The 144,179-nt window shown below is 40.7% G+C and overlaps 1 protein-coding gene across 15 annotated transcripts; it reads right to left on the bottom strand.

The window, feature by feature from the left end:
- Positions 1-26,147: 26,147 nt before the first annotated feature.
- BLTP1 (bridge-like lipid transfer protein family member 1) lies at positions 26,148-131,863 on the bottom strand. Of its 15 annotated transcripts, none has more exons than XM_028744747.2 (88): positions 131,737-131,863; positions 122,623-122,749; positions 121,209-121,325; positions 119,758-119,836; positions 119,176-119,240; positions 116,476-116,662; positions 115,026-115,107; positions 113,909-114,102; positions 111,926-112,005; positions 111,255-111,405; positions 109,058-109,214; positions 108,400-108,478; positions 107,596-107,687; positions 106,566-106,683; positions 104,989-105,144; positions 103,016-103,113; positions 102,144-102,322; positions 101,890-101,996; positions 100,356-100,561; positions 99,615-99,842; positions 98,402-98,539; positions 97,389-97,565; positions 95,046-95,174; positions 94,388-94,507; positions 93,867-94,147; positions 92,927-93,177; positions 92,225-92,480; positions 90,715-91,558; positions 89,383-89,453; positions 87,431-87,604; positions 85,739-85,859; positions 85,309-85,452; positions 84,849-84,976; positions 84,176-84,378; positions 83,723-83,920; positions 83,425-83,636; positions 82,951-83,102; positions 82,088-82,238; positions 80,885-81,037; positions 80,274-80,514; positions 77,803-77,951; positions 77,311-77,530; positions 75,380-75,538; positions 74,123-74,298; positions 72,623-72,798; positions 71,102-71,808; positions 70,604-70,849; positions 69,861-69,954; positions 68,256-68,306; positions 64,437-64,643; positions 64,062-64,300; positions 62,853-63,097; positions 62,287-62,392; positions 61,402-61,499; positions 60,919-61,104; positions 60,349-60,517; positions 59,849-60,060; positions 58,651-58,710; positions 57,873-58,071; positions 56,300-56,359; positions 55,301-55,527; positions 54,108-54,308; positions 53,781-53,911; positions 53,303-53,426; positions 51,700-51,809; positions 51,032-51,122; positions 50,509-50,568; positions 48,976-49,220; positions 47,701-47,916; positions 46,144-46,324; positions 44,773-44,950; positions 42,929-43,090; positions 42,680-42,819; positions 41,842-42,022; positions 37,320-37,523; positions 36,707-36,886; positions 35,756-35,893; positions 34,632-34,892; positions 34,015-34,165; positions 33,034-33,191; positions 32,276-32,468; positions 31,856-32,073; positions 30,001-30,252; positions 29,307-29,510; positions 28,869-29,063; positions 27,506-27,640; positions 27,024-27,189; positions 26,148-26,773 (listed from the first exon to the last, which is right to left on the bottom strand). In XM_028744747.2, the coding sequence occupies exons 2-88, from the start codon at positions 122,717-122,719 to the stop codon at positions 26,557-26,559; spliced, it is 15,294 nt and encodes a 5,097-aa protein (XP_028600580.2). In that variant the 5' UTR covers positions 122,720-122,749; positions 131,737-131,863; the 3' UTR covers positions 26,148-26,556. The 15 variants fall into 15 exon arrangements, with proteins under 15 accessions (XP_028600580.2, XP_028600569.2, XP_028600572.2 ...); XM_028744736.2 differs by having other exon boundaries at positions 34,632-34,889; XM_028744739.2 differs by having other exon boundaries at positions 44,854-44,950.
- Positions 131,864-144,179: the final 12,316 nt, after the last annotated feature.

Below are 144,179 nucleotides of genomic sequence, written 5' to 3'. Positions count from 1 at the left end.
GACCCTGAACTTGGCTCAGTATCTAATTGGCAGCAAGCACAGCTCTCTTAGCAGAGACTCAACACCTGGAAGGTCTTGGTGCACCTGTTTTTTTCCAAGACTGCTATTTCATATTTTAGGAAGCAGGCGGACAAAATTCAACAGGCCAGCTATCCAACAGGCCAACTAGAGATTCAACTGCAAAAAGCACTAAGATAATAGTTGTGTGTGTGTGTGTATCAATCAGGGGTGACCCATCCCACCTAAGGTGAAAGAGGAAGGTGTGTTCCCTCTGCTGCTTCTATGCTACCAGTAAAGTCTTGCTTACTGGGGTCATGTGGTGCCAGCGGCTTCTGGCATGATCTTGTGAGAGCCCCACAAGATCTTGCTGGCAACGGGGAAGCCACGACTGCAGCTGCTTCTCCTTGCCTCTTTGGTGCTGGGGGCAGGGGGTGCCCATGGTGCCAACTGGAGAAGCAATAAGTGGCAGCAGCAGCAGCTCCCATCATGAGATCTCATTAGAATCACTGTCACTTCTTTGGCAGGGGCAAGCTATGGGGGTGCCATAATCATCATGTTCATGAGCTGCCCTCCATAATCCTTGCAAAATATGGGTCCTTGCTCCCCTGCCATCTTAAGGATTGGCATTTACACACTTGATAACCATTCTCTCTCTCTCTCTCTCTCTCTCTCTCTCTCTCTCTCTCTCTCTCTCTCTCTGTGTGTGTGTGTGTGTGTGTCCAAAGATACAGGAATTCAAGAATTAATCCCATTAAGTTTAACATGGAAGGGACAGGCAACCCCCTTCCCTTCTCCCTAAAAGACATCAGTTATCATGCTTCAAGGTCAGCAAGAAAGCACTAAACAAGGAGCTCACATATTGTCACACAAGCAGTCTTGGAATAAGAGGAGGGCAGCCAAGATGATCAGGGGTCTGGAAACTACGCCTTACGAGGAACGCTTGAAGGAGCTGGGTATGTTTAGTCTGGAAAAGAGGAGACTGAGAGGAGATATGATAGCCATCTTCCAATATCTGAAGGGCTGTCACATGGAACAGGGAACATGCTTGTTTTCTCCTGCTCTGGAGGGTAGGACTCGAACCAATGGCTTCAAGTTGCAAGAAAGGAGATTCCGACTAAACATTCAGAAAAACTTTCTGACAGTAAGACCTGTTCAGCAGTGGAATAGACTCCCACGAGAGGTGGTGGACTCTCCTTCCTTGGAGGTTTTCAAGCAGACGTTGGGTGCCCACCTGACATGGATGCTTCAGCTGAGATTCCTGCATCACAGGGGGTTGGACTAGATGACCCCTGGGTCCCTTCCAACTCTATGATTCTAAGATAAGAATATTCACAACAAGCATGCTAATTCTATAATGAAAATACAATAATACTTTCTATTTGCTATTGAAATACTATGATACTTTAATAACTTTTACAAATCATCTTTTTGAAACCACAGGTTGTTCCTTACTAAGCCATGCTCAGAATGGGCTCATTGAAATCAATGTGCTTAATTTAGTAAGTCCATCAATTTCAATTAGTCTACTCTGAGTAGGACTCTGGGTGCATTCCGACACAGGGCTTATGGTGTTAGTTTTCCTGGTTATACTGCTAGTACTTCTATCCTGTTTCTAACATTCTTTTTTACACTGTGTATTACCTGTTCTGTTATGGAACTGTGGCTTTTTGATCAATATTTGTCATGCTAAATTTCATTCACACCAGTGCATACTATGTGACACAACAGAAGATGTCACTGAATACATCATTACCAACCCACCATTTTTGTACATGTGTATTTCTATTCCGGGACGCGGGTGGCGCTGTGGGTAAAAGCCTCAGCGCCTAGGGCTTGCCGATCGAAAGGTCGGCGGTTTGAATCCCCGCGGCGGGGTGCGCTCCCATTGCTCGGTCCCAGCGCCTGCCAACCTAGCAGTTCGAAAGCACCCCCGGGTGCAAGTAGATAAATAGGGACCGCTTACTGGCGGGAAGGTAAACGGCGTTTCCGTGTGTGGCTCTGGCTCGCCAGATGCAGCTTGTCACGCTGGCCACGTGACCCGGAAGTGTCTGCGGACAGCGCTGGCCCCCGGCCTCTTGAGTGAGATGGGCGCACAACCCCAGAGTCTGTCAAGACTGGCCCGTACGGGCAGGGGTACCTTTACCTTTTACTATTTCTATTCCCCCATGATTCACCCATTAAAATGGTGGGAAATACCGTAACTGTGTGCCAGGATACCACCCTGGATTTCATTACGTTGCTCCCACCATTTTCTGAGTTAACAGAGCTGCAAACAGATATTTTTTTCCTGGAAGCAATTAACCTACAAATGAACACTAAACTTCCACTAGATTCTGTGAGATTTCCGCAAGTGGCTTTTGCATCATATGTAAGATCATATAAAACACAAAAATTGTCAGGTAAGGAAATGTTGGGGAAGTTGGATAAAGTGCTGCCTGAATGCGGCCTCTGTCAGATACAGCCCATCTTTTTTCTGAATATGAACTGTTCCAATACTGAGGTTACCCATTAATCCACTACATCTCTCTCCTTATTCTAAACCAGTGACACAGACAGTGCTAAAGTCACTATCTTAAAAATGCCCACCAACAGTTTCTTTATTTCACATCACTGCTAAAGAAGTGAAATAATGGGGGGAAAATGCACCGTGTATCTATATTCCCTCTTCAAATCACTTTGTGAGTTTAGCATGAGTAACTGAGAAAGGACACCAGGCATCAACCGTGATTAATCTGACTATACTTCTTTTCCATAGTAAAAGTGGTATTGGTTTCCTGAAACAAAACCAGATGGGGTTATTCTGTTACACATTAACATAGGCATAGGATGAAATAGGCTTATATGACTCAGATGATTTCCCCTCCCTGCTATTAATAATCTCTGGAGAAAACCTTGAGGGCACAGGTTAGAACCCATAGAGGGTTCTAACCGAGGGTCAAACTACAGAGAAAATATTCCATGATTGGACCTCCCTACCAACACATTTATTTTAATTTAAAATTAGTTGCACATAGGGATATAAAAAAGCAGTGATTTCAAAAACAACCCAGCAACTAATATAATTATTTACATTTGGGGACTTTCAAACAAGAATAGCGAATACCACTCGTATTCTCTTGTGTGACTTCTGTTCTGTGGCCATTTCTGATCCCATTTCTGACAGAATGTTCCTAACTACAGATCTAAACTGGAATGGTGCTGAGGCACTGGTGAAGAAGGTGCTGAATCGCTCTTCCTGCCATTATTATGTTCTAAATTGAAACCCCAGGGGCGGGGGATATAGGAACAAATGTCATTGAACATCATCTCCCACAGCACTCGTACTCTAATTCATTCAGGACACACATTCCAAAGGCTGCACTTAATTGGAAATAAGAATTTGAAGTATTAGAGAAGAACACCTCTTCGAGTTTTAACAAAGAAAAGCTGGTGTATATGCAGGGCTTGGTCTTAGTGGCCAGCACTACATCAAGTTGAAAGTTGACACACCAATTTTAAAAGCTCCCCCATTCCGCAAAATAATCTGTGGGTGGAAAACAGGCATAGTAGGGAGAAAGGTCTTAGCCCAACCTAGTCCCTACTCTCTTAATTTTCTACATGCAGGGAGGGATTTGTTAAACAAAAAGTTGGGGGGGGGGTCAACAATGTGTTTGTGTACCTGTATAGTCAATTCTAATCAACAGGTCACTACCACTACTGTTAGTTGTTGCAGGAATTTATATATTGGGGGGGGGGGTTGCCCCTCCAGTAGATATCATGCACATGCATCCCACTACCAAAATCAGCACAATCATTTGTGTAACTTTTGTGATTTGCCCCCACAAAACACTTCATCACAGTTTCTTCTTATCTATTCAAAGGGCCATTGCTGCACGATACCAAATGTAATAATTCAGTGATAAATGTATCTATGTACTGGCTCACTTGGAAAACTTCAGAAATTCATATAGACATGTGAGCTCAGCTGCTCAGCAGCCCCTCTGCCTGAGTGATAATCCCTGGCATCCTGATACCTGAGTGCCAGACAGGTAGCCATTCCAGAAATAACAAACCCAGATGAAGACAAAAGGGTGTGATTAATTTGGCTGGGAAACAGGGAAATGTAAATATCTCTTTTGTTACACTTGATGGGTGTTTGGTGGAGGGCAAGGAGAAGCATGGGGCAGGGTCCAGGATGCTCAGATTACTGCCACCAGACCTCCCCTTTCATGATATAACCATGATGTATTAGTGATGTAGTTTGGGGGGTGTAACATGGGGATTAGCAGCTAATAAAAGTTTGGGGGCTCTTTTGTTCGGGGCTTCCATCTTGCTTCGTCTTGCAGTGAGTTGGAGTCCTGTCCTGACAGTTTCAATAAAGACCAAGCCTACTGGCTGCCGTTTTGCTCCAATTTTCCTGGTCGGTGTCCTTGCTTTTTTGTCCAAGGGAGCCCTCGGATTTCTCCGTTAACATAGTCAACAAATAAACAAGGAAAACTGAGAAAATGAAATGGTCTATTTTTGAATTGTTTTTATTTTTAATTGAATTGTTACAACTTTTGGGGCATTAGCCAATGCACTTGTTCCCCCTCTGCACCCCCAAACCCTACCCAATTCTGCTCTGGAGGGTTGGGATAAGCCCCCAAACAGATTAAAGGGGTTCACAGGAGGAGGAGAGGGGGCAAATCCCATTGCACAATTTAGGGGTGTTGTTGTTTGTTATTATGGTATGCCTTTTTGTGTTTTTATATTCTAAACTGCCTTATGATCCTCAAATGAAGGGCAGTATAGAAATTTTATAAATAATACTAATTATTATTATTAATTATTATTATTATTATTATTATTGTTGTTGTTGTTGTTGTTGTTGTTGTTATTATTTGTTGCTGCTATACGTTCCATTGCTCAGAAGTGGAAAATATTGTAAGGTCTAAGCATTTCTTGTGGTACACCAATGTTTGTACTTTAGCAGTATCTGATAAGATAAATCACTGACTTAGCAACCAGAAAAAACCAAAGACCCAGAAACTTCCTATGCTAATTGGTAGGCACTGATTACATATTCCAATTCTAATAATTGCAGTGTTCCTTAACTGCATCAATGCATGAAATCTGGAGCTCACAACCATATCATATGTGGGCTGTTTGATGTCTCATCTATTCTATATAATTTCCCTTTTGTCAATGTGTTTATACTTAGTTTTCCTTTGTTATCTCAATAAAAGACATTCTTTTTAAAACCTCCACAGACAAGGAAGTCTTAATCTGTTACTAAAAAGACTGTAATTTTCATACCAGTTGAGCTACTTTGGGGAGGGTGTTCTAAAGTCAGGGAGCCACCACAGAGAAGACCTTTCTTTTGTGCAAGCATAATATACCAAGATAGGTGTATTATGCTTGAAGATAGGTGTATTATGTTGAAGATCTTAATGCGTGGGCAGGCTGGTATGAGAGGAGGCACTCGGGCAGGTATTTAAGTTCCAGGTTATTTGGGGCTTTAATGGTAAGCACCAGCACCTTCCTGAAAGCAAACAGGCAGCCAGTGTCCTTAAATATAGGTGAAACCAATGGAAACTTCAAGAGCTCCACATACAGTGCATTGTAGGCCCCATGTATAATGCATGAGAGTAGCACAATTGGGAAGTTACCAGAACACGGATTACTGAAGCTAAGTTATCCCTACTCAAGAATGCCTGGCAAACAAGCCTAAACTGGCAAAAGGTACTTGCAGGTCCAGGGAATCCGTGGTCAGTGGGGCCCAAAGCATGAGATGATACCATGACCACACAGGACAAACATCCTGGGTTCAAATGTTGTTGTTGTTGTTTAGTCGTTTAGTCGTGTCCGACTCTTCGTGACCCCAGGGACCAGAGCACGCCAGGCACCTCTGTCCTCCACTACCTCCCGCAGTTTGGTCAAACTCATGCTGGTAACCTCGAAAACACTATCCAACCATCTTGTCCTCTGTCGCCCCCTTCTCCTTGTGCCCTCCATCTTTCCCAGCATCAGTGTCTTCTCCAGGGAGTCTTCTCTTCTCATGAGGTGGCCAAAGTACTGGAGCCTCAGCTTCACGATCTGTCCTTCTAGTGAGCACTCAGGGCTGATTTCCTTAAGAATGGATGTGTTTGATCTTCTTGCAGTCCATGGGACTCTCAAGAGTCTCCTCCAGCACCATAATTCAAAAGCATCAATTCTTCGGCGATCAGCCTTCTTTATGGTCCAGCTCTCACTTCCATACATCACTACTGGGAAAACCATGGCTTTAACTATACGGACCTTTGTTGGCAAGGTGATGTCTCTACTTCTCAAGATGCTGTCTAGGCCTGTCATTGCCCTTCTCCCAAGAAGCAGGCGTCTTTGAATTTCGTGACTGCTGTCACCATCTGCAGTGATCATGGAGCCCAAGAAAGTAAAATCTCTCACTGCCTCCATTTCTTCCCCTATTTGCCAGGAGGTGATGGGACCAGTGGCCATGATCTTCGTTTTTTTGATGTTGAGCTTCAGACCACGTTTTGCGCTCTCCTCTTTCACCCTCATTAAAAGGTTCTTTAATTCCTCCTCACTTTCTGCCATCAAGGTTGTGTCATCTGCATATCTGAGGTTGTTGATATTTCTTCTGGCAATCTTAATTCCAGCTTGGGATTCATCCAGCCCAGCCTTTCGCATGATGCATTCTGCATATAAATTAAATAAGCAGGGAGACAAAATACAGCCTTGCCGTACTCCTTTTCCAATTTTGAACCAATCAGTTGTTCCATATCCAGTTCTAACTGTAGCTTCTTGTCCCACATAGAGATTTCTCAGGAGACAGATGAGGTGATCAGGCACTCCCATTTCTTTAAGAACTTGCCATAGTTTGCTGTGGTCGACACAGTCAAAGGCTTTTGCATAGTCAATGAAGCAGAAGTACCGTATATGTCTTTCTGGAACTCTCTAGCTTTCTCCATAATCCAGCGCATATTTGCAATTTGGTCTCTGGTTCCTCTGCCTCTTCTAAATCCAGCTTGCACTTCTGGGAGTTCTCGATCCACATACTGCTTGAGCCTTCCTTGTAGAATTTTAAGCATAACCTTGCTAGCGTGTGAAATGAGTGCAATTGTGCGGTAGTTGGAGCATTCTTTGGCACTACCCTTCTTTGGGATTGGGATGTAGACTGATCTTCTCCAATCTTCTGGCCACTGCTGAGTTTTCCAAATTTGCTGGCATATTGAGTGTAGCACCTTAACAGCATCATCTTTTAAAATTTTAAATAGTTCAGCTGGAATACCATCACTTCCACTGGCCTTGTTATTTGCAGTGCTTTCTAAGGCCATAGTGGAGAGTTTTGACCAAACGTGATCCACCTGGAGGAGGAACCGGCAAGCCACTCCAGTATCCTTGCCAAGAAAACTCCATGGACAAAGACAACAGGGGTTCAAATAGGCCACAACTTTATTGATTACAGATGTAAGTAGCCTTTGGCATAGGCACTGGGTATGTATACCGAATCATTCAACCCGACTGCTGGTTGATTACTTTGCAGGGTTGATCCTGGGTTAAGGATCGCCCTACAACGTACCTCAAATAGGGGTGATCCCTCCAGGACTGCCATTTGGGGTGTGGGTGTGTGCTGTGTCCCATTGGCCCCCAACCGACCATCTAGACAGAATCATCTTCCCCTGGACCCCTTTAACGGGGTGCCCCCGATTTATCATAGTGGGATGGGTGGGGTCCCAAATCCCTCCCCCCCACACACCTAGACTAAAGATCCAACCCAATGCCTTATCCGCCAACAAGTTGTGACAATTGCTATAAGGTAGGCAAAACATCCAAACAAGCCCATTTTGTTTGCAGGCAAATTCCTCCCTGGCCCCAGATACAGTGACTGAATATTTCTATAACAAGGTCTACATAGGGTGGAAGGGTGGGGAATCCAGTTCCAACTGAGCTGATGAGGATGGGCGAGGCTTCTTTATATGCAGTGAGTGGATGCAAGTGAAGACAAGGGAGTGGTCTTCACTCAGGTCTACCCCACATGTCATGCCCCCTTGCTTGCTCGTGATAGGTCTGTTTAAATGCAGCCCTCTCATGATAGGTCCATTCATATACAAGCCCCCCCCCCCCCATGCAACCCACACAGTCAGAGGAAGAGGGAATATCATCCCTCAATGGCCACGCAGGGCCAGAAGTTCATCCCCAATTTTGACTGCAGTGACAATGGGCTGACTGAGGTCAGTTGAGCTTCTACTGACGGAGCTGGATCAAAGAGCATCCCCTCCTTGCAGGCTGGCATCTGTTGTATTTACGGTACTTTTAGTTTACTTCGAAGAAGAAACACTTATTGAAAATTCTAGAAATTGTTCTGGGGCAAAAAAATCCCCTGCACTCAGGAGCATGGTGTGTTGTATGCATTGGAACTACAGTCCTGTAATGTGTATTACACACCTGCCACTGTGTGTATAAAAACTTTCTCTCTGCCCTCATGTGGAAAACTACTTTTCATGCTCCTGCTATTAATTTATATGTCAGATAAAGGTAAAGAAATGGGACCTGGGTGGTTCGAATCCATGTGACGGTGGTGAGCTCCCATTGCTCTGTCCCAGAGTCTGCCAAACTAGCAGTTCAAAAGCACAAGTAGTTCGAAAATGCAAGTAGATAAATAGGTACCACTGCAGCGGGAAGGTAAACAGCATTTCTGTGCCCTTTGGCTTCCGTCACAGTGTCCCATTGTGCCAAAAGTAGTTTAGTCATGCTGGCCACATGACCCGGAAAGCTGTTTGTGGACAAACGCTGGCTCCCTCGGCCTGAAAGCGAGATGAGTGCCTTTGACTAGACTTAACCGTCCAGGGGTCCTTTACCTATGTGCAGTGCTTTTTTCCAAAAAAAATGTTTAGGGGTACTCTCATTTTCCTAGGTAAAGGTAAAGGGACCCCTGACCATTAGTTCCAGTTGTGGCCGACTCTGGGGTTGCGACGCTCATCTCGCTTTACTGGACGAGGGAGCCAGCATACAGCTTCCAGCTCATGTGGCCAGCATGACTAAGCATGACTCTGGCGAACCAGCGCAGTGCCCGTTTACCTTGCAATTTGATGTGCTTTCGAACTGCTAGGTTGGCAGGAGCAGGGACCGAGCAGCAGGAGCTACACTACACACAGCGCATGCGTGGGACACTGTGCATGCGTTGTACGTAGTGGTTTGCCGCTGGCATCACTTGAACATTATACAAACAGTGGTGGAATCCTCTGCTCCGCAGCTGCGAGCGGAGGATCCTCCACATGTGGCAGCGGCAGTGTTGTGGCCGCTCGCGCCGCCGCGCCAGGGCCAGGGCCGCAGAGCAAGCACCCCGCGGGGTGCCTTCTTGTCACCCTCCCAGACATGGAACCTGGGGTGCACCGCTCCCCCCCCCCCGCCCCCACCTTGCGACACCAGTGGTTTAGGGGTATGCGTCCTCCCAGAAAAAAAGCACTGCCTGTGTGTCAGAGATGAAAGAAAACACAAAGACATGCAAAACTCTTATCTCTGCATCATTCTTTTCAAACTAGTTCTATGTGGGTATGGCAGGCAAAAACATGTATAGGAGGATAGGTTTTATGTATGTTATTATGTTTCGAGCTCTTTAAAAGAAAAAGAAAAATCCCAATTGTGTCTCAATCTTTAAACTTAAACCTGTTAAGCAGTCTCATTAAACCTTTCACTGCAGTATTAGGCTAGCATTGCTTGCTCTGATTGGCACTAGCTCTTCAAGCCTCAGACAGTGGTCTATCACCGTCTGTCACATAAGATTTCCTTCCTGTGTGTCCACCCCACCCCACCCCGATGCCCAGGGTGGAGCTTGGCATCTTCTGCAATCAAAGTACAGTATGCAATGTGCTCTGCCACTCTGTTGTGGCCACTCCCCCACCTACACATACCCACAGTGGTTAACTTGTGGACGCATCAGCGTTGGAGTGCTTGGCCCAGTCTTTCCAAATGGAGAAGGTGGAGGGGAAAGTTTCAGGGGAAAAAGCACACTCAAGTGATGCCCAAAGTTGGTTTAGGTTTCTGTTACTAACATGCACTTTATCCACATCCCTTCATAAAAGAAATTCCAAAATGTCATCAGTGGAAGGGGGGAAAAGGTGACACTTGCCACTCAGAAGATGAGAAGGGCGTAATAACTTTTCACATTTTTTTTTCCTTTCCAAAATCAGTATATATACCCACACCAACTAGTTGAAGAACTAATTAGTCAGACTCAAACTATTGCCGTCATGTACACAGAATTAAGCCTCTGCTTTATCACACTAAGCTTAGCTACAATGGTTGGGAATTGTGCACCTGTGACCGATGCCCCTGGGATTAGCCTGTCATATCTAGATGCAATAAAGAAGGACATCAGTGAACTTCAGCAGATTTTACCAGTAAGTGGTTAATTTATTCTTTGTTGCACTGATTTTGCTATCTGTTAAGCCAGACTCCATACCTATTTTATTTCTTTTTTCAGAATAATGGAGCTACATTATATATGCCAAGCAGCACCGGGGTAAGTAGAATTTCTGTGCTATGATTGATTCAAAATATTAGGGCCATTTAAAAAAGCTTCCCCAGAGAAACAAATGGGACAAAGGAGCACTTAACCTTTGACTGTATTGCGCTCCATATACATGTGGGATTTCCACATACAGTGGTACCTTGGGTGAAGTACTTAATTCGTTCTGGAGGTCTGTACTTAACCTGAAACTGTTCTTAACCTGAAGCACCACTTTAGCTAATGGGGCCTCCTGCTGCCACTGCACAATTTCTGTTCTCATCCTGAAGCAAAGTTCTTAACCCGAGGTAATATTTCTGGGTTAGCGGAGTCTGTAACCTGAAGCGTCTGTAACCTGAAGCGTATGTAACCCGAGGTACCACTGTATATGACTTTAAAACACAAAAATAAGTGCTGACTTTACTCACTTGTGGCAAGGGATCTATAGGTCTTGTCAAGGCAACGCTTTCCGGACAGCAATTTCACATTTTTTCACCTCTCCTTTTTAACATTGTTTGCTCACTCTCCCCACCATTCTAATAAGGTATTGCCTATCTCTCAATTGACAAACCTTCACAGAAAGGTATTTTCTTTCCCACCAACCTGCCCTACGGATATAGTATATGTCATACCACAAAAGGAAAAGAATGTGCCCTGTGGTTTGAAGAACTATGCCTGTCTTAAGCAAAAAAGCAACGACAGATAATATCAAAGCCTATTGTTTGAGTTTAGTGTACAAACCTTTGCTTGAAAATCTGACTTTTGCCGTAGATGAAGGCTGCCCGTTATCTTTTCACAGCATGCTGCTGTTGAGTAGCCCCAGGAATTTGCATGACAGCACGATAAATACTTAAAGGAGCTCATCTGTGGAAGGTGCCCCCCCCATCCATTTGCAGGCATGGTTTAAATCCAAACTGAGCCTGCAAACAGACTTTGAAGGTGTGCTGTCAGGGCAAGGGCTTTGCAAGCACAGCCAACTGTGTGATCATTAGCATTTGCAAAGGCACGAAGCTTTGCAAGCAGCACTAAGGAGCAGCGTCTGCAACCCTTGCTTTGCTGTTTCTTTACCTGGCTCACATCTGATGTTGAATAGGACATCAGGTGTAGGGTAGGTGGGTGTGGTTTATTAAAAAATAAATAAAAAATACAGTCTCCCAGACCAGACAGGGAGCCTGCCAGACCTAATCAGGCCCACAGGCTGGAGATTCACCACTGCTAATTTAAAAAATCTATTCTGTCATTATGTTTTGGTGGCAATGAGTTCATTAGCCCTTTACTGCAGCCAGTTAGTTAGTTAGTTAGTTAGTTAGTTAGCTAGCTAGTTAGTTAGTCTCCCACAGCTTCTAGATGTGCCAGTAGGACCAAATGAAAAACAAGAAAATGCACTGACTGGTTCTGAATAAGAGGTTGTTATTGTTTACAAAGATAGTTCCCATGCTAGGAAAGGAGGTTCCCCCACTCCTTACAACTAGGAATTAAGCTGGCAAACAGAAGAGCTGGATATAGTTCTCCCCCAGCTTGTACTTTCCATTACTACAAATAACAATGGTGCCTAGTACCAATTGGGAATGGTAGGGCAGAAGGCAGAGAGGCCAACAGTTCAGTGCCCACTCCAGGTATGCCTGGGAGAGTCTGCTGTCTGAAACCCCAGGGAGCCGCAACCAATCAGTGTTGACTCTATTGGCCCAACTGGAACAAGGACCCGGCTTGGTATAAAGCAGCTACTTATGAGGGAATATCACTTCTATCACTGCATGAACACTAGTACAACTAAATGTTTTCCAAGCTAGTCATCCAGTGGTTAAAACACTGCATAAAAATAGCTGTATATAATAGTTATGGCTGTATATTTGGAATGTCCCATTATGCTCAAAAGGGTTTAATCCCAAAGAAATGTTTGTAGGATTGTAGCCAAAGTCCTTTATTGTACTGAAAATTGTCTTTACACTGGTACTCAAAGAGAGGGAGTGTGGTGGGAAGTATTTTATAATGAATTATTTCTGATTACAGTTACAACGACGAGACTTTAAAACAGGCACCCCCAAACTCAGCCCTCCAGATGTTTTGGGACTACAACTCCCATCATCCCTAGCTAACAGGACCAGTGGTCAGGGATGATGGGAATTGTAGTCGCAAAACATCTGGAGGGCTGAGTTTGGGGATGCCTGCTTTAAAATAAAGTAATAATACTGGCTATTCAAATAACAATTGATTTTAGTAAAAGACAGCCCTGCATAATATTGTTTTTTTCTGTTTATTTCAGAGGCCATGTGCACGTTCAACCATAGAGCATTTCAAGAAGGAACTTGATGTTCTAGTACAAGAAAATGTTGGCAAAGATCACATTGTGACTACTATACAAAATATCCAGGACAATATTGATGCTGCTTGGGTAAGTTTACCTAAGATTTAATTTTGGTTTGATTTTTGGTTTTGCATTTAAGATCAACACACATATTGCATGCTGACAAGTGGTCCTGCATAGAAACCATATTCTAATTTTGCCTTGGTATCCTACCAGATTCACCCCACAGACTATAAAAACAATGCATTTTAACACAGTCTACAAAACTAAAGTGTTTTCATATCTGCCCTCCAAAGGTGGGACTTTACTAGGATGTCACATGATAAGGTAAAGGTAAAGGTACCCCTGCCCGTACGGGCCAGTCTTGACAGACTCTGGGGTTGTGCGCCCATCTCACTTAAGAGGCCAGGAGCCAGCGCTGTCCGGAGACACTTCCGGGTCACGTGGCCAGCGTGACAAAGCTGCATCTGGCGAGCCAGCGCAGCACACGGAAACGCCGTTTACCTTCCCGCCAGTAAGCGGTCCCTATTTATCTACTTGCACCCGGGGGTGCTTTCGAACTGCTAGGTTGGCAGGCGCTGGGACCGAGCAACGGGAGCGCACCCCGCCGCGGGGATTCGAACCGCCGACCTTTTGATCGGCAAGCCCTAGGCGCTGAGGCTTTTACCCACAGCGCCACCCGCGTCCCACATGATACCGTATAGCAAGTGAAATTTGACATTCCATCTAAACCGCTTTCAATAAATCTTTATTCTAAAGCCACTCCTGGAATATTAGCAGAGATGACACAATAATTTTATTGTTTTACAACTGAGTGGTCCTTGTTTGCAAATGGCAAATATGAAGACTGACACAGTGCTGGTGCAAAATGGAAACAACTTTCCAGAAAATTGATTAGAATGGTATCAGTAAAATTAGTAGTGAGGCGGTCAATATATTATCATTATCATATTCCTTGAGGGTGGAATGGTGTGGCTTCCCATGCTGTGATTGCCCCCCCCCCCAGGTATTCTTGGTCACCTGTGACTATGGGAAGCCCAGAGCATGGTCATATGGTTCAGCTGAAGGGCAGCCCCACCTCCCAGTAGCCTAAAATCTGGGCAGGTGGGGCCAATGCCTTGATCTGGGCCACCTCCCTATCTTGTAAGGCCCTCAAAATCCTGGGTCTTGTGAGTTTTGAGCTTCTGAGATCTCCTGAGATCTTGGTTGGTGGCCAGGGACCAGGAACAATAGCAACACCAAGGGGAGACATCTCTCTTCACCTTGCAAATCTCCCCCCTTCTGCAGGCAATTGGGGTCAGTGGCTTCTCTGCTCACCAACTGAAAAAAAGAGCAAGTCCTAGAAAGGTACAGATGAGGTACTTTGAGCCCAGAAAAGGGGGAAAGACTGAATGCACAGCCTGTTGTACATTTGCAAACTGATGTTTCTGTGCCAGTTTAAATGTTTTTGCTTCCTTATGATTCCTTATTTGGGATATAATGCCCACCTCTTTCATTTTGCCTTTAGAACTGGTTAACGGCAAATGTCATAAATATTTTCATTGCAGAAAGGAATTGAAGAAGAAGGAAATGAAGTAAGCCAAGTAAGCCGAGATCTCTTACTGGAAGATGCTTTTAAGGAAATAGATACATTTCTCAAGGAATGTTACTCAAACTAACAGCACACCATGTGGCAATTAATTTATTTTATTTAAAGTCTAATTTATTGTGTTTGCTTTTCTTAGTTACTTTTATGTGACCTGATTAACTGATGAAAATATTGTTCTATAATTTAATAATTAAAAAAATTATTTCATATTAGATCTAGTCCTTCATTTGTGAACTCCAGACTTATTTGTTAAAAACCAATAGCTATATTTTAATAGTTATATTTGTACAAACATATACATAAGAGAGGAAAAGAGATAAAGTTGTATCTATTAATTCAACTCACAATTACCTTAGCTTATACCTAGTTAAATTCCTTGCCCTGCTAAACGTTTTTGTAAGGTGGCACGCAATAAAATAAAATCACAACAAGGTTAGTAAACAGTCCCAACTGCCAGCGACTCAGTGAGGAAATGGAAATGAAAGGCACTCTGTACAGGCTCTGAGACACCTTTCCCCTTTGATTATGATGTCAGATGCACTGGCTGAAAAACCACTGGTTTAGGACTTCCGGTCAGCGCCAGCGATTAATGGCGGACTTACCTCCGAGCTCTGGGGGAAGTCTGCTCCGCGGGTTCGGGTCCTGCCGCTACGGCGAAGCGGTGACCCTTAGAAATCACAGGAGCGGAATCCTGTGAACAAGGAGACCCGGTGGGCACCTTTTGGGCCCCCTCTAAACTGCAAAGAAGCCTTTTTAAAGGCTTCGGAGTGGTAGCGGGTGAGCGGCGCGGTGCTGAGGGTCGTCTACAGCCGTGGAGTGAAGCCGCACCGCCATGATCGGAGAGCGCTGATTTCTTCTAAAGAATTTGGACTTTAAAGCAACTACTCATGAGTAGGATTTAACGAATTGAATTTGGGCTAAAAATTTAAGAATTAGAGAACTACCACGGGAAAGGTATAAAAGGAAGTCTGCCTTTTCCGCGCTGCAGATGTTTAAAGCAAAGAGTCTGTAAAGCAGCAACCAAAGACAAGAACTTTTAAAGTTAAGAATCTATCGTTTGGAGAATATCTCCCCCCGTTGTGCAGGAGCGGAGGGGGGTGGAAATTGAACTTTTGCATGCCTGCAAGAAATGCATGACTTTAAAGGGAAAAAGATATCCGCTACTCTGATCTCTGGATTCGGTCTGCCTTGACAAGGGAACTTAATGGTGGATTCTCAGCACATTGGAAACAATTGTTGCATTAACTCTGTATAAGTTACATTGTCTTCAGATGAACTTTTAAAGCATTACAAAGAATTTGAAACTGGCTAACTGAAAGGGGGGATTTTACAGAGACATTGACTATAAAATTATAAAGGGAAGCTGGAGTGTTACCCCCTAGTGGAGATTTAGTGGCAACGTTAAAAACTAAGCCACTGTAACAAGACCTAGTGGAAATTTCCTTTAAGAAACAAAAGTGCAAGTGTGGGACGTGACCTTGGCTCTGAATGAGAGTGTTATGGATAAAGAGAAGGGGAAATTTGAAGAAAAAACAAGTTTAAGATCCGGTAGACAATACAAAACTGACAGTTCCCACCAGTTCCCATCACACTTCCAATTAAAGATACATGGGGCCAAGCTACTCCAAGGTTTTCCATAAAATATATATCAACCAAACATTTTAACAATAAAAACTTAGCAATAATTGAATTATGGCCCACCCACACTGGATTCCTTATTGTCAACAATACAGCTTGGTTCTTTACGTATCTAAGCTGGAGCAACCCCTAAGAAGAGGGACACTGATAGGCATTCACACTACTCCCAGTTAAGCCCAAGGCAAGCAATGTTAAGGCCACACACACAAGAGTAACAGACCCATCACCTGCAGGACACGCCCAGGTCCAGGCCCTTCCTTTGTCCACCCAGTGCATCCCTAGGACTCGCCTGCAGATGCTCACTGAGGAGTGGCTGGGAAGAGCGAAGCCCCTTCACCTACTATCTGTCATTGACTGCATCATAAAGTGGCATGTCCAAAGGCTTGGCTGTGATCAGAGGGATGTTTTCCCTCCTGAAACATTCTCACAAGCTTAAAGAGCAGTTTGTCATAGAGTACAAGAGACTGCTGTTGAAGACAGAGAAGACCAGAAACTTGTTTTGCCATGCAGAATGAGACTCCAGTACGACACACAACTATTTAAGTCCCACCGAGTCAGGTGAGGTTTACCTCCAAGTAGATACTTATGGGACTGCACTGATAGCTGGAAAGACCTTTGAGAATCATGCCTAGTGGCCCAAACAAAGTCAACTCATACTTTTTTACCAGACCTTTAAAACGATGTTCCTATAGCTGTAAAGTCAAAATGTAAGGAAAAGCAGGAGGTAACAAAACGAGATCAGAAAAGGCAAAACGTACGGCAAAGTTCTATTTCCCCAATATGCTTTCCTGTGAGGATTCCAATCAGCAACTTTGCATAGTGGCCCTCAAATTATTATAGTGCCACAACTGGTGACCATTGGAAGAGACTGGGCTGAACAGGCTGTCTGCTGCCCCAAAACAGCTCCCCAAGGCACAATGTAAGGCAGAGATTCTAAAATATACATCCCAAAATGAAAACGTTTTAAGCGTCCCACTATCCATGACAAAGCTATTTTTAGCTCATTAAAAACAACAACCAGGCAGAGGGGGGGGGGCAACATTAGTTCAAGACTAGTTTTTTTCCTTTTGATTAAGATGCCCTGTGTGCATCATTTCTGCATGTATTCCCCCCCCCCTTCATAAATTGACGCGTCAGCGAATGGGAGGCACATGTAATGCTGATGGGCCCTAGAGAGAATTTAGTGACATACCTGTACCTTCACAGAAAAAAACCCCATCTTTTCCTTGCTCCTTTCTGCCTCGCTATTCGCGTTCTGAATTATTTCACTCTTTACATTCCATTTAATAATTTGCTCCCCTAATAAGCATTTTTCCATTATATGTAAGTATCAACAGACTTACTGCAAAAGCAAACAATAGCAATGAAGTCTTTTGCAAGTTCAATCCAGTCTCTCAACAACCCCAGTTCAAAGGCAAAACTCTCGTATTTTCTCACAGCCAACCCCAATATCTCTCCCACAATCTCTCCGCTCTTGTCACGTCACTTCCAGCTCACTCCTGCTTCTCTCTGGTGAGAAGTGCTGCTCTGCAATGATGGTGGGAAAGAGCATTCATGTAACTCAAATGGTTTGCACTGTACATACAGCTCTCATGATCCAACATTTAAGTCGGCCTTGATAAGGGAGCTGAACCACAATTTGGAAGAGCCTAGTAAACATTCGTTTATGCTCGAGTTCATCATTACAGTTAAGTGTAGCTCACAGACAAATCTGAACACACATTCTGCTTCTCCGTCACAACATTTTGATTAGTTCCTGAAATTGTGTGGCAGAGCCCAAATTAGTCAAATAACACAAGCATAAAGCAGACTGGAAGACGGTGAAACAAAACATATATATCATGAGAAACATCATTTCAGCATTCTCTACAACAGACATAAGATTAAAGAAAGCTCCACTGGTATAGTATCTGTCTATCGATTTTTCTTTGATGTGTTCTACTCTGTAGGTGGAGAATGAAGATATTTGTACACCTCAAGCAGGCAATAAACAGGCAGCTAAACGAATGAAAAAAAAAACCCCAGCTATTATCTGGAACAAACAACAGTAGACGATCAATCAACTGACTTGAAAGAGATTTGTTTTCTCAAGCTTTCTTGTGAAAGGCTTCTGACATACCATTGATCTCCAACAATCAGAAGCAAAAGAGGTCCCGGCACAGTACTACAGGGAATGCTTTAGAACCCTAATATTCTAGATTCAACCATCTGCACTGCTATTTAAATGATCTGGGCTTTTTTCAATGGGTGCCATGTTTGATTCATGACTGCTGACATGGAGCTGAGCAAATTTGAACCCTGAGTGCAGGACTCAGTATTAACGGGCAAACCGGTTAAAGAACATAAATCAGAAGGTTGTACTAAATGGGCAGTGTGACCACTTTATGCAGAGGAAGGTTTTGACTGTCTGAAAGAAACTTATCTTTCTCATGTAATGAGTTTCCTCTGGACAGTCACAGTTGCCCTTCTTGTCCCCTGCAGAGTCAATATTCAGGGAACCTAAAGCATTATAGTGGGACGCGGGTGGCACTGTGGGTAAAAGCCTCAGCACCTAGGACTTGCCGATCGAAAGGTCGGCGGTTCGAATCCCCGCGGCGGGGTGCGCTCCCGTCATTCGGTCCCAGCGCCTGCCAACCTAGCAGTTCGAAAGCACCCCCGGGTGCAAGTAGATAAATAGGGATCGCTTACCAGTGGGAAGGTAAACGGCGTTCTGTGCGCTGCGCTGGCTCGCCAGATGCAGCTTGTCACACTGGCCACGTGACCCAGAAGTGTCTGCGGACAGCGCTGGCTCCCGGCCTCTTAAGTGAGATGAGCGCACAACCCTAGAGTCTGTCAAGACTGGCCCATACGGGCAGGGGTACCTTTACCTTTTAAAGCATTATAGACAGAGCAGTCAAGTCATAAATTGTTGTGCTTGTTGCAGATACAATACTATTGCATCTTATGCACATTTAACTTACACAATTTCAACCATACATGGCTGAAGACAGGCTGGTTGAAATTGTGCATGTTCAGTCCAAGCAAGGTCCAAGCTGAAAAGCTCTTTTTGTGCTGAGTCCACTTGGGATTACTTGGCTCAAAAAGAGCTTCTAAGCTCTCTGCCTTACTCGTGGGGTGGGGGCAAGGCCTGCTCAGCATGTAGACTCTGGGGTGATGCCCTCATGAGATCTTGTGGGGGCCACCCTAAGTTTGCACAATATCCTAGGTAAGCATCTCTAGCCTTCCAGAGCTGGCATGCTGAGCAGGCTTAGTCCACATCATAGCTGTCAACCTTCCCTTTTTTTGCGGAAAATTCGCTTATTGCAGCGCTGCTTCCCGCTGCTATCCTGGATTGTTAGATATCCCGTAGACTGTCCCCGGGACAGGTGAGGCTGCTGATCCCTTATTTTCAAATCTGAAAGTTGACAGCTATGGTCCACATCCACCAAGACAGAGAGCCTTAAAGCTCTTATCACAACAGGTGATAAGCTCTCTGCTTTTAAGCTCTCTGCACATGAGCTCTGAGAGCACTGGGAAGTCTCTCTTTCTCTCTCTTACTGCTAGACATGGGATGGCCACAAAGGGTTGGGTATATACCACGGGTCAGCAACCTTTTTCAGCCGTGGGCCAGTCCACTGTCCCTCAAACCTTGTGGTGGGCCAGACTAATTTTTTTTGGGGGGGGGGGGAAATGAACGAATTCCTATGCCCCACAAATAACCCAGAGATGCATTTTAAATAAAAGCACACATTCTACTAAAACACCAGGCAGGCTCCACCAATAACCCAGAGATGCTTTTTAACTATAAGGACACATTCTACTCATGTAAAAACACGCTGATTCCCAGACCCTCCGGGAGCCGGATTGAGAAGGCGATTGGGCCGCATCTGGCCCACGGGCCTTAGATTGCCCACTCCTGGTATATACAGTGATTTTTTTCCTAGACTAAAAGGAGCTAGAACGCACCTTCCTCAGATCTATTGTCACTTGTGTCCTGTGATGAACCCAGCGCACTGTTTGATATTTAAAAAGTGTTAACACAGCAGCATGAGTGCATGACGTTTGGCATTAAGGTGAGTTGTGGGAACAGATGCTTATGGAGAAAATGGCATACTGAAAATGTTTAGTTATGAATAACTAAAGAGAGCAGGGGTGGGGGAAATCAAACTTTCCAGTGAAAATGAACAAATTAGTATATTTCAGCCACACAAGTCAAACAACAATTCACAGCATTTAACAAAAGCATCCAATGCTTTATTGGTCTATTTGTTCCAACACACACTGATTTAGGAGCAGTCAATGTGATGCCCTCCAGATCTTGGTGGACGAAAACTCCCATCAGGCCCAGTCAGCATGGCCAGTGGTCAGGGATGGGGGAAATTGTAAACCAGGAGGAGAGCATCGTGCAGGCTACTCCAGTTAATTAGTAAGGAAAATTCCTAAATGTGAATCAGAACACAGCAAGTCAAATAAATAAGCATTTATTTATTTTTTACATGTTACAGTGTAAGTCAGGCTCAGGCCTGTTTCATTCACAAAAATATCAAAATGAAGGTGATGCAAAAAGGTAAAAAGGTAATGGACCATTGGACAGTTAAGTCCAGTCAAAGGCGACTGGGGTTGCAGCACTCATCTTGCTTTTCAGGCCGAAGGAGCCGGCGTTTGTCCACAGATAGCTTTCCGGGTCATGTGGCCAGCATGACTAAATCACTTCTGGTGCAATGGAGCACCGTGACGGAAACCAAAGGACACGGAAACCCCATTTACCTTCCCACCACAGCGGTACCTATTTATCTACTTGCCCTGGCGTGCTTTCAAACTGCTATGTTGGCAGGAGCTTGGACACAGCAACAGGAGCTCACCCCGTCACGGAGATTCGAACTGCCAACCTTCTGATCGGAAAGCCCAAGAGGCTCAGTGATTTAGACCACAGTGGCTTCACATGGTATAAAAGCTGTTTGCCCCATTGCTTCTGCAACTGTACAGCTCCACTTCAATTTTGGGGCCAGCAGACACCATAAAGACTCTCCATGCAGAAGAAGAGGAAGAAGAAGAAGAGTTTGGATTTGATATCCCGCTTTATCACTACCCTAGGGAGTCTCAAAGCGGTTAACATTCTCCTTTCCCTTCCTCCCCCACAACAAACACTCTGTGAGGTGAGTGGGGCTGAGAGACTTCAGAGAAGTGTGACTAGCCCAAGGTCACCCAGCAGCTGCATGTGGAGGAGCAGAGATGCGAACCCGGTTCTCCAGATTACGAGTCTACTGCTCTTAACCACTACACCACACTGGCAGTAAGTCATATACATATTACACAGCTGCATGTGGAGCCACCCATATCCAAGCATGTTCTTGGTGGTTACCACATATGACCATTACTATTCATGAAACTTCCTTCACTTTGATTCTAAAACTTAGCTTATGAAGACTCTTGAAAACAGCTTAAACACAATAAAAGCCTTTTCCAATACAGTGGTACCTCTGGTTAAGTACTTAATTTGTTCCGGAGGTCTGTACTTAACCTGAAACTGTTCTTAACCTGAAGCACCACTTTAGCTCATGGGGCCTCCTGCTGCTACCATGCCGCCAGAGCACAATTTCTGTTCTCAACCTGAAGCAAAGTTCTTAACCTGAAGCACAATTTCTGGGTTAGCGGAGTATGTAACCTGAGGTACCACTGTATATCTTTCACATATATAAATCAACTCCTTAAGGGGGACACAAACTTCAAAGAAATGGCATTAAATATACGTTTAGTCACTGGTTTGCACATTTTAACCACTTGGACAACAAAAGCAGTAGAACATTTGTGTGCTTGCTAGTTCTTGGACGTTAATGTATCACACACAACATTTTATGAAGTTGGCTGAATTAATTTAAATGGCAAACTATTGTGCGTGATTAAGACCATGCAGTCTTCAAGCCCTTCCTTCTAAATTCTTAAGTAATCAACATCATTTCTGAAATAACATTAAATATTTAAGACACCTGATACAATTTCCAACTTGCTTCCATACGCAAACACAATTATGCGCAAAATACCAGACCTGTTTTCCATAATGTAGCATCGGTAGATCAGATATTTGGTTGCCACTTTATTTGTGGGGTTTTCTGCTGCTGTAGTTTCCTACAGGCTTAAAAAGTTGAGTGCCCACAACTGAAAAAAAAAAGCCCACAAAGTTTCACAATGATTAATAAGGAAAATTGTGGTTTTTAAAGCCAGAATAGAAGCAACCAACCTTTAAAGCAAGGTGATGGCATGGTAATTTGCATTGCCCTTACAAACAGGTACCAAACCCAGCAAAATAATAATTGCCAGTCACACAATTCTTCACTTTTAAACTGTTCAGCCTCACTTATTTTAAAGCGTCATAGCCAAAGTATGAGAAATCATGTAAATACTGATTAATTTATGCAATAATTTTGTATGGAGCATATATTAACCAAATCCAAATTATAGTTAGGAAAAAGGCTTTCAAACAGCGCAGAGTCACTTCACATTCAAATTCAACAGACCGAAACAATACTTTTTAAAGAAAACAGTTGTTTTTGAACCAGTGCAGGCAGAGCCAGCAATGTGGACTCTCAGTGTAAGGAAAAATAAGAACAGATACCTGAGCTCTGTACACCTAAGAATGCATGTGATTGTGTATCTAAACACCCATCTCTGGCAGATTAGGTTGTCACTCACTGTAAGAGAGTGAGGAGAATGTAGATCTAAATAAACTGCATAAGCCAATACTTAGGCACTTATGCAAAATGACTGACAAGTTTCAAGGCCGAAGGATTCTGATTCATATTTTGTCAATCTAACAATATCTTTATACATTTATCATCCATATCGCCACAATTTTAGTCAATTCCTCCCTGCCCCATTCTTGCAACATATCAACCAGAGAATTAACATGGACACAAATCTGAGTCACATCGCAATCTGATTTTAGCAAATACGGTAATCTGATACCACTATTAGTTCAAGAAGGACGTCTCTAAAAAGGTTCAGACAAAACACAAAACCAAAATCTGTTTGGCTTAGAATGCCACAAGCCTCTGCACTTCTTTCCAAATTTGCTTATCATTACTGATTATATTCAGAAGCAATTAAAATTACAGGAAGTGCTGACTGCACAGCTAAAACAGACGCAATCTGACACACCCAGCAGGAATCTGACAGTCATTTTAATAATTCTGTTCTCTGATTGTCTTTGCCTTATCCAATGAAATGAATAAGAACAAGATACATATATGTATAGCCATTAGAGAAGACTACAGAAGTTTCCAGCATCTATATTCTTACACACCAAGTTCAGCCTGTGGTTGAAACAATGAACATAAATGCCTTACCAGCTGCTGATCCTCTAGTTCAGTGATGGCCAAACCTGGCCCTCCAGCTGTTTTGGGACTACAATTCCCACCATCCCTGACCACTGGTCCTGTTAGCTAGGGGTGATGGGAGCTGTAGTCCCCAAACAGCTGGAGGGCCAAGTTTGGCCATCACTGCTGTAACTGATGGATGCTGCTAAGTTGGTCTTCCCTTTTCTGTGATGTTCTTCTTTGTATGCAAAGTATACAAACTCCCAGTGGCTCTTGTTTCCCTGGCTATAACATTTTAGCTTGCCTGAAGGAGTTCAGAAGCTTTGGGCAAGTTTTTTTCATTGGGCAGAATACTTTTTGGACCCATGCTGACATTCACATTGGGTTTGAAGGCACTTTTTAGGGATATGTGTGAAAATGTTATTCCAATGTTAATATGCTTTATTTTCTACAGTCCCTGGCAAATCAAGTTGAAATCCTCCTCAACCTGTCCTCCCTCATCCCCAAATTTTATAACTAAATTTAAAAAATGAGGTGATGAAAATATCAGAAGCCATCAAGACCAGCAAGGATCTTGGATGGTTTGAAAAAGATAAATTGTTTTAAGAAATCCCTAATATTAAAATGTTTTATTTCTTCAGGATGTTCTGGACCCTGGGCCTACCTGGCAGCGAGTCGTTATGCCAAATCCAAAGTTCAGTCCACACAAGCAAAGTCCAAAGATCAGGAAGCACAGTCCAGCGTCACTCCAAGTCCAGGATAGTGTCCAGAGTCAAACCCAAAGCACAGTCCCGTAAAAGTCCAGGAGTATCCCAGTCAAAGTCCAGCAACACAGGCAGTTAAGCAGACCCAGCATCTCAGTTCTGCTTGCCTTTTGTTCTTTGCCTGCTAATTGCAGCATCTGGGCTTGATGAGGCAGGTGACCCTCACCTGTTTCAAGCCAACTTCAGCTGAGGAGTCAAACACCTCCTCTCAGAGCTAATATGTCCCAGCTGGCCAGCTTGGGAGCTGAGCTGTGGATCTTTTTTTTTCTTACTATAATTTTTATTAAATTTTCTGTTTTACATTTTAGAATATTCATTTAAACCACCTTAATATATCAATGACTTCCCTGCTTCTCTTTTCATAGTTCATTTTGCAAAACATAAATCCCTGCCTATTTTACATAAACTAAACCATTCAATATTCCATTATTACATCCATCAAAACTTATTTACACTGTTGATTTTATCTTAATGCTGCCAATGTTTTCAAGTATACACCCCCCCCCTATATATTCAATAAACATCTTCTTTAAACGTATGTTCTTCTTGTTCTCTTATTCTATATGTTAGGTCTGCAAGCTGCGCATATTCCATCAGTTTAAGTTCTACTTTAGTTAAATTCTACTTTAGTTGGGACCTTGCTCGTTTTCCATTTTGGGGCTAACAAAACATAGTGGCATACAAAAATAACTTTTTGACACATGGGAATTTCCAACTGAATTATCCCCAACAAAAAGGACACACACACACAGACACACACAATATATATATATATATATATATATGTGTGTGTGTGTGTGTGTGTGTGTGTACTTTTAAAGATTTTTTTCAATTCATTATGAATTATTTCCCAATACTCTTTTACCCTTTTATATGGGAGCTAGGCTATGGTTCTTGGCTGCCTCAGCCTCCTGGAGCGTCCCTCCTGCTGCTCCCTACGCCTCAGCCTGCCGTGTTTCGTGCAGAAAGGGGGCCCTTTGGTGATGGGTCCAGCAGCTGTGGTTCCTATGCACTGACCCCAATCTCCTCTTCATCCTTCATCACCCTGAGAGCACTTCCTTTCCCAGTCCCACCTACGCCGCTTGTAAAGACCCCCTTCCCATCGACCTGCCACTTCATGACACGGGATTCCCAGAGGGTATTCTGATTTGTTATCCATCTCTTGGATTAGTTGTCTGGGTCAATCTTCTATATCTCTAATGGGAGGCAGGTCCTCACCCTTCCGGATTGGTTCAACCCCTGGCTTCCTCATGCTCGGCCCTCCAGATGTTTTGAGACTACAGTTCCTATCATCCCTGACCACTGGTCCTGCTAGCTAGGGATCATGGGAGTTGTAGGCCAAAAACATCTGGAGGGCCGAGGTTGAGGAAGCCTGTTCTACACAGTGACAGGGAAGCAAGGTCCTTATGGGAGCTCTAGGGCTCACTACGTTTTGCCACTTAATTCACTCCTGGCCAGAGGAGGTGGGATTAAGTGGCAAATTCTCCCTCCCCCTCATTCCTCTGGACTTCAAGGGAGATGTACTCTCAGTTCCTTCAGCAAGTCCAGACTTAGTACTAGAGCTGCAGGAGGCCATGGGTGTAGCGTCTGAGTTCTCATTGCAAGTCTCTGTCTGAGACATTCAACTTCTTCTGATTTGTTTGCTTCATTGTAAATGATTATTTAGGAAGGTGTCACAGCACAGCCAACTTCTCAAAGCTACTACAGTGGTACCTTGGGTTACATATGCTTCAGGTTACATATGCTTCAGGTTACAGATTCTGCCAACCCAGAAATAGTACCTCGGGTTAAGAACTTTGCTTCAGGATGAGAACAGAAATCGTGCGGCAGTGGCACGGCAGCAGCGGGAGGCCCCATTAGCTAAAGTGGTGCCTCAGGTTAAGAACAGTTTCAGGTTAAGAACGGACCTCCGGAACGAAGTTCTTCTCCTGAGGTACCACTGTATCTATAGGCAAATCCCATGAATGCTTTGGGCAAAATGCTGATCACACTGAATTTAGTGTTAACATTTTTGTCATTATTCGCCTGCCTGCCTCACTCTCAGCACTCCTATGAAAACATTTTTTAAAAAAATAATAATAAAAAGACCAGCATGTTGACATTAATTTTTATTCCAAGTATAACAAACTTAAAATGATTTAGCACTATAGCAATCACGGTTCCATAAATTAAATACATATAGAATTTATACAATCTACATTGACAAGAAAAAGCCATTCAGGGAATCACATTATCCAAAAGGGTTTTTTCAGTGTTATGGCAAATAAAAGTTATGAAAATTCACAGTTAATCTGTAGCTTAGAGATGCAAAATATTGCACATAATACAATTGTGAATGCTAAACAGCAGCTTTACAGTTTTTCTTCACAAACATTGGTCATGTAGTACTAGACTGAATACAAAATGGCATCATGTACACCACGGTAAACAGTTATTCACAACGTAAATCAAGTTTTAAATAAAGTAGCAAAAAACTGCTGGGTTCTTTCAGTTGCCCTGTTAACTCAGTGATCTTCTTTATCTTTTCCTTTCCTTTCTTTCTCATCCTGTAGTGCAGTGCCAAGCTTCTTGATGAGAACTGACAGAACTTTGTCCAGTGGGTCCATGACCCCACGCTGAAGCCATTTAGGAATAGTAGTTCTTGCATGATGGAAGCCTAGCTTCTGAAGAATGTAGTCAACACCTACTGGGTCAATTTTTCTTCCAGTCCAGGAGATTAATCTAAAAGTTAAAATATGTTAGCATTGTCAATATCTGAACATGCAAAGGAAATAAACATGACCACTGAGAAGGGGAGAGAAAAAAAATTAGGGCATGGGGAACAGAATGAAGTGGCTGCAATGCTAAACAGAAGCACTCCGCACTGCAATGTAAGGTTCCCTTGCTTCTCTCTCACTATGTAGAACCAATCTGGAAGGGTGGGAACATTCCAATTTTCCCAATCTTACTGCAAACAGAATGACACATTTACCTGAGTGTGGGCTCCAGATGCCATGTATTGCAGATAAATTCTCTCCAATCCACAGTAGTGTAAGTAATACTTTCTTCTGCTCCCTTCTCAGCAGAGCTCTCATCAAGTACACTGATGGGGCTTTTCTGTCCCGGCCGACTAGAAAAAATACGAGGTGGAAAGATGGCTAGAAAAGGGTAAAAACAGTAAGGAATAGATATTAGACTTCTTTAAACTGCAGACTGAATTGTTAATGTAATGACCAAAGATGTTCCTAATTATAATTACTATTCATTAAATTTCTATATTGCCCTTCACTCAAAGATCACAGGGCGGTTTACAATATAAAAATAAAAGCAATATAATTACAAGGCATGTTTACATATAGTATCTTAACTGTAATACACTGTAGTTACAAAAAATGCTTATTTTAATATGCTAGGCTTCATTAACTATTTGTGAAGTGTATCATTTCCAAATCATCCCGAAATTGATCTACATACCTTTCTCCTTTTCTTTAAGATAAGCCGATACCAGGTCATGCAGAAACATTATCAACTCAGCATCCATAGTTACGCATATATGATCAGTGAATTCTGTAACGACACTGCACTCCACTTTTGGCTTAGCATTGGGATCTGTAACAAAATGTTATAATTTTGGCAGAGGTGATTTGCATGCAAACTTTTTAATGGCAAATGTTAAAATGCGGTAGTATTTAAAAAGTGCTAATCATTTGCAGGGTGATCTTAAAATAAAAATCCTACTGATGTATTTCGCATCTCTCCTTGGCGAGGCAGGTGCACACTGGCTTCAAGATGATATTACAACTACTGCTCTGCACCACATCTCCAAAAAGAAGTTTTAAACCAGGAGTGGGAACTGGATCTGGCCGGTGGACCAGACTGTTATCTCTCTTGCCCTTCGGAGGTCGAGTCTGACAAGTGGGGTGGAGACACCCATCTGCCAGTCACCTGATATCACAATTATATCACGTGACTATTTTGCCCACAGGGATCTTCAGAATCCACTTTCAAAGTGGTATTTTAAGCAGTGCTTTGAAAGGGACTTTTGAAAATTAAGCTAAAGTTCTGATATTTGGGTTTTCAGAAGCCTCTTTCAAAGCGCTGTCTTGGCCCAGGGTTTTGTATAGGGCTTTGCAGGCCCCATTGATCAGCTTATTGGTGATGCCAGCAAACCTCCTTTACCTAACCCCACTCCAGGTGCAATGCTTGATGTCAGGTGTAGTGCAGGTAGCTGTAGTTTGGGTGAAATGGCCTTACAGGTCAAATGAGAAGCTCTAATGAGCCTAATTAGGCCCACACACCAGAAGTTCTAAATAGGACGCTAGTACAGTGCAACTGGTGTCAAGGAAGCCCATTAAATGGTATATATGCCATTGCTTGTGGGATCAGAGAGACTGCAGACTTACTACAGTGGACCCTTGGGTTATGTTCCCTTCAGGAAACGTAACTTTCAGGTTGCGAACGTGGCAACCCCAGAAGTGTATACTTCCAGGTTTCGCTGTGCGTGCATGTGCAAAAGTGCTCTATCGTGCCGCGTGTGTGCGCAGAAGCGGTACCTCTAGATGTGGACTTTTCGGGGTACGTACGGACCCCCGGAACAAATTAAGTTCGTATCCGGAGGGTCCACTGTACTTTCTTTCCTTTGGATTAAACAGTTAGAACTGATCTAATTTTTCAGCTATTGAACCGGATTGCTAAATGGTCTACATCACAAAAAAACAGTTTATATGTTTAATGCTTTTATGCCAGATTATCTCAGATTTTGAATAATACTCAATTAACTTTTCATAAGGTATGAATTAGGTTTGTAGTTCAGAAGGTATAACACATCACCCTTTACCTTGTAATAAAGGTTCCTGTGGCTGTTGAACGTGAATAGATTTGAAGTCCAGCTGCATCCTTGGTAATGCAAAGATAGTTTCGGTCTCATGATTGTAACTGGAGCCTCCTCTGAATCCGCTTAACAAGCTAGAGCTTTTCACTGTTGTGCTGTTCTCTGGGTTATTTGCATCAACATTTCGGAGAAGGTTCAACTCTGCAAATACAAAGGAAGTAGAGCTATGTTTTGATTTCACTGGGCTTCGGATTGTTATCACTGCTACTCACAGATCATTTCAGATACTATAACTGAAATTAATTCAGCATAGTTCTGCTGAACTCTGTAGTCTATGTGGTTAGTATGCTGCTGCCCCACCTTCTTTCACTTTGAATTGTAAATTCATGCAATTCCACCAGCAATAACCAGATCAGGAAGCAGAAATGTGGTAGAAGAGCTCACCTTCATTCCTTGTGGCTGTAACATAGTTGAACCACTCTTTCACACTTGCCACTCCATGTGGTGGGTTTTCATGGCGCCTCCTTGTGATCTTGGTGATGGTTGCCATTGGGCTTTCCAGGGCTCCACATGGCTTTGTGACCATAGTATTGTGACCCAAATGGAAGTCTAGTGTTTGCACAACATAGGTAGAATGTTCACTAGAACCTGGAGGGGTGGGGGTGGTTTAAAAACACGGTTATTTGCTTACTGAAGAGCCTAATCATGTTGAATGTAATTTTTAACAAAAAAAGTGTGCTTTGCATAATTACAGAGCATGTATGCAATAATCGGAAGTAGAGAAAAACTCCCACCATGTATTGTATCAGATATTTATTTTGGTATTTTCCTTTGTCTGGAAACTCTTGTCAGTATATAGACATGCAATCACTAGCCTCATAGAATACTAGACTGTCACAACCACAATTCATCTAGCTTCAAGAAGTCATGGAAAAAACCTCTCCTGTTCCTGAGTAGTCATTGGGTTATAAACTCATTGGTCTCATGATTCCACATGCAGCCAAGCTTTGGCCCAAGAGGTCAGCCCAGAGTATGAAGTTGTCCAGCCCAGATCTATGCACTTAATGCACTTGTAGAATTTACAACTTAAAAGGATAAAAAATATCTATAAAAAGAAAGGAGAACTAAGTTTTGATACCTTCTTGCCAAATTTTTTGTGCTTCTGTCCAAAAGGCAATGTTAGGTTCTTCAAGATGAAACAGAGCCCATGATTTTGAACGAAAATTAGGTCCATGGAAACATGCCAATGTCATGTGATTTCCATGCAGGCTCATAGAGCCTCCAAACTGCATTCCATCTTCCGGTAAAGGAATCTGAAATAAGGATATGTGGCACCCTGACACCACCTTTAAAACTCCTGGCCAATGACGATGATGTGCTGCATCTAGTACTGTGGAGGAAAGCATACAGAAGAAACAGTGGAATTAATATCTACTTAACAGAATCTGTGCCTTTGTGTGTGTGTGTGTGTGTGTGTGTGTGTGTGTGTGTGTGTGTGTCTAGGGAATCTAAAACTTCTGAGCCTATCCAGAAATATACACATTAATTATATATACATAGGTCAGGCTCTTCCAAAGCTGAGGGTACATTTATTGCAGAGAGATCAGCAGCAATGGTATGAACGGATTCTTGAAACTATCTACGTAGATTTATAAAACTTAGACTACCCCCATATAGAAACATAAAAAGAGCTATACTACTAAATAAAAATATGCATCTCAATAGCATTTTTAAATGAGTGTGTTTAAAAAATGCATGATGTGAAAAACCACAAGAACATGGACTAAAGTCTTTTGAGGTAAGTTCTATTTTCTTTTACCCAAACGGAAGTAGCTTGAAGTACAAAGTACTTCTAAACATCTAATCTAAACTTGCATCAAAAACGAAGGCATAAAGAATGAGCACGCACTTTACAACGCTGCATACCACTTCACTTTCCCATACACTGGTACTCTGCATACCAATTCACTCTCTTAAGACATGGGTAGTCTGCCCAAAATAAAGTATTATTTTGATTGAGTAGTATGGCTCTTTTGATGCAAAGTGCTTGCTCATCTTTTGTGCCTTGCAATGCTGATGTAAGTAGATTAGATGTTTAGAAGTACTTTGTGCTTCAAAACACCTTCCGTTTGTAGAAAGGAAAAATGAGTTTTCACCTCAAAGGACTTATGCCAAAGTTCTTGCGGGTTCTCACAGCAGGATACATATTTTTTTTAACACACACATTTAAAAATAGAGATGTTTTTGAGATACACATTTCCGGGCTTGGAGACAAGGTTTGTAGGCTCATAATACTCACATCTAATGCAAGGTGAGCATTACAACCCGTAAATTCTCCTCTGCTTTGTATTTTAATGAAAGTCAAATAATTCTACTTCCCTCCACTGTCCCAACAAGCCCTGAATTAATAGCCTTTGGTTAAACTATATTATCCCAGGGCTACTTGCACCCGGCATGCTGCTATGCAAGAAACCTCTGGGCCATATAGTTTTTATCAAGGGCTTCTAAAATCAGGGGGAAAGAGACTGCCCAGCCACTTGCTACCACATTATCAGGAGCAGCCAGGTTAAGTGGGGTGGGAGATGCTTGAGAAATGTGTCAGCCTATGAATTGGGGACTTACTTAGTGGGTGGGCTGCCAAGCAGAGCTATTTCCTGATTCTTAGGAAACAGCTCGTATTATTCCAAGCCAATCTGGCACAGGGCCTTCTCGGTAGCGGCGCCCACCTTGTGGAACGCCCTCTCATCAGATGTCAAGGAAATAAACAACTATATGACTTTTTGAAGACATCTGAAGGCAGCCCTGTTTAAGGAAGTTTTTAATGTTTGATTCTATTTTTAATATTCTGTTGGGAGCTGTCCAGAGTGGCTGGGAAAACCCAGCCAGATGGGCGGGGTATAAATAATAAATTATTATTGAAATAATAAATTATCATGAAATCGGAATATAAAACTTTTAATTACGAAATGGGCTAAAGCAGTTTCAATACGTACATTGCTGGTGTGAGCTTTTCTCTGCAACATGGACCACACTCTTTGGGGGAAGATAAGGAACAGGTCCCCATGTAGACAAAGCTCTCTTGCTGGTATCAAACTGCTGAGTAAAGAATTCTTGGAGCTTCATTCCTATTTTGATGAGGTCAGGTGTGGTTGATCGGGAAATCATTACTTGAAAAATATCCCACTTCAAATCTCCATGGACAAATATCTCACTGAAACATTGAAATGAGATAATATCTCTTGTGAATTCATATTGTATTACTTGGTTATAATGGGATGATAGTCAATGTATATAAATGTAGCAACTACAGTAGAAATGGGATAACAGCTTAAGAAGGAAATTTTTAAAAATAGCTTTGATTAGAAACCATACGAGCAGAAATGTACACCATTAGATATGGCAAGAAACCTTACCTTTTATCAGTAATACTGGATTCAAAAGTATTGTAGAGATTAACTTTCCATTCATCTTGCAGTTTAAGGTCTGCATTACTGAAAATGCCCATTAGGATACTGGACCCCATGTAATCAACCCGTGCTTCAGTAGAACCCATGGTAATCTGAATTTTGTGATTTGGCTGCTGATTGGGATGTTCTGAAATATGAGCTAAAAAAAACAACATTTGCATTATATGGGAACAAGATAGTATCTAGCCCGCCTCTCTCCCATGGTTTGCCAATACACAGCCCAATCCATGTCATAAGATTTGAGGTCTCTCCCAGCTCCGGATGACAATAGGAGAGTGGATCACTTGCAATATGAGAATTGGGTTGCCTGAGACAGCTGCTTTTCTGTAGCACACCTGCTCTCTACTTTCAGCACACCTTCTAGTGAGCATGGGCAACTGACAGTTTCCTGCTATTACGAACTGAAATGTGCCACAGAATTCAAGATTTGAATTCAAGATTTGAACAGCACCGTGGAAGCTGCCGGGCAAAAACTGGACACAATCTAGCCAAAGTTGTGCATTTCTTAGGCTCAGTAACTTCAACGAGAGAGGCTTTAATAACAGGCTAACGTTCACATTAAAAGCCATACAACTTCTATGGTTTTGAAGACTGGATTATAGCCTTTCTCTGCCAAGGAAAAGTGTATGTAAAAATCAAAACAAATGATTGACTTATTGTGTGCATGCACACATACAGACACACACACTGACATTCCAACTTACCCACCATCTCCAAGGCATTAACATCTATGGTACCTCCAACCACTCCACCTCTAGAATCCAAATGTGACCTCCCAAGACCGACTGACATGCTAATTTCCCGATCTCTATTACTGCCCACAGATAAACGGCCCTGGCTTTTCAAACCACTAGTAGTCCACCTAAAACAGGGACAAAAATGAGAAAAATACATTGTATGCCATCTCTGACTCTCATATGTCAAAAATAAAAGTTGGGGAAAGCATTTAAAACTTTAAAAGTAATTTAAGTATTATGGAAAATGTTCATTTTTAAAAATCATACATGGGCATAAAAAAACAAGGAAAGTCGAGTGCCAAAATTTAAATTTTAGAAAGGAACTATATTTATGGATCTAGATGAGAGAAATGTTTCTCTTTTTTTCTTTTTTTTACTGACAAGGTTAACATATTTAATTAGAGAAAAATCTTTTTTTCCCCTTCAAAATGCAACAACATTTAATACAGACACAAAATGAGAAAATAAAAAAGAAAGAATATAAGAAGAGAGAAAAAGAGAAAAAATAATACTATACATTTCGTATATGTAAATGCCATATATTTACAAACTCACAAAAAAGAACAAAAACATTACTGTAAATTAGCTAAAAAAGACTTCCAAATATTTTCATTTACTGTATCTATTCTTTCCTTTATAATGCACAGTCTCAAATTAACGTAATTATTTTCGTACGTCCAAACATAATATCATTTCCACCTTTTATTTACAAGAATCGCTCTAGTTCTAGTTCAGGAGAATCTTATTCTTACAATAATTTTGTTAGATATTCCTTAAATATTCTCCATTCTTTGTATACATTCTGTTTCGATTGATCTCTTACTCTCCCTGTCAATGAGAGAAATGTTTCAAGCAACTCACTTAAGACTACTAGAAGAAAAGGTAGCTCACACATACACATATATTTGAAAGATTTCTTTTGATTACAAGAATCAGAAATTTACTTACGTAGTATTTCCCATTACATTGCTCATGTTCATCTGGACATTTAATTGCTTCAAATTCATAACAAAGACAACCAGCGTTTCCCATGGTGTCACTTGCTGACTTCCAACTTTGTTTGATTTATTAAATGGAGTTGATGTTTTTGAGACAGTATCTAGAATAAAACATCACCAGACTTTTTAAATTTAATATTAAAAAGTAATAATGACATGCCAGTTTTAGATACAATTTGTTTCCACTACTGTGTGAATTTTGTTAGAAAACGTTTCAGTAGCGGTGATGACTTCATGGCGGGAAACTTCTTACCATTATATATTTGTATGATCTTGTGGAGCATCTCTACACCAGCTCCAGCAGTGGCTAAAAGCAAAGAGTTGTCATGCAGAAATCGTCCACACGACTTGAATCAATTTCCAAATTTGGCTTCAAAGGAACGGCTAACATGACATCATCTCCCAGTGGCTGATAATAGTGACAAGATGGTTGTCACAGCTGATTAAATTCCCCCATGCTAAGATTACAATCGCTACAAATCTGAATGATATACGGCATGACCCAAAGATATTATTACACAGTAGCATGCGAATTAAAGCAGTAAAAGGAAAGAATGATGTTTGTACCTCTCTGGGGAACTGAAGAGTCTGACACGCTCCTGGATCTTGAAACAGCTGGAGATTTTAAGTTATGTGCTGCTGTTCCAGGTGACATATTGCTGTTTGTGCTGTGCTCATTGAAAACATTAGGGGACTGAGCCATGTGCGTAAATGAGGCGGACTGGCTTGGCTGCTCCCAGGTTCTACAGTATGCTTTTCGCGATGATTCAGGAGACATGTGCTGGTTTACTCCTTCAATAGAATCTGGTGTCCCGGGGCCAGATGCTACTGAGAAATAAAATACAGTGGTACCTCGGGTTACAGACGCTTCAGGTTGCAGACTCCGCTAACCCAGAAATAGTACCTCGGGTTAAGAACTTTGCTTCAGGATGAGAACAGAAATCGTGCTCCGGCGGCGTGGCAGCAGCAGGAGGGCCCATTAGCTAAAGTGGTGCTTCAGGTTAAGAACAGTTTCAGGTTAAGAACGGACCTCCGGAACGAATTAAGTACTTAACCTGATGTACCACTATAAAGCTTACATTACCATTCCGTGCACTGAACGGCAGGTTATTATTAGCCAAAAGCAAATGTTATCAGTTTGTCAAAGCGTGCGTTTCTCCAGTGTGACCTTGTTTTTTATCAGCCCATCCTATATCAAATTCGTCACGGTTGCAAGATACAGAAATTAATGAATTACCAAGGGTGGGATCCAATAGTGCACCAGAGTGTGTGCACAGAAGTCACTCCCCACCACGCAAACCTGCTCTAGAGGGTCCCCAAACCTCCCAGGGCAGATCTTGGGTATGTGTGATGGGGTAGAGAAGGGAAGAGAGAAAGCCCCATTAGTACAAATGAAAGTATGTTGTGCAAGCAGGACACCACACTTGGATATAAGCTTAAGAGTGAACCCTGTTTTCAAAAAAAGTTCAGATTCAAGGCCAAGACAAATCATACATATATTAAACACAGCTTCGCTGCTTACTTCCATCACAGACTCCACCACAAAAAATGTTCACAATATTAACTAATCATATTGTTGAAATACGGCAAAAGAAAGAAAGAAAGAATAATTAAATAATAAAATGAGCAAAGTACAACAGCTAAAAATTCTCTACATTGTAATCTGGATTATTATTTTTTTAATCACTTACCTGGGAGATTTATTGTTTGGTCCCCGAGAAAGAGGCGTCTTGCAATACTCCTCCTGTACCAGGCTCTTGGAAATGCTAAAATCTCACTTAGTCTCCTCATGTCATATTTAAAGGAAGCAGATCCTATATCACACACAGCTAATAAAAGAATTAAAAAAGTAAGTATAAAACTGGATGTGCAACAATACGCTCCAAAGTGCTTTCCTCCTTTTTAAGTAAGTTTTGCTAATTATATTTACATAGTGTATTTACATATTGCTTCACACAACCAGAGGCATCCCCAAATGATTTACAATAATAAAACACATAAGAAATGCAATGAAATAATAAAATACTAAATAACTTGTTCAATAAAATACTAAAAGTGTTGGTATGAAGAAAAAGCCATCTTAAACAGAACAAAATAGCTTCACCTTCCACACAGCATGAACACCAGCAGCCACCAAAAGCCTAACCATCAGTACTGCCCAACCACCTTTTACACGGTTTTGTGTGTGTTGTATTTCATGCATTTTGACTTGCTGTTACTTTTACTGATTACAGTTTAGTAATTTTTTATTGTAATTGTTAAAACTGCATTTCTATTTAATTATTATATGCCGATTTTTAATTTTATTGTGTACTATTATACTGAATAATAGTAGAGGATTACTGAATATTACTTTGCTACAAGTTGTTTATTTTCAAGTTATGTTTTTATTATGACTCTTTTTGTACTGGATCAGATTGTCATACAGTCATATTTGTTGTATATTTTGTTGCTTCTTCAGCTTGTAAACTGTGTATGGTAATATAGAAAGACGGTACATAAAAGTGAGATGAAAATAGAGGTAGAATATAATATCGCAAGAAAACAATGTTAATTATTGTTACACCCATAAATGCAATGGAGCATATACAACCATGCTGCATGGTGGACTAGGTCCAACATTAAACAAGACTGATAAATACCAGATATGTTTATTAATGTAGTATCCATTTTGCTTGCAGATTTGCTTGCAGACATGCTCTCAAAAAAGGTAGCACCTCCTGAACGCCTTATTCTTGAAAGGCTAACTTTTACAAACTCCAGATTGATGCTCAACGAATCTTTACGACCAGTAACTGATGAGGGTTCTTCGTCTACATTTCCTGAAACCATAAGGAACAACATAACAGTTTTCACTTGTTTTGAAGGACCCTAAGTTGTTCTTTCTAGTGCCTGCAGATTTCAGCTTAGCACAAAAAGACATAGGCACTTTGGACTGTGTAACACAAACTGTTGATAATCGCAGCTATATATCTCATTTGTTCTTTAAAAAAATTGTAAAAATCAGCTAGGAAAGATTTTGCATATACTAGTGGAAAGGACACTAACACACCCATGAACTCTATGAAATGCATACACAGAAAACTGCATCTTTAATGTACGCTCACATGTGTTGAAATGATTGGCTTTTCATAGAAATAGAAAAATACTTTTTGCAGAAACTCTTTTGTATTTCTCTTAGAACAGCCCTCCCCACCCCACCAAAGCTTAAGAACAACCAATACACTTTTGTGAAATTTTATATTCTGCAATTACCTAGGGATCCTGATCCAGAAGACAATCCTGCTACACTGGACTTTTGCTTCCCTGCTCCATACGGATGAAACACATAGAGAGAGAAATCGGACATGCAGGCAGTGAAGCTCAGACCTGAAGAACTGCTGCTAGCGCCTGTCAAATCTGACTGGCTACTACTATGCCGTGTTCTGCCAAAAGGACTGCCCAGTCCAGGCGATGAACCTATAGTGCAAAATGAAAGAACAATTTTAAAAATAGCACATATTAAATAAATTACATGTACCTTAGTTCAATCCTAAAGATCAGCCATGAGTTCTCTCTTGATTATTCCATTTGAACCATCAAATATGATGACACAGACATGTAAAGATATGACTCCCCAGTGTCATACACCAAACTGTTGCTTTCAACACTTCCTTCAAATTAAAAAAGTAGCTTTACATGAGACAAAACAATCTACAACTCAAATTCCCATTCTGATACATGCAACAAATTATTATTTATGTATACATGGTGCTTTACAGACCACAGAAACAAAATTTTGATAAATGTTGCCCTTAGGATACTAAAGCTAAATTTTGACAGTGAGGAGATAACTGGAGGAACAGAAGGAAGGTAGAAGAGATGTTTCCCCCTTCTTAAAAAAGTAAATCACTTAAACATTTATATGTTTCCAAAGAGTAAATAACAATGCACTAAATACTTTGGTTCAGTGTTACCTGCACAAGTCTCAAAGCTCATGCACATCCCTCGCCTCCTCTCACACAGGAGACGAAAAGCTTCCATTTTCAATTAGCCAAACCCAGACAAACCTTAGTGTTGTTGTTGTTGTTGTTGTTTAGTCGTTTAGTCGTGTCCGACTCTTCGTGACCCCATGGACCAGAGCACGCCAGGCACTCCTGTCTTCCACCGCCTCCCGCAGTTTGGTCAGGCTCATGTTTGTAGCTTCGAGAACACTATCCAACCATCTCATCCTCTGTCGTCCCCTTCTCCTTGTGCCCTCCATCTTTCCCAACATCAGCGTCTTTTCCAGGGAGTCTTCTCTTCTCATGAGGTGGCCAAAGTATTGGAGCCTCAACTTCACGATCTGTCCTTCCAGTGAGCACTCAGGTCTGATTTCCTTAAGAATGGATGTGTTTGATCTTCTTGCAGTCCATGGGACTCTCAAGAGTCTCCTCCAGCACCATAATTCAAAAGCATCCATTCTTCGGCGATCAGCCTTCTTTATGGTCCAGCTCTCACTTCCATACATCACTACTGGGAAAACCATGGCTTTAACTATACGGACCTTTGTTGGTAAGGTGATGTCTCTACTTTTTAAGATGTTGTCTAGATTTGCCATCGCCTTTCTCCCAAGGAGCAGGCGTGTTTTAATTTCGTGGCTGCTGTCACCATCTGCAGTGATCATGGAGCCCAAGAAAATAAAATCTCTCACTGCCTCCATTTCTTCCCCTGCTATTTGCCAGGAGGTGATGGGACCAGTGGCCATGATCTTCGTTTTTTTGATGTTGAGCTTCAGACCATATTTTGCGCTCTCCTCTTTCACCCTCATTAAAAGGTTCTTTAATTCCTCCTCACTTTCTGCCATCAAGGTTGTGTCATCTGCATATCTGAGGTTGTTGATATTTCTTCCGGCGATCTTAATTCCGGCTTGGGATTCATCCAGCCCAGCCTTTCGCATGATGAATTCTGCATATAAGTTAAATAAGCAGGGGGACAATATACAGCCTTGTCGTACTCCTTTCCCAATTTTGAACCAATCAGTTGTTCCATATCCAGTTCTAACTGTAGCTTCTTGTCCCACATAGAGATTTCTCAGGAGACAGATGAGGTGATCAGGCACTCCCATTTCTTTAAGAACTTGCCATAGTTTGCTGTGGTCGACACAGTCAAAGGCTTTTGCATAGTCAATGAAGCAGAAGTAGATGTCTTTCTGGAACTCTCTAGCTTTCTCCATAATCCAGCGCATGTTTGCAATTTGGTCTCTGGTTCCTCTGCCTCTTCTAAATCCAGCTTGCACTTCTGGGAGTTCTCGGTCCACATACTGCTTAAGCCTGCCTTGTAGAATTTTAAGCATAACCTTGCTAGCGTGTGAAATAAGTGCAATTGTGCGGTAGTTGGAGCATTCTTTGGCACTTCCCTTCTTTGGGATTGGGATGTAGACTGATCTTCTCCATTCTTCTGGCCACTGCTGAGTTTTCCAAATTTGCTGGCATATTGAGTGTAGCACCTTAACAGCATCATCTTTTAAAATTTTAAATAATTCAGCTGGAATATCATCACTTCCACTGGCCTTGTTATTAGCGATGCTTTCTAAGGCCCATTTGACTTCACTTTCCAGGATGTCTGGCTCAAGGTCAGCAACCACACTACCTGGGGTATACAAGACATCAATTTCTTTCTGGTATAGTTCCTCTGTGTATTCTTGCCACCTCTTCTTGATGTCTTCTGCTTCTGTTAGGTCCTTTCCACTTTTGTCTTTTATTATGGAAATCTTTGTACAAAATGTTCCTTTCATATCTCCAATTTTCTTGAACAGATCTCTGGTTCTTCCCATTCTATTGTTTTCCTCTATTTCTTTGCATTGCTCGTTTAAGAAGGCCTTCTTGTCTCTCCTTGCTATTTTTTGGAAATCTGCATTCAATTTCCTGTATCTTTCACTATCTCCCTCGCATTTTGCTTGCCTTCTCTCCCCCGCTATTTGTAAGGTCTCGTTGGACAGCCACTTTGCTTTCTTGCATTTCCTTTTCATTGGGATGGTTTTAGTTGCTGCCTCTTGTATAATGTTACGAGCCTCCATCCATAGTTCTTCAGGCACTCTGTCCACCAAATCTAAATCCTTAAACCTGTTCCTCACTTCCACTGTGTATTCATAAGGGATTTGACTTAGATTGTATCTTACCGGCCCAGTGGTTTTTCCTACTTTCTTCAGTTTAAGCTTGAATTTTGCTATAAGAAGCTGATGATCTGAGCCACAGTCAGCTCCAGGTCTTGTTTTTGCTGACTGTATAGAGCTTCTCCATCTTTGGCTGCAGAGAATATAATCAATCTGATTTCGATGCTGCCCATCTGGTGATGTCCATGTGTAGAGTCGTCTCTTGTGTTGCTGGAAAAGCGTGTTTGTGATGACCAGCTTGTTCTCTTGACAGAACTCTATTAGCCTTTGCCCTGCTTCGTTTTGAACTCCAAGGCCAAACTTGACAGTTGTTCCTTTTATCTCTTGATTCCCTACTTTAGCATTCCAATCCCCTATTATGAGCAGAACATCCTTCTTTGGTGTCATTTCTATAAGGTCTTGTAAGTCTTCATAGAATTGGTCAATTTCAGTTTCTTCAGCACCAGTAGTTGGTGCATAAACTTGGATTACTGTGATGTTAAAAGGTCTGCCTTGGATTCGTATCGAGATCATTCTATCATTTTTGAGATTGCATCCCAGTACAGCTTTCACCACTCTTTTGTTGACTATGAGGGCCACTCCATTTCTTTTACGGGTTTCTTGTCCACAGTAGTAGATATGATAGTCATCCGAACTGAATTCGCCCATTCCCGTCCATTTTAGTTCACTGATGCCCAAGATGTCAATATTTATTCTTGCCATCTCATTTTTGACCACATCCAACTTACCCAGGTTCATGGTTCTTACATTCCAGGTTCCTATGCAATATTTTTCTTTACAGCATTGGACTTTCCTTTCGCTTCCATGCATATCCGCAACTGAGCGTCCTTTCGGCTTTGGCCCAGCTGCTTCATCAGCTCTGGATCTACTTGTACTTGTCCTCCGCTCTTCCCCAGTAGCATGTTGGACACCTTCCGACCTGAGGGGCTCATCTTCCAGCGTCATAACTTTTATATGCCTGTTGTCTTTGTCCATGGAGTTTTCTTGGCAGGGATACTGGAGTGGCTTGCCAGTTCCTGCTCCAGCATGGTTTAAGGCAGGCATGTCCAAAGTCCATTTCAGGGCCTAATGAGGCCCACCGGTCGGTTTAATCTGGCCCCTGTGGCTGTCCACTCCTGGGGGGCAACCCCCCCCAACAACTTCAATCCTTAAAAAAGGTCAACAACTTTGGTTGGCCCTCACGAATGTTCACTTCATCAAATCTGGCCCTCTTTGAAAAAAATACTCCAGGCAACAAGGAAACAAGCCAACTTAAACTGTGGCTGATTCTTCTTTCCCTGAATCATAGCTAACATTAACTACAGTTCTCTATTTGCACAAAATTAGAATCATAGAATAATAAAATTGTGGAGTTGGAAGGGACCACGAGGGTCATCTAGTCTAACCCCCTGCAAAGAAGGAATCTTTTGGGCAACATGGGGTTTGAACCCATGAGTCTCATGCTCTACTAGTTTCTGCAGTTTGTTGAAAATGGAAAATGCAGCTGTGCCAAATAATGCAATATCAGGCGGGGGGGGGGGGGGGGGAGCTCATCCAGGTTAATTCCTGAAGTGAATCTAAATGGAGCCATTCCATAACTGAATTGTTTTGCACACCTCTGAATAACTAGAAATGTAACAGGATTTTTAAATTTCATTTTTTTACCTGGCGAGACAGTTTTAGAAGGCATCTTAGATCCACTTTGCATAGCATTTTCCGTAGGACAGCTTGTACCTAAAGTTTCTAGTTCCCCTCGATTCGAAGAAAATACAAGATCAAGGGAGGGAAGTTTCAACATGCATTCTACCCGTGACACAGGTAAGCAGCTGAACTTGATCTGCGAAGGCTGAACAAGAGAGAAACCCATTTTTAGGACACATATCAAACCATATAATCAGAACAGAACAACTACCAGCATCTTCTGTTAACTTTTCTTTTATGCCTTTATGTGAGTGGACTATAATGATAGGCACTTGGCGGTGACATAGCACCCACTAGAGAAGACATCATTCAGCTCCAAGGAGCTTACCATATGAAGTCTGACAGCAGGGAGAAAACAGTAAGGAATAAGGAGGTTAGTATCCTCTACTAACCAAAGTGATATTGTTTGTGGGAGAAATGCTTGGAGGACAACTTCCATATGAGCAAATTAAGAAATTTAGGTTGCTTTATCACACTTCTCATGTAACAAAAATGACACATGAATGAGCCTGTCTTAGGCTTTTATCTGTGCTAGCGATGCCTGGATTATTATAATTCGGACAACTAAGCACACAGATTGACTGCCCCCTCTCTAGCTGTTTCCGCAGTCTTCAGATTTAGCTATATTGTAAATTCCTTGGACTAAGGGTGGGATACAATGCAACAAATCAAGATATTAAGGTGTCAGTTCTCCCCCTTTAAACATTTCGAAAAACTGTGGAACACATACAAATAACTATCAGTTTTGCCATTGACTCTAATGGGACATGAACTTCCCTAAGTATGTAACTCATGTCCTCACCTGGACTCTTACATAAACTACAACATCAACAGGGAAGGATGAATATGCCGATGTTGATGAAGATACTAAGGAGGCTGTAGATTCTTCCAAAGGGTCTTGCATGTCAAACTGCCCCATATCCTCATCCTGTGAAGTGACAGCTAAAAAAGAAAAGAAAAAAAGAACCAAGGATTTCATTAAAACAGAAAAGAACATTTTAATGGAAGTGGATCATAAAATAAAAGATGTGGTAGAAACAGTCTGTGATACCTGCATAATTCCTTTCTATTGGAGTTATAGGGATTGTTTCAAGGGCCTTCTCCAGGAAGTCTAACAGGCAGGGGCTAATCACCATTTCCTCTGGCAAGGACTGGAGTGCAACCCAAGCGTATAGTTTTGCTGTTTTTACACCACCACTTCCTTTTCCTTTGGCTGAAAAGTTTGAGGAAAAAATGGTTTAGTGGAATACTAATTCAACCATTTCAATTAGAGTACAAATTAAAATACAAGATATGTTTATTTAAGTCAGGATCACTCAAACCATTCTGGATGATTAAGACAACAATTTACTCCTGTCCAATGGACTAAATCCTGTGAGGTTTTTCCATGTACAATGTTGCTTCATGTTGATTCAACTAAAACATATTTCAGTGCTTTGTCTTCAGCTCTGCTAACTCCTGCTTTCAGCACTCTCCCCTCCAACAAGCTGCCACTGCTCTTTCCCCTCCAATGCTTGCAGCTTGGTCCCACAGGAAGAAGTCAAGTTCCTTCTGGCCTGCCTTATAGGTTTCTGATAGTGCCAGCCGCACCCATCCCCGCAGGAAAGAAAGTAGCCTCACTGCAGCCACTGATGAGAGAGATTGTGAGGCAGGTGCCAACTGCACACATGCTTTGGACATGAGCACAGTGGTCTAGACATTAGTATTTTGCTCACTGCTGCTGCAGCTAGCGGCCTGAAGCAGATGGGACTGACAAGGGAGCTGAGGAGACACAATGAACAATAGAAAAAAGAACAAATGGGGAGGAGTAGAAAAAAATCCTGTAAGACTTTCACAGGCAGCAACAACTAAGTAGAGACGAAGAGTGAGGCGAAAGTCTCTGGTAAGGAGGAGGGAAAAGGCTGAGATAAAACCACACTGAGGAGAAAACAAAGAAAACCACTCAAGTAACAAAAGATCAGGAACAAACCAGAGACATGGGTTGTTACCTCACAACACACTCACACAAAAACGCAAATAATAATGCACAGGCCTGAGAAGTAGAAGACAAGACAAAGAACACACTGTAAACATCTGCTTCAAGTAAAGGCAGGAATAAACTGAGACTTCAGAGGGAAAGAAACCCATAAACTTTATTTGCAGCAACAGCAGTCTTGCTTTCAAACGCTAGGGGGAACTCAAGTCCCAGCTGAGGACATACTACACTCAGAAGAACGGATAAAAAGTAAGAGCACATATTTACTGTTTTTTCAAGATAAGAAACAACATGCAAGAACAAAGTGTGATTTGTTCTTCGCTTGTTCTTAGTTTGTGACTGGTGGGGAGAGAGTTTAACCCTGAGTTCTGGTTCTGAAGAAACAATAAATTAAACCTTAGGTTAGCATAAGACCAGGGCAGGAGCAAATCAGCTGCAAGCTCCTCTCCAGAAATCTGCACATTCGCATGATCCTGATAAGCCACAGTTTGGGTTACACTGTGTCAGGCAAACCAGGCAAATATGTATGTAGACTGGGTCATATTATAATGCTTGACTTCAGTCACACAACTTTCAGTGCCGAGGCCTCTGAAGTAAAGGCAAATTAAGTAGAGAAAATTAGTTTTATTTGGTGAAATAAAGTTTCTACAAAGAGAAAATCTAATAGACAAAGAACAAGAAATCGACGAGAGTCTTTAAGGTACAGGGAAGTTTCTATCCAGTAAATTTTAGCAAAAATTAGAATTACTGAATAGTATATTAATTTCTGGTATAAGTATGTTTTAGGAGTTAATGACCATGATCATATCAATCAAGTAGGATGCTTTATTAAGCTATGAAGCAGAATTAGATCTAAGCATGGAACTCCACAGTATGGAGAGAATTAAAGCAAAGGTACAGCATGTAAAAGAAATCTCTACCTGATGGGATAGGTGGGGGTTGGGGAGGAAGTAAAGATTTAGCTTTGCTGTAGGCAGGAGGCATGGCAGTATCTTTCATACCATACAACTTGGATTCTTTGGAAAGGGTTCTTGGCAGAGATGACCCTCGGGATGCATTTGGCGATTCAGTCTTTAACATCTTTGAGTTATAATGTAGCTGAAATGAAAGAAAAGTGTAGATCCATCACCAGTGTGTGCTACAAATGAAAAACCCCTGCCTATTTATTTATGCATTCACAGCCATAGTTCCCACATCTGGGCAGAGTAATAGTTTCTTCAAAACTTCTTTTTGAAAAGAAGGAAACCTATTATTTGAAGCAAAGCTTTATATTGAAACATAAACATCTTCAATTCAAAACTGCTCTAATGCACTAGAAGAAAAGTCTTGCCAAACTGGCAATATTCTAGCTGTCATTTTCTCAAAGCTAATTATTGTCTTTGCGTTGGGTTTCTGGGCTGCTGTCCTTATATCATTTATACAAGTTTGATAATTTTATTATTGTGATCTATCATCTATTATATTTTTAACTGTACTGGCTGTTGCCTGGAGTATTTCCTTTAAAAGAGAGAGAGAGAAAAGACGGTGTATTTTAGAATAAAATAAACAGGCTTTGTTCAGGCTCTAGTTTGCATTCCATTGTGTTAGAAACTCTGCATATTTGTTTTGCCTAGAAATATCACAGGTGGTATCATCTGCATTTTATGGCCTTTAAGGCTCATGGTACAAATGCCCAAACAGTACATTGCCAATGCCATGTCTACAGAAGAGCAAGGACAGCAAAAGCACCATCCTTGTAAGCACTTTATGTAACCTAACTTTCACTACATGAAGTTTCCATCCACTCAAAACACTGACAATGCCATGCTTTAGAATGGAATGCTCATCTCAGCAGATATATCTCAGGGTTTGTACTGATACCTTATTTCATGGTAAAATCCAGGTTTTGCCAAGTACTGATTTTATACCATAGGCTGGGTTAAAAATGTAAGTTCCATCTAGCCCAACATATTGTTTCTAAAAGCTGTTTGTCTGGTTAGGTTAGCATTTCCAGGATTTACCTTATCTTGAAGGTGTCCACACTTCAACTTGGTAACAAGGTTGCTCTGTAAACTATGGAGACTATAATAACAGACAATCCACATTTACATCATACCTTGTAAACCCAAAATAACTGTCACTTGTCTAAAATAGGATTTGTACTTCACTGCATATGTGTAATTGCCAGCATCACAGAAGCTGCACCACTGAGATTAGGAGTTAAGGGATAAAAAAAACCTGTGGTTGTACTTGATCACCTTTGTTTCAAGGAAAAGACCAACATCTCCCAGTTTCCCTCCATGCTTTTTTACCTTCACATCTACACCAGGAATGTAAAATACTGTTGTTTCCAGGTCACCAGACTTCGTCTGCAGAGATGATGGAACTTTCTTTCCAGCCAGTAAGTGAGTAGTTGATGCATAGTTAGTTTGAAATTTCTTCTTTCTTGAAGGAGACTCTTGATCTAAACTTCTGGAACTGCGATCATAGCTTCTAAACAGTAAACAGCAAGGCACAGCATGACTTAACTGGATCGTAAGTGTAAGATTATGTTATTTCCAAAGCTGAAAGTGAACACTGCTAGGAATAACTGAAGATAAAGACTCTCCTCCCTGAAAGAGAGGGGAGTGGTTGTGGACGGGAGCCCGAACACCGCTCCTAGCAGGGGGCGTTGCCCCCTGCCTCCAGCTCACCTGGCTGGCACTCACGCCCCCCCCCCCGGTGGCCGTCCAACCAGGTGCCATGGGGGGGGGGCGTGTCCAGCAGCCTTTATGCTGCAGTGCCAGCCTCTCCCCGGCCTCATTTCTCATTTCTCTTTGTCGTCCTATGCGAAACCCACTTGTTTCGCGATCCAATGCCTAAGCCAATACCTTTTCATTGCTGTAATCAATAAAGTTGTGGCCTTTTCTAGCCCATTAACCTTATATCACGTGTCCCTGTGTCTTCATTTTACTTCGCGGGGGTCGGGTCCTCGAACCACAAACCATGGGTTGGATTCAGAATTCCGTAAGCAGAATTCTATACATGGAATGAGGTGCTTTGTTTCCTAGCTTCTCCTTCTCTTGAAGGCTCCTGTTGCCTCAAAAAATATTCTCCAGAGAGTTGAGGGCTCCTCTAGAAGAGTGCAGGAGATGGTGTGGAAGGTTGTATGCAGAATTAGTGCAAAATGCTTCCCCCTTCTGTTCATGGAAGCCTCTACTGGATCCAAGCCTCTTCTGTGAATGCAAAGACTCCTTCCATCTGTAAAGGAATACCTCTGGGTCTAACTGTATATAGTATAATATTTATGTCTGTTTCATTTATTATACTGCCTCCTTGAGCATTTTATTGAGGACTCCATTTACACAGACACAAACCGGAAGTAATAAAATATGTTGACTGCTGCTGCAACCCTGCAGACGTTTTGGTTGCTTAAATTCAACTGAAGTAGATACAAGTCCCATCTATGCAAAACTGCAGCCTTAGAATCTTTCCTATCAAAATGGAAAAGAGCCACCTGAATGTGGTTATGTTCCATCTATATATTCATGATTTAGAGAAGATAGACAGATCTGATCCATCAAGTTCTGTATCAGAGTTCTCGATACTAACCAAGGCTTCACATCTATAAAAAGAATGGATATTATTTAATGTTGCTGAATGGAAAAAACAATGGCTACCTATTTAGATCGTTGCCTTAAAATAAAATTGTTCATTTTTAATTTTTTTGTATACGGGACATAAAAATTACCATGAACCCTGTGGCATATGGCATATAATGTAAATTGCTGGTTAATCTTATGGAGACTTGGAGAAGTTTTGTGTCAGAAGCATTCTGCTCTTCTCAGTACGACTTAGTGAACATGCTCTGCTTCCAGCAGGGCTCTTACCTCCTTAAGCTTATGTCATCATGTTCTTGCTGAAGCGTTGTGGGATGAAGCACACACTTTCCACAATCAATTTCAACTCTCACATCAAGTTCAAAGTCAATATTCCTCTCTGTAGTTGTGCCAGTCACACTTCTGCTGGCCGGAGATGTTGGCCACCGTTCAGTAAACAACTGGTGGACAGCAGCAAAACCTGTTGCTTTCTTGCGAGAAAGAGTCCTGTAGAAAGCAAACAACTGTTTTGGAGCTCTTGGCAAAAAGAAACGTATCCAACTTATTTCATGCAAGGACTTGAAATATTTCTTTAGTGTTTTACTATGCTACATGTAAGGGCCAAACTATATGCGAAGTGGATGTGTTTTACTTTCATGGGAAGCAGCTGTTCTAGAGTAAGATTACCAGATTGTTTTCAATGAATCCGGGGACACTTTTCAACTTCAGTAGGAATGATAGGATTTTGTATGGGGACTGAGTTGTAGAAACGGGGACTGTCCCTGGGAAACAGGGACATCTGGTAACCTTATTCTAGAGGCCGCCCCCCCAACTTGGTTGGATTGCGCTGTGATGCTGGGGGAAGGAGGCTTACCTCTTTCCTCCAGGTCTCACCTAAAGTCTGTTCTGACTTAAATCTGACTCCCCCAAAGCCACAAGGGGGCATCCAAATCACCCTCCCTCTGGTTGCTTCCATAAAAGACACTGGGAGATCCGTAATCAGGTATACTCTTCAGGTAAAGGGGAGCCCTAAACTTACCAAAGCTTCAGTTTCTTGTGACTTGTTTTTGTTGTTTTGTTATGCATTTTGTGTTCTCATTTTGTAGTTTGATTTTGTGGCCCACCCTGTGATCTCCAGATGAAGGGCGGAATGCCAATTTAATAAATACATTTAATAAGTTTGATAAATAAATAATAAAATAAAATTTATTACCAAAGGAGTCTTAGCAGCTTAAAATGATTTATCCATTTTCTAAAGTCTTAGCCCTTTCAAAGCAACTGGTTAACAATGTATAATTTAAGAATAGGAATGAGGAAGTTAAAAAAAAAAATCCGAATACATGCAGCACACTTATCTTAAGTTGATACTGCAGCGCACATGTGATTCAGATCACTCAAGCATTTAAAAGGGATTTAGAAAAACAGCAAATGCTTTAAATGGAAGCTGACTATTAGCCAACCTGTAGCCCTCCAGATGTTAAGAGTGATGGATTTCTTTATCTAAATTATTGTTAACTAAAAGCTTAACTTTCACAATTAAGATATTGTTTTTAATAATATGCTCACTGTGTTTTCCTGTAAAAATAAGGCCTCTCTCTTTCATGATCATCTTCCTTTTCAGAATCCTCACTAGTTGAAGACAAGCTGTCATCTCGTCTTCCTTCTTCAGGCTGGAAGGGAATGCTTGGTGAGAAGACAGCTGGAGTTTTGGGTGAATTGAATACTGAGCATGATCCTTCACTAGTGGATGAGTAATGGGATGGACCATCAATGGTTACTGACAAAAGATCCAATTCTGTCTCCTCTGGAAACTAATTGCAAAGGAAAAAAAAAAAAGACATTCAAGTTATAGCTACTATCTCTATCAGAGGGAGTGGGGAGAAATCAGGTGTCTGAAAGGCAAAGCACATCAAAAAATTATCCGAAGTAATATTTATTACTTTGGACAGTCCAAGGAAATTAAGCCATGAAACATGTTTACAAACAGATGAGTGAATGATCTAGGACAAGCACCTTAGAAAGAGAAATCAAAAAACAAAGCAATAAGCTTATGTTGGGAATACATACTAGTAGGTATGATGATTTTATTAAAAAAATTAAAAGCAAAGCTACAGAACAGCAAGAAACCCCAAGACCACCTGCAAATAAGAGGAATGAACAGAAATTGTTAGTGAATGGAAGTGCATGCAAAATTCTGGTACAAAATGTATAACACTATCTTTACAGATATGCTTTTAAAGCTCAAAATAAAATAATTAATACGACCCTAGGCATTTTTAAGGCTAAAAGGTTTCAAGAGGCCTTCATGAATACTGGTTTGGTTTTAGACGAGCATTTAAGTTTCAAGGTGCAATATGTATAGGGATCAGGATGTGCCAACTTTATGCTTCTATCTTGGCTTGCTTTCCTGGTTTGTTAACCGACAATAAACCAAAGCTCATTGGTTTGGATATAATAGGGAACATGCATATACAATTTGGATGTCATTAGAAAATGACATGTTTAAAGTGTTTTGATTCCCATACTTTGAGTAATGATTTATGCCTCAAGATCTTGGGTTTAAACATCCTGATATAATGTTTTGGGCACTCATTTAGATTGTCATTCATCGCCCATTATTTTAAGGAGTGGAATCTTGTCTTGGCCTTTTTAGAACTATCAATGTCAACATTCTTGGTTTGTTTAACGAGACAGGATACATTTCTGATGAGGAATAACTGATCTTTCATCAGCAATCTCTCACTGACCACACCAGCTGAAACAGTCAGCCTATGACAATAATCTAAAATTTAGCGTCATATTTCTGACTTACAAGGTCCTCTACCGCCTGCCTTTGTTTTAGAGATATCTATTTGTAGTTTTAAAGTTTTCGCAATCCAAATATGGTATGTTAAAGACAATCTACCAGACTTCCATGGCGAACAAGCTCCAGAAAAAGAGAAATGATTAACACCACCGAAGAAAAAGAAGTACTGCACTTTGCCATATTGCCAGGTTTGCGAGTGTGTTGCCTGTATGCGTTATGATTAGCTAAGAGAGATGATCAATGAAGCGCTTTTCCATGCGATTAATTAGTATACTTATTGATTTTGCAAATACCTGAAAATACCCTTCCCCTGGATGGCTGGATTGTGCAATCCCCAAAACTGTTTTATTCAACTTAATTAAAAGTGAAAAAAGAAACAAAAATTAAAATAAGCATATCGAAGACACTGGCATGTTTAATGTGGTAACGTTGTATAAAAACCAAATTTCATTAGTGAACATAGCAATGGCTATATATGACAAATTACTAAAAAAAAAAACACACCAAGCATGACAGAATGCATTATATGGATAACATGTACATGTATGTAACATAATAAATATACTAATAAATTCACATACTTAAAATATGTATATCTTTCACACACTAGTTACTGAACTGAAGGTAGTTTAAAGAATGCAGAATTAAATCTGAATACATTTTAATTTTTCTTTACTTGGAATCTTTGAAATATGCATCTAGGGTACTGAAATGCCAGACAAACTTTCCCACCTCTATGTAACCATCACCTATTCTTAGTATATATTTCATCATGGGACTTAATGAATGCAGCACAACAGCTGATGGCTGTCTTACCGTGTCCTGTATGTTGAAAGTGACTCTGGGTCCAGGAGATGCTCCATCTACACGTATTTCTGGGAGGTCCTCACTTTCTCCAAGACGTGTACTGTTACATATATAAAAAGTCATTTAATATTATTAATGCAGAACTTCTCAGTTATTCTATTCACATAGTAAATCTAGAGAATAAAGGGTAAACACAGAGGCATTTCTGACAGTTGCTCCATTATTGTGGGGCTCCTTCTCAGTTTAGAGCCACAACCTGAACATCTTCTAGATGTTCTAGTCCTGAGTCTTTGGATTAGGCAGATTAAATGGCAATTCACTGACTGCAAGAAACCAACTATTTCGCATGGTTAGGAGCGACACAGCTGCACTGGATACAGAAGGCGTATATAAGACTTGATTTAAAGTGGTAAAATGTATTGTAAAGACACCTAGAAATGGAATGGAAAAAGCTGAAGGGGTGGGGCTTTTCAGATGGGGTTGGCTCAATTTTCAGTCATTTCCACCCAGTTCTATGGGACAAAGTATGTGGAAGGCAAAGAGGGTAGGCAAAACCTGAATCCATGGGGAAACCTAAATTACTAGACAATAATGAGCAGAAAAAAAAAACATGCAGATTAACATCTTTGACCTCTGAACAAGTACATGCATTTGTGTGTATTTTTTAATCACCTTACCTTGCTCTGTCCATTCTTTTCAAAGGTGGCCTTCCAGATGCTGTAATACTTTTGGATCGATTATAGCTAGGTTTGTAGCCTAAGCCCCATTTGTCTTTCAGAGATGCTGCCTAAAACAATAAAAAAACAACAACATTATTTCAATATTCCATCAACAGGACACTTACATAGCTTGACACTAAGGCAAATTAACTATTTAGGAGTGCTACTTAGCTACACACTCACACAGGCTACAAATATTGTAAATCAAAGGTATGATACTGAAAAAGTTAATTATGCTGGAATTCCATTGAGGTCTGAATCTGTTTGGCCACCTGGGTCACATTCTACATTAGGTCTGCTTAACGTAAGGTATGTGAATAGATTTAGACTCGCTATAGGTTCCAAGGAACTTTCAAATGATTGTTGGGCTGGATCAAAAGGTTGAGCAGGGATTAAAGAACTTCTCAAAAGTGTAGTTTAAAGCATCTCATGCACTTCACCTGCAAGCAGATGGTTGGCGCTGTTTGCTTACCGGAGACATGCAAACAGCGCTTCTGAAAAGCAATGTAAGGCAATGTTTCAGCTGAAATGGGAGTGTTGGGGTTTTCTAATGTGTTTCTCCTTCATTTAACACAGAAGGGGACAGCTGCGTCAAACAACACTTTAGCAAAAGGCCCCTGTGCTCCTGTTTCAAGCTGAAATGGAAGGGCAGCACAGGGCTGTCTTAAAGCCTGGGCAAGTCTCCCCACGCTCCTTTTAAACTTCCCAGATCAGATGTAAAAATAGAGGGGGGGCTGGGGGGGTCACAGTGCTGTACATTAGATCTGGCCCAGGAAGCCAATCTTGATAAGGATCTGGCCTTTGGAGCAGAAAAGGTTCCCCCACTCCTTTGATGTAAAGAAGAAAAAAATAGTAATTGTGAACACAGCTCCAGAGAGAACAGTAAGCGAGCACAGATCTGTGGTGGAGAGTATGGGATGAGAGAACACATTTAAAGGGATAAGACAGCAGGTACTGTGAAATGGAGAGAGGAAAAGGAGGATGGGTTCATATAATCCATATTATATGGAAATAGGTGCAAAAAACCCAGAGCTGACAGAAATTGCTAAAAACGAAACTGCTGACTTGAACCAAAAAGGCTTTTCAATAGTTAACACAGAAATGCATCCCTCTTCTGTTGAAAACAAAAAATGGCTCTCAGAGTGACTTATGTACCTGTGTCTTGATATTTATTTATTTAAAATTTACACCCTGCTTGATTGTAAAACAAAAACACCCCTCAAAGTGGTTTACAAAAGGTAAAACTGTAAAATTATCAATAAGAAGAATTAACAATAAGAACAACGCAACATTTTGAAAAAGAACATTTCAAAACAAACTATAGCCAATCATTTCAAAGTAGCAGTCGCCAAATGCCTGGGTGAACAGGAATGTTTTCAAATTCCACCTAAACACTAATAACAAAGGGGACAGCTACACAGAGGGCATTCCGTAATGGGGGTGGGGGGCGGATCACTACAGAGAAGGTCCTGCCATATCAGATTCAGTGTTCTACTATCTTTTTAAAATGTGAAAACAATGTTCATGTAGCAATGTTACTATGCTACAAAGAATTGCTCACCCGCATACTTGACCTGCGCAGTTTTTTACGAACATCTCGGCGAATATCATTGACAGCAACAGACTCCAATTGCTGATAACGTTGAATTTCTTGGTTTATGGTTCCTTCACTTGCACCCAGTTTCCTGAGGACAGAATGGTGAAAACTCTGAATAGAAAACTAAAGACAATTTGGTGTGATGATTAGAGTGGTGGACCTGGAAAGGGGAGGCACGGGTTCAGGGCGTTGGACTAGATGACACTTGTGAGTCCTTTCCACTCTACAATTTTATGAAATCCTGACACCAGCCACTTTCTTCTTGCCGGACAGAGTTGTTGTGAGGATAAAAGAGGACAACTAGATGCCAAGGAGATGTTTGGAAGCATAGTGGCATAAAAATGTAAGATACAGTTTTAATCAAAAAGTCAGGTCTCTCACAGTTGATTTAATTATTCTGATTAAAAGATTTTTTTTTTTAGAAGGAAGCACGCACACTTACTTTAGATCATCAATTACTTTGGCTTGTTCATTCAGCTCCCTTATGTCCACTAAACGTTTCACATACTTTCTTCCTCTCTGCTCTCCAGTCTGGTTATTAGATATCCCCTGCCTCCTATAGTCAGCATTCTCCTGTTTAAGAATGAGAAAAGCATTTCATGTCATTGTCCGTTAAAAAGTGGTAGCATTTAAGCAGAAGACCAGGTTTTCTACCACCAATCAAAATAGCATGCAAAATCATTTTGAAAAGAAGCCAGCTGATTCTTGATTTGCCAGTGACCCACTGATTCCACCATTCATTTAAAGAGATGCTATATATGCTACATACATGTCCCCATGAGCAAGACCTGCCCGCTTTTAAGTGTGAATTGTTAGGATAAGCAGTATCACTTGATGCTGATCCCGACAGATATTCTACAGGAACAGAGTGACGATGGCTTTTGGGGCTCAAGCCCAGCAGGTGATTTACAATCCGCTGCCCAAAAGTGAGCTTGTGTACATCTCCACATAGTGGACCACCTTCTGATTTCTAAATGATAACAAATAGCAAGATTAATAACTCAGGAAACGTAGATGCCACCATTCTCCTTATTGTCTGGCCCTTCTCTTAGGGTTCCTTGCAGATTCTCTTTCTATTCTTTCCCACAAACCTTGGCTCCCACATGGTCTACTATGTATTACTGTTAATTCTAGAAAGATGTAGCAAATTCCATCTACTCTCCACTGATCCCGGTCCTGTTATTCCTGTACATAACCAAGCTGTCCCTCACTTGACATCAACTAACTGGAATTTCTACTTGTCAGGGTCTGCAGATTGACACTGGTTTGCAGATAATCTTTAAACTAGGTTAAGGTTTGTTGTTTAAAGCAGTGTTAGCCAATGTGGCACCCTCCAGAGCTTGTTCAACTACAACTCCCATCATTCCTAGCACAGGCCATACTAGCTGGGGCTGATGGGAATTGCTAGACTACAACATCCAGGGTCACTATTTTGGCTACCCCTGACTTAAGAGTCTTCAACAAATCATTTCTTTTTTTAAAAAACTACTACTACACTGTAAATAAATTTCAGTAATGGGATAACTAGCTCTTTAATTTTAACTGAGGAGACCAATACTATGCATGCTTCTTTGGAAGTGAGCTCAACTGGACTTGCCTAGTAAACATATGCAGAACTGCAGCCTTAATCCAATACCAACATTCAAAGAACTGTAAAACTAGTTCTGGGGGTCCAAATAAACTTTTCCTCTAAACAACAGTTCAGCAATCGAAACTAAGGGGAATTCTAAAAGCAGTCTGTGCTGTGTTCATTAGCTGTTCAGACAACACAAACACATACCACTGAGCTTAATGAAAGCTCCTTGCAAGAGTCTGAGCCCACAAATATAACTTGAATCATGCTGCACTCTGTTAATACATATTACGAAATTCTTATGTCTAAGCAAATATGCAGTATGCCAAGCTGCTATTTTGCTTCATGTATTAGAATTATATTTAAGATTTATTAATCAGTTTACTAACCACACTAACAGCAGGAGACATGTTATCAACTTCATCCTCATCTGATAGGTCAACCATGTTAACAGAGTTAAGATCAGCAATGTCATCTAAATCTTCTTCTCCTGTCAATGTTGTAAGGGTATTTCCTAGAGCATTTAATCTTTTCCCAATGTTAGGATCCATGTGCACATCAATGCCACACATCTTCCATAGCACATTAAGAGTCCATGTCCCAGCACTATTACTTTCTGTTTTGATATAAAAAAGGGGTGGGAGAGAGTACATCACATTTTTGATTTAGGTATGCAAAAACTAAGATCTAGTATTTCACCAGCAGCTTAAGACAATTTTTTTTAGTTGTATTGTACATGGTTAGAAACATCATAGCAGTTTACCACATTCTGCAGTGCACATGCTGCATACTCTTGTCTTCTTGGGAGATGGGAAAAAAGGATAAAATAATGAAGGATTGTCACAGGAACAAGAAAAAAGGTGCAGTGCTTTCTTCAAATGGGCAACTAAACTTTATTTACTATTGCTAATACTTTAACATTTACCTCAACATCTCTTATATTTTAACACTCTTATTCAAAGGCTGAACAGAATAATCACACACTGAACTAGAACCATAGAATCATAGCTGTCAACTTTCCCCCTTTTTTAAGGGAAATTCCCTTACAGTATTCCGAATAGGATTTCTCACAAGAAAAGGGAAAAGTTGGCAGCTATGCATAGAATTGGAAGAGACCACAAGGGTCATCTAGTCCAACCCCCTGCAATGCAGGAATAGTTTGCTCAAACCCATGACACCGAGATTAAAAGCTATACCAGCTTTAGTAACATTCCATAATGTTTTAATCCAACTGTTAAGACCCGCCCCCCCAAGGCTACAATTTGTTCCTGGATATAAATCTCCTGTATTAAAGACTGAGATGGGATGACAGATGCACAATAAAAAGGAAGACTCACACAGAGACTAAAGCTGCTTTGAAATAAGTGCTGATTTGAAATAGCTCTTACCTGCAGCTGCCTGCCCTGTTGTTCTTGAGCACACTTCGTAGGTGCCATCTGGCACTACGCCTAAAGATGTAAGAAAACTACAGTGAACCTACCATCACATCACAAGGCTTTTTAGGTGAAACTTGCACTAATATATAATCAACCATTTCCTAATGATATTCCGTTCTCCTGTGGTAGTTAGATAAACAGGAGTGGATCAAGACACTCCTTTCAGCAAATAGAAGGATTCCTTCTGTCCACAGAATGGACTCTTTGTAAATCAAAGATCAGTCTTCCCTTCCTCCTGCAGTGCCCTGTGCCACCTCCCCACATAGTTCTGGTTGGCTCCTCACCTCTGGAGAGCTTTTGGGGGTGGGCATACAGGGTTGCAGGAAGAAGCAGGAATCACTGAAAATCACTTCCCTCTGTTAAATTGGCAGGAGTGGCCCATGCATGGAACTCTGTTCACGTGAAGACTGTATCCACCCCATTCATTTTCTTGAACTGGCATTTGGACATTTCTTATAGTAATACTAAATTCTTATTTCTGTATTCTTTTAAATAGGGTAGGCATTCCCCCCCCCCCCAAAAGAACTTTTGGATGCCATTTGTTCTGAAAGTGTCTGTCCGGGGATGGAAGGGTCCTATCAACTGAAAGAGACAGGAGTCAGTTTCAGCACACAGACACCAACCCATGTCCCCTATAAATGTGCTCTGGGAAGAACATCTGAAGTCACGTAGGACAGCAAAGGTGAGAGGGAATTGACAAAAATGACTTCTCTCCCTGTTCCATTAGATAAGCCTTCCGTCAGTGCTGACATACCAATGGATGATCCAGGAAATAAGAATTGTCTTACTTATTTTTGTAATAATAATAATAATAATAATAATAATAATAATAATAATAATAATAATAATTTATTTATACCCCACCCTCCCCACCCAAGACCGGGCTCAGGGCGGCTAACAACCAATAACAAAAACAAGTTGATTAAAATACAATTTAAAGATTAAGATACATTAAAACATTAGGAAGCAGTCTCTTCATAGGAGGAGAAAGGAAAAAGAGGGGGAGGGAATCAAACTGATTTTAAGCCAAAGGCCAGGTGGAACAACTCTGTCTTCTTGCAGAAAGAAATCAGATCCTGCAAGGCCCTGGTCTCATGAGACAGAGCATTCCACCAGGCTGGAGCCAGTGTTGAGAAGGCCCTGGCTCTGGTTGAGGCTAATCTAATTTCCTTAGGGCCCGGGACCTCTAGGGTGTTACATGAAGGTGAAACACAAGTTAGGGTGGTATTCCATGAATGCATCCCATCAGTACAAGTATTCCCACTTGAGCAGAGACCCCCCTTTTTTTCCTCCCCTTGTGCATGCCCCAAACGCTCCCCAAATATATTCCAGAGGGTTGGGGAAACCCTGAGAGCAGATTTAGTAGGGGAAGGAAAAGAAGAGAGAGTTCTATTGTGCAAGCAGATATCCTTGTGCTGAGAGAACATTCATGGAACACTATGTAAGAGACACCTTATACTTTTTTGTGGAGCTTCTCAAAATGTTCAGAATTAGCAATAGCCGAGACAATAAGATAAATGCTTACAGGCATTCATGACTAGATCTCCTCGCACTTCTGGCTTCCAGTCATCCCAGCTTGTTTCAAAGCCATCAGCAAAGCGAATGCAGAAGTTTTTAAAATGACCTTTGCTGACAAGAGATTCTGAAGAGCAGGCAGTAATTAAAGTGCTTTCAATGGTCAGGACTAATGCAGAACCAGTGTCCAGATCAGCTGTATGATTAGACTGAAAAAACCAAGGAACTATTGTATAAAAGTCTATTTCAGAAATAAGAAAGAAATCAGGCTAAATTCCTCACTCATAGTCATTTCTAGTTTCCGTTTATGAAGTAGGTACACACACACACACACACACACACACACACACATCAAAATTAACCTATATAAATTAGTATTTAATCAATAACTGGATCCCTGGCAGCTCTCTTAAGATCAACCCCCTACAGCAAATTCCTGCTTTTTGTTGTTACAAGTATGCACAAACTTGTAATTAAGCCCATCTTTATGAGTTTTAACTTTAAGGGTTATTTCCTAATGTTAGCTATTTACTTTACAGTACCTAGCATTATCTAGTTTTACAAAACATCATTTTCATGGATAAATCCATGATAAGCAGCATTTTTAACAAGCTAGCATATATCTAGAGGCTGCAGCACAACATATAACTGGAAAAGGCAGTTTTTCAGTTTCAAATCTAACATGAACTTCACAGGAATATATAGAGCATTCTCAGTTACATTCTACATTCTATTACACATGGGGAAATACAGCTCATCAGATGTTATTGATAACACTTATTACTTACACAGTAACTCTGTTTTTCTTTCTGTCCCCCAAAATTAATCTTGTGGCCCTGCCTCTGAATCTGTACCAATATTAAAAGCATTACATTGATATGTTTTGGTCATTGAGATCTTTTAAAAGCAAAAGTATAACAAGATATGTATTGTATTCAACACTAAGTCACCCAAACCTTTTAGCTTTAGTTGTACTACAAAATTCAATTTTATGGTACATATCATACAATCCCAATTGTATCCATCATTATAGATAATTATTATATTAAGATATAACAGTAAATATACTTTCTTTCATTTATTTTAATCCATATCAATTGCAATTTATTATATGTTGTGTTTTCCTTATAAGGCTTTAAGAGTAGTGTATATTATATTAATTCTTTCAGGGACAAGGTCACATCATCTAGTTCCAACATCAGTGTAGTTTTTTTTACACTGTGCTCTAATTTGCAAATCAAAAGCAGATGGACATAAAACATATGCTTCTCATTTATTTCAGCTGTACCATCACAATAATAGGAAAACTTCACTGTAGAATTTGGAGACTTTTTAAAAAAAATTCATTTTCCAATAAAGTGAGTAAGAAACATAGCTTGTGATATGTGCTCTCTCTACAGCATAAATACAACTTGCAGTACTAATTCAAGTTTCAGGGACTCAAAGAATTGGACTCAACTATTCTACTAAGAGTAGACATTGAAATTAATGAACCAAACTTAGTCGTGTTTACTAACATCAGCAGAACTATTCCAAGTAGGGTTAGCATTGAATACAACCTAAACTGATTAATTTATGAAATATTCACAGTTTAATTAATTATTCACAGTACAATTTAATTATTCACAGTACAATTAAAAGATGTACATTGTTAAAGGTTACTATGTAAGTATACTTTAAGATCTTATCAAATACTTAAAAGAATATTAAGAAAATAAATTGAATCTATAAATATTAGTAAAACGACCATCTTAATTATAATCTGAAAAACGTATTTCTAAAATTAAGATAAACCACTTGCAAGTCTTCAAACATTTCAACATATTCAGTTTTGAGATATCTAACCATCAATGAAAAGGATTTCTGAAATGTTTGAGTTTTGTAGCTTCTCTCAAACAATAATTATTACTCAGAAGCATACTGATACTGCAATAGTAAACTTCAATATCATTTAATTTTTAAAAATTATGTTATTTTCTTTAATACCTGTGGTGTATTGGTGATGGGCAGGCAAATTCCCAAGTCATTAACTGTTAGCTGGAGGAAGAGTGTCCCAAAAGCTTGAGCAGATGTCTGCTGGATTCCAGGTAACATATCAACTATTTCCTTTGTAGCCATATGAATATCTTTATTCAAGGCCATTCTCTGTTCATTCCAGTTGTCATAAGCAGCCTTGTAGTTCAGCCAGAAAAGCACAGCTTAGGAAGGGGGGGGAAATGTTTTCACTATTTTAGAACAAATTAATATAGAAAATCATTCTAAGTTCAGCTATAATAAATTGCTGTGCCCTGTCAGTTATTGGACACATGTTTCTCTGTCTTGTTCTGCTTCTGGACTACAATATATGTTAATATGGCAGGGAACCAAGTCAACATGATTCCGGCTATTGGCCTTTTAATGAAAGTAATATTTCCTTGCCTAACCATAGTTTTCAGTGCACATGTCTATTTTGGTAAAACAAAAACCAACACAAAGTCCATTAGTACCTCTGTCAAAGGCCACAGGCTGAGCAAAAACAATTGGCCGGTTCAAAGTAATGAGCACAGCTTCTCGATCTGACGAACCGCTGATTTCTTCTCTCAGAGCATTTCGTAATCCAATTCGGGTTTTAAAATAAGCAACTTGATGGAAGTCTGATCCAGCTTCTTCATAAACCTTAAGACATTCCAAACATATCAACAGGGAGAACACAGCAGAGCAAAAAACCAAGCTTGGCAGGATACAAACATAATAATTTTAAAACGTAGGTATTCTTAAACGTACACTTATTGGCTAGGCACCAGAGTTGGAGCAGATTTGGGGGGAGAACGGGAGACCAAAAAAGAAGCTGAGAGCATCTCACTTTGTGAGTGGAATTCAGCTTATTAGAACAGGATGCTTTCAGCTCTGTGCCCCCTCTACTCCCACTCACTGAAGCTTTTCAGGATCCTGTTTACAGAAGGGCACATGGGGATCTAATCCAAAGTTTTATAAAGCTGTGTTTAACATTTCTTTCTTCATTCCATTTTGAGAACCAGAAAATATCACCAGCAGGCTGTAAAATCATAATCACTCACCTGATGTTTGACGATTTGTCCTAATGCCAGATTTAAGTCCACTTGGCATTTACCGAAGAGCTTTAGGTAGCTGGCACTACCAGGCATTGCTTTGGTTTGCAATCTATTTGAGAGCTCCAGTTCTATTAGTCCTGTTTCAAACCTTACCGCCCTCATAGATGGTGTGGTGGCTGTTACCTGGATACCCTAATAATGTAAGGGAAATACTTTAAATACACACCTCAGTCTCTCAAACACATTTTTATAAACATATTTAAGAAACTTTTTGCCTTTCACAGTAGTTTCCATGAAAGGTAACAATTATTTTGTTTGTTCCTTTAGTTTGGAAAATATTATTAGAGGAGGAAAACAAAACCACTGATAGACATCCTAATACCCAAGAGAGAACGAGATCCCCTGCATTCTCATTCACTATTGATTTCACATTTCATTACAATATAACCACTGGCCACACTTGGAAGAACCCATGAATATCAAACATACTTTAAACTGCAGACTCAGGGAGTAGAGGAGAATCTTTGGCTTTTCTCCATCAGTTGTTCCATCATGTTCATTCCAAAGAGGAATAGGTTGCTCCCCTCCTGCATTTATAATTAAAACAACACAGTTCCAGAATTCAATTAAGCATTTGTCATTTCCACAAGATTAAGGCTGAGGATGGGTTAAAAAAAACACACCACACCTATCCAACTTTCTAAATGCAACTGCCCTGTATGATCCAGCTGTCACTTCTCCAGTCCCAAAGGTGAAACAAGATTTGAGAACTCAAGAGTAGTTGTAAGAACAACAAATATTAAATGATTATATAGTATTAGAAATGGACAGACATTGTTTTCATAGTACCCCAACCCATTCAAAACATGCTGGCATGTAAAAATGGCATACATTGACTTAGAGATAATTGCCACAACACACTGATTACTATTATATCTGACTAAAACAACAACAGCACAATTTTAATGACAACAAAGTAACTGTGCCATCTCTCCAACAATGAACGGCATTTGGTGAGTGGTAACACTGTTCAAGAAAATTACATAATAATAAAAGAAATAGTAAGTCAGTGAAATTTTGCAAAAATGCATTCCTACCAAAGGGTGATATTTTAGTATTCATCATTTCCAGAGCAGATTCACTGAAATCAATTTCAATTGGTCTATTCCGAATATATGACTTAGTTGGCTATCACCCAGTGTGTGTAACTATTGCCTGCTTGTGTCTAATACAGCATAATGGAAACATCACAGTCCACATTTTTTGAATAAAATATGTGACTTCAGATACCATAAATAGTAGGAAGCAACGTTAGTGTGGAGCTCAGAGTGCTGACTGTTCAGTTTATTAATGTTTTCAAGCAGTTAGGCTTACCTGAGACTTTCTGTATAACTTCATTGACCTCTTTCATAAATACTTTCTGCACAAAAACCAAATGGTTCAAAAGGTCTGTTGTCAGATTGTGCTCAAAGGACCCAACCTGGGAGGAAAGGGAGAAGCCTTTTAACAGATGTTGATTCATGATGAAGGGCTTGAAGCAAACAATAGGGGGAAATGTAACATTTATTTTTGAGATGGAAGAATTTCTAAAACTAAAATACACACAACTCGAGATACAATATAGTTTGGAAGATTTATGTTGCAAAACCTGGATGTAAGGAGCCACATGGTAGAAGCAAAACTGTTTCAGACATCGTACAATTACATAAGCAATCATAAAAATATATTGTTATGTAAACTTTAAATATACAGGCATAATGTCTAAATGCTAATGCTTTTTAATTGGAAAAAAATCAGGCTAACTTGCTTTTAACACCTGATTCTATCAGTAATTTTAATGCATATTTTATCTAAACCACTGTGATGCTTTGATGATTAAGTTGCATATAAATCCTGTTAAAATAAAAATGATAAATAATATATATATATAGACTACATACCTCAGCTACACAGCGCAAATAATTTCCCTGGAGATAGTAACCTTGCTTAGTGGGCAGCTCATCTATACTCCATATTTGATCTGAATAGGTATCGTGTTCTTCCATTATGTATTTGCCTGACATAGTTACAGGAGGAAGATTAAGACTGGCTGAAGGAGGTATGGTAGACATATCAGTGGCAGAGACTTTGGAAGTGAACCGCAACCTGTGATTTGGCAGCTCAAATGTAAACATTGTTTGTGCACCTGTGAAAAGAAAAGAGTCAATTGACTAGTCTACATTAATGCACTGCAGTTATAGAAAGAGTCACCCACTTCCTACTTTCCATGTCAATGCTATCCCTTCCCCTTGATGAGGCTGGATTTCAACAGTTTTTATCTCATCTCATTCCTCAGACGGTATGGAAATTATGCAAGTGCAAGGGAGGTATGCCTACCAGCTGTCCCAAAACACAACCATTACCATATTGGCCCGAATATAAGCTGCATCTGAATATAAGCTGCACCTTTAAAATTCAAGGGGGGAAAAGACAATACCCAAATATAAGCCGCTTCCTTAAAATTCTGCAGGCACTCACACCCATTCCATTTTACTGTACGTCTGTTTCGGCAGTGATATCGCAAAAGACAATTTTTGTAAGGTCACAAATTAAAGCTGCACTTTTAACTTTTCACGGTCAGAATTTGGGGGAAAAGTGAGGCTTATATTCAGGCCCAACAGTACTTTTTAGGACCTATTCTATTCAATTAACAGCTATTCAACTCCATTAACAAGCTAAAAATAAACAACAGAAATCAATGAACAAAGTACACTGCATATGCAATAGTAAGATAATATATCATCTCTGTAAGACAGGTGGAGGTTCATATTTAAATATTTGAGAGTTAAACCCCCAAACCTTTTTGTTTCATGGCACTCAAACATCACTGAAGACCTAACTGTATATTGAACACAAAATATTACATATTGCTGTCTATTTTAAAATCCTTCCTGAGTGTGGCAATAGCAATTCAAGCAGCCACTAAAATATGAACTAATGACGCTTTGTTGTGATGCAGAACTCTTCTCTTTGCAAAAGCAAAACAGACAGCTGTTGCTTAATGATTTAGCTACTTTCCACACTCAAAATCAATGCATTTTTTTACACCTAGAGCATTCCCACATGTGCCAACCAACCTGGGAACATCCCCCAATATGAAGCAATGTTACCTGTCATTCCATGACTTCTCATTCTTCCCATCTTGTATTCTGCTTTCAAAGATGGCAGCAGTGCTGCTCCAATCGCAATTCCATCAATCATGGCACTGAATTTAAGAACTATGGGCTTCTTTTCCAAACCTTCTGGCAACTGTGGAAACTCATTGGTTTCTACAGGCGTCTGATTTACACTTGTGGGTGTTTTTTCTGCAGGCATTGGTGTTGCAATATCTTCTTTTGTAGGCTGGGCACTATTTATTTATTTTTTAAAAAAGAATACCAATTACTAGATATTAAAAACATTGTAACATATGAGCTTGAGCATGCAAATTCAGTTCACCCTAGCATCAAGCCTCCAAATAGACATATATCAACTGCGATACTCACACTACAGTTGGCTGTCTGATGAGGTCAGAGATTTGTTTCGAGAGCTGATGAGAGCTGCGTACCATCATGCTGTGCAGTGTAGCTGGATGCTGAGGAATGTTGATGCTAATAGCCCCTACTTTGAAGACTGCAGCATTGTTTGTTTTCAGCCCCCTTTGGGCACTATAAAGAGCCTGCGATTTGGCAATGCTACATTTCACCACAGTTCTAAGAAGAAGAAGAGACTTGTTTACATGTTTTAAAATACAAAGCAGCTCTAGTGAATCATCTTGCATCCTCAGTAAAATTTATCAGCAATTCACGCTGTAACCCTATCCTCACTTAATTAAGTAAAGGTAAAGGTACCCCTGCCCGTACGGGCCAGTCGTGTCCGATTCTGGGGTTGCGCGCCCATCTCGCTTAAGAGGCCGGGGGCCAGCGCTGTCCACAGACACTTCCGGGTCACGTGGCCAGCGTGACAAGCTGCATCTGGCGAGCCAGCGCAGCACACGGAAATGCCGTTTACCTTCCCGCTAGTAAGCGGTCCTTATATATCTACTTGCACCCGGGGGTGCTTTCGAACTGCTAGGTTGGCAGGCGCTGGGACCGAGCAACGGGAGCACACCCCGCCGCGGAGATTCGAACCGCCGACCTGACAATCGGCAAGTCCTAGGCACTGAGGTTTTACCCACAGCGCCACTTACCTAAGAGTAAACTCCACTGAACTAAATGGGGCTTACTTCAGGGTAGAGGTGTATATGATTGCATAGTTGCAGAGACTAATAGTCAAATTTCATATTACAAGGGAGATTCCCATTCCAGGAACCTAAACTGAAGCTGACAATTGTGGATAGAAACCAGCAAAGAACGACCACAAATTAAGCATGACTACTGTCAACTGATGCAGTCATTTGCTTTAATGACATGCATGGGCATATGCAGCAAAGTAATTCCAATCATTTAAAAAAAAAAACACCACACTTTGGGCAAAAAGACAACACAGACATACCACCATGCAAATCTCCCGGTAAAGGATTTTACTTTTACTGTTTAAGAAGATAACCTTTCCAATAGCTAATTTCAAACAGACAAATAGATTACCTAATAAGAACACTGAAATATAATTTTTCCCACTAAAATGCAAGCTTCAATGAAAACTTTGTGGCTATTTTGTTTCTGAAGTAAGCAGAAAAAGAGCAAATATAATATATTTTAAATAGAAAAAATAAAGAAAACTTGAAACACAGTTATTTCATCACAGTTGACTGACATGTATGAATGACAAATACTACTCGTACCATATCTGTACTTTAAATATCCTTTCCAATTTTCTTGGGGATCAAGAAGCCAAAATTTCATACTTTCAACCAAGACATAAGTATACAAAATGTTATCTATCAAAATAAGACTAAGTATTGGCTCCGGCAAGGAGAAATTTCCCCTATACTTGCCTTTCAAACACCTGCAGCCAAAACCTAATACTCTCACAAGTCTTGTGAACTGCAGTCATTATGTAGAAAAAATTGTGACACATTTCACTGAAATTTACTTTTGTGTATGTGGTTTAGAAATGCAGCCTTAATTGAAATACTTGATCTTAAATGGTCTTGTTGAGACCAATTGCTTAGAATAAAGGTGGTGAATCTCTTGCCTCTGGGTCTATTTAGATCCACCAGATCGCCTCATTTGACCCTGTGAGGCTGTTTTGGCCAAGCTGTGCCACCTGCTGTACACCTGACATTTTATATGATGCCATGTGAGGGGCAGGTAAAGGAAGAACTTGGACAAAAGAGGTTTTGTAGGCACCTACAAAGCTCTTGCCCCAGTGTTTGCCCAGTGACCAATTAGTCCTGTGCTTAGCACTTCCCAAGTGTCAGGCACAGGGCTTGCAAAGGCCATTACATCACTTTCCAAGCAACCAACCATTAGCTGTCAAGTGACTGGGAAGTACTGCACAAAGGGCTTTGCAAGCTTTCTCTGGAAAGAAAAAAACACATTCTGTTTTGAAAATGAATTTCTTTTCTTTCCAAAGGAAGCAGTATGTATTCAAAGTGCTGGAGAAATTTGAACATTTTTTCTTTTCATTCCAGAGAAGCAGTTATTGTGGAAACTGCTTTGAATACAAAATGCTTTCTCTGCAGATGGAAAATGCTCCAGTTTCAAAGGGCCTTTTGGAAGCCACCCCCTCTGTGCCAATTAGCTGACTGGTGGGCCTGAAACCACATCTTCAAAGGAAGTTGCTTTATCTATCAGCTGATCACCGATGACTGGTGACCTCCTTTGGACTTCGACAAGTGCCAATCAACTATCATCATTACTGATTTCTGCTGATCAACAGGTAAGTGGTCCCACTGACCTGTCAAATTTGGCCTATGAAGGGTGGGGTAAGGTAAGGCTCTAGCTTGCCAGCTGGATCCAGTTTGCCCACCCCAGTTTGCCCACTCTTTCCATCAGTGGCGGAGCATATGCCAGTGCTGCCCAGGGCGGGGCACGCTCCTGAGGGGGGCGGGGCACGGAGGGTGCCCTCCCAGGTGTGGGATAGCCGCTTGGGTGCAAGCGCTTGGAGTGGCGCACACGTCCTGCAACCAGGGGCGGAGCGAGCTGCCGATGGTGGACATTTGGCGCGCCGCCCACCCGTGACTGCAAAATGTTACCCCCCTCAGCGAAGACACCCAGGTTAGTCCGCCCCCACCACATACCCCTTCCTCTTCCCCTGCTTTCCATACACTGCTTTCATAAGCCAAATATCCAAAATCCATAAGCCAAAATATCTCACACAAAGCAGCTCTGAATCATTCTTTGTGTCAGTTATATTGTCCGAAAGAAGAATTCAATTTCACCTTGGTGATATCCATCAGTTCCTGAGGTAACCTGAACTTAATGCTTTTTCTTTATTTCTGTGCAACATCCAGAGTTTTCATGACAGGTTTTTAGAATAAAGTTTAGCTGCATGATCACAAGTTATTTGGTTTGTCAACTTCCTTGACTCATGTAGCAGAGACCTAAGCAGAAGAGGTAAATATCTAAGTCAGGCTTCCTCAACCTCGGCCCTCCAGATGTTTTTGGCCTACAGCTCCCATGATCCCTAGCTAGTAGGACCAGTGGTCAGGGATTGTGGGAATTGTAGTCTCAAAACATCTGGAGGGCCAAGGTTGAGGAAGCCTGATCTAAGTCCACAAAACCACAGTTTAGGCTTCTGCCACTTGAGGTGTGTTTGTGTATGTGTGAATTGCAAAATCTAGTACCTCCAAAGCACAGCACAACTGTGGGGATGAAACCCATCCCACCTATCTAGCTTCAATATCAAGAAAAGGGCTGCATCTTGTTATTCTTACTAGAGGGAGGCATTCACGTAAAAAGCAAAATTGTAGACTCTGGAAGCATGAAGTCTCTAACTCACATACTGAGTTGCCTTTACACTTTTATTTTTAAAAGTTGAGGTGAGCCCACCCACCCATTGTTGAACACATAAAGTCATTACTGTTAGCAGCTTGCATAACTTAGTGGAAAATCATAAGGTAAGATATAAAATCAATCTAATTTACCTGGGTTATCCTCATAGAACTATCTGACATATTACAGTCTATATTAGTGACTCTAGTTAAGTAGTTTGTGATTAGGGAAGAAAACCCTGTTTCAAAACTATTTTATGTTATTGAGTAAAAATAAAACACTTAACCCAGAGCTTTTCTAATATAGGCTGATCAATATACTATATCAATTCTGTTTCATGTTAATTACAATTAAGGTGCAGCTGGTTACATTAAACACAAAAAAACACATCTCGGCTACACTACACACAGTGTTAACTGCAAGCCATTTAAACATAATGTGACATACAGAAATTCTTGTTTGGCTGTGCTTGTTGGTGATGTAGGGAAATCCTCCAGTCTACGAGTGAAGATTGGAAGAAAGCAAAACAAAAACAAAGCAAAATAAAGAACAGTCATGCAGAAGAATTAGTCATATTTGTAACCCACAATAAGACCAATTGTCTGAAAATACTATTTTGTAAGCAATGGCGTTTTGCAAGCATGGGGGATCCAAGGAATGCTTAGCAAACCCATTCATTTCAGTGCAGATAACATTTCTGCCTGTTCCAAAAGGGTATGTGCAGAGCTGTTCCTGCCCCAGTTGGGAATAAGGAAGTCAACTCATGCAATAGCCTCTTGGTCCCATTGGAGCACACACTATACTATCAACAAAAGCAACAACTACACTTTGAACCAACTTTTAATTGCTTCTTGTGGAAAAACTTCAACTATCCTTCACGACAGGACAGACTTTGCTTGCATATATTAAAATCATATTTATCTACAAATTATTGGGACTAATACAGATTCTAAAAGTTTGTTGGTGATGAAAATGCTGCCAAAAAATAAAGAGTACTATTTCATATAGTACATAAAACAGAGGGAAATGGTTTGTAGCGTCTTGCTATTCTAGTTTAAGTGCTGAAGTGGATGACAATATCATGCAATTACAAGTGTGTGACTATTAGAAATGTGAATGTATTAGGAAAATCATTCAAGATGCTCATGCAGAAAAGGTGGGTAGATTTGTTTTAAACACCCAAGCGCAAATATAAAAGTGAAACAATAGGGCCACACTTAAAGGAAGTTCAGATTGTCTTATAAGATGCAGCTATAAAGAATTAAAAACTATAAAGCATTAAAAAAACCAAATTGCTGTTCTAAGAATTACTGTACACAGTGGATCTGTCAAGATAGAATGATATGAAAGGATATTGAAACTAAGTACAAAAATTTACATAAGTCATTTTTTCATATAAATATACATATATCATAGAATCATAGAACTGTAGGATTGGAAGGGACCCCAAGGGTCATCTAGTCCAACCCTCTGCAATGCTAGAATGTCATTTTCATCCAGTCACAAAAAACTGTAAAGAATTCAAATAGTTATAATAATGATAATAATAAAATGAACAGTGGTATAAAAGAAATGGGATTGGGGATAGTTTGAAACTGATAAAAACATTTTGGTCAAATATATGCCAGAAAATAGGTCAAAGGGTAAGATACTCAGGGAAATCCTTTTAGGTTTATTAAAGGTGGCTGGTTTGACACACTTCAATGATGATGCAAAATCTGCTGAAACAAAACAGTCTTGACTACGGAAAATATTCTGTCCATTTCCTACTACGAACTAGCCGCTCAGAAATACTGTGCAATGTTATAAATATTTAATTTTAGTCATCTCAGATTATTATACTTTTATGCAGTTATATCTAAATGCTTGAAGCCTGGCAGAAGAGAACACAAAGGCAATTCTTTCTCATCACTTTGTCAGTTTTAGCTAACTTACATATCACAGCTCCTTGTAATCCAGTCACATAAAAGCTTTAAAAGAGCAGGACGGGCTATAACGGAGGCATAACTGCTGTTTAGAGAATATGTATCACTTTTTAAATTGTACACTCACTGGATATTTGGTGTGATCCCTTCCAGAAGGACAATATTAACACCACCTATATGAGCAGTAGCACATGTCTCGGTCATCTTTTGATGCAGTACATCTTTAAACAGAAAAAACAACAACACAAATGTGTTTGATGTAGTACAAAAATATGTATTTCCTGCATGCATATTTGTGCTGGAAAGGCAATAGGCAAAGAATAACGAAGATGCTGTTAAATTTTAATTCTAGAACAGGGGTTGCCAACATAGGTAGGTGTGCATGTGCTCGCAGAGGTCTTTTCCTGTAGCCCACAGCGGTCCCTGTCCCCACTGAAATTTGGCTTGAAAGATGCATTCTGCTGTAACCAATAGGGCAGGCTGCTGTGTTTGGTTGCAGGGTGTGTGTGGTGCCCATAAGAATTTCTTCAGTCTGCAAATGTGCCCATGGGCCCCAAAAAGTTGGCAACTCCTGGGCTAGAAGATATTTATCGTTATCACTGTGGTAAAAGCTAAACCACCTGGAAATAATTTTACTGCCACAGTGGCATGCTATGAACATTTTAATTTAAATAAATATTTTACACTAATTTAATTCGATTTTTCTACTTACTTAAGTTTGGCTGGGAATTTTCTCTCTCCCTCTGTTACTGTGTATTTCAGTAGCAAAAACAGGATTATCAAAAATGATCTGATTATATCACACACGCTTAGCAAATATTATATATAAATTCGACAAAACAAGTATGTTTCTACAGATAATTCTTCTACCTTTCATTTTTTCTTTGAGTGTGAAACTGCCATGGATTCTCTTCAGTTCTGATTCCATTGTTAGCCCACCAATATCCGCTTCAAGATGTGTGCGATTTACCATGCCTATTCCAAAGACTATCAGGGTCACATGCTGAGGTTCAGATGTGACCAAACTGCGTTTCCTCTGTGTTCTACTTAAGCTGCTGTTATCCTGCTCATTTTCAAATGCAACCCTACACGCAGGTTCAGTAGGGCTCCGAACACCTACAAGAAAATGCATCAGATCAGGAAGTATTTAGGCAAAATTGACAAGGCCAGAACCTACAATTACTTTATTCATCAAAAGATTCACATGCTACACTTATGTATAAATGCTATCAGGGCAGTTACTGCAGTAATACAGTACTTTGCTAAATTCAATACAGATATTATACACTGTAGTAAGGACTCGTCTATTAAGCCTGTATAAGTGTGAACTAAGAATTATGCATGTTCCGTATCTTCAAAAACTCTTACCTGCTGGATAAAACGTTTCAGAAGATTTTTCTAAAATCCCTGTTGGATCAGATATAAGAGAATAAAAGTTCAACAGTTTATACATATTTTGCCAGCATTCTGCAGAAGGTTCACTCTGCTCTGACACTGTAATTGAATCAGAGTCGTCCATATGAATGGTCACATGATCAACAACATCCTTTGAACCTTTCCTGGATACTTTAGAAGTTCTTCTTTCTGATCTCCCCAGTGAATTTTTGTTTCGAGATTCTCTTTTATTGTTCTCATTGTTCGATCGCTTGTTTTTTGCATTGTTCACTCTGTTGACACCATTGAGACTCCCGCGAGAGCTGCGACTGAAGTCAGAGGAACGGAAATCTCTGTGTTTGCGGGTTTTGAAGGTGGGCGTTGGAGAAGCTGAACCAGCCGTGTATCTGCTGAGTTTGATGTCTGTCTGCGTAGCTTTGATGTCATCTATCATGGTACTGAACTGATGAATAAGACGAACCAGTGCCATATCTACATGCTGGCTTATAGACTGACATGAGATTGTAAAATTGCAATGGAAGGTGCTATAATGACGTTTGTTAAAGTCATGAAAAGCAAGGGCATTGGTGGAGTTTTGAGGTGTGCTCACTGACTTCTCCATTATAACAGCACTGATGCTAAAAGTTTCCAACATTAATGCTGGTTTGAATTCAAGGGGAGGAAGATTGACTGCTCCTTGCCTAAGAAAGAAATACAAAACATTTTTAAGATTCTGCAACAGCTAAATGTTAAAATCATTCTCCTTTTGAAGACTATCCCTTCGTATATTTTGTTTAAAATATTAGGGAAGAGCCATAGTTCAGTGGTAGAGCAAATGATTTGTATACAGAAGGTCCCAGCTTCAATCACTGGCATCTTAAGGAAGGCCTGAACCCTGGAAAGCAATTGTACATCAGTTTAGACAATACTGAGCTAAATAGACCAATAGTCTAATTCAGTACAGTTGTACCTTGGGTTGACGAATGCCTTGCGACTTGAATGTTTTGGCTCCTGAACACCGCAAACCCAGAAGTGAGTGTTCCTGTTTGCGAACGTTCTTTGGAACCTGAACGTCTGAAGCGACTTCTGCGGCTTCCGAACATTTTGGAAGTCGAACAGACTTCCGGAACAGATTCCGTTCGACTTCTGAGGTACAACTATATACGTATACAAGTATCTATGTGATTGCTGACACCCCCAAGGAACTCAATGCCACATACTAACTCAAAGTGCTAAGTTTTAAATTTTGCACTGTTTTGCTTGTAAGCTTCTGTTGATGGGCATTTTAGCCACCAAAGCAGCCTAATGTTTTAAACACATCTATTCCAAGGTTAAAATTTAAAAGCTGCAATTGTAACTTCAACTCTTAACTAGTTTTCAGTTCATAATTTCCTAGGATTAAATTATTTTTGACTTGTTAAGAAAAAAGAAAGCAGATAGAATAGAATGAAGTAATTAAGCAATATGTTCATGCTCTTTAATGCTGAATGGATTCGTGTAACTTGACTACTATACCTTCGGGCTCTTTTGCTTCTCCTCTCTTTTGCTGTATCTGAATCCACAATATCTGCCCTAAGGCAATCCAGAGTCCCTGAGAATGAAAGATGCTCTCCAAAGTACATCTTGTAGCACAGTGGCGCTGCATCCTGAGCCTGAATTCCTGTGTGGCTTAGAAGTGGTTTGAAAACAACCTATTAAAAATAGAATCAAGTTATTTCTTTAGAGCTATAAAAATTGCTCAACACCTGCAGAAAACATAGCTGCAATCTTAAAAGCACCTCTCATACTTTAAGCATTTCAAAACGACAGTATTGTTGGAATTATATAGAGTGTTCAAATCAGTGTGTAGTCCAAATCAGAAAGAAAAACATACATTTGTAAAAACCAGGCTCAAGACACAAGTGCTCTCTGTTACTCTCTTTCTTTTATGTGAATTCCCTCTCCATACCATTTGAGTATAATATGGCAAAAAAACCCTTCGTTTGAGCAGGAGACTGTGACAAACCCCTCCCTCCCTGAACCAGGGAATTCCACCAGGTGTTGGTCCAGGACAGGCAAGTTCAAGAACATGGCAGTAACCTTGATGAGAAAAGCGGCCCCAATAAAATGGGTGATTGCCCTGCCCATGAGGGTCCATGTTTTGAGTCAGGCTTGTGTAAGTGTCCATGAACAACATCCCCTGTATGATGTCTCTGTGCCACACAGCCACTCGCTCCAGGTTAGCCTGCCACGGGGGTATGAATAATGCCACCTTTCAAGGAAGGATTAAGGAGGGGTTAAAGAAGAAAGGGGGCTCACTACCTCGCTGCCATGCTGACATCAGAGAGAGCCTAGCACAAACAGTACCTGCCCTGCGCATCTGCCACTACTGCAGGAGACCCAGCATCCAGGCATGAGAACTGGCTATTGCTGTGGCATCAGTGGGATTTGTGCCAGCACAGTCACCCTCTCCCTCCTCCACCCTATTTTTGGATGAGGCCCCTGATGTTCAGTTTCTGTCCAGCTCCTCCTGAGGAAAATTCCTGATAGTTAGGGGCCATAATCTCTCTCTCTCTTTCCCCGTGCCCCTGTAATCTGCAAACCCTGTGAGATAACTCCGCTACACCCCAGGGGTCTATAGCTCACACAGTGGGAAGCACTGGTCTAGATCAATGCTGTCTATGTATGTGCACAGGTGCCCTCCATTCTCTGCTTAGGAGAGCTGCCAGACTTGCCTTAGTTCAGTGGCCTACTGCTCTCATGGCCCAATATCAGCAGTGTGTGATATGCCTTCAGTTATTCTGGGATGGGAAGATATAATTATTATAGATTTCAAAGGTTGTCAATTCATAATGAGATGCTGGTCAGACATCGTAAATTGATTCAGAGAAAGAATCTTTTATGGGTTAGGGAAAAAATGAAATACTGGAGCGGCTAAAGGTTACCATAATTGGACACTGGGGCAACTATTATAGCTCCTCCTTTGGTTTCTTGGATAAGGAGTTTATCCCCCAGTTTTAAAGGCAAAACACTCACCTGGGCATCTGCAAGTTGAACTGCAGGAAATCCCTGGTTACCTTCCTCGATTCCAGCAATGTCATCCTGACTCGTACTGTGCTGTGAATGTGTACCATCCAATGTGTTCTGATCACTGGACAATACTGTATTGAAGTCAGATGCTGACGGTATAGTCGGAAGATTTGGAGCTACCCCTACAAAATAGTTCCTGCATTAATTATCCAGCAGCATACGTAGTGCTAAAATATGTAAAACTGTATAGTTTACTGAGCAAGAGGAGAACTAAATTCAAGTCAGGAAAGAGGGACATTTTTATGATACAGCACCTGTTTCAGCTGGCATATCACCTACTCACAGAGGAAGAGGAACTGAAGTATGAAAATAACCACCCGCAAGGTGTATTCTAGCTGGTGAAAATCAGATTTAAAAACTGTATCCTTTAGTGCGTGGAGTCTGTGCCACCTTTGTTTAGAAGGACAGCATGATAAATGGCCTTAAGTCTCCGATCATTTGGCAAAGAAAAACATCTTGACACAAATATCAAATGACCTTAAGCTCTCTTTCCAACTCTACAATTCTAAGATTCTAGTAACTGCTTTGTCTTCACCCTTTTATTTTTGAGAAGGGTAATTAATGGCTGGCCTTCCTTCAGGAAATCAAATGCCTGAAGTTGCCATTCTGGTTTTTCACAACCCATGGCCTTGATAGCAACTTCATGTTCACAGGCGGCATATCTCTGAAAACCAGATGTTGGGGAGCAAACAATGGGGGACGCCCTACTTGTGGGTTTCTGGAAGTATCTAGTGATCTCTGCTGGGAATGTAATACTGGACAGGACAAATCAGTATTCAATCCAGCAGAACTCTTAGAATCATAGAATTGTAACGCTGGAAGAGACTCTGAGGGTCATCTTGTCCAACCTTCTGAAATGCAGGAATCTCAACTAAAGCATCTATGACAGAGGACCATCCAACCTCAGCTTAAAAACCTCAAATGAGAGTCCACAACCTTCCTGATGTTTAGTTGGAATCTCATTTATTGTAACTTGAAGCCGTTGGCTTGAGTCCCACCCTATGGAGCAGGAAAAAACAAGCTCGCTCCAACTTATGTTTCTACTTTGTCTGAATGTAGCAGCCCATGCCTGAAATTTATCAGATTCAGTTAGCAACCAAAGAAGAAGATTATTTCTAAACGAACAGTCAGCTCCTTAAGTATTTCATAAGAACTGCATACAATAGTCAATATTCAAGCAAACACTGAATTTCAGATTAGTACCTGTTGGCAGACTATTGTGTGCAGATTTGGTGACGGGAGACTCTTGAACCACACTTCCTCTGTTGCCCACAGCATTTGACATCCAGTTATAGAAACTCACAGAAGATGGTTCCGATAATAAAGGATGTTCAGATAACATTTCAGAGGGCATGGTGTTCACTAGGATATAAAATAACAACTGACCACTTCATGTACCATAATACGTGGGTTCTGTAGTTATACTTGTGATATCTTTTTCAACTTCTGACAGACAGAAAAATATTTCAAAGGACACAGAGAATGTCAACTTGAAAGCTCTCATTAAATAAAAATATCACAATTTGGGAATGAAGGGGAGGGAAGAAGACATTTGCCCATATCTCTCACTGAGCTAACTGTCCTTTCCTTCCTGTGCTTAAATGAACACATTTATCAGTATGTCACTGAACTGAAGGTATTGATATTTTATCCTCCTGCCTCTGAAAATTCTTCACTATTATTCTCTTCTGCTCTTTTACAGAGAAACACATTGGTGCTAATTAGTGTGCTTAAAACTAGCTGTATATTTTAACTATGTAAAAATCTGTGCACACATTTCTATTGTTGAACATCAGTAACCATCAACAGAGCATTAAAAATATGGTTGCAAAAATAAGACTTCTACTTGTTCATCAAACAATGCGCCAGTCATTAGAGTGAATTCTTCACTGAAGACCTTTCTTGGAAGGAAGACTTGTCTGAGGAACAGACTAGGAGGCAGCTAGCATTTCCTTATTAGTCTCAGTTACTACTGATAAAGTTAAAATGCTTTAGGTCTTTCCTTTTCTTAATATATCTTAGCAGTAGTGTTTGAGCTAGGTAATATAATGCTATTTCAATAGGAACTATGAAAGAAGAGGGAGGTGATACTGTATTTTGTCTAGTCCTTGCTGAGTCTTTCTCCAAAGGGCAAAGGGAACATTGGCCTTTACAGGAGTGTAAAGATGTCCTCAAGTGGAATGTGAGCTGAAGAAAGCAATGAGAAGACTTCAGAGGGCCAGGACACATCACCACCACTAGGTGATGTGCTACAAGTATGTCACAAAGCAAAGTCCCTGAGAACAGCAAACAACTATCAAACTACTGCAGGAGGAAAAGACCAAAAAAAAACCAACCCCTACAGAATCGTGTCCACTGGGGACAAATAATAAAGTAAAAGGTAAAGGACCCCCGGATGGTTAAGTCCAGTCAAAGGCGACTATGGGGGTGCGGCGTTCATCTTGTTTTTCAGGCCAAGGAAGCTGGCGTTTGTCCGCAGATAGCTTTCCTGCTCATGTGGCCAGCATGACTAAACTGCTTCTGGTGCAAAGGGACACTGTGACGAGTGGCAGAGAGCACAGAAAGGCTGTTTAGCTTCCCACCACAGGACTACCTATTTATCTACTTGCATTGGCATACTTTAGAACTGCTAGGTTGGCAGAAACTGGGACAGAGCAATGGGAGCTCACCCCATCGTGTGGATTCGAACCACCAACCTTCCGATCGGCAAGCCCAAGAGGCTCAGTGGTTTCGACCACAGCACCACCTGCTCCCTATAACTAATAATAATCAATAATAATAATACAGAATACTATCTCAACTATGCACAAACAGCAGACACAAAAATTTAGACACCTGAGGAGGAGAGAAGGAAGAGAAAGAGTGGAATTCACTGTCCGCTTTCAAGAAAAGACAAGAATGAGGCTTCAGAGAAAATGAGTGTGTCCTTTGAAACAACAATGTTCCTGCCTTCAAGCACTCGGGGTAGCGTACATCCCACCTGAGGACATCTTACACTTAAGAAGGAAATAACATCAACCTTAGTGTCTGGGCTATTGGAAGGCAACAAGTAGGGCAACATCAATTTTGTGAAATTAAGCTATCAATCAACGCTTTCACGGCTAGAACTGAACCATAATACAAGCATTCTGTACCTGCTCTTGTTAAAGAACTACTTTTAGGGGCTGCAGCACTTCTTTGAGGGGTCCCTTCCAAGAGATTGTGTAGGCTAGGAAAGCTTCCTGTCAAGTAGCTGAGTAGGCTCTCTTTTCTTGGACTTTCTTTGGTAAGCAGCCCAGAACGACCAGCATGTACTGGAGAGTCTGTAGCTGTATCTCCACTAGTGTAGCTCAGGGAGTGATATGGATGGATACCCTGAAATGTAAGCATAGGCATCGCAGTAAGTCCACCAATAGTCAGCTCCTGCACATGTTTCTTTATGTACAAGTCACACCAATTAGAACCAAAGGAAGCGTCAATTCCTGTAAATTACAGCCAAAGCATAGCTTGGATTGCAGCCCAAGACATAGCTAGACATCAGTAGGTCTGAATTCTCAGTAAACATTTGATGCCGGGGGAAGGCACTTCACAAAGTGGCTTGTTTTATATCCAATCTCCTCCTCGTTTTAAGAATAAAGCAGTTTTACCTTTATTTTAAGACCAGAATCACTATGTGTATGAGTCTTGGATAATTTCCTCATAATCTCAGCCCCTGTCACAGGCCCAGAAGAAACACCAGCGGGCGGGGGGCGGGCACCAGTTCCTTCCAGAAGCATTGTATGTTCACTGACAGTGGCTGAAACATCCAACAGTTGCACGGATTAATTATAGGAGAAATGTAGCCAAGGCTATTGGTTATTGAGGATGCTTATTACTAGGCTGCCCTGTAAGTGCTCATTTACATCTGGTACACAGAATTGCAGACATTTGATTTAAACCCAATTTGAGACCCTAAAGTGTGGGCCTGTTGACATTTCAAAGAGTATAATGCATTTCTGAAGACTGAGCAGTTCACATCCATTTTTTTCCTTGTCTCTTTGCCACAACTACAAAGTAGTTTTCCATTTGTATGCTCTTTTCACAATTGCCTTTGCATCAAGATCTTCTTTGTCAATTTATGGCAATCTAAGGGAAAAGCTTTATGTAGCAACATTATTAGAGTGTTCTTCATATTGTACTTAAGATACAGCAAAATTACTAAGAACCACAAATATCGATTTGTTGAGTCTTTTCTAATACACACGTTTTTCAATAGTTGTGTGGGAAGCAAAATTGTAATTCAATATAGTGACATAATGGTAACAAGACTAGTGTTCAGAACTGCAATATTTTCTTTCTTGTTGAGCTTCAGAAGGTGCTGCCAATACTAAGTATGTAGGTAAAGGTAAAGGTACCCCTGCCCGTACGGGCCAGTCTTGACAGACTCTAGGGTTGTGCGCCCATCTCACTTAAGAGGCCAGGGGCCAGCGCTGTCCGGAGACACTTCCGGGTCACGTGGCCAGCGTGACAAAGCTGCATCTGGCGAGCCAGCACAGCACACGGAAACGCCGTTTACCTTCCCGCCAGTAAGCGGTCCCTATTTATCTACTTGCACTTAGGGGTGCTTTCGAACTGCTAGGTTGGCAGGCGCTGGGACCGAGCAACGGGAGCGCACCCCGCCGCGGGGATTCGAACCGCCGACCTTTCGATCGGCAAGCCCTAGGCGCTGAGGCTTTTACCCACAGCGCCACCCGCGTCCCATAATACTAAGTATGTACTTGCTTCCAAAGTGTAATATTTGCTGCCAGCTTGCACACTCTAGCATAGTTGTCCATTTCTAAACGTTTTGATTAATCCCCCCCAGTTTTCCCTAACACAAGAGCCCTCTTCCAAGTGTTCCTTTCTCCATGCCATTAACAATGTGAATAGGAGACAGCAGAGACAAGCAAATTTACCCAACCGTCCACCTCCCTGTATAAACTGTAGAGCAACTGTCTGCAGCAGGGAACTGGCTCTTCTCATGTAGGTCCATCACGTTCTAGAACCCTGGATAACCAAGATTTTAAAATACTCGAGGATCCTACACAATTAAAATACGCTTCCAGCTGCAGTCACCCTCCAACTCATGTAAGGCAAAAGGAGCAGGGATGAAAGGGATGGGAAGAACATGCTTATCTCTATATGCAATGTTAATCGTGTGGAGAAAGGAATACCTGAAGAATAGAAAAAGTCTGCATAACCACTACTAATTAATTCCACATGGCACAGACAACACTTCTGTGTAGGTTGAAATCAAAATATGTTAAAACTGATAAATTTGCAAGAAGAAATGCAATAGCAGATATGTAACTGAACTGAACTGTCCATGCTAACCATGTTTTAAATTATTACACACTAAGATCTCCTTGATTCTTAATTGCCTGGGGGCCTGATTCAGGCCCCAAGCAAATTATTCTGGCTCTCCAAGATCACAAATTTTGGTAGCAAAAATGAAAAGTATTAAGTAGACAAAGTATGGGGGCTTACATCTTTTCACCCAGTCAGCATCCTGATGGGGATGCAAATTTTCAGTCTTCAAATCAATCATTTAATGAGTGGGCAGGGAATCATATGTTCTCCATCTCAACTGATCAGAGGAAGAGTCTGTGTGTCTGTGTATCTGCCTGAGTGCCTTCTGTCCTGTTTGCACATCCTGCGTGTGCACGTTGAGTGCAGCGTAGTCACACCTATTGCTGCCATGCAGCCCACAGAAGGCTGGCCAAAGGTGAATGTAGCCCAAAAGGTTAACTATTCCCGTATTAGAGGCTATAAGTTCAGCTTGTGAAGCAACTAAGTTGAGTACCTTATCTCATGGATAAGAAAGGAACATATATACTAGTCTTAACCATTCCATTCCATAGTGAAATATGCAACAGCACACAGAAGGAAAAGACAGAAGCAATTATTATTATTTATTCCCAAAGCAAAGTAGATTAACTTAAAGAAAACAAAACCCAATGTGTGCTTGTGCAACTGACAGTCATTAAATAAGAGGACATGTATGGAGTGGGAAAGAAGAAAGAAGAGAAAGAAAAGTTTGACACAGTACATTTACAGAAGCAAGTTAAGCTGAGAAAGTGTAGTTGAAATACAAAGATACCTGCATCAAACTCAAATTCTGCTCCATCAGCACTCGTGTCACTTTGAAGACCACCTCCATTGTCTAGGCCAAAGCCGTCCTCTTGCTCATGGTGTACAGTTGACTGGAGTTTCATTGGCTGAGCCGGCCTATGTAAACTCACCCCTTTGAAGGCTGGCGTTACCACAATGAATTTCATCCACTGTCTAGCAAGTGCAATGAGACCTTTCTTTAATGTCACCAGAGCAGGAAGGCCATCGCTCTAGAAGACAAACACATAGTACATTCTAAAAACAAATTCCAAAAAAGAGGAACTCCTTTTAGGCTGTAAAAGGGGGACCCAACCAGGGTATGAAAGGAGCCAATCCATACTTCTTTCAGACAACAGATCCTACCAGCTAGCCCAGAACAGCCCAGCTGGGATGGACCTTCAAGTTCTTGATTTTATTAAAAGGAAGCAAGGGGTGTTTTTCCCCTTTTATCTTACCATATTAACGTCTCTGTGCTATTTCAATAGAGCACTTCATGGCCAAAGCAATTCAGACACTTGAAAACATACAGGTTTGGCTAGGAAATTTAAGAAAATAATTTCCACATAAATACATTTGTAAACACATGGCAAATTAGCTTACCATAGTTGCATCTTCAATGATGGAATAGTTTGCTTGATGAAGATAGTGGTGCAGTATATTACACAGCAAACAAGAAGGATTTTCTTGTAGGTAACGGGCTAATTTAGTAAGTCTGTTGTACTTGCTTCTTAAAGGAAAGTGTATGCTTTTGTTCTGAACATATAAAAGAGGTTACATTTATTAAATTCACTGATTCAATACATCAGAATACATCAATACACAACACATTACAAATCTAGCACCAGCCCTGCACATATTGTGCATGTACCAAAACCTAGATACAGAATTATATTAGGATTTCCCTATTTAAAGGCATTACCATTTTAGCAACATTGTAATATTTCATTATTTTTGATTGATGTTAAAACAGAACTAACTTAGTTCTGTCTTAGAAGTTAAAACCTAACTTCTTATGCATTTCACATTATATGAAAACTACAGAAAACAAATAAACCTAACAACATGTTTTATGAATCCACAATTTTTGTCGAGCACAAATCCCTAGCTTTCAATCTCTTCAGTTGCATGTCTAGTATTCATCTTCTACCACAGCCACATCAATACATGACAAAGTACTAAGTACTCAAGTACTGCAATTAGTAATGAAAATCATTATGCAATCAGAAGAAATTAAACTACAAGTCACCTGAGCACCAAAAAACATTCATTCTGATTCTGCAAGGATCACATTAATAACAATTTGAGATGCATGGAAAATGTAATGATATATCGAGTAATGTTTTGGCCTGGTTTCATATGATATCCTACTAATGAAATATTAGGGCTAGATATAACTACTGTAAGGCAAATAACTAGTTCAAAGCCACATGCAGAAGGACAGTAGAAGTGTTAATATCAGGCCAGAAAAAAGCATTCAGCACTGTTCCAGTACTTTCCAAGGTTCAGGTATTTGAATGTATAAGTAGAATTGTTTTTAAAAGGCAAAGATGCCAATATCAATATCCATTTCCAGAGTGGCATTATAATATTCACATTTGCATTCTGTTTGTCCTCCAAGATAGTACACATGAGGTTATTCTATGTATTCCAAAGGAACAGGCTAGGAAAACTATACTGAGCTAAGAAGTGTTTGCAACTATGAACCCAGAAGGGCGTGCCAACACAGGCCCTGAAAATTAAACTACTTTTAAAGGAGGTAGTGACACACTTAATTGTTTATCTATTCATCAACAACACACCCACCTCTAAGGCTTCGGTCATTATACAGCCCATGACAGCACAAACTCGTAGTGTTCCTTCTGTTTCTAATTTGTTTAAGGAGGACTTCACTTGATCAATAGGAAGAAGCCAAGCACCAACAGCAGGAGTTGCTGTGCTTAGAAGGTTCAGCTGCCTGTTGGGGGAAAAAATCAGATATAAAAGGATAATTTCACCTTCCTTAGTAGCAACTCTGGTGATTGAATATGGAATTTCCATTTAAATATTCTTTAACTGTACACTTGAAAGGTTTAATTATTTTTCCATAAACACCAACAACCCTGGTAGCGTTGAAACCCAGCTTTCATCTGTACCTATTAGGAACCCAATCCAAAGCCAGCTCATACAAAGCATGTGAAGTTCCAAAAGTTTATTATAGACTTAGCAATGCAGATCAAGGAGACAATGCTAGCGAGCAATGCCAAATTTGGATAATTATGAGGTAATCGTTAAGTAGACCTTTGTTATGACAACAACTACCTACTGCAACAGTTAAAGTGAAAGCTCCTCAACTCAGGAAACTCAGGCGAGGAGCTTGATCTGGATCAAGACCCTACCATGGACAAAGTAACTCTTTGTCTCCTGCTAGGATCCTGATCTAGAATGCCTGCAATTTGCATAGGAAGAAAGGTTTAACTGGGAGTTGGGGAGTTCCCCCACCCAATACAAATTACAGACATTGAGGGCAGACTCTTCTGGACTGAGAGAACATCAGGGCCCCCATTTGTGTATGTGGCGGGGGGGAACACTGTACTTCAAGGCAAAGATACATAGCTAACATACCATGTGGTTTGGCCTGAAATACTATAGTACGCAGCCTAAATACTCTAAAGCGGAAACCACCGTACCTTGAAAATATATGGGCAGGTGAACGCACATTTGTAGGAGCAGCAAAACTGAACCAAATTTCTTTGATTGTCAATTTCATGCTACAAGAATCAGGCGGAGGAGGCCTTAGAGGGTGGTCTTTTTTCAGATCATCTGATTCAACCCCTTCATCCTATATAAAAAAGATAAAGGGAAGAGAGAAGAAAGAAAGGTGTAAGATAAATTTGCTTTTCAGAATGGAAGAAATGCTTCCAGTTCTTTAAAATATTCTGAAAGTGCTTGTGGATTGCATGCTTTCCCAGTGGGATGCATCCAAAGTGAGCAATGACAGGAAAATCAGATCCATTTCGCAAATAAGAAAATGTGTTGCTACTGAACAAGAACATGCCTTGTACTGTTAAAACGTAAAGGGGTCAAACCATCGCAAGAGGTTATTTATTTATGATTGTTACTTTATATATATATACATAAAGAAAAAAGAAAACATGTCTCACCTGCTCATCTGAAATGGAATTTGGATGAGTGTCTGATGCAGCACTTAACTGATCACAGGGGAGATTTTCATCAGAGACATCAGTATTGTAACCACTACCAGTTGGAGAATCAGAAGAATTGTTGGATGCAAGCAATCCACCCCTTTCTGCAGCTGAAGATTTACCCATGTTCCCAAATGTACTATATAAAACAGCACCAGACTGTCTGCCACCTAGAAGTATAAGAAAGAGGGAAATGTTGGTTTGCTCAATTTATTATGTTAGGGCACAAAAGAAATGGTCCAATATGTTGCTTTACCTTTTATTGTCAAATTTTCGATTCCACACTCAAACATTATCCAGCCCCATTTCTCTTGGCTGGGACCTATCCGTGTTACATCTGGAACTGCCTGATGATCCGTTTCATCTACAAATGAAAAGTCGTCCAACTCTTCCAATGTGAAAAGGACTTTTGATTTTTCAAAAGGAATCGCTGTTATGGCACAGGTCCCAATATCTGCAGGGAGGAAAATATTGTTGATATCAGTATAGCTGTCCAGTAAAATGTTATTTATTTCATTTGTGGGAATGTAGATACAGTTCAAGACAGAAGACTAGAGCAGTGCACATTTTAAGCCATTGTGCTATGGTTATATGTTATTCCAACAGTGCAAATTTGCTGCAATGAGTAAATTTTAACAAGAAATAGGTAATGCAGTTCTGATGTTTTGTAGCGGAAACTCTTTGAAACTAGGATTACAAGCAAGTTTACCTGCTGTATCAAGGCCCCTGAGCTGCCCATGAATACGGTGAATATTAAGCTTTGCTGCAATTTCTTTTCCTTTCTCTGCTCCAGCATTTGATCGCAGAGAACCGGAAGACTGAGGCTGCATTTTATTGGTATGGACATACTTGTCAAAAGTTACAGAGCTTCTCCTCGTTTCGGTACTGTTTGGATTTTCTTCAACAACACCCCTTTTAAATGAAAAGGAAATATTTGAGTCGTTTCTTAAACTTCATTTGTACCATCAGCAAACATATTTACAATTCAAGTGCTTTTGTTGCCTAAATAAATGCTAATAGCAAACAACAATAACTGGTCAAGGCAATCAGGCGAAAGTCATAGTTCTCACAGTCACTACTGCAAGATACACATCACAAGTCTGCCCTATGTCATCTAATATGAAATGCCTATCATACATAGGACAAGATGGTTAAACTGGTTTTGACATATCATAAGGTTTCGCCCAGAAATCTACACTGCACTCGTTTTGAGAAAATCTGGAATGATTTGAACCCATTCCTTTCTTTTTCCATCACAGTTTGAGACTTAATTTCTAATTTAGGAAGAAGTCGCTATCAAGAAATTGCTTGACGGGAAGTTTATTAAGATCTGCTATGTGACTACACACAGACCCTATGAATTATCAAAGGTACTCCCTTACCTGTTCATACGAACCTGTGTAGCAATCCTATCAAAACACAAAGCCACTAAAGAAACATGGGTAACATTTTTGCTTGCAGCTGTGCCTGACGATTCTTCCACTGACGCTTGCAGTAAACACAAGTTTACCTACAAAAAGCGATCCGAAAGAATAATGAAAACCTTTGCCGTGTTCTTTAAGGATATAAAACAAGGCTTACTTTTCATCCCACTGAATCCAGAAAAATCAACAACCTAAATATCACTTCACCCAAATGCTGCTAAAATAACAATGTTAACTGAACAGCCAAACTATCTTGTCTGAAGTGGGATCAAGAAAAATGGAGTGTCTTCTCCCCATGCAGCTCTCCATTTTATGCCTTGGTGCCCTACTCCATGCTGCTGGCACAATAAGATATAACATTAAGCTAATGCATAAAATTACCAGTCTTGCAAGTTTACTTGGTCATATTGCTTGTTACCTTGGGCAGTGAAACATTGGCTTGAAGACCTTTAATGGTCACATTATCTTGCTTGAGAGAAAGATTTGTCTGTGTTTTGACTTGTGTTGTTCCCGCAGCAGGGGTTTCTATTTTTGTTCCTCTGATATCCTGCTTGGAGGACAGCTGGGGAGAAAGTGATGCCAGTTAGTGCTCCGTTTAGCCCGTTTAAGCTAGCCGAAGTAAAAATGGCACATAATTCAGAGAGTTCAGAAAGATCTTTTAGGGCAGGAACTAAAGCAAAATAACTTAATCAAAGGCTGTGATGTCTCTCCCCGTTCTTAAGCAGACCACTACTACTTACAAAAGAGAGACAGAAGCAAACATCACCATGGCTATTTCCTTTCCAACCCCACCTTCTGTGAATAAACCTTGTGCATTTAGTAAAGATACTATGGCATAATAAACATACATTTTCTGAGAAGGTTGTTTTTCTGTTCTGTACAGCTTCTCTGAGGACCTTACAATGTAAATCATCCACAATGGCTGCAGGGTGATACGTGCAAGCGCAGTGAACCATTGCCTCTATATACCTGTAGGAAAATTAGTTCAAAACAATCTCATTCACAAGAAATAAAATCAAGACACGAACCATACATAGGTTACAAACATTTATTAGCTTATCTTCTAAAGAAAAATATGGGGGCGGGGTGGGGGTGGGGACGATGGGAAAGGGAGAAACTGAAGCAAGTTGAGTCTAAACCTTTTCTCTAAAACCATTTGCCAGTTCTGAACCTAGACATTTGATTCTGGCAACTGATCAAATTTTCACAGATATTAGGTTCTCCTACAAACACCAAGCAGGAGTCTTGTGCTTCCTCAATACATGGGAAGCCCTCCAATCAATCCTTGCAAAGAGACAATAGTGATCTGCTTTTGTGGGTCCCTTTCCTTAACTAAGTTTCACCTTTGGCAGCCGTATGCTTCTCCCAACCTTTTATGGTCTGGCAGAACATGGGATAATGGAGTAGGGTCTCTGTCAGGACCAGAACAAGTCAGTGTGTTGCATCACTGGAGCGTGGCACAACATGAACACTTAAGGCTTGGCATGTGCTACAAATTATCTTCCTATATTCTTAAAAACGTAATGTGTTGTCACGTGCTGCAGTTCACTTTGCTTGCCAACAGCCAGTCACATCAACATGAGGAAGGGCCGGTAGGCCCAAGCAAGCTGTTTAACAGAGAGAGGCCCTTCACCCAGCAGTTTAGCAAACTATTGTGCAAAGTGCTTCCCTATTCCTTCAAAAGGGTGTGGGGCAATAGGGGAGGGGCTCGGGTCAAGCTGGAGAGGGATAGGCAAGGGGGTGGATAAGGTATAAAGGGAGGAGGTAGGTAAGGTGTGGGGGAAGGGCAATGGGGTAGGAAGGGTTGGTGAGCAGAGCAAGCAGAGGTGGCAGCCTCTCATTAATACTGGTGTTTTGCAACCACAGTATTTCGACCATGCAAGAGGGAGAGATATCTCTAGTTCCAGTGAGACAGATAAGAAAGGACATTGAAGTGATCCTTATTTGGCTGCAACTCATTTCTTAAAATATGTCAGGCTAGCTTCCTGTGATGAGGCGATAGCCTGGGTGATGGGCCATTAAGGGAAACAAAGGAGAGAGGCTTTGTGTGAGATGGCAAATGGGTGACCGCTCCCCCAGCTCATAGTTAGAAGTTGAACCCAGAGTTGGGAGTTGAGAGTGCAGAGAGGTGGCTTAGAGTAAAGCAGCAAACTGTTTGAATCCAAGGCTGTGGCTATTGGAGAAACAAGACCCTTTTGGGGTGTTGATGCTGTGAACTGCTCTATTATAGGCTCAGGTTGTATATATGTATAAATAAATCATATATCCTAAAAACATCATAGTTGCCGCCGTGCCTCATTTCCAAAAGGAAACGTGAACCCTGGGTAAGCACCTGGAACCTCACACCACTCAGAGATTGGGCTGACATATAGCAATACTTTACCATTTCAACATGGAGGTTGGTTATCCTTGACCATTTGAAGCACCAAAACAACACCATGACTTGTGCTGCTGCAACAAGCCCATGTATGTGATCCCATCAGCTGTTTGTTATAAGTGCAGACTGTTAGGTTCATTCTTCTCCCCAAAATGTGAAATACCTGTCTAAAGCTTCTGCTACAAGAGGAGTGAGAACTACATCCACAGTTCCTTTTATTTCCACAATAGCTGTTGTTCGTGTCTGGGAAACTGGGTGATCGAGCGTCCATTCCTCCGTTATTGTTTCATCATCTGTATTATCAAGGATTTTCTTATCCAAGGGAGTATATGGGTTACTAAACAAACAAAAGTACAAATTATTAGTTTTTAAAGAAAATATGCAGCTGCTTTCTATTGTTACTTGACACAGCAGAATTTATTAGAAGCATTTATTTGGCTAACCCTCTTTTCAAGATACAACTATCTTGCAGTGCTAAGAGCACAAGGTGAGAGAGTTTAATAAGCTGTCTAATTTGAAGAATGGCAGGTGTTCACACAAGGCCAATTCAATCACAAAGATAAGAACCCCAGTAAGATTGCAGCATTGCCACGTTTATTTGTTGGGTGTTTTCTCAAATGACTAGTTTAACCTAGCCTCAAAAACATATTTTTGGTTCATAATTCAGTGATTCGTAAATAAGGATGTAGCTCATGCTGTCAGTTCAGGACATTAAAGGCATAATTGCTTTAGCCAATTAGCAAGTGCCTTCAGTCACAATGTAAATCAGAGATTACTAGTACCCACAGGGCACATATACTTCTTTTGTCTCCTTCAGTATTTCCTAGAAGACTCAGCCCAATATGACTAATGAAATGTACTACAAAGCATTACACGGACATTCAAAGAGGAAAAGATGCTAGGGGAAAAATGTGGGTTATCTAAAGAGAGCTTGCAAGCTTTATGCTTCAAAGAAATCCGAGTACAATCTCAACAGTGTCAGCATTTAACAGCTTCTACACGCTGAGCTGTACATGACTGCATGCATTATGGAAAGCAAACTGCAAGTGACTAGTATGCATAAGATTATTAACAGCTCCAATGACTGAAATTTGTTTTGAAAGCAGCATGCCTTGATTCATCATCATAAACAAGCTACCCTGAATGAGAAATTTTTAATCGGGAACAAACGTAAGGAAAATGACACATAAGACTCTCACATTTACACAGTCTGGCACCACTTATCAAGCCTGTGCATGCTTTTTATCCGTCAGATGCTAGAATGTTTCACAATCATTTCCATAATCCCCTGAAAAGCCATTTGTGCTTAGAGCAGATAGCCAATGGGGAGGTACACTTTGCTCTTTAGTCTAACAGCATCAAACTGCAAGGATATTTCAAAGCAAGCAGAATTTTAACACAGGGATCATTGGAAAGGAACAGGAAAGACGTCTATCTCTGATTCAGCACCATACTTTGTGAGATTCTGGAAAGCAGAAACATGTTTAATGATGCCCTGGTCTTATAGATCAGTATAGTCCTTACTGCAAAATGGGGAAATTGTTCAAACTGGGGAAGACTCAAAGAAAAAGAATTATACAGTGGAACCTCAGGTTAAGAACTTAATTCGTTCCAGAGGTCCGTACTTAACCTGAAACTGTTCTTAACCTGAAGCACCACTTTAACTAATGGGGCCTCCTGCTGCCGCTGCGCCGCCGCCATGTGATTTCTGTTCTCATCCTGAAGCAAAGTTCTTAACCCGAGGTACTATTTCTGGGTTACCAGAGTCTGTAACCTGAAGCATATGTAACCTGAGCGTATGTAACCCGAGGTACCCCTGTATCAGCCTATTTTTAAGATTCCCTTCTTATATGCTTCAAGCAGCATGGAAGCTGCTTGGGTGGTGTGCAAATCCATGGTGTGCATGGGAATGTGACACAATTAGTATCTCACTCAGAAGAAGGGTGGCAACTGGGTGGGAAAGATTCAGCCCTGTTGACATGGTCATGGTTTATACATATACCCTTTTGCAGTGTAGGGCTGCATCCAACAGAAGCAGCTGCCACAGTCTTTCAAGCCACAGGAAGGAGACTTGACTTTTACAATATAACAAGCATATTGTAATTTGTTACTCACTTAGATGTTGATCCTGTAAACTGCATACCTCGGTCCAGGAGAGCATTCGCTGTAAGACCCTGCTTAACAATCTAGAAGAGAAAATTTCTTATTACTTCTGTTCTAGGGGTTTTAACCTTACAACCAATATAGGAGTTTAACATGCAACATCCTATTTGTATTTCCCCTATCACTATGAACACTGCTACATGTCTACATTTGACTTTACAGCTGAATTTACAGCTGAAATCTGCACTGATGATAAAAGGTAAAGGGACCCCTGACCATTAGGTCCAGTCGTGGCCGACTCTGGGGTTGCGGCGCTCATCTCGCTTTATTGGCCAAGGGAGCTGGCGTACAGCTTCCGGGTCATGTGGCCAGCATGACTAAGCTGCTTCTGGCGAACTAGAGCAGTGTACGGAAACACCGTTTACCTTCCCGCCGGAGCGGTACCTATTTATCTACTTGCACTTTTGACGTGCTTTCGAACTGCTAGGTTGGCAAGAGCAGGGACCGAGCAACGGGAGCTCACCCCGTTGCAAGGATTGAACCGCCAACCTTCTGATTGGCAAGTCCTAGGCTCTGTGGTTTAACCCACAGCGCCACCCGTGTCCCGCACTGATACAGACCTCTTAAAAACAAAAACAAAAAAACACACCAAGAGCACCACATAATTCCAAGTTATACTTTTAAAAACATTGCTTGAAAGCAACACAAGGGGTCAGTGTGTCTGGCTGCTAACCAGGAGGTTGCCTGGTTCGAGCCCACCAAGGCACTGCAGGGGTCTGAACTAGATGATGCTTGGGGTAACTTCCAACTATACAATTCTATGATTCTAACAAGACACATAAGTCCCAAGTGTTCACTGGATCGATACTTTGTAAAGATGTTACACAAAACCACATATTTAATAGATACAAAACGCCCTGACTGAACCTTGAAATAGAAACCCAATCAGAGCACTTCTTCATGAAAATCACGTCTCATGAACACTTTGAAGAGATTTACAACAGAATATTGCAGCTCTTGTTTACTGATTCACAATTCAAACAAAATGTAGGTATAGCTGTGAAGAACTGAATTGTTTTTGGTACAGCAGGTATGTTAACCATTTAACAGACTGCTATGTAATTATGTATCTAACCCTAACTCATTCCCATTTCCCAAGTTACAACTTTAATTCCAACACACTTATCCGTGATCATTATTTTATGTAACTTTAGCACATCATTTCAAAGTTCACCATAACAAAGATTCACTAAAACTATGCACACCCCATGCATTTTTTACAACCCAATCAAGTGCTTTCTTTTCCTTTAAATTGATTTCAAATTCACTGTGCTATTTTTTTACCTTAAAGGTTGGGACAGAAAGCTGTTCAAAAGATGAGGAACTTTCCTCACTGGTCGGAGTGTCAAGATCTAAAGGGCGATGTAAGGATGATTTAGAGGTTCTTTTGTTTGTGGGATGTTTGACTGACCAGTTAACCACTTGGTACTGGGTAAGGTAACTTTGGTAGCAGTTCATTACGGGCTGCTGGGAAGTAATTTGCTCATTCTCCGGAGCCTTCTCAGCTTCTATGACATATAAATGCTCTACAAGTTCATCTTCTACTCCCAAAGCAGAAACAAATGACGCTTGGGAGGGATGAGTTTTTATTGGTATGGCCTTTGGATCGTGACTAGTTTCTCCATGCAATGTAGTAGTTAAGGGTCCTTCTACACTGTGATAGATCGAGCCTCTCCCATAATCAATTTGCTTGGCTTGCTTTCTCTTCTTTTTTCTCCCAGGATACGTTCCTGGACCCTCGTCGCTGCTTATGGGTTCAAAGTCCTCAGCTGCTGAAAAGTAGGCTTCGCTATCAGCCATTGACATGCTGGAGTCCATGGAGCGATACTGATGAAATGAATTTGAGTCTGCAGAAGGGGTATATGGGAATGAACCAAAGCTTCTCCTTTGCTTTGGAGAGTCTAAGACATTTTCATCACTGCGGGAGACATCACTGCTGAACTGCACACCAGCTGGAACAGGTTGCTTATCTCCATAGAAGGCTGCAGTAAGACTTTTGGTACTTCCAAGTCGAGTAGAACATACTGATGCTTGCCGTTTCAAAGGAGATCTAAGAGGAGATTGTCCAACAGGTCTCTCTTGGAGGTTAGGAGATACAGGACTACTTTCCGAACCTTCTGCTGCAGAACTAGAAGGGGGAGAAAACACTCTTCTCAATAATGATACACATGTTCTCTATAATCAGAAGAAACTTTCCAGTTGAACAGTGGAATATGAATGATTTGAATAAATAAATTAGCATATAATCCATAATCACGGGGTTCATGGAAGATTGCAATAAATGATTAAACAAAGGCCACAATTCCACAAACTGTGGCACCTGCTAAAGTCCCAATTTATTTTCAATGTATCTTCAGTATACAGTATATAATGGTCTGGACAGCAGCCACTATATATAATCCATACACTGTATAAGCTAATGCTTCCTCTCTCCTGCCCCCCCCCAACTCCTCCAGTGCTCTACATAGCAAGGAAGCAACAAGTCTAGACTTGATGGGTAGCATCAAAATCAGCCATTTTGTCAGCACTAGGATTCCAGCCTGCACCAAATAACTTTACCCCCTCCTCTCCTTGTGCCCTCCCCAAATCTGCTCTGGAGTGTTGGGGGGAAATCCAGAATAGATATAGGGGGCACTCATAGGGGGGATGAATGCTGCCCACACAGAAATTTTTGCACTGCTGGAACAAGTTAGTTGGGTACTATCTGTTGCTAGCATTGCCACAGATGTTTTTACATTCTATAGCCAAAGCTTTTGTTGTGTAGTAAATGAACACTGAGAAGCAGCATATTCACCTTCCATGGGCATCTTCTCTTTTTGCACCTGCCAAGAACTCCTTTTGCCCCAAGTGGTCTTCAACAGCGGAAGAAGGGCTTTCTCTATCACCTGCAAGCAAGGGGAGTGCAGCACTAGAACTACTATTCTCTTCTGAAGAGGAGGAAGAACTATGAGATCGTAGCGGTACTTGTAAATTCAGGTGCTGAGATTTTCTTTCTTCTATTCCCACAGTTCGGCATTCCCAATCTTTCCTTTTAATGCCATTTGCCTTGCCTAAGAACAAAGCAAGAAAATATTATATATAAAACCGTCAATAATAAAGGTATCAGCACTTTCCCTTTGTTCTTGGTAAAAAGGATTTGAGGAGTAAGTACATATATGTTTTATTTGTAATTTTTGTAGAAATTGTAACAAGCTATCCATGAATCAACCCAGTTACCAATTTGGAATATTTTTTTACAGTACAACACATTATCATCTCCAATATTAGAAACTAGGCATACCAATTTAATTATATATGTAGCAATAATCATAACAACAACAGTATTTCAGTGACATCTCTTTATGTCACTTTCCCCTAAATAATGGCTATTTTATTTATGCCACTAGCTAGCTAGTGTTAAATGGGAAATTATTTACTATGATGCTAAATAATCTCCAAAATATATTAATATTTTGTCAAGTATATGCATTTGTACAGACACACACACACTAATTACCATCCATAATTTTGGGAAGCTCTTTGGTAATAATCCATTCTCCAGGCTGTAGCAAAGATTGTCCATAAAACATATCTGATTCGGCACTTGTACTTGAAAAAGCAGAGCTACTTGAGGGTGTCAGCTCTTCAAGCTTGAAGAAGTCTAATCCTGAAACTGTGCCACCAAAAAACCTACAACCTCCAAGACAGCCACACTTGTTCTTACTTCTCTTATTCTTTGTATTATCATCTGGCCATAAAAACCATAACCTACAAAAGAAAAGGTAGCATTTTAAAAAGAGGCATATTTTAATTCAATGGAATAATATGATTCCAAGTGTTACTAGCCCCCAAACTTCCACAGAAATTGAGGCTAATTATTTCACCCATTTAGCCAAACAAGCAAATTAATCTGCACAGATTAAGAAGGCTGGGTTGGATGTTTTTTAAAAGCAGACAGGTGCTTAAGGAAGCCAACTGTCACTAAAAATAATGGGAGCGTGCCTCTAAAGCAGCGGTTCTCAACCTGTGGGTCCCCATATGTTGTTGGACTACAACTCCCATCATCCCTGAGCTCTGGCCTTGCTAGCTAAGGGTGATGGGAGTTGTAGTCCAACAACATCTGGGGACCCACAGGTTGAGAACTGCTGCTCTATGGCATGGGGGTTGCAGCATAAAATTAAATTACCCCACTCCCCAAAAATCCTTGTCACTAACTCTCATGGTTTAGTACATCAACTCCTAAACATGGAGCCCATTAAATCACAATGACAAAATTCTGCCTTAGTATATTTATTCTAGTTATTAGCAAAGTACTTATTAAGATTCATTCATGCAAAATCCTAAATATAAGCATTTCACTTGTGCATCATTCAATAGCCCATTAAGCATGGCCACATTTTCACTTTTAGACCCATATGACTACTTAAAGACGTTTTTTCACCTGTAGCTTCTCTTACCTCTTAGTTCTGTTATCATGAGTTTCCAAAAAATGTCTCTGTGCTTCATGCTTAGAATGGTGATCTGCTGCTAAAGCAATATCAGCAGTGATAAGGCCCAAATTGACTGACCCTGCTTCTAGCCAATATGCTCTCCGCAGCACCGCAGGCTGAAGGCCAACTCGGCAACTGTTCACTTGCTCAATGTATTGTCGTAGCTGGAGGTCTTGAATGGCAGCACTTACACCTTCACCAACAGACTGATTGTGGAGGTTACAATTGGCAAGGCGTACAGCACCCATCTAAAAGTTAAAGAGAGAAAAAATATCAGTAGGTAGCAGTAAAAAGTCTGCCTCTCCCCCTACCCATGATAAATGAAATTTGGATGGCATTACCCATGTCCCTCCCTCCTCAAGCACCTCCTTCCCAAGCACATTATGTAATAGCAACAGCTTATTCTTTTAAAGAAAAGTGTAAAATAATGTTTTAGAATTACAGTACTACAGAAATGAAGGGTCATGAGATACGAAAAGAACGCCTACCTTTATATTAGTGGCACAACCATGTTCTACAACGTATATATCTGCCCCATCTACTGCAAGTCGTGTCATAGTGTACTTTAATGCATCTGATGTTGGACAAGGGCCTGAGATGCAACTTATCTAAAGAATATTTGGAACAGAAAACACAATTATGCAAAGAAAAGAAAAGAAAAGGACATAATTACATATTCTCCTTGGTATCATTTAAAAGGCATGAGAACAGTGATTATTCTTCTGCAAACTGTGGAACATGCGAACAGGATTTCCACCTTCTAAACAGTAAAATGAGTGTCCTGGGGAAGGGGTGTTTTACTTTTCTGCATAATATCTTAACTTTTTAAGAAATCCCTCTCTTCCATATTGCCATTTTGAATGCTGCAACTGCATTTCTGTTTTCCACAAAAAGGGGAGGCATGGATTTAAAGAATCTATTTATTTCAGAAGCTTGCATCAATCTAGTTTATGAATTCCAATGTGTGAAAAGTATTTCACCCATTTCATGAGCAAGTGGCAGCAATGGTGGTGGGGGAGGGGCTTCACCGCAACTGCTAATAAAGCTGGAAGGGCATTAACCTCCAAATGTTCACCTATTTCTTACATGACCAATTTCTCTTACCAAACTATAGCTAGAAAATATCAGATCATAGCTAGGCTTTACCTTAGCTTCACAGAAGCGGCGATCAATTCCATGCTGACATATGATTACAGATTTTGGCCTTTCCAGTTCAAACTCACGGCACGCCACATGAAACACAAATGTCTGTCCCCATTCTAGCAGGCATGCAAGCTGCAAAGAAGTAAGAATATGTTGACTAAAGTGAAACAGTCATTAAAATTGAAGGTTTTCCCAACAATTTGAAAAATGGCCCAAGACACTGAACTTTCAGGGCTTCCGATCCTTGCAACTGATTCTACAAAATGAGCTCAAAATCTTGCCCTGATAATTATCGTTGTAATGACATACATCCTAGGTCTGCAAAAAGGGAAAGGGCAACATACAAGGTAGCTTTTGAATGTAAGCTGCCAGGTATAGTCAACATTTATTACCAACTATTTGCTATAGAGTTTTAACTCACTTGAAGAACAGACTTGTGCTTGTGTAAAGGTGGCTTCACCTACCGCTCCCCCCCATAGCCCCCCTGCATTCCCCAAATATCTGATGCAGAAATTTGGGGGACTATCCACAACAGGTAGGATGGGGACAGGGGCTGCAGCGAGGAGGAGGAGGAGGTGTGAAAGTCCCATCGCACCCTTCTTTTATAAATAGCATTTGTCTGACTCCAGGTTTGTTTCTTTGTGTAAATCCTTCAACCAATAACTTCTACTCTTCATATTCACACTAAAGAAGCACACAGGAAAAACTGGAAAGGATCAACAAATGGAACATTAATATTGAAAAACACGCTGCTTGTTCAAAGCTGCTTAAGTTGCATGACAACCAACGTATTGATTCACATGTTAGTCCAAGTATTTGCCAAAATACACATACAAAATAACTGGACTTTTAATTTTAAAAAGGTAATTTCAGCTGGAAAAGAGGCCTATGGACTTTCCATTCTAATTTTATATACAGTGGTACCTCGGGTTACATACGCTTCAGGTTACATACGCTTCAGGTTACAGACTCTGCTAACCCAGAAATAGTACCTCGGGTTAAGAATTTTACCTCAGGATGAGAACAGAAATCGTGCTCCAGCGGTGCGGCGGCAGCAGGAGGCCCCATTAGCTAAAGTGGTGCTTCAGGTTAAGAACAGTTTCAAGGTTAAGAACAGACCTCCGGAACGAATTAAGTACTTAACCCGAGGTACCACTGTACATAATATATTCTGTTATAACAAGCTTCTTATCCCTAGAGAGTATGAAGCAGCACTTTGTTGAGAAATCTTTTTAGTAAGCGTATTATTGTGAACAATTGTGCTGTTCTCACTGAAAATATATTCCACAGAAACTGAAGTGCTAAACATAATGGCTTCTCATGCAACATTTAACTACTTCATAAAAAGAGGGGGGTGATGACGTTTATAGAAAGAATAAGAATGCATTCAACATGCAAGTTCACCACAAGCCTCTTTCTTCAAGTCTTTTTACAAGGTGTTTTCTCCTATGCAATCAGAACCTAAACTGCCATGAACAAATGAGAACCTCAACGTTATCTACAGTAGATTCCTGAAAAAAGGAACACAAAAGCTGACAGTGCTTTATCCACCTTCGTTAAGTTTTACTAATGCAGTCAGATTTAAACAGATTAGCTTTTAAAAAAAAATATTGTGTGGATCCAAGCCAAGTAAATCAAAGCAAACCAAACAAAGGTGCATGTGGAAACTATTTGAAATTCCTGATGCTTATCTTCTTAAATTGTGGATAAACAAAGAGCTAAGTCTAACATTTTGAGGTTTAAAAATCTGGACCAACATTTACAGTCCATATACTTCTCTTTCTTTCTTTCTTTCTTTCTTTCTTTCTTTCCCTTTATCTAAAAGTCCTCCCTTGATTATCATTTTGGAATTTCAATTCCTTTTAGATAGAAACAATCATGTGAATATTCCCTTCAATATCTGGTGTTTCGGAAAAACAGAAAGGAAGCCTAAAATTAGTGACCTAACTCGTAGAATCATAACCTACTTTAATAAAGCCAGGATATACAAAACTTTCAGGGATTCACATGCCACCCTTTAATGAGAGCAGGAAAACAAGCCAGAAAGATGCACTCAATGAACACTTCCCATTACATGCAAACCATGAGTTTTGATGGTTTCCAAGCAAGCCAGGATTCATAAGTCAACTTTAAAGAATGGCTTCATAGTCTGGTTTGTTTAAACAGAGTTTCCCAGATTGCATGGAATGGGAAGTTATGATTAACTGAGACTTCCTGACTTGCACCTCTGCCCATGTGAAGAAAGGAGGTATAGGGGCTGCATATGGCTTAGCGTGTTTGGATCAGGCGCTTGGTTCATGCTAAGAAAACAGTGCAGACATTCAAATCCAATGCTAAGTGGCATACCTGTGGAACTGTAACTTTGGATGTCAGGCTCCCAGCTTGCACATCAATCAACCATGCATATTCTAAAGAGTCAGCTCCCAGAGGCAGCCCTTCTGCTGAAAACATAGCATGGGCCCTTAGCTGCAGACCTGAAAGGCTCATATGACCCTCACGAAGAACTTCATCCACACTGGGCCTCTGTGAAGAATAAAAGACTGGTCATGTGGGGGAGAAAGCCCACTAAAATAAGCCTGCTTTACCTGGCTATGGATTAATATTTTGCAACTATGCAATAGTGTTGCTCTTCTTTTGAAATAGAAAAGCAAATGTTTATAGGTTCATCAGATGCATGTAAGCTATAATTTTGTCAAAATGCACAAATTAGATCAAGATGCTTATGACTCTTACTTATTTTGTTTATCTATAGTGAACGAAATAAACAGTTTAAAATAATTAATATGAGTTAAGGTTGCTGAAGCAACACATCTTTATGGGGGGGGGGGGACATGGTTGTAATGAGCGACATCCAGTAGTGTCATCCCTCATGCACAATGGACTTCCATTTGCAGAACTGGACTTCCTTCCCCCCCCACACCTTCCTACAGCACCCAGTGTGCCCCTGAAATTTGCTCAGAAGGTGAAGAACTGGCCAGATAGACGGGGAACAGAGTTAGTTAGCTGAAAAGAGAAGGAGGAAAAGGGGAAGTTCCATCTCATCTGCTTCCGCAATGTTGATTATCACAGAATACTTGCAAGTTCAGTGCCACCACTAATGTATCTTAAGGCATAAAATGTAAACACAGTGGCGAGAGGAGGCAGTGCTACATCACATTTAAGAAAGGATAGCAGAACTGACTGACCCTTAGGAAAAAATGCTTAGAGGTTTTACTTACAGTTAAGCAGTATATAAATTTTGTTAAACAAATTGTCAAATTAACAAATAATTGTTCAAGCAGCTTTGAAAGTATGCAGTCATAGAGAACCTTACATGAAGGCTTGAACTAACTAACAAGAAAATGATTCACCCATGTTACCTGATAGTTGTCATTCAAGAATAAATTCAATGGTGATAACACAAGCTGTAACATAGTTTCCTTGTATCCTTTTTTCATCTCAAAGCACAACCTTTCCAAGAAAGCTGTGGGACATTCAGGGCCCTCACTGTTGCAGTGCTGCAGTACAAAACACCAAAAATGCCATCAAATGTTATTCGATGGAATATCAAAGCTGTTCAAATAGATTACGAAAAGGACTCGCAACACTCTTCAAATAGAGCAGGCCACATAGGGAAGTAATTCAATTCCATAAATCAGCATCATATCTTAACTATTTGTGCAGATCCTTGAGTGCTGTATGGCAGAAAGTTTGTGCCCTCCCCTTTCCCAATACAAGCAGCAATGTCCCTATGATGGCCCATCTCTCTAGGGCCAAGATCTGAAAGAGTGGGCTTCTGGTTGTGACACATGCCTACATCTATGTATGGGCGCACATGAGACAGGAATGTCACTTTAACACTGTCCATTGATATGGGTCTTGAAATGCAATTCAGAGACTAATTGACATTGAGTGCTCCCAAGGAAAATAAAGCTCATGTAACTCTTAACAGCTAGCTTCTTGCCAACATCCAGCTGGTCATCTATTAGAGAAGTCTTTCCCAACAGGTACAAGTTTCCTTGTACAGTAAGCCTGGAGGGAGAGCACATTTTTTTTTTAAAGTTTAAGGCTTGGTAAAATACTCCACAAGCAGCTGGCGGAAAGAAAGAGATCATCTGGGATATTTTCTAGAAAGACAGAACCGAACTCTTGATAATGAACTAATTAATAAATGTGATTATTGGCACAATACAGAAAACTGCTGTGTGGCATCCTATGGAGGCGGAAGAAGCACCAACAGCTTCTGTGAGAGACTCACTACTAAAATGGCTGCAGCTATTTGCAGCTTCTCCATAACCTTATGGCTGCAGCAACATCACCACCAAAGAAAGGAGGGAGGGGGTGAGGAAGAGGTAAAAACTGCCCTACCTCAATAAGATATCTTTGTCCGAGGAACTATACATTGCTTTGCCATGTGCCTTTACAATATTTTCTATTGATGTGTGTGTACTACTTAAAGGGACACACCCAAGTCAAACATGACCAATACACCAAAGTCAGGAATTCTCTTTTTCTATGTGCGTACTTATTTTTTTAAAACAACCCAGCGCACATCTGATGCTTGCGGGTAAACAAAGCACCCAAAGCACTTACCACTGGCAGTCGCCCATGCACTTTGTACACATTAACAAGCACGGTAATATCCCAAGGTCGCAAAGTGAGGGGGTGAGCATGTCTGGCTGATGTGTCGCTCTCCTTTTTGTCAGCATCAACTCCTACTGCAGTCCACCCAGAGCTTGAAGAAGTTGACATGGACAGTACGGGGCTTGAAATCACTTCCTCAAAATCAGTGTACATGTCATCTTCACCGAAATAATTTTCCTGGCAGGACCAATTAGCAAAACACATCATAAAAGAGCATAACGTAAACCTTTGACACCACAATAAAGCTCCAATCCCACAATCCATTTAAACTAATAAACAAGCTTTCGTTTTTAAACTATATATGAATAGTTAGTATGATCGGGGTTAAGTATCTTATCATATGCTTCAGAGATGAAAAGCTTCCAATTACCAAGCTTTTTAAGCAACGAGGAAGGCTGATTTGACAATAACAAAACTGTATTCATTATTTATAAAGTACCCAATACTAGAGCAAAACAGAACAAGCTACAAACACTTAAAACTTGGTGGTAGACTGTACAGCTCACATTTCTGCTATCGCCCACATGAAAAGGCAGCACAAGCTGACCCATATCTACACAGAAACATCACACTCAGTTCCCCAAGCTAGAACCATCTAGACTTTCCTTCACATGGTAAAATGACTCATAGATCAAAACATTGCTTGTTCCACGTGCTTTAATAAAGGTAAGACCAGCGAGTTCATCATACCTTTATAGAAAGGAAGGCTTTCAAAAGAGGCCCATATAAAGTTATATGGGAGTCTGGAGAGAGTTCCAGTTCTACACGGAGTCTGTCTGGTGGAAGCTCTGAGGGGTCAACAGGGAGACGGGAAGAACCGGAAGGGGATATACCCCTGTCTGTCACTTTCTGTGATGGTCTTGATGCAGATAAGATTGATTCTTCCATTTCTGACACTTGGGAGTAAATGAAAATAATTTTGCACAACAAGCTAAAACATTTATGGATTTATAGTTATAGAAACTAAGAAAGATTTAAAGTTTGATATCAGGTAGGCAACTTCACTGTATTCCTTTCAGCACCTGCTAAAGAAATTCTTATTTAGACAAGTCTACCCAGATGTTTAGAAAGTCAGCAGGAGTTTTAATTTGTTTTATTGCATTTTTAACCTGTGTGTTTTAAATTACAGTACAGCTGTAAAAGAAATTAGTGATAATTTTAATGTTTTACCTTTTGGGATAAACTGCTTTGAGTTTTTTCCTACAATAATCAAGTGGTATGTAAATTGTATTGAATAAAAAAATTAACACATAATGTTTTATGCTTTTAGACCCTATATATTCACTAAACAAAGTATGGGTTGTTGCTATAATTACTGCTATGCAGAGTAAGCCCCATGAAATTAATGGTCATGACTAATTGGCATCTATTAATTTCAGTGGGTTTACTCATAGGTAACATAGGTTAGGAAACCATGGCAGGAAAAAGGAGTCAAGAAAACTTAGAACTGTTATTAAGCATGTATACTATGTACTTCTGAACAAAAGGTTTCTGCACTTTCTTGTTACTATGAGCAAAAAAATGAGTAACAAAGTGTACTTCTTGTCCTTCAGTCAACCACTGTCCAAGTTAGCAGAAAATTAAAAAATATGTAAGCCACAAAAGTCATTAAAATAAAATGCAGGGCTCATGTTGCTCTATCAGTGACTTCTAGATGATCAACCCACTCCCTATCATATTAAGAACAATTAATATTGGACTAAGACCATCAGAGAAACAACGAATAGTATTCACCAGTATAAAAGAAAGCCGCCTCAGTCGTGCACTGAAAATTATTTATGGTCCAACATGTTTCAAGTTTTCTAGACCGTACAGAAACCCTTCAAGTTACCTTTTGAAAGTATCAAACCAGTTGCCCCCGAAGAAGAGGCACAAGATGCAAATAATTTGGTAAACGGCTTTAGTCGGAGACTAAAGTGACATAAAAAAACCTGATAAATTCATTAATATATGGTATTGCTTTATTCAATACTAAGTAATCAAGACCATCCAAGGTATCAACCAGCCACACACAAGGACAGTTATGGATTGATCTTCTGAGATTACTTGTGAAATGGAAAATGAAACACGAGCTAATCAATGTATCTTCGAGGTCACCTTCCTTCCACTTTTGATAAGAACTGTACTGCTTGCATCCAAAGTATTCTGATTAAGTTCTATTTTCTCTTTCAAAATGATAACAGCTGCCATTTTGAAACATAATAGGGACAAAGTTGGCACTTACATGACTGCTTTAACTGTTCATCAGCCTTCTGGGGATAAATTGGATGCCACACATAGTCAATTGTGAGCATAATGCTTGGTACAGTCCAGCATTCAACCCAGCCAGCCCTTCAAATAAAATAAAAGATTTTTGTAATAGCTGACTGCTTTATTAACCATTTTATAACACTGAGAGAAAACACAGGAACCTAGACAAATAGTAACACATTAGCTCCTTGTTACATTTTTGTATTTAGTAAGAGAAACAGAACTCACTCTTCTTGAGTCAAGTTCCTCCACTTTTGTTTGCTTGGTTTTTGACCACTTTGACTATCAGCCGAAACGCAAGACTCAGGATTTGCTTTGTTAGGGTGACAATCTTTCACCAGCATAAAAAGAGAATATTTGCTGGGGTGGCAGTCAGGTAGAAGTAAGTGAAGATCAAGACCTTCTCCCTGAAAATATAACATGAATATAAGACTTACACAATAGCCATACAACAGCTGCAAACCTTTATGGAAAATACTTTTAGCCCGAGGACTGGTATTTATAAAAGGAATAATACATCATAACATTTTTACAAAGAGTTATTACTGTTTTGCACAATTACATAATGTATGATAAAATCAGTTACATTAAAGAAAATGCATATCACTGAAACAATCTCAATAAATTCACCGCAAATAACTACATTTTCCTACTACTGTTAGTAAACTCATATATTCAAAGGTATACAAAAGGCACTGTGCTTGTTGTTCCAAATTGTTAATCTTCGTATTTCTATTATTATTATTTAACTGCAAGACTACAATTGCCACTGTGTGCATGCCTTTAGAATGAAGATTAAAAGCCTAGCCAAAGATGTGCATGTTATGAAGAATTATTGTCCAAACAGAAATACAGTTATTTAAAGTTTTGGCCTTCAATTACTAATGCAGTTACTTAACATTAGTCACACCAGCAGTGCCACAGTCTTTTGAGATAACTGAGTAGAAGATAAAAAGCACTGGGAATATGCACTAAAGAATGAAAAATAAGATTTTTTTTAGAACAGTGGTGATGAATTCTTCTTCTTTAAAGCTCAGGGTTTCTTTGCAAAGAACGAGGAGGTATATGGAATTTATTGTTTTAATAGTAAAGCCACTTACCCTTAAAGAGAATCTAGTATTGCATGTGCTTGGAACAAAGTCAGTAAAAGGCAAGGAGAAAACTATGTTTAATGTTTCCCCACAGGCTGCAACATAAACTGCAAGAAAATAAAATGGAGGGGGGATCAAATATTAATTATTTGTTAAAATTCTCTTAACAAAAACCACACTGGTGCTTCAGCAGATATAAGACAGGACAAAAAAGAGCTTTTTATCATTCCTCTTCCTAAACTAATTACACACATGTATCACTCAGCTACAGAAGGTTAACAGAACAAGAAGAAACACTGAAAGAATTTAATTCAATAGATATCATTTATATGGATAATGATAGAGCCTTTTCCATTTTTACTCAGATTCAAAAGAAAGCTTATTCAAGCAGCCACTCGATGCAACCACATTTTTCTCCTTGCTGCAATACCAAGCACATTGATGGAGACCCCAAGCCTTTTGCACAGAGCCTCATCTCTTCTGCCCCAGCCCTTCCATCCCTTCTTTCTAACTTATTCTTTTAAAAGAAACTTTACTTACAGAGTGACTTTTCCCACTGGCCTAAATTTGCATCTATATACATAAATAAGCATATGCAAATTGCAGGTAATTTGTGTCTTTTAAAGACCCAGCAACACATCTGTGCGGATCATTAAGAGAACAATGTGTCATCTGCATGTTTCTGATCCGCACATGGCACAGCCATGCTGCTGTAACAAAAAAGCAGGACTGTATCAAATGCAAAAGGGGACTAGACACCTGCAAGAGGAGGAAAAGGAAGGTCTGGTAACATCAATCCAGGTGGCACCAAAGAGCAATGAAACCTATCATACATGTTTTAAATATATGAGTGTTCCCACTCTTTATTTATTTATCATTTAACATATGTTAGCATTCATCCAGAAAATATTTTTTAAAACTCACAACCAACAAGGCGGGGGCGGGGGGGCGGGGAGCAGAGGAGAGTCACTTATCATCATTCATAATGAAGACCAATATGTTAAGACTATAAATGACTGGATAGAGGGTGATGAGGTATGACCTTTCCCTAATAACAACAGTATGAGTAGTACAACTACTGGAAAAGGACAGTTTCTCAGCATGAGAAAGTATCCAGGAAGCCCAAGATGCTCCCACAAATGACTGAGTCATGCACAGTCATGCTGTATCCTTGTAATTGATAGATTCAGGACATTTGGGCAGGCTATAACCTGAACCATCGCTACGATGGTCACTGCCCTTGATGAAAAGTCATCTGGCATCGAAAACAGTGTGCTCACTACAAGCACAGCCCTGAAAATGGCAGCACAGGTCAAATATATCATCAGGCCACACTGGTGCCCAGAATCCTCTGCATGAACATTGGTTGGGCCCGTCATCCCTTCTTGCATTCCTGACTTTGTTTTTTGTCAAAACAGGTGGATTTCCATCTGCTTATTCAGACGGCACATAAGCCACTCTTGTCACCTCTGAGTTTTGGAATACTCCTACTTGGAACAAGAGAACAGGCATCTTAGAATTTTGTTTGTACCTGCTTCCATTCCTATTTTGATGAGTCAATACCTCTTCAATATCAATTGCTTTCTAAATGACAATAAAGGACAAGCGATACCCTCAGTGTTAAGGAATGCCTGAGAAAGGACAACCAATGAACGTATGAGAAACAGCTACCCTACCATGCAGGCAAATCCATACTTCCTGGTTAATCGCTATTGATTTATTTCCCCTTTCTGTGGAGCACTCTTTAAAATATACAATTAGCTACACTGAAAAAGTGGAAATTTAGTGACTGTAGGAACTGGAATCTATTAGTAGAACTAGCAAATGGCGCTGCTACATCAGGGATTTAAAGGCTTTTCACAATTAAAGGGGAAAAGGAGATGAATATTATCTTCAGATAAGAAGGAATTTGTTTTGGTTAAGCATGTATTACTGCTGCATATGGAAAGGAGTGTAGCATGCCTGCTTTAAAATATTCTCACCATTTTCCTGTTGTTTTGTGGAACAATCAATCCAGTTGTGCTGATTTGCTGCCCAAATCATTTCAAACTGATGAAACATGATTTTAAAATTCCATGAATAGGGAACAAATGAGAAGATATCAGGAGCACTGTCACTAGACCAGTCCTGAATCAAATCTAAAAATAAAGGAGACATGTTACTGCAAGTCACTAGTGGGAAAAGACAATTGTAAAACTGATTATATTTTTTTGTATTAAAAAGGTAGTTTCTTTACCTTTTCTGTTGCATAATGCACTAAAAAACCCCTGCCCTGTTGCAGTTTTAATCTATGCATTTCCCCCCCCCCCCTCAGAAATAAATCCCAATTTGTTCAATGGGATTAGTTAAGTATGCAAAGGACCACACTGCAAAAAAAATTAAGCATCTATGCCTGCAATAATAGCAACAGTGATATACAGCAGTGGCCAGTTAAAAAAATGGGACTTGCCCATCCTTTCTTCCCTCCCTGCAGCACTGCCTCCCTGTCCTCCCATTCATCTTTAAGATCTGCCCTTTGGATCAGATTTGGAGAGAGGAAGATGTCCTGTTGTACAAACCAAACTCCTTCTCTACTACTTTAAATATGTAGTTAAAGGCATTTGTGGGAAAGAGAAATACTCATTTGCCTCATTCCCAGTACTGTAATCCAAACGGCCATTTTCAAAAATCTTAACGTTTGTAGTAGTCTCATAGACTGCAAAAGTCAGTTTTAGTGTTCTGTTTCCATTTTAGAATTTTGACTTCAGTTTTAAATAAGTATATTTCGGAAGACAAGAAATAACACACTTGAATGAGCTATCAAAATTTAAAATATTACAAGTGCTGAATGTTATGCAATCAAAGTAGTCCAACATTCTTTCCCTTTTTTGCAAAAAGAAGCAAAAATGACTTTGGAAATCACCTCTGCTTCTCATTTATTTCATTTTAGCTTCATGTTTGGCTTAGGGTGTTTATGAAATGAGCTGCATTCACAGAAACCTTTAATTATAAAAAGAATTAAATATAATTTGAAAACACAGCTGCAATTTTACACAGCTCACCTTCTATGGAATATTGTGGGATTACAAAGTAACATAAAAGACAGCCACTTGAAAAGTAAACAGTCAGTTACTATTACTAATTTTGTTTTGCCCTTGTTTGTTTAGAGCTTTTGAATAGTGCTTGCTTATTAAACAGAAAGCAAAACAACAAGCTTGTATGGCCCAGGAGGATGGGGGCAAGGGTGGGGTTGAAGGGATGAGAGATTTGTTAATATTTCTAATTTAACACAAACATATGCTCCACGACAGTAGAATTTCTGTGAAACATGAATCATTTAGATGGCCAGTGCACGCAAACCTCCTTACTGAAATTGCTACGCAGGCATGTATTTTCATGCTCTTGTGATATAAAAAAATGTTCCACGGATGGGTTTGATGACTAAAGCAGTAGGGAGTGAACAAGAAAATAGTATATATTTGTAACAATTCTGAATAAGCATACATCTATGCAAAAACACACCCCATATTGATGTTGATACCATTTGAAAAAGCAAAGTACACAAAAACAGAACAGTTACCTGAAAAGAAACTTTTCTGAGCAAATATAAAGTGGTAGGTTGCTTTGTAAACTTCAACTTCACACTGCCATGACTGTGGCATGTTCCATATCCGGGGGTAGCAGGCATTAATATGAAACTAAACAAAATAAACAAGCAGCAGGATTCACTCTTAATATGGTGATCAAAAGCCAAAATTAAATGACAACCATGTAATCAATGGGTAATTAAAAAAAAATTTCTTCCTAAGATGAGCAGAGAGTTAACCCAGTTTACTCATGTTTAAGTCTGTCAAGTTAAAAGGTCAATTCCCACATGATTTATCTGAAAACATCTATAATAAATGAACTCAAACTATGTAATTTTGCCATCTGCTTTCATTGCAAAAATATCAAGCGGCTTTCGACCTACAGTTTTTTTGTATTAAAAAAAGGACACACCCCTGTACAAGAAGCCTGCTAAATCTGGAAGACCAGATTCTGAGGCAGCAACAATGAAGTATTTTGCAGAACTGGTGTGGTATCTTGAAATGTGCAGCAAGTTCCAGAGACTGAAATTGGCAAGATGTTCACAAAGACAGTCTGTGACAAATCCTCACACTGGCTGAAGGATCAGAAGAGGCTTTGTGGGCAAGGCAGACTGAATGAAAAGTTCCAGAAGGCAGGATTAAGCTAAGCCTGATACAGAAGCTCCACAATCAGAATCTCTGTGCTGTTTGGTTTGGTTTGCTACTTTGCAGTCCAATGTGGGTGCTCTGAAGACCGGGAAAGGGTAATAATGAAGGAAAAGAATCCTTAACATACACCCAGGCTAGACCTAGCCAGCGTAGTGGGGCTCCTCTCAAAAACTGAAATCTGCAGCTGATGCAGAATGTAGCAGCCTAGAACTTACATACCAAAGAAGTGACCATCTGAAATCACTGGTTCCAGTTTAATTTATTTTAAATCCCTTAACTCCCCATTTCCCCCCAATAATTCCTTACATTCAAGTAAGTTTCAAAGCATATTACAGTAGAAATCACTCAGATGCTTATGCAAAAAAAAATACTTACTGCCAACATTTCTGCTTCTAAGAGAGTCCGGAACTGCATACTGCTGGTGGCATCTATATGCAAAAGCTGTCCTTTAATAGTAGGAGAGTAACCTAGTAAACAGAGCCAAAAAATTCAAGAATTGCCGCTATGTCTTTCTTCATTTTTAAAAAAATGTAGTGGTCCCTCCAGTCTATCAGTGCCTAACCCACAGCATGGACTGATAGAATTAAAAATTAAGATTTTTAGATCAGTCTTCTACTCAGTTAAAAATAATAATCTGATGCTGCAAGAGGGCAGAGCATCTTATGAGTACACAGTACAATTTTCTTTATCTACAGTGTTTTGGGAAAAGAATCTATCATGTCCTTGCAATAGAGAAATTTGCAAAGAAGTATACAAAGAATACAACCAAAGGCGTCATATCTTGAGTTCATCGCTTATTAATTAAGAACGATCAGCATGATAGTTCTTCAATGTTCCAGATCATTCATATACTTAAAAAGTAAAACTGTATCTCGCTCCCAAGTAGATAGCACTGGAACTAAAATTCACAAATTTTAGGAAAGTATAGAAGCCAACAACAACCAAGTTTTAAACAATGAATGCAAGCTGTGGACAGACATAGATCCACAGACTGTAGATTCGAAAGGGACCATGAGGGTCATCTAGTCCAACCCATTCCAACGCAGGAATTATTTTGAGAAAATTATTTGGTATTACTGAAACTCAACCCTAACGCATGTAAACTTATTGAACCAGGTTCTGCAAGTAACTGCTCTTCTGGAATTATTTCAACATAAAACACTCTCAGTCTCAACCTACCATCTTCTGCTACAGTCATGGGAATGTTAACCTCCAAATAAGAGCCTGCTCCAACGTTTACATGAACAGCATTAGTTTCCTGCCAATAAAAATCAGACATTATTTTGATTATTTGAACTCAGACTACATCACGCCTCAAGTTATCACTTTAGAAACTTCCAGGATTTATGAAAGGGAACTAGTAGGCCACAGCTGATTAAAAGCTTGATATACATTTAAAAAGTAAAAGAAAAACTCAATGAAGCTGAAGAAAAGCATGAGGAGTATTCATCTGAAGCTATAAGAACGGCAACAGATAACAGCTAGACAAATTAATGTTTGCTCATGAACAGCATACTATATTTAGTGGTTATGATTCAACAGTCCTCGCCAAGGTGAGCATTTCACTTTGTGAAATTTTATTCACAACCAGACGGGTGGAAATATTGTTAGTAATTTAAGTAATATATTTTGGTAGGTTACGATTTATGTGATCAGCCAAAATATATTGGATATGAATATTTACATATAGTCAAAAACAGAATGACAAACAAAGAAAATTCCATTTTATTTCAGAAGACATCTTTCAAAACTGAAATAATGATATTTGAAAGACTAATCTAAAAAATATACACGTATATTCCCAAATCTCACATGTAGATATGTCTTTCTTATTTACCCTATTTTTTGTGAAGAGCAGATCAATAGTGGCATCTGCAATGATATTCATACGGAGCTCAAAAGCAAGGATTTGTCTTGGCTTCCCAGGCTGTGGAATTTCTGAGACTTTCATCACTTGGTAATCTGGTGGGAAAAAGAATTTCCACAAACAGTCCCTACAAAACAACAGCAGAATATTAATTCAGTTATTCATCTAGAAATGAATATGAGCTATTTATATATTTTCTATAAGACACTCTACACAGCACACAAGAAGCAAGAACATGAACTGGAGAGTGAAGAAATACGTGTTTTGCTATGTTTCTCAAAAGGCTTGATTAGTGAAGTTATATTCCAGATTTATCTTAAGGCACTATAAAATTCAATTACCCTAGAAACTGAAAATAGAAATAAGAAAACAAAAAGATTTACACAGCTGACCTTGTGAAGTTAACTAATGAGATTTTAAATAAATCAATGTTATTTGAAAGTTACAGTAAGCATCCAAATGCTAACGTCAAAATATAAGAACCTCCTATAAAAGATCCACTGCGTCCTCTCAACAGTGCATATGAACTCATATAAAGTGCAATTCTGTACAGAACCCGACCCTGCTCCCTAGAGCAGTAAAGGGTAACAGGCTGTAGAAGTGAAGCATGCTACCTATCCCTGCCTTGTTCAGCACAACTTACTCAAGATGAAGTTGCTGAACTTCAACAAAATTGCCCAGAGAAGGGGTGGAAAGCTACAGACCTTGGCCTAGTTTTATTGCAGGGGGAGCCAGGATGGAGAGTGGGAGAGGGGGGAAAAACAGAATGGGGGAAAGCCAAAATGGACGAAGCAATGGAAGGTGGAGAAAACTCTGGAAGCAAGCAACATTGACCTATGGCAAGAGAGGTTTAACTCTCCCCTGACAACCCACTGCATGGAGAGAAACAGAAAGAAAGTGGTGCATCTATTTTTGGCTTTACAGTCATACCTTGGGTTGAAGTAGCTTCGGGTTGAGCGTTTTCGGGTTGCACTCCGCGGCGACCCAGAAGTAACAGAACGCGTTACTTCCTGGTTTCGCTGCTCGCGCAGACGCTCAAAATGATGTCACACGCATGCGCGGAAGTGGCGAATCACGACCCACACATGCGCAGACGCGGGTTGCATTCGCTTCAGGATGTGAATGGGGCTCCGGAACGGATCCCGTTCGCATCCAGAGATATCACTATATACCTTTCTCGCCCACTGTTGACTTTGGCCCTGCCCACCACTGCCAAGGGAATGCAGCCTTCAGTAGAAAGAAAAAGTTATCCATTCCAGACCCTGAGATGTTAATCTGAGGCCCTTATTCATGTGTCTCCTCCACAAGAGGTCCAAAGGGTGGCAACACAATAACAGGCCTTTTCTGCAATGTGGAATGCTCTCCCCAGAGAGGCTCACCTGACACATCTTTATATAATTTCAGGTGCCAGGCAAAAACTTTCCTCTATAACCAGGCCTTTGTCCTTCTATCTGTAGCCATTTAAAAGTGGGATGGATGTTTTTAATGTATTTCTTTTTTCTCTTTGTTTTAATGTATCTATGTGGGGGGGTTTTATCTGGCTGGTTGGTTGAAAGTTGCTTTGGTTTGCTCTGGGCAAGATAAAGCGACTAACAAATTCAATAAGTAACAAAATAATAAGAATCGTTCTGAAACACCTATCTGTTTTTGAAAAGCCAAGTTATTTTCCTAAAACAGGCGAACAGCACAGTGGACCCAGTGGCAGCCTTACATAAAGTTATTCTTCAAGATTCAGGAAGGAAAATCCCTACAAACAGATGAAATGAGTTTCCAGGGAAGCACTACTGTTCATTCACCACTGAACACTTGATGAAAGTTGTCTTATAAAAGAGCTATATGAGACCTCTGTAGCCCAAAAACTTTTAGAAGACATCTGGTGCAGAGGCCTTCCTTTTAAAATTATCAAACTGGAGTATGTCTAATCTCTGAACAAACAGCTAGGCTCTAAACATGCAGGTGCATGAACAAGGGTGTGAACTATAGAGAAAGCAAAATTCATAACAGAGTATAATACAAGCAAGCATATATTTTATTTTAAAAAAGGGTTGATGTCCTCAAACTCTAGGCACATGAAAGTAGCTAGGACAACTTTGCTGGAAAATCTGTTTTGATTATATTCTTCATTTTTTACAGTAGATATAAAAACAAAATAATTAAACAACGGTACCTTTGCCTGTCAGCCCATGGACCATAGTTGAAATCTGTTCCTTTGCCACAAACTATATCTAATCCCCAACAGGGCGGGAGGTCTTGCAATTTACTATCCTCATTACTTGTTTCTCCCTCGTTAGTTTCCTCTGATTCTTCTGGTACAAGCCCTGTATTTTAGAAAACAGCAAAAGCATTTTAAATATAACAAATATTCAAGGAACATATCATCTGTAAACTACTACCAATTAACATAGAACCATGTACTTATTACTATGCAATTAATATATGCAGTGCTTTTTTTCCAGCAAAAAAGGTACAGGAATGCTTCCCTGTCCCTCCTGCTTGCGCGTCAGCCAAAGACACAGGGATGGGCAGAGCTAATGCGCAGGGGAGAACCTTCCCTGCCCATCAGTTCTGCAAGGTGCCCTGTCCCTCCTGCTTGCATGAAAACTATTTAAAACTAGTTAAAAGTAACTACCAGGGGCTAGAGGGGCTGGGGTGCTTTGGGGTGACTTGAACACCCCCCTCCCCCATACTATTTTCCCAATCTAAAAATGCCTACTTAGCAGCTGTTTACTAAGCAACTATGAGAACTATCATAGTCAAAACACTATGAGACTATGTATGAGACTATGAGAACTATGTACCTGTAACAATTTTTAGCCTCTGAGCAGAAACTGAACTTACCTGGTTCATCCATATAATAGTAGATATCAACATCATTTGATTGCATCACAACAAAACCTTCACCCATTAATCTTGGTGGTCTGTTAAGGAGGAAAGGGGGAGATATAAACACTGTACACTCTAAGCTTGTGGTTTATCTGGGTGAGCTAACCAGGAGCCCAGGTTCAGATCCACATTGTACCAAATCATGGCTCAACTCAATTAAGCAGCAAAACAACTAAGGAGGATCAAAGTGGCTGTAATCTCTCCCAGAGCCCGCACACTTAGCATGATATGGTTTGGCTTAGCATGATATGCAAACCAGAGAACAGAATTGTTACAGATTGTACTTTTTGATTTTATGGCCACTTGGTCCCATTTTACTCTCAGCGATAACACTTCATGTCAATCCGTTAAGTCTTTAAAAGACTAATTCCTCTGGTAGTTTTCAACTTTCTGTAGAAAGAAAACCTGTAACACTATTTTGAAAACATACCAGGCTAATTTAAAACTCCAATTGCTATAATGAATTTAGTAAGATATCCGGTTAGATCAAAATTGATATTGAAATCAAGATAATCCAATGTTAGTCAACCATAATGGCAAAACTCTTATATTTTCACCTTCTACGCTGAAGACTTGATTTGCCTTTCTTTTGCTTTACCCTTGCTCTATATTCACTCTTTTAATTTGCTAATAGTTTTCCAGCTAAAATAGAATCTGAGCCCATAGGGACAGACCATCTTCAGTAATTAGACCAATAGGTGTAACAAATCCATACAAAAAAAGAGCAAAACAATGTTACCCTGAGAGTGGCATCCACATTTTATAACTATAAAGGAAAAATTCAGTTATTTTGTGACTTTCATATGAAATAATTCCCCCAAAATGTAATTACTTTAGCCAATTAATTGAGCCATGTATAGTAGCTTCACTTCTTGAACATGACCTTGCTAAAGCAATACATGATAATTTCAGAATACACCTTCTCACTGTGCTGTCTCATATTACACTTAGTTTGTAGTCAATAGAAAACCAGTGTTGCCTCACTTGGTCATTTGCTTTACTGCGAGTTTTAAACGATACAATTATTAATTTAGTTTGGCAATTTTGTTTGCTTACTATGTTTATACATGTTCACTTTCACAATGGTGGGTGGCTGATGCAAATAAATTATCCATCAATTAATCTGTGAAGTAGAAAGCCTAATTTTTATAAGATGTGCATGCAATAATATTAAAGTTTGCAATAGTTCACCATGACTTGGATCCAGACATACACTTTCATCTCATTGAAATCAATGGGACAAGTGAGTCATCACTAACTTAAATTCCATGGATCTCAGTGGGGCTAAAATGTGACTAACTTAGTATGGATTCAACCCTACTGATTTGTAATTTATTTAATCATTTTCAATTTTTTCAAAATATATTTCTTTTCAGTTTCTAACTGCTTGCAGTTACGCTAGTTTTGAAGCGATGAAACCTTAGAACTAAATGTTTAGCCTCATTTGAGCTTCAGAAAGAATAACACCTCTCATGATTATGACAAACACACTTTGAGTCACTTAGAAGGTAACTTTATAGTTGTGTGGTGATTTTATCCTGTTATACAATATTAAGTGAAATGAGAAGCCGAGGTGAGGCTTCTATGTTGATCTTTACTAATACGTACGATACCAATTACTATACCAATTCCTTCTAAAATATCAAGTCAAAATTATCTTATATCAGCAACCAAGGATTAACATAACTAATTCTAATGTCATTTTAAAAATACAGTCAACAAAAACATGCTGGGGGTCCACAAGTTAACCACCTCTCACTAATGCTCCCCTTTAGTGTTGGGTGTTTATCCCCAATTAAAATTGTGCATTAATATTTGCAGGGTGCTTGAGGAGGCACAGTGGTCCTTTGTATGAAGAGTTTTGGACCCAATTTTGTATGCACTACATTTTTCAAAATATTTATTCAAAATATTCCTACATAAACTGTAAACACTTACTCATCATTTTGAAGGCCAACGTATCTTGGACTTGGAACAAGCATAACCCTCACATTCTCCAGTTTTCCTTTCACAATGTGCATAAATTGATCAAGGTGACTTGAAGGTGGTTTTGTGGTATATGTTAAGAAAGCATCATCAAAGTTAATGCAGATGGTTTGAGGCTGATAATGATTCCCAAAGGCTAAACGACCCTTAAATGAGTAAGACAATTAAATGTTAGCTTTTAATTCATCGTCATAAAAGTCATCCTTCTCAATTATTTCTTTATTATTGGTATTCTCTCCAGTTAGGACTATAATCAGTCCTGAGCAGCCCATTAGTGTTGCAAACTTATAACCAGAATAATTGGGATTTATTTCTTAATGAAAGGTTATTACACTTGAAAAAAGCAAGGTTTTTGTACTGAAAACAACACATTTAGAACAAGAAGATTAGACTCAAGGAAACAACAAGCATGATTTTCAATCCAGGTCAATCAATGAATGGCATTTACAATTTGCATATTTGTTTGAGAATAAAATACATCTCAGTTATGGGGCTGCCACTGCAAACAGGGCTATTCTCTTTGCAACATATTGATCCTAATTTCCACAAGGAAATCATAATTTCTCCAAGCCATCTAATAGCAATCCCTCACCAAACTCTTATAATGTCCTTCCAGAAACTATGGTATAAAGAAATCAATTTCTGAAAGACTTACTCAGAACCCTAAGGAAGTCACGTGACTAACTTCTTATGAAGAAGAAGAAGAAGAGTTTGGATTTGATATCCCGCCTTTCACTCCCCTTCAGGAGTCTCAAAGCGGCTAACATTCTCCTTTCCCTTCCTCCCCCACAACAAACACTCTGTGAGGTGAGTGGGGCTGAGAGACTTCAGAGAAGTGTGACTGGCCCAAGGTCTCCCAGCAGCTGCATGTGGAGGAGCGGAGACGCGAACCCGGTTTCCCAGATTATGAGACTACCGCTCTTAACCACTACACCACACTGGTTGCCTAAATTAATTTTTTTATTATATAAAAGTAAAATATTATAAATTGCTACTAAAGTAGGAGGTCTTCGAACTGCAGAGAAAAAAAACCAGGTAATCTGTAAACACAACGGAATATTTCACTTACTGTGCTGACATTGACTTTGATCACAGGAATAAGAGATCTCCATGATGATGAAGGGTCATGTGATTCACTTTTTACTTTAACACTGAGGATGGAAACATACTTAGATTTATATAATTAACACATTCAAAAAAATATTTCACTGATGCCCCAAACATACATGGAAGTCAGACAAAAAAAGAAATGGAATCAAAATTCCTGATACTCTAAAGCATATTGAAACTGACTACAGAAAACACAAGAGTTTTACTAAGTACATTAAAAAGCCAACTGCACACAAAAAAACCAACCTATCAACTTATTATTTATTTATTTATTTATTTATTTATTTATTTATTAATAATGGGGAGTCTCACAGCTTCACAAGATGTAATACAAGGAAGGGGTTTTTGCTGCTTCCATCTAGGCATTACACAGTAACATTTCCTTTCTCCAATTTTTACTTAAGCAAAAATGACTTTATAGCAGTCATCTATTGCACAAAAGTGACTGATCTGGGTAATTCTCTTAGGCCATTAAACCCCTGGATATGCTCTCTGCTGAAGTTAATTACAATTACTCTAAAGAGAAACACAAAACAGAACAGATGCAGGTAATTCCATCGACCTTTAAAAGTAACTGCAACTGCAATATGCAAGGCCATTACCAGCATTCTAAAATTCACTTTCTATTTTATGTCCCCATTTATTTACTTATAAAACTACACCTTCCATACCAATAGGACCCTCAGGGCAGCTAGTAATTGATAATAACAATAAAAGCACGAACAATTTAAAACACAAAAAGCTGGCAAAACAATACTGACAAAAAAGTAGCAAAGACCTGAGACAAAGAAAAAAAACAAAAAATTGAAACATAGTTGTCTAAATGAGAGTACCTTAATCTGATAACTAAATGTACCCAAGATAGTATCTATCCAGTTCTCATGAAATAAATGATTACACAGACTGGGCACCAGTCACTTATTCCCACATTAAATGGGGCAGTGGACACACACATGAACACAGTGTCCCTTCCACAGGTAGAGATTTAGATCATGTCAAAACAAAACAAAAACATTTTTTTTATTAAAAAAGCGAATAATAAAGTTAACAAATACTGCTACTCTTACTTCAATAGTGGCACCGTTCAGTTCTGACAGAGGTGTATATAGTAAAAGTGCATGTCCCAACTATGTTGAACAAGCAATGCTCTGTGCTATATTCCACATTCCAGAGAGTTAGATTTTCCAATATCAAACTATCACCTAAAAGCCTGAAGAGTTTTATGTGGCTGAATGGCCTTTAAAAAATAGAGCAGTTTATGTTCAAACATACTCTTTAAGTAAGAAGAAGGTGCTACTTTATGATCTTCAAGGAAGAGGCTAATAAATCAACTGAACAAAAACACAAAATGAAATAACTCAATCTGACACAACGTTCAAATAGATACTCAAGTGAATAAATAGCTGTACCTTTCCAGATTTGTGTGTGTTCGTTCTCTCCCATTTTCTCGTGCTTTCTCTTCCTCTTTCTTGGGAGGAATTATGGTTGGATCCAAACCAAATAATTCCTGAAGTTGCCCATAAAGGTCAGAACGGTTATACACATGAAATTCAAAATCATTGACCATGATATACAATCTTGTTTCTGCCTTTGGGTCTGTAAAGTGCAACAAAACAGGGGGGCTTTTCATGAGACAGCCTCAGAAAAGGAACGTACTTGTTTTGTAAAAACAGTAGTACACACACAAAAATATGTATACTAACAAATTTATAGACTAATGAAGTAACAGAGGTATACAAATGCCCAAAGCTTTAAAAGTGACCTTTTGGGAGAATTATCAGCCAGTATGAATGACTAACAAACTGAAGTTGTTAGTCTCACCGTACTCGCCTTATCACCTGTGGATACCCCATATTACATCCTAGCACTGAAGTAAGGAAGAATTACATAGATTGTCTTAGGACTACATGGGCAGGTAGGCTACTTTTAAAATAAATGGTTCAATTATATAAAAACCCACACTGTGACAGTGACTGGAAATCTCCTTAGCAATAGACAGAAAAAGCTGAAGCGTATTACAAACAGGTAAGGAAGCAACGAAGAACCTGGTGAGATCTTAAAGATTTACTGCATAATAATTTTTTGTTCTAGTATCCTCATTCAGCCTGTTTCTACCGTCATGTTTACTCATTATATGTATAGCTTATACTGCCGCCCAATAGCATTGGGTTACCATATTCGACAAAAAGCAAGCTTTGTGTTTAAGTCCCAGCCTAGTAGCCACAGAAATGCGTACGAGTTTTGTCCCTCCTCTGCCAGTCTGTAACAAGGTAGAAACTCCCCCCCACACACACACACTGATGGGTCATGACTGCACCGTTTTGTGGTTCTGCTTCTTTTCCTCTTCTTTTTAGATGTAGCTGCCATTATGCCACACCCTCACTGCCATGGTCTTATGGTAGCCATTTGTTTTATGCCACACCCCCAGAGCACCCATAACTAGCATCCACAACACTTTCTCAAAATTCCAAATGTGCTGACTGGCCCCAAAAGATTGGCAACCCCTGGCTTATTATAAGGCTGACACAGAAACTGTTTAAAACTGCCAAATAACTCAATTCACGTCATAAATTCAAAAGTCAACATTCAAAGCTATAAATGATCATATGAATCTGAACACCACTTGCTGGGGTTCACAAGCAGAAGATTGCTACTGTCCTGGTGTCAAGACAGACATCTGGGTGGGCAGAATAAAAACAGCATGTTGGACTACATAGCTTTTGGTCTGATGCAAGAGGGTTCTTCATATGTTCTTCTATATAATAATGTAGCACATTAATGATATATCACATCTACATTTTCAAAAGCTATGACCTAGTTAAAACAATGTGGTTATAATTAACTAGTTTTTCTTTCTTTCTTTAAGACAGCCCTATTACTTATTTACTCAAGAGACATGAACTCCTTTGATAATCCAGTAAACTGGGTCTCTTAAAGTAGATTATTATCTTGCCAACCACTTCTTTCTGCACTTACCTACAGAGACAAAAGTGAAAACCTACTTCTAGCCCACAATGGCCCGTATAGATAGCAAAATACAAATTACTAATTTTGAATGCTTTCTTTACATTTCAATGCAATGCAGCAAAGTTATTGCCACAAGCAATAAAGGACAGTGTTATCATTTTAATTTTTTAGTATGTTTTCAACTTCAAAGCTGTGGTATAGGAAATAAACAAATCCAATTAGTCATTAAAAGTTTGTGAAATAAATTAAAGGAGGTCTGTATCTTTTCCGATTCCAGATTAGAGATTCACATGGAGCTGTCATTTAAAAGATAAACTGCTTTAAAAGACATTAAGGGGCAACAGAGAGTACAGGTTGTTTTTACTATCAGTAAGTTTTCTTTAATTTGTTGTAATTATGCTACAGTTCTGGAGGAGCTGGGATCTGGCACAGTTTGTGATTAGGCTACTAGCTTTGACAGCTTTAGGAGTGAGTAAGATAAATTCATTAAGGATAGGTCTATCAATGCCTATATAGCTATTTGAAGACCTGTGAAACCCCTGCTTCCAAAGACACTATACCTCTGAATACCAGATGCTAGAAACAAATGGGGGGAGGAGCATGACCTATTTGAACAGTTCCCAGAGGTATTCAACTAGCTACTTTTAGAAAGGTAAATCATATGGAACTTTGGCCCAACCAGCAAATCTCCTCTTACGTTATTCTACTTTCTTTTTAATTTGAGACATGACTGGTGCATTTGCCTGCTTAAAACCTCTTAAATAACCATGCTGCAATCCTTGCAAGTTACGATACCTCAAATGAACTGAAACTCATGTAACCATAGAGATGCAGGTAGAATTTTATTAACATATGAGCCACAGGGGAATAATTAAAATGCAAGACCAGAGAAGCACTAAAAGAAAATATTAATTCAGCCCAGCTCTAACATGGAAATACTGCCTCTGATAAGAGTAAGCTACTAAATTAAGAAGATATACACCATTTAACCTTTAAAAGCTTTTTTTTTTTTTTTGCTTTACTGAATATTTATAAGAATAATTTGTTTTTGTAACATACAAACACTATTTATTCAACCCATGCAGAATTGCTCCTTCAACAGAAAATCCAGTAACATGTCTCTTTTTGGGGTGAAAACTTACCATGTTGCTTCTGCTTTGGATTGTACATCTTCCACCAACGAAATATAATAAAGCCATCTTGGATTCTGAAAATATTTTTACACAATTAGAAATAATAAGTACTCTTGTTATATATGACGAACTTGAAATGAAATGAAATTTATTACGGTCCCAGACCAGCTTCGGTGAATTTAAAAACTATTTCAAACAATGCAAAAACTAACAAACTGCCATTTTGGTTTTTATAAATGTATTTCTGGTTCCTCTTTCAGAACCTTAAAAAGCACCATAAACCACCTGACTCACTGTCACTCATCACTATTTGCCATTAATCCTCTATGCCCTGAACCAAAGATGAAAGTGAATTTTATCAGCATGGGGAGCTCACTACCTTAAACGAGAGAAAGAGAGAGACCATTTAAGAAGTCCTCATATTTTTACAGAAATGGCTAACTTTACCCTGTGTTCATGCTTTTTCTACCACTACTGATGTCAAAATGGAATGCATCATCAAACCATATTAGAGCCTAGCATTATATTAGGATGAAGAAACATTTTAAAACAACCACTATTTTGAAACAAATGGTAAGCAAGGTTAAGTACCTAATAGACATATCTTCTGTAATGTAATATATTTCACGAACCATGACTTTTCCAGACAGGACAGAGAATGAGAAGGAACCTATATTAAAAGTAAGATTTCTGGTAAGTCAATCATCAACATTATTAGCACAAATTTTTGTTTCTTTAGCTAGATGAAAAGTGCAATATTATACTCCACTGGCAAGGGGCTACATTTGCCAAATTCAAGATATACCGTAGAACTTCCCAGATATCTCAGTGGAAGGGCAAAAATTAAAGCATGGATAGGCAAACTAAGGCCTGGGGGCCGGATCCGGCATAATCGCCTTCTAAATCCAGCCCAGAGACGGTCTGGAATCAGCGTGCTTTTACATGAGTAGAATGTGTCCTTTTATTTAAAATGCATCTCTGGGTTATTTGTGGGGCATAGGAATTTGTTCCTCCCCCCCCCCCCAAAAAAAATATAGTCCGGCCCCCCACAAGGTCTGAGGGACAGTGGACCGTTCCCCTGCTGAAAAAGTTTGCTGATCCCTGAATTAAAGCATCGCAGCAGGAATGGCTGGTGAGAAACACGTATCAAATAACCCTTTGATTCACAGCCATGTCCCCATCAAAAGTGCAATTTTATGCCAGCCACAGACCTAGCTAAAGAAAATTCCCTGCCATTTACTTTAATGGGTGGGAAATAAAAATATAGAGAAGAGGTACGCTGTGTCAACTACCCTAACCATGTCACCACAAACTAAAACACAGGATGATGTAACCTGTTAACCCTATCACAGCACACCATCGTCGCTATACAAAACTAGGAAAATTGTCTGTGCTCTCTGCAGATGTCCTGCTGTGGGAATTATGTAGGTGCTGTACTGTGGTGGCCTCTATCCTTCCCTTTGCATACTGTGCTTGTGAGGAGCATAAATGACTTTAATCCTTGCCTGTAGGGATGCCTGGCCTCTCATGTTAACAGGGTCATTGCTGACTACATCAATGAAGCAGAAGAAGTGGGTGTCATGGCACCATGGTGTATTGTGATGCCGGAAGTGTATCGGTGCATATCCTTGCAGTCATTAGTTCACTGGCTTCCTCCATGCCTTCTGCATATCGGCCACATGTAAGCATAATTGCCAATGCAGTTTCTAACTGGTTGCCACTCACAGGCTTTCATATGTAATTTTTATATTTCCTAGTTGCGTGCTTTCTCTTCTCCTCCTATCTGGACACACATAGGATACTGTGGTCATGCTGCCATTGTAGTAGCCACAGATCTCCCACCTAAAGTAATTTGGGTATAGAATTGCTCTGCCTATCACACGGATGTCAGTGGGACAGCTAAGCATGTACTTACATCTCTCTCTTATTGAAAGCTACAAAACTTAAAGACATCTAACATTGGCTAGATGGTGCATTCTATTATTAACACAATATCTCAGTATGTATTCAATAGTATATTATATATTTCCAAGAACACTTACCAATATGGATGTAGCCATTTTTATGTAATCTGTTAAGAACCAATGTCAAAATAAGGCCAATGTTCCGGGAATTGTAATAGGTTAGATAAATTATCCAGCCACAGGACAAAATTGTAGCTGCAAAAGAAATGATCATATGTTCTAGAAAAGTGCAAGTGCATTATTATGAAAGATAAAAGAACAAACGTATTGAAAAAAACACACACAAACCCAGCTGTAGCATTTGAATCTCTTCATTATGGGCCAGAGAGTGCTAAACTGCTTTATGGGAGCCCTGGACACCTCTGCTTTGGGTCCATTTATCACACAATATTAAACCATTTTTTAGCACTGCAAGTATGAACCTTGGCTTCTTATTGTTCCCACTTCTCTTCTCCTTAGCAAAGTTGGAGGGAGAGTGGAAACATTTACAATGGAACCTTGAGTTGCAGACGTAATCCATCCCGGAAGCACATCTGCAACTCAAAGTGTTCGCATCCAGAAGCACCGCGTCTACGCATGTGCGCAGCGCAATACAGCACTTCTGCGCATGCGCAAGCAGCGAAACCCAGAAGTAACCATTCCAGTACTTCCAGGTTGCCGTGGGGCGCAACTTGAAAAGACGTAACCTGAAATGGACGCAACTTACCAGAGTTTGTTATGTCCAAGCCAAAAACTGTGGTTAGTGCGAAATATGTCTTAAACAAACCACAATAATTAATAATAGTCCGAAGTTGCTTTGTTTTAATATACCATATTTAACACTAATATAATTTGTCCATATTCAGAAACAATGACAAACACAGTTCAAACTGGAAGCAAATGCCTTCTCTCTCCTCATATTACACTGGAAGTGAGGGGAGGCGTACTTCTGCACATAACACCAAACTATGGTGCACTGTTACATGTGAACGGTCATTATTTGGCCTTAGTCAAACCACTATTGTTCAACCCCTCTTTCCTATATATAAAATGGAACAGCAGTGGGGTTGGATACAATAAAACAGTAAAGGACTTTGCAAATAAGAAGTGATGTATAATTATTGTAATAATGATAATAATAATAGTAGCAGTTACAACGATACTAGCTTTGTCTCAGATATTGTTGCAGCATTGTATTCCAAATCACAAACTGCTCCTCTGAGGCACTGACAATGCTGCAAATTATGCATGTTGGCTCTCAGCCAATGAGTTGTATATGCAAAGGGACAGAACTTCTTAGGCAAATAAGCTCTACTGATTTAGTCTCAGCAGCCCCCCACAAAAACGGCAAACTGGGAAGAGACCACTGTTCAGTAGTTTAAAAAGCAATGTTTTGCTCCAACTTTTCCAATTAACCAGTATAGCATGCTTGTTTTGGATGTATGTATTTAAGATGGGATATTTCACAGTATCCAAAATACATGAAATATTCAACAAAACAACTGTTACATACCAACAAGAAGCCAAACAACATTGGAGTCATGTTCAGTAAGGAAATTTTCCAACTGGGTGATACTGGGAACAATGTTACTTTCGTTTCTTGCATCCATTGCTAGAATGTTGCAATAGGGTCAAGATGACTGAAGAGAGAAAAAATAATTACTTTTCAAAGTTATGAAGTAGCTTCATTCCTTATTACAAAGCATCTGCACATGTTTTACTCTGGATATATCTAATGAGTTTCAAACAGTTTTAAACTTTATAAGGTATCTGATCCTATGATTACCTACTCTACAGCAAGTCCCACTGTGTTCAATTATTCCCATATAAGTGTGCACAGAATTGTGGCAGTAAGCACATATTAAAATCATGATAGAATTAGCAAGTTCTATGACATTGTCAAGAAAGAAGAGGAAGGTAATGTTTTCAAGATCTGAAGTGCTTGCACTGTTATCACTTGCAAGAGTTCTTTGGTCAAGTTCCCTGCGTGACACAGTTCATTGGCTTGGAATTTTGTTGCCTTTCCCATGCTAAAAAGACTTCCTTTCTCAGTGATGTTTACATATTTTTTCTCTCCTGAAGATAATATTTTATGTCCTAACAACCAATGTTTCTCAAAAGCACCTTTATACACATTCTACACTGAGACGGCATTCTAAACCTTTTATACAATCTTTTGACCTCATTACAATAATTAGGTGTGATTAGCAGGAAGTAGTACAGTTAAACCCATTTTGTACATAGAGCTGGAATCCCAGCCAATGTTAGCTCTAGCATATTTTTGCTTTAGCTCAACTTCACAGTAATGTAAACAAAAACATTAGCTACGCTTTTTTTCTACTGTTCTATTTGGACTCCTGTTTGTATCACAAAGTGCAGTATTTCTTGCAATTAAAGGGCGAGCATACCTTTCATTTTTCTACTTGTTCTGACATATTTCTGAGAGCACAAAGTCACAAATAGCCTACCAAATCCTTTCCTTTAATAGCAAACAATACATGCAGGCAAGTCTCAAGGAAAAAGTGTTCTTCTGACCAAGGAACAACTTCAAAATATGTTACCAAAATTCCAGAGGAGTAGACTTATTTGTCTGCTGCAAGAACCTGATGCACCTTAAAGACTAACAGATATGTTGTGGCATAATTTTTCATAAAATTTCACTTCATAAAATTCACTGGATTTTAGTTGGCTCTACGTATTTGTCTCTCAAGTCTGCTCGAAGCTGGATCAGGAGTGTGGTCTGTGGGAGTGGTGTTGGGAACTTTAAATCTTTGTTCCCAGAACTGTTTCATTCAGCATCAGAACCCAACTCCCTTGCATTTGCTTTTCATAATAGGAAGAAAGCTCAAAAAAGTTTGTGTGCCAGATTACTGACTTTGAGAAATGTAAAGCAAAGTTTAGGGTTCTGTGGGGCACTTTCTGAAAGGGAACCTTTTTGAACAATGGTAAGCTTCCAAGCATACACAACCACTATATTCATTGCTGTGGTTTTCAGTCTTTTGCAGTTGGGCTTATTGGGTGGGATTCAATCACAGAAGGGCAAATTCAGGTTGCACGATTATAAATGATTGGGTGATATTGTGCAACGAACAAGCTTCTTCAAAAGACTGGACTTTTTGTGATAAGGAAAGCGATGGAAAAATGCACTGGAAAGTGTGTGGTAACACTTCCTTTGACCCACCATCATCTAACCTCTGCACAAACAAATAAGAATGTATTAAATAACCAATGTCTAAGCTCAATAAACAGGTCATTGCTATAAGACTATTAGGGGAAAAGCTCTCTAACTGTGAAAAGGTTGAGAAAATAGACTCAGTAGTGATGTAGACTGCAGACAGCCACTGAAGGAAATGTTTTTAAAATTCTAGCATCTATGTGATTTATGTGTTTAGATGATAAGACAGACCCAGTTCTTTAAAATGCTATGAAGCTCTAAGTGTACTCAAATATATTTTTAGTCTTTTTATGCTAAATACCAACTATAGTTAAGTTTTCTATGTTTGCAGTCTGTTCTTTGAGCACTTCCCCACGTTTATTAATGTTATTCTCTCACAAAACTCAATGGTAGTCTAACAACACTTCATACTACTTGGCATTTACATGTTTTTGTTTGCTTCCTTTTTCCATCATGAAAAATATAAACAGAGAGAAGAACTCTGTTTGTTTAGCTGTGGAAGGGTCAGTAGAGGAAGCAGCGTTAGTTATCTTGGCAAAGGTATTGCCTCAAAGGCCAAGTTGTAGGACATTTTAGAACAGAAAAATATTTACTGCCACATTAGATAGCAATGTAATTTAAAATACTTTTCTTACCAGCTGCAGTCGTAATATTAGAACTGAAAAAACAGAACTTGTTGTAATTTCAAATGATATCTGGAAGTTGGTAAATGGATTCTCTTAGGTGTTGTACCCACAGCTATGTAATGTAATGTTAAACGGGACTATATTGTACTGGAAGATGAGTAAGGCAAAAATCACATTCATCATCACCGCAGCACCTGCAAGTCCACAAAAAAGCTCATACCATCAGTTCCAGAACAGACATCCACTGACCAGCTTTTTCATTATCCTATCTTTTCTATCTTTCCCCCCGCTACACACAAAATTGCAAAAGGCCTTGAGAGCCTTGGTAAAAATTAATACAATAAATTAAGTGAAGACTCCCCTCCATAATCCACAAACTTACCATTTTAATATTTTGCTCAAGGGAACGTGTTTTTTAAAGGGGGCACTCATCACAGTAACCATCATAAATACAAGAACACAATATTAGAGTTCCCCAACCACACCAAAGACAAACAGACAGATGCTTCTTCTCTCAAACAGGAGATAAAGAGATCAAAAGCAAGAACACTGACATCAAGATTCCAGAAAAGCCAAAAGACAGTTGTTTGACTGATCCCCAGAACTGATAGTCAACACTAAGAATTATGCATGCATGCAATTGCAAGAAAGCAGATTTATGATGTGCATTCAAGAAGCACCATTCTATGCATATTTGCTCATAACAAAGTTTCCACTTAGTTCAATAATACTTTGTTTTGTATAAACAATAAGATTGCAGCCTTGACGTGGGTTTGTTTCCTCTTAACCTTATTGAACCAGGAGAACTTGCGTATGTTGTGCCAAAGATTACAAGTGGATGGATAGCTGGTGACTTTATTAAACCAAAAGATACACTAGATAGGACAGGGGAGGCATTCATATCTCATCTGTTATATACTTTATACATATACTTTGTTGAAAACATTGAAAGAATTAAGAACTGTTGGCCTCACACAAAAAAACTTATTGGTGCTGTGCTAAATAGCAAAAGGAAAAGGAAACCGCTGTTCATATTAACAGGAGCATAAGGCGAAAGAAGCCACTCTCACTAAGACTAGAGGACATTTGTTTGGTTCAATGATGCACTAGCTGCTGTACTTCTATCCTGGAAAAGTTATGAAACTAACTGACAATTCCTCACACAAAGATCCATCACAAACAAAAGACATTCTGTTTCTTAAACTTCTTCATCTGACCCAAATACGCTGTTTACATACATACACACAGTTAAAAGCTAACAAATGTACAGTGCAATCCCATGCATGTCTCTTTGAAAGTAAACTCCATCAAAATCAAAAGGGAATTACTTCCAGGTATGTCTTTATAGGGCTGCAGCCTTACTGAAACATATAAGTCTTCTTGGAACATTGTTTATAACCAGTCTTTATGGATTGACGTGCTAACTCAAAGCTCATCATTACAGTGGTACCTCAGTTTAAGAACAGCCCTGTTTATGAACTATTCGGTATACGAACTCCGCAAAACCAAAAGTAGTGTTCCAGTTAGCGAACTTTATCTCTGTCTACAAATGGAATCCAAATGGTGGAAGGGCACCAGTGGTGGGAGGCCTCATTAGGGAAAGCATGCCTCATTTTAAGAATGGCTTTGGTTTAAGAATGGAATTCTGGAACGGATTAGGTTTGTAAACCAAGGTACCACTGTAGTAACTTCCATGGGAACGAAACGTTTGTTGAACAGTTTCAATTCTTAAAAGCCTATGCCACTATACTGTTAAACAACTTAAGAGATAACTTTATGTTTACTACCTGAACTGGCTACCAGACTTTAAAATATGCTCAAGATATATTTAACACAGCATTCTTCTCATGTTACTCTGCCCTTTTAAACAATATTGCAAGAAAGACTATTATTAGTCTTCTTTCCCTGCCCGTGCACAAATTGTTACAACATTAGCATCACTATAAACATCTTCCAAACATAGTTCATTGCTCATTGCCAATGAGTTCGTTGACTGACTGCCATCTGAATCTCAGAATGATGGAGCTAAACTTAAAATCAACATGTTTTCTATTAAAACTATGTAAGTGAATCCTTAAGTAATCAGAGGGTTTTCCCAACATGAGACACCGCATGAGTACATCCTAATCCTCAACAATAGCTTAGAATTGTGAAGAACTAAAAGCTAGTTTTCTTTCTTTTAGTTAAAAACAAACCAGCCCCGATCATCTCCATCAGATTTCACTGACTGTCAGCTTTATTATGACACTGTGCTTCACTTTTCAAACTGTATGTTAGCGTGTCACAAGAGGGGCTGAAGTGTGCCACCAGTGCAATCTTATTGCATAGGTACACAGAATTAAATCCCTTTACATGCAATGGGGTTTACTCCAAAGTAAATGTACACAGGATTTCAGCTGTGATCATCAATACTGCAACCACAGACACATATTAGAGAATAAACCTCACTTAACATCAAAAAACTAAGAAAACATGATGCATGGCTTCCTTCTTGCTGCATTGAGCACTACGTTCTTTTCAGAGTGGGAAGACCTTATGCAACACTGTTTCTCCTTTTCTATTAACATAAGGTAAAGGACCCCTGGACAGTTAAGTCCAGTCAAAGGCAACTATGGGGTGTGGTGCTCATCTCACTTCAGGCCGAGGGAGCCGGCATTTGTCCACAGACAGCTTTCTGGGTCATGTGGCCAGCATGACTAAACCACTACTGGCACAAAGAGGACCGTGACGAGTGCCAGAGCTCAAGGAAACACCGTTTACCTTCTGCTGCAGAGGTACCTATTATATCTACTTGCACTGGTCTGCTTTTGCATTGCTAGGCTGGCAGAAGCTGGAACAGAGAAATGGGAGCTCACCCTGTCGTGTGGATTTGAACTGCCAACCTTCCGATTGGCAAGCCCAAGAGGCTCAGTGGTTTAGACCACAGCACCATGCATGTCCTTTTCTGTTAATATATGATAGTCACAAGATCCCAAAAAGAGCCTGCTGGATCATGCCAAAAATCCATCTAGTTTAATGTCCTATTCTCACACTGGTCAGCCTGGATTCACAACTGTCTATGGAGGCACAGGACAATTTTGTGTCCAGGGTAGCTGTTCACCAGCTCCATCTGTTATGTTGACTGAGACCCTACCTGCCCACCAACTGTCTCACCAGAGTGGTACATGCTGTGCTTATCTCCCGCTTGGACTACTGCAATGTGCTCTACATGGAGCTACCTTGGAAGGTGACTCGGAAACCACAACTAATCCATAATGCAGCTACCAGATTGGTGACTGGGAGAGGCCACTGGGACATTATTACCACTGGTCCTGAAAGATCTACATTGGCTCCCAATATGTTTCTGAGTAAGGAAACCAGCCCTGAGTGCTCACTGGAAGGACATATCCTGAAGCTTAGGCTCCAATACTTTGGCCACCTCATGAGAAGAGAAGACTCCCTGGAAAATACCCTGATGTTGGGAAAGATTGAGGGCACAAGGAGAAGGAGCGACAGAGGACGAGATGGTTGGACAGTGTTCTCGAAGCTACCAACATGAGTTTGACCAAGCTGTGGGAAGCAGTGGAAGACAGGAGTGCCTGGCGTGCTCTGGTCCATGGGGTCACGAAGAGTCTGACACGTCTAAACGACTAAACAACAACAAATGTTTCTGAGCACAATTCAAAGTGTTGATGCTGACCTTTAAAGCCCTAAATGGCTTTTACCCTGTATACCTGAAGGAGCATCTCCACCCCCATCATTAAGCCCAGACATGGAGATCCAGCTCAGAGGACCTTCTGGTGGTTCCCTCATTGAGAGAAGTGAAGTTACAGGGAACCAGGCAGAGGGCCTTCTCAGTAATTGTGCCCATCCTCTCATCAGATGTTAATGAAATAAACAACTATCTGACTTTTTGAAGGCATCTGAAGACAGTCCAGTATAGGGACGTTTTTAATGCTTGATGTTTTGCTGTGTTTGATGTTTTTATTTTCTGGAAGCCACCTGGAGTGGCTGGGACAACCCAGTCAGATGGGCGGCATACGTATAAAATTTATTATTCTTATTATGTCTATGGGAAGGTGACAAGCAGGACCTGAGCATGACAGCACTCCTACCTCCCAGGGTTTACAGCAACTGGTATTCAGAAGCATATTGCCTCCAACTGTGGAAGTAGGATTCTCTACTATAGTCGTAGCTGACAAGGAATTCCCTGAGGGTTTGAGACCCATCGGCCACACTCACAACTTAAGCCAGCCAGCTGAAACAGTGTAACATTATTAATTATAATAATAATTTTATTATTTATATCCCGCCCATTTGGCTGTGTTTCTCCAGCCTCTGGGCAGCTTACAGCATATATAAAAACATAGTAAAACACCAAACGTTAAAAACTTCCCAACACAAGACTGCCTTCAGATGTCTTCTAAAAGCTGTGTAGTTCTTTATCTCCTTGACATCTGAAGGGAGGGTGTTCTAGAACAGTGTTTCCCAACCGGTGTTCCGCGGCACACTAGTGTGCCGCGAGACGTTGCCTGGTGTGCCGCGGGAAAAATCAAAAAATTCGAAAGATATCCGGAGAGGCGGCCTTCAGGCGAGTTTTAATTTTAATTTTCCTTCTCCCACTTAATGCCCCACGCTCGCCCGAGCAGCTTGCAGTCCTCGGTAACCACGGCGACCCGAGGGAGGGGAGGGAACAGGGAAGTCGAGGGCGGCGGCGAGCCGCGATGACGTCAGTGGGCCGCGCCGCCTCGCCCTGGCACGGTGTGAGAGCCCCGGCTAGTGGCGCGAGCTTCGGAATAAGTGGGATCCGCGTGCGCGAGACCGAGATCGCGGGTAAGGAGCTCAGCCCTGGGCAGGAGGAAGCGGGGCCGCGCATGCGGGCCACATCCCCACAGAGAGCGAGCCTCCCCCGGCCCACCACTCCGGGCAGGTCCACTCGCATGAGGGGGCGGCGATGGCGACGGCCGGCAGCTTGCCTGCAATGCCATCCCTCGAGCAGGCGAGGAGCCCGGAGGCTACCAGATGCGAGTCCTCTTTCCCACCCTGCTCGGGAGTCCAGAGCACTTGGTCACATTCAGGATCTAGAGTGGGGAAGCGGGGCTTGTGTCTGGGCTGGACACATTGGGCTGCCTGTGCCGCTCGACCTGCGGGGAGAAATCAGGGTGGGAGTCACGACCGTGAGGCAGGGCTGCCAAGTGTGGCAGAAGACACGGCCGTCGCACCTGTCCTTAGGTAGGAGCTTCTTCCGTGTCGACCTGCTGCCCTAAAGTCTTGGCTTTTTTCTTGGCTTTTTGGCGGTTGGCACAGAAGGAAGGCAAGGGGGAGGGGAAAAAATTGAAACTTACACTTTCGTGCGTCCCTCCCGGCGTGACGCTGCGTGCTGACGTCACGGGGCTGTAATGGTGGTGTGCCTCGATATTTTTTTCATGAAACAAGTGTGCCTTTGCCCAAAAAAGGTTGGGAAACACTGTTCTAGAAGGAGGTCACCACTACTGAGAAGGCCCTCTGCCCGGTTCCCTGTAACTTCACTTCTCGCAGTGAGGAAACCAGCACAAGACCCTTGGAGGACCTCAGTGTCCGGGCTGAGGGATGGGGATGGAGACACTCCTTCAGGTATACTGGGCCAAGGCCATTTAGGGCTTTAAAGGTCAGTAGCAACACTCTGAATTGTGCTCAGAAACATACTGGGTTTCCCAGGGTGTGGCTGCTGTCACACATTTAGTATGAAACATGTACCCAATTTTAATAAAGAATTTCTTTCATGAAATCACTTTTATCTTCAATACAACTTTTTATTTGATTGAGGGCCATGCAGCTACATTAAAACATCAATGCATTTTGTGACACCTGAGAATACACATACAGTACTTTAAGTAAAGTGTAGGTAGGTAACTAGAATACAGGCAGACAAGTCAGGGCACTAACTGAAGGCGGGAACGTTTAAACTATATAAACTAAGTTCATAGTAGGTTAAGCTGCATCTTGTATACACACCTGTACACAGAGTCAACAATTCTCAGATTATAAGCAATGTACTTTTACTTTTGTTTTACTGTAAGCACAACTTTGACCCCGAGAGTAACAACCCACAACTATTCCATACTTAAGGAGAGATATCAAACCTCATTTCAGAGCCAGTGTGCCTACATACTAGATACCTCCTTAATGTGTGGTTTAAATTGCTTTGCTCTACAGTATTGACAATCGGGGTGCTTATCAGAGGGCTGGAAGAAAGGGGTTTATTTTAGACTTTAATCATCCAGGTTGGAACTGCTACCTTCTTTTTTTTTTTGACGGCTTCAGGTTATACGTATTATATGTGCTGTTATAAAGCTACAACCCTATTGAACAGGCCGTGATTTACTTCAGAGTCAACAGACGCAGAACTCCACTGCTGGGTGGCGCCGTTCTAAACACGCGCGACGGGGGAGTCTCAAACCCCCACGTGCAAGCAAACCTGCGAGAAGCGTCGCGTCTGAATGAAGAGCGCGCGGGGAGCTTGCGTGTAGCGTCCACGCGCGCCGTTATTCGGGGCCAAGTCCCTGCGAACCCGAAAGTGACGGGCCGGGTGCTTCGAGGCGGGCGAACAGGGGGGCTGCACAGCCCAGCGAAAAGGCGAAGAGCCACCGGAGCCCCTTCGCCCGGCTGCTGACAGAAACGCCCGGCGACCCCGAGGGGCCGCCTCCGCCGGAGCCTCCCCGTTGCTCCAGGCAGAGCCTCGCCTGCCAGGGAAGGCCTGGCTGGAGCCCCTCCGTCGGCGCCCCTCTTCCCCTCCGTCCGGCCCACAGCTACCTGCCGTGCGGGGGGAGCCGGCTCGAGGGCGCGGCAGCCCTTTCTCTGCACTTACCCCATGGTCCGGGTACCACCTACATCCAAAGCCCCCTGCTCGGCTCCTGCCTGAAGAACCCGGAAACCGGCGCCGCCTCCACCTCCGCCGCAAAACACCGGTGGGCTCCACCCAAGCCCTTCCCTCAGGGCCGATCCTGCCAATCATGGGGCGCAGGCGGTGACCGCCGACCAATAGAAGCGGGCCGCAGCCGGAAGAAGGGGGTTGGCAAAAACGAAGCTGCTAGCCAATGAGGAACGCGGAAGCCTCGAAGCGCGGGTGGGGTGGGGGGCGGAGGCCCCGGTTGCGGAGCGAGGGAGCGAAGCGCGTATATAGATGTATATGAAAAAGAGAGACCTGCGCGCGTCGCTCGGCTTCGGGGTACGCTTGGGAAATTTTCACGCTGCGCTTTCACGCCGCCGTCAGAAAGCGCAGACGTCACTAGAGCACAAGGCAATTTGATTGGGGGTTGGGAGGAGGTTATTTGGGGCTGCCAAATAAGCCCAATTAATAAGAAAAGCTGGGGGGGGGGGGCAGTTTTTCAAGTTATCCAGAACTCTTAATCACTGCTTAGCATCCAGCCTGACAAAGAGAGCGGGATAAACTCGAAATCTCGCTCGCTATGTTGTGACATTTTTGTCGGTCCAATTACAGTAAAGGTATTGCCTGGCTGTGGATGCAACAATTTAATCAACACGCTGTGTGACAACCAATAAGGCTCTCACTAAACTCTTGTTTTAAGAAAGGAAAGGAAGTGCAGCCTGGGGAGGTTCAAAACTGATTTTGCAGAGGTAGGGCGGGAGGATGTGATCAACCCTTTTTCTACTGGCCATCATCAAAACTGCTGCACCCCCACGTGCTGCTATCTCACCTAGGGGAATCCAGACCGTACAAGTGTCCCTATTTTCCCGGGACATCCGTGATTTTGAGAAGGCATCCCAGTTTCTGATATAATCCTGGAATGTCCTGTTTTTCCCTAGGACGTCCCTATTTTCAGTGGAGAACTGTTGGAGGGTGTGGAGTTACCCAACCCTTGAGCCGTCTGAAGGCAATCCTATATAGGGAAGTTTTTTTAAAAAAAATGGTTAATGTTTTAATATGTTTTTATATAAGTTGGAAGCTGCGCAGAGTGGCAGGGGCAACCCAATAAGATGTATGGGGTATAAATAGTAAAATTATTATTATGGAATGGAACACCCCTATTTCCATTGAATAAATGTTGGAGGGTATGGGAGTCTCCCTGTTTTCCTCTCACATGTGAAAGCAGATTAGTTTAATAAGGATTTAATAATGGTCCACAACACAGGGAAAGTTCTAATCACCCTCCTGCCCAAAAGCCACTGCCGGGGTCAACCACTGCAAGGCTCCCAGGATGCTGCAGGTTCATTCAGTATTCTATTTGCCTCAAGACAACCTGTAACTTAGGCTGTGTACACACATAGCCTTTGAAACACACAGGGGTCATTTCTTCCACAATGCCCTTTTGTACATAGTCTTATTGTGGCAGCTACTATCAGATGGGTGTGTTTTTAGATAAGTGCACACTGGTGTTATCCACTCCTCTACCCTCAAGTACAGTTTCCACAGTGTGTGTGTGTTGCATTTTTTTGAGAGACAGGTGCTGGAAACTGCTGTGTTGATTTACAGATATACAGAGGATATATATATTGGTATACAGAGGCTGCTGTATTGCTGTACTGCTTCCTATTTCATTCATAGACAAGTTAAACATAGCCCTGCAATGTCAATAGGCCTGCTACAAAAGGGTTGACCTGAGAAAGCACTCTCTGCATATACATGTGGCCAGCAAGAACTTCAGAAGTGCATTCTGGGCACCAAAAGGATTGTAACTGTTCCGGTAGAATGCACTTTAGATGGACAAATAATATGGGACAGGGACAACATGGGGATGACATGTGTACAGCACACCAGTGCATCTCGCACTGCAATGTACATTATCTCGCAGAATGTACATACGCTTAATAGCAGTGGACTATAGTGCAGGGCTGCCATAAGACGGAGACAACCTAACCCATAATATGGAAATAATAACAATAGCATAGCTGTCAACTTACAGATTTGAAAATAAGGGACCAGCAGCCAAAATAAGGGACCTGCAGCCTCACCTGTTCCAGGCACTCCAGTCTTCCTGTCCTCCTGCAGTCTGGTAGCTTCGAGAACACTGTCCAACCAACTTTGTAACCAGAGGTTCAACTGAATAGAATCTGAATCACATGCACCACAAGGCCTATGCAGCCTCAACTTAAGATAGCTCCCCGGCCTGGCTTTGCACTGCAAAGTTTGCAGCAGCACGTGCAACAAAATGGCATTGAGCATTCAAAACCCCCTCAGCTTGCATTAACTAGCCACACACACACAGCCTCCCCCCCTCGCCACGAGATCGCCAGTCACCCACCATTTTAGTCAACCAGCTTCTTTCTTTTCCCCCATAAGTCAATTGAAGGAGCCTCCAAAACAAATTCAAAAGCCCCACGACATCTCCTTTCCTTTTCCCCCACCATGTGCCCCCGCTCCAGACAAACCTTTTCACCGGCAAGGGTGAGTAGGCCGTCGATGACGTATCCATCCAATTTTGATCCGAGCACTCAGCACACGTATGTTCAACTTCTGAGCCCCTCTGAGCCAAAGGCAGAAAGCCCAGCCAGCAGCCAAACGAAGCCTCAAGGAAAACCACCGTCACCTCTTCGCTGGGAAGCACTGAGCAAAGGCGAGTCCCCAGGGAACACAGCCGATTTGATCAGCACAAGGCATGCAAGCTCCACCCCCCCCCCAGTCGTTCTTAGACTTCTTACTGGGTGAGCAACGCAGCCAAGCAACACAGTTGCAGCCTCCCTCCTCTCAGGCCGGGAGGGAGGGAGGGAGAGGAGCTGCTTCCTTTGAAATTTAAGGGACATCATTTAAGGGACATCCATCAACAAGGGACAGCAGCGGGACATGGCGCTGGAATAAGGGACTGTCCCTTCAAATAAGGGACACTTGACAGCTATGTATTCAATAGGCTGCATTTGCATTTTCAGCAGAACATGTATTTACATGTTCTAAAACTAAGGAGAATGCCTGTTTTTTAAAACACAAAAGACCTGCAGTTAGCAAGAATCCTGTCTTTGTTTCAGCCTCTCATTTGTGGGGTTTCACCTACCACCCATGCCAATCACACAAAAATCCTAGATTCCCATGTTGTTTCCTATAGGTAGTTCTCGCTTATGCGGAGAGGGGAGGGATGGTCACTAAAAGGAGCCATGAATCCAAAGATAGGAATTGTATGGCTGTTTTAAAAGTATGGGTTAGTGCTGGGACAGTGATTCAGTTCATGTTTGACTTGCACCAAGTAGGAGTATGTGTAAATAAACCAGGCGAAATGGAACAAAAGAACTGTAGAGGCAGCCAGCAGCAGAAACTGTAGCTTTAGGGAATCAGTAATGGCTATGAGAACACACAGGCAGAACAATACAAAAGGCTGCAAGGGACCTGTAAAACATTAAAGTGGAGCTTGCTTCCAAATACACCTTTAGGATCATTTATAACCGGTTCCTAGAATGCTGTTTGGAAGTGTGTCTCAGTGGCAGTGCGTGAATTACTTACTTTTTGGAGAGTATTGTTTCACCCTCATCCTTCAAAATTTCTGCTTCTGTGAATTTTGCAATCCAGTTTTTCAGCCAAGTAATGTGTACAAAAGTGCATATATTAGGGTTGAACATGTATAAACAATGCATGTATTTTTGACAATGACATGCAGGAAAATATGTTATATTTGGGAAAGTGTTTGCAAAATGCATCTCATAGGCTAAGCAGGGTTTATATTTAATCCCCTTATCTCTCATTCTGTTTCCCAACTTTTTCTCTAATGGTTGCTGTTTCTGGTTTTATTATTTTCACAGTAACAAAAGCTACTGGATTTCCTATCAAGACTTCCTTTCATATCTGGAGATAGGCCAAAAACATCTTTCAGGCCTATATAATATATTTATAGAAATGACCTTTGATCTTGGCTAAGTAAACAAATAAATCTTCTGAATGTGGGTCTATTAATTTATACAAGGGCCAAGCAAGAGATGGGGAATCAGCTAAACATTAGAATATGAAGTGTCAAATGTTTTCCTCTTGCTATAATAATAATAATAATAATAATTTATTATTTGTACCCCGCCCATCTGGCTGGGTTTCCCCAGCCACTCTGGGCGGCTTCCATAGAAACCAAAAACCCCACTAAAATATCATACATTAAAAACTTCCCTGAACAGGGCTGCCTTAAGATGTCTTCTGAATGTCAGGTAGTTGTTTATCGTTTTGACATCTGGTGGGAGGGCATTCCACAGGGCAGGCGCCACTACCGAAAAGGCCCTCTGCCTGGTTCCCTGTAGCTTTGCTTCTCGCAATGAGGGAACCGCCAGAAGGCCCTCGGCGCTGGACCTCAGCGTCCGGGCAGAACGATGGGGGTGGAGACGCTCCTTCAGGTATACTGGGCCGAGGCCATTTAGGGCTTTAAAGGTCAACACCAACACTTTGAATTGTGCTCGGAAACGTACTGGGAGCCAATGTAGGTCTTTCAAGACCGGTGTTATGTGGTCTCGGCGGCCGCCCCCAGTCACCAGTCTAGCTGCCGCATTCTGGATTAGCTGTAGTTTCCGAGTCACCTTCAAAGGTAGCCCCACGTAGAGCGCATTGCAGTAGTCCAAGCGGGAGATAACTAGAGCATGCACCACTCTGGCGAGACAGTCCGCGGGCAGGTAGGGTCTCAGCCTGCGTACCAGGTGGAGTTGGTAGACAGCTGCCCTGGATACAGAATTGACCTGCGCCTCCATGGACAGCTGTGAGTCCAAAATGACTCCCAGGCTACGCACCTGGTCCTTCAGGGGCACAGTTACCCCATTCAGGACCAGGGAGTCCTCCACACCAGCCCGCCCCCTGTCCCCCAAAAACAGTACTTCTGTCTTGTCAGGATTCAACTTCAACCCATTAGCCGCCATCCATCCTCCAACCGCCTCCAGGCACTCACACAGGACCTTCACCGCCTTCACTGGCTCTGATTTGAAAGAGAGGTAGAGCTGGGTATCATCTGCATATTGATGGACACCCAGTCCAAACCCCCTGATGATCTCTCCCAGCGGCTTCATATAGATGTTAAAAAGCATGGGGGAGAGGACGGAACCCTGAGGTACCCCACAAGTGAGGGCCCAAGGGTCTGAACACTCATCCCCCACCACCACTTTCTGAACACGGCCCAGGAGGAAGGAGCGGAACCACTGTATAACAGTGCCCCCAGCTCCCAACCCCTCTAGACGGTCCAGAAGGATGTTATGGTCGATTGTATCAAAGGCCGCTGAGAGATCCAGCAGAACTAGGAAACAGCTCTCACCTTTGTCCCTAGCTCGCCGGAGATCATCAACCAGTGCGACCAAGGCAGTTTCAGTCCCATGATGAGGCCTGAACCCCGATTGGAAGGGATCCAAATGGTCCGCATCCTCCAGGCGTGCCTGGAGTTGTTCAGCAACCACACGCTCAATCACCTTGCCCAAGAATGGAAGATTTGAGACTGGGCGATAGTTGGCCATACTGGCCGGGTCTAAAGATGGTTTTTTAAGAAGCGGTTTAATGACCGCCTCTTTCAGCGGATCTGGGAATGTTCCCTCACAGAGGGAAGCATTCACCACCCCGCAGAGCCCACCGCCCAGCCCTTCCCGGCTTGCTTTTATTAGCCAGGATGGGCAAGGATCAAAGAGACAGGTGGTTGGTTTCACGCGTCCAAGCAGCCTGTCCACATCCTCGGGGGTAACGGATTGAAATTGGTTCCATGCAACTTGACCAGACAGAGCTCCAGCACTCTCCCGCCCCAGCCCTGCTCCCACGGTGGTGTCTAGCTCCTTCCGAATATGAGTGATTTTATCTGCAAAAAACTTTGCAAAATCGTTGCAGGAGATCTTGGGGTCTTTACAAGGCCCCGATGTTAAAGGTGGTTCCGTTAAATTGCGGACCACCTGAAAGAGTCTCCTGCTACTATTTTCTGCAGATGCAATAGAGGCGGCGAAGAAAGTCTTCTTCGCCGTCGCTATCGCCACTTGGTAGGCTCGACGTTGAGCTCTAACCTGTGTCCGGTCAGATTCGGAGTGAGTTTTCTGCCACCGACGCTCTAGCCGTCTCAGCGATTGTTTCATCGCCCTGCTAAAGAAATACCTGGCGTCATACACTCAGTCCTTGAAATAAAATACAGGACATGCAATGTAATAAACAAGACTTCTGAAACTGACTGTAATGGGATGTGAATCAGCCATGGGTGACTTGACATCAGTCTGAATTTTAAAGGACTTTAAGTAACGAACTGGGATATCCAATATATTACCCAGCTTGAAGCTGTTGAGTGTCAAAATGATCGTCCAAATCCCACTGAAAAGTAAATCAAAGCTATAAAACACACAGTACAATTCTTTTACTCAGTTGTAAGTCCCACTGGATTCAGTGGAATTTACCATCAGATAAATGAATAAAAGAACCACAGCAATGGCCTGTACATAATAGCAGTGTAACCAGATGAATTCTATAGCAGTAGCTGTGACTCCAGGCACATATTTCATTTCTAACTTCTCAGCAAGCCTAGGTTTTTCTCATGGCTCATAACTAATTCCTGGTAGTATCACAACTGTGCTTTTTCATATGGAACATTTAAAAAATATATGTTATAGAGGCTGCTTCACAACCTGCCCCTAGTATTCAATCCAACAGACTAATCCACATACTAATTTATTATGCTTGGTTTTATTATTATTATTACTGCTCACTAAAGTACCACGTGCAACTATGTCAATTTCTACTGAACAAGTTTTTAAAAAAATGTCATTAGGTTTCCAATTTTACTTCAGGGTTGGAAGCTGGAACCTAGGAGGAAGAGTATTCTGTGCATGCTAGATATCAATCAGTTGAAAATAAAGGATGAAATCCAACTTTATTCATACTCAGAGCAGACCCATTTAAGTAAATTTGAGTTTCTCTGAGTATGACAAAGTTACGATATCATCCAAAGTTGCCAGTATCTTAGTGCTTTTCTATAGTCATTCATTTACATGGTGGGGGGGGGCAGACTTTAGTGTGCTATTGTTAACTCTAGCCTGTTCTTTCTATTAAAGGATAGGTGGCCAGGCCCCAGTTTAGAGGTCTGATCTTCCCATCCCCAGGCAATTTGTCTGATCCTTTCAACGCCTCACTGATTTGGGGGAATAAACTAAATTAAAGTAGGTAGCACTCTGGGATATTGAAACCCAGCTTCCTGGTGGGGGTGCAAACTGCCCCCTCCTCAGTCATCAGATTTCTCATTAGATGAACAGAGGGGTAGTGATAACCCACTTTCACAGCTGATCTGCATGGGATTCAGCACTGCAATGGCTGCCCAAGCTTCGAGGCCAGGTTCAAAGTTCTCATATAATGCCTGAGGAACTTGAGTGCAGAATACCTTAAGGAGTGTCCAGGCCATTATACCCCAGGGTAATCACTGATAAAATTTAGAAGAGTGCTATTAGTTGCCCACCATATTTCAGAAGCCCAAATGATTGAAACTAGAAGTTGGACATTTAGTGATCTCATACTATGGAATAATCTTACACCAGAGATTCACTAGGCATCCACATTGCTAATTTTCACACATCTCTCAAGAAGCATTTATGCTAACAGGCCTATTAATATAACAACTATTTAGTTGTTTAAGCTTTTTCGGGATCATTTTGATGCTTATTTTGTAATGTCTTTATGATATAGTATGCTTTATTGTACCTACACATTTAGTTGTTCATCACCTTGGTGTTTTATATATGAGGGGGTGGTCAATAAATAAATAATGGAAATAAATTACCCAATTTGCCACCCATTGAAATTTTGGGAATGCAATGCCTCTGCAGGTCAATAGACAGGGCTGAAATCACTGAGGAAATTTAACACGAGTATAAAAGATTCATCTTCAGACTATGAACTTAAAAAACTTTGGCATCTACACAGTGTTGCCAATAATCTAATAGCAAAGTTCTGATGTGACACCTTGAACACTGACTAATTTATTATAGCATATGCTTTCATGGTCTGAAGGTCATTTCAATTGCATGTTGTAAAGCGGCTCTTGCCCCGAATGCATAAACCATCATCAATTTGTTATTCTTTGAGACTCTTGTTGTTTTCACTGCATCAGAGAGACTAACATGGCTATATCCTTCTTGAACTTTTATTCTTGTGGGATGTTCCAGTAATACATTTTATGATTCCCCAAGGGCTGTATTTAAACAAATACTTGATTTAGAAAACCAGTACAAGACAAAGAGAAAGTAGATATATCTTATCTCTTTTCAGTAATGACGAATAAATATGTATCTATCTCAGAACTGAATGCATTTCAAACAAGGCTAAATTTATAGGATTACACAAGGAATACTCTTCCTCGATACAGTACATTAATCGGAAAACACTTATAGCACTTTTGGCTGTATCTGAAATATTGTAACAAGTTTGGCTCCCATAGACCCTGGCCATTACTCATGCTGCTTGGGCTACTGGGAACTGTAGTTCAGTAACATCTGGATGCCACCAATTTGGCTACCTGTGATGTGGGGAGCTACCTGGCCAACTATAATTGCAGCACATACATTTGGAATAATAATAATAATAATAATAATAATAATAATAATAATAATAATAGGAGTCAGTCTTACCATACTTGAACTCTTGTGCAAGACCACACTGTTAAAAAAAGTACAAATGCAAAAGGATACCTCGTGCACCCCCCAAAAAAACCCCACAAGTCTCCATTTTGCCCATTTCAGTACTTGATAACTGGCTGGAGAAAGCTCGTAACATTTGTCCTTGTGCCCATGTCCAGAATGAAAAAAAGTTAGTGGAGGGCAACCCAGACGCATTCCATTAAGCTCTGTCCACTGGTGTGGACAACAAACAGCAGAAAAGCAATGAATTTCCACAGCTGAAAAAATAGGAATGCGTGGAAACTGACTTGCCAAATGCACACACAGAAAAACTGGATCTGAATGACCCCTTTGCAATATGCAGTCCATGTTTTGAAGCTTTCTGTATAGAGTTTCCTGGCAGAGAACTCATAATTTGAGCATGTCTATATGCAGTACAGAGCTTAAATTGCCTTTGGATCTTTCTCACCTGATTGATTTAAATGCAGAAGAGAATGCAGAGAAAGGAATTTGTTAAGCAAATAAGCATTGTGGCCTGTATAGATTTTACATTTGCACTGCATATCTATTGAAGGAATGACAGGCTTTGGGTTGCATCCAGTGATTTTTATAGGTCATGCTGGAAGTCCTCTCCACTGTGCTCTTTTAGTAACAATGTTTTCCTCTTCTCCCACACCCACCCATTTGTTCTACAGTATTCAGTATCCAGCTCAAGGAACTGTTCTGTGAAACCTGAAAAAGTTGGTGGAAGGAGCGCAGCAATAAATGCAAAGAAGCATAAAGAAAAACACTCCCAACACAGACACATAATTTCTGTGCAATACATTTTACTACGAAAACAGAGGGAAATGGCCAATTTTTCTACTGCACCATAAATAACAAACCATGTGGCATGCGGCAAGGCTACAAAACTATGCACAATTGCCTATAAGTCAACTCCATTGAACTCAGGGGTTCTGACTATATGGTCCAACTTGTGAAATATACAGAGCTTTAAGAAAAGATCTTCAGCCAGCTGAAATACAACCTTTAGCTTTTAGTTAGAAATGCAGACAAATTTTGCAAAGAAGAATTACTATTTTAACTGCAAGCGTGAAGGAGGACCCCATCAAAGAAATGGGAAGAAGTATCCAGTCTCTGCTTAATTCTTTCCCCCCTCCTCCGACTTCCTCTATGCTGATTTCTACACACATCAAAACTTGAAATCCTCCTTATCAATTTTGAGAACAAGATGGCTCCTTCAATTACCCTGATGTTCCAGCAGATGCCATCACCAGCCCTGCTCTCAGAAAAGTCCAGAGCTGCACTGGTCCATAATTGCCCTTCACTACTCTGTAGGTCTTAATTATTACAATTCCATGGAATACATTCTGTATATGAAAAGAAATCATACTACAACAATTCCTTATACATGTTTGTTCAAGAGTTCAATACATAAGGGACATAATAGGTTTGAGGTGGATTAATATTCATTTATTATTCTACCTGTCCTGAAATACTAAGAAAACACAGGTGCTCTCGTGAAGTTTGTCATAGTCTAGCAATCCAGACAATGTTCCTTTTGAAAATAGCTCTCCTGATAAATTTTGGGTGGTGTATCTGAAAGCACAAGAGACTAATTCACCAGTGATAGGTCTCATAGGCATTGCTGTCTTCAGATCAGATTGAAGTAGAGGCGATAAGGGTGCTGTAATGAAAGAACTAAAAAAAGGGGGAAACCTGTTTCTATCTATATCTTTCCCCTCTCTCTCTCGAGGATAGGAATGAGCCAGAGGTGGAAAAATCGATAGAAAATAATAGCTTTTAGGATGTTGTTCTTCTGTGTATGTAGCATCCTAGAGACTAAATGGGCTTTTGTGGATATCCAGGCAATTTCCCTGACCCCAATGGAGCTGTCATCACCCTAATGTAATTTAAAGCAAACTTTTAATCAAGACGGGCAGAGTAGGCTATGAGTAGGCTACACAGCTAAAATTAATGGACCCTGGATGGGAAGATTTTACAGATTTAAAGCAGGGGTCACAGTCCTATAACCTGCTTCAACCATCAGGAATGATCAGCACAGGAAGAAGCACATCATTGCATTTGCACTGCTGGCTAAATAAACCATCCCTTCATAGTCCAGGAGTAGCCAACATGGTGCCTTCCAAATGTTTCAGGATTAAAACTAGCCAGCATGGCCAATGGTCAATGATTCAATGATCAGAGATTATCCAACAATACCCAGAGGGCAGCACAATGACTACCTCTGTTGTCACTTCACATAACAGGGTGATGACAACCCATGGTTTACCATTTTTTAGGCCACAGGACATACACTGGGCAAATTTTACCTAAGGTATGTACAACCCAAGCTATATTAGCAGGATCTCTTCCCTCCTAGCTGTACATCTCCCCTTCTATAGATGTCTGGCCCTTGCAAAGTGTTTAGGGAGGGACTCTTTCTACATCTCATCATGACTTATGGTATACTAATAAGATGTTAAAGCCTATGCTGTTTTCTATCAACCTGGCAAAAGACCCCCAACAGCAGAGCAAAACACCATCTATGGTGAATCCGATTTAATTGTTTTGGGTGGGTTGTTCCTTTATTACATATTCAACCCTATAGTGCTTTTCTTGGGCTTGCCTGCCACAAAGACTAAACTGAGTAGCTGCTTGATCTCTTGACTGAGCCAATGTGATCAAAGTGCAAAAGCCGCATAAATTCTTCTGAATGACAGCAATAGCACTGCTAAACAGTAACCTGCTGTGAAGTATTATGGTAGGGAAGATCCAAGGATGGAACTTGGATATTGATGTGTATCCTTTCAAGTAATTCAGCCAAGATTGTCAGCATCTTGTAAATGACCTGTCCTACAGCTAATTTTACAAATAGGTCAGATTCCTGGGGATAAAGCATTTTTTCCTGAGATTTTTCTGGTGAGCCATGTGTTTTGATTTAGTTTTGCATTCTCATGACATGATTTGTTTGTGTTGAATAATTCAGATGTAAGCTACTTTGACTCAAGAAACAGTATTTTTAAATAAGCATCTTGATTCATCCAAAAGGTATGCACAGATCTTCCATTCACTGTAATACCCAGTGGCTCACATCTTCACCTGCATACATGGCCTGGAAGAGGCGGGGGAGAGATAAACAGGGCTCTGTTGAGGTTTACGGTGATCCATCTCCATATGGCTACTATTGTATAACATGTTTAGTAATTTAAAACCATTCTTAGATATGGAGGTGGGGGAGGGGGGAATAAACCAATAAAGCACACCAAAGCAAAACAAAAATTATAACACATTCTAACTCAAGTTTTAAATCTCCCAGTGAAATCAGCGGGATTTAAATTGCTGGATTATGCTAATTGTTTTGAACTGAAAACACTCTCTCTCTCTCTCTCTCTCTCTCTCTCTCTCTCTCTCTCTCTGTGTGTGTGTGTGTGTGTGTGTGTGTGTAGATATACAATGGCAATAACACAGTGATGGAGAACATTTTTCAGCTTGGGAGCACATTCCCTTGTAGGTAACCTTCCTGGGGCCATATACAGTGGTGGGAAGGGCCAACACAAAGTGCCTAGAGCCACCACACACACCTATTCACACATACAAATTCATCTATATCTGCACATAACATTGACACATGTCCATTCTCAAACATACCTCACTGAAAACTAGGTTGGTCATCATCACTCTCACCTAACACACAAATAATTTGTTCATCCTTCTCTTCATCAACTTGTGTGTCTTTTCAGCGGCAAATAAGATCATTTCCTTGTCAGT

Source organism: Podarcis muralis, chromosome 9, assembly GCF_964188315.1.
Source record: "Podarcis muralis chromosome 9, rPodMur119.hap1.1, whole genome shotgun sequence".
NCBI classification, from domain to species: Eukaryota; Metazoa; Chordata; class Lepidosauria; order Squamata; family Lacertidae; genus Podarcis; species Podarcis muralis.
The sequence above is the reverse complement of the archived record's forward strand: the minus strand, read 5'-3'. Positions and strand labels throughout refer to the sequence as shown.

Bases quoted from the DNA above. Each gene is read 5' to 3' on its own strand.
- BLTP1 (XM_028744747.2), bottom strand. From the start codon at position 122,719: ATGGATGCAAGAAACGAAAGTAACATTGTTCCCAGTATCACCCAGTTG. The intron at 83,103-83,424 runs GTGAGACATGTT...TTTTTTATATAG, and splicing joins ATTCCATTTCAGATGAGCAG to GATGAAGGGGTTGAATCAGA. The intron at 27,641-28,868 runs GTAAAGGGTGAT...ATTTTGTTACAG, and splicing joins ACAGGAACCTTTATTACAAG to ATCCCAATGCTAAGCCAAAA.